Source organism: Bos indicus x Bos taurus, chromosome 10, assembly GCF_003369695.1.
Source record: "Bos indicus x Bos taurus breed Angus x Brahman F1 hybrid chromosome 10, Bos_hybrid_MaternalHap_v2.0, whole genome shotgun sequence".
NCBI classification, from domain to species: domain Eukaryota; kingdom Metazoa; phylum Chordata; class Mammalia; order Artiodactyla; family Bovidae; genus Bos; species Bos indicus x Bos taurus.
In genome coordinates, this window is record NC_040085.1 from 82143749 (window position 1) to 82264047 (window position 120299).

Here is a 120299-nt window from a genome sequence, read left to right on the forward strand (position 1 = left end):
CAAGAAGGGAGGGAATGAAGCAGAAGGTTGACATCTCAATTAGAGGAGGAGGGCAGACCTGGAGGCTGAGGTCACTGCTGTGCCCTTGGCTGTTTGTAGGACTCTCGGACATGTGGTTACAGGTGCAGAGCAGCAAGCAGCCCAGACCTCACACCCTGAACTCCCACCTGCATCTGTTTCTCCTCTGCTCTAGCAGCGATGGCCCAGGGCCCAGTGTGATATGATGGAAAAAACCACGTGTTTGGGTGTGAGATTTTGGTGTCTGTTGACTTGGACTTGAAGCCCTGTTTTCCCATTCACTTTGCTGTGTGACCTCGAGGAGGTTCCAGTCACACAGAACTTAGCCACTTTGAGCCTCAGATACCCTGCCCATTAAATGGGGATTTTTAACTAACCTGAGGCGTTTCTTGTGAATTTTAAATGACAAAGATGGCATCTGCCCTTTCAATTGAAATAGTCCCCCTGGCTACTAACTAACAAAAAATTCTGCTTGTTGCAGAGCACTCATTGCTTCGATGAGGATCCTATTTGTGTGTCTGTTTATTTGCTTGTTTATTGTCTCCTTCCTTCTGATAAACTATAAGCTTCCAAGGGCAGGGACTTACCTGTCAGTTTTGTTTCTGTAGCTCAGACCTAGCATGGAGCCTGCCACACAGTGGGTACTCGGTAAATACTAGAATGAATAAGAAACAGTCTTGGGGGAAAAGGTGTCTGAGGGAACAATTCAGGTGTGAAAATCTATACCTCGATTGTGGTGGTAGTTACGTAACTGTATGTTTGTCAAAACTGTAGAACTGTACACTTCAAGAGGGTAGACATTACTGTATGTAAATTATATCTCAAAATCTGACCTTTAAAAATAGGCTAGAGGGAACAACAGATAAATGGAATTCCACTAAGTAAAGACTGATACCTACTGACACTTATTGTGTACCCAGCTGATAAGGGGCCAGAGCTTTCACACTGGTTATTTCATTTAATCCTTACAGCACCCATGCCCAGTGAAAGCCTGATTCTATTTAATTTTGTAGCGAGGAAAGTGGAGGCTCAGAGTAGTTATGAGATTTGCCAGGATTGCAAAGCTTGCTGGCTGCAGAGATAACATTCAAGCTACTTGATTCCAGTGGCTAGGACTCACCCAGTGTGGTTCCTTCTGTTTTTCTTACACCTAAACCCTCACACTGACATAAGATTAAAGAGCCAGCTTTTCTTATGGAAAGGGAACTTATCATGCTGATGTCGATCTCTTACATCATAGCGTGAATTAGCCAGCCAGAATCTTTTCTCAGTGAAACAGGATGTAGAGAGAATGAGCTTTTTGCTGGAGACAGGGAATGGGGTAGGGTGGGGATTAGAATTAACACAAGGAGACTTGGGCTTCCTGGTGCCAGTCAGGAGATGCAAGAGACACGGGTTCGGTCCCTGGGTCAGGAAGATTCCCTGGAGAAGGAAATGGCAACAAGGAGCCCAACGGGCTACAGTCCATAGGGTCAAAAAGAGTCAGACGTGACTGAAGCGACTGAACTTGCACACACGCACAGGACTGTTACATAGATTAAATCAGATAACATCTGTAAGCACTTAGAAAAGTGGCTGGCATAGAATTACTAAATAAGAGATAGAACCCCCATGGACAGAGGAGTCTGGCTGCCTACAGTTCATCGGGTCAAAGATTCAGACACAACTGAGGAACTAAGCACACACACTCACGCTATTGTAATTAATTAAGACTAGTTTCTGGACTTCCCTGATGGTCCAGTGGTTAAGAATCTGCCTGCCAATGCAGGGGACATGGGTTTGATTCCTGGTCCAGGAAGATCCCATATGTGGAAGGGCAACTTAACCTATGTACCGCAGATACTGGAGCCTGTGTGCCTAGAGCCTGTGCTCTGCAACAAGAGAGGCCACGACAATGAGAAGCCCAAGCATCGCAATGAAGAGTACCCCCCACTCCCTGAAACTAGAGAAAGCCTGGGCACAGCAACAAAGGCCCAGTGCAGCCAAAAATAAATAAAATTTTTAAAAATGTAACATCAAGTTATGTATGCATTAAATATCTTTTTTAAAAAAAGAGTAGGTTCTATGACATGTGATAGAAATCCCAAGAAAATACTGGTTTAAGCTAAGATGGAAATTTATTCTCACTTTAGCGAAGTTTAAAGGAGAAAATCCAGGGCTGCTGTGGAGGCTCTCTGATAGCTGCTCAGACTCTTTCTACCTTGTTGCTCCATCATCCCAAGTATGTTGCCTCATGGTCCAGAATGGTTGCTCCTGCCCCAGCCATCATAGTCATATTCCAACCAGCAAGAAAGAGAAAAGGAGAAAGGATATACACCTCTCTTTAAGGGTGTTTCCTGGAAGTTGCATGCAACACATCCATTTACTACCTCTTATCGCCCAGAACTTACTTAGAACTTATCACCAGAACGTGGCCACTTGCGTGTGTGCATGAGTACTTGCTAAGTCACTTCAGTCATGTCTGACTCTTTGTGACCCTATGGACTGTTGCCTGCCAAGCTCATCTGTCCATGTGATTCTCCAGGAAAGAATATTGGAGTGGGTTGCCATGCCCTCCTTCAGGGGATCTTCCTGACCCAGGGATCAAACCTGCATCTCTTACGTGCCCTACATAGGCAGGCATGTTCTTTACCACTAGCACCGCTCGGGCAGCCTCACATGGCCACACATAGCTGCAAGTAACTAGGTAATGAGCTAAAATTTGTGAATTATATTGATGCGCCTGGGCCACCAGGGAAGCCCCATAAAAAAGAAAAGGAAAATTAATTTGGGGGACAACTTTGGAGTTTTTTCTTCTACTAGAAAGGTTTAGACATATTCAAGCTATTTATCCCCCAGGTCTCGGGACAGATGCAAGATTTTCCTGGCACTTCTAGCCTCTCTGAGATTCCAGCTCCTCATTGGGCAGATAGAGCTACTACCCACTGCCCTTCCCTATTCCCTCACTGACCCTTGACTTCCTCTTGGCATTTCTCCTCCCAGAAACAGGCCCAGGAAAGGCAGCTCCAGCCTGCCAAAGCCTTGACCTCAAATGATCATGGACAGTGAGCAATACAGGCAGCTGTGGTCAGTATCCTGGACCATCTGGCCAGCTCAGCAAGCTTGAAATCTGGCCCTGGGTGAAACAGAAAGGGGAGACAGAAGAGATACATTTTAAATATTTTTAATTTTTAAAAATCATACGAGTGACATGTTTTACAAGAAAATACAAATAGTGTATTAAAAATAAAGCAGAAATCCTCTCATCCTAAACCCAGAAATAATCATCATTAATGTTTTGTATGTGTCTTTCAATCTTTTATTTATTCGGACTTTGCCCCCTTAATTACAAATGTGGGCTAATAACTTCATCCTCTTTTATAACCAGTATTTAAAATTCAGCAATAATAAAACAGTTCTTCCATGCTGATACATACGTTTTCCACATCATTTTCAATGGACAGCTTACAGAAGAGACATGGTTTTGTAGGGATGCCCCACAATTTGGCTTTGACCTTGATATCTCAACAAAATACACTCTTCAGCTTCATCTTCAGCCATGGTCATTGAAAGGCTGAAAAGCTTGATTCAGACATTAGCATCATTTCTGGGTTCCCTGGACTTGCACATGACCCATGAGTGTGACCATGTTATGTAACCTTCACATCCACGAAGCAAAATAATCTCCATTATACACACATGGCATGGCATTTGGCTTTACTGCTAATAATCACCTTCAAGTGTGGATAACCTTCTAGATGTAACTTGTAATGAGTTCTTCTCTTATGCTCTGTTTGTTGAAATTTTATCAACAGAGAATAGATATATATATTTATTATTGCAAAGGTAAAATGCATATCATGCATGATTATCATGAGCGAGTTCTGGGAGGAGAGGGAAGCCTGGCTTGCTGCAATCCATGGGGTTTCAAAGAGTCGGACATGACTGAGCAACTGAACAGCAACATGATAATTATAAACACTGTCTCTTTTTTGTACAGAGTTCATTATTAAGCATTTCGAGTATTTAAATATAGAAGGAAACATTGATAGCTCATAAAAATATTGTCAGCCAAATTCCTTTAGAAGATAGTTTTTGAGGCAACAATAATAAAATATTAAAATAATAGTATGAAGCAGAATAATAGAGATTAGATTATATTTAATTTTAACTTTTGTAGAATTGAGATACTAACATTTGTAACACTAAACAAAATAATCTTTTAAAATGTAGTCAACTTTTAGTAACTTTATTCTGTGTAGGGCATGAAACTTTAATCAAAAGGCTTATTTGTAATTATTTACACCTTGTAAAGACAAACTAAAAGCAGAATGTCTACCAGCTTCCCGAGGAGGCAAACCTCTAAAGTGATGTGGAACACTATCCATGGCAAATCATATTTGACCCTATGTGGGAAGAAATATAAAGAATATGAAGAAAAGAATAAATTACTAGAACAAGTGAGGGTCCCACTCCTCCACCACCCTCAGTTGAAAGAAGCATCGATTTATTAACTCAAATGTGCGTAATATATAATATAGGAGCAAGCTCGTTAACTCCCAGCACTGGAGAAGAATTGTTCTTGTGTTAAAATGTTAAACAGTTAAGCGTTGACATTCATTAATGAAATTATCATCACAAATAATCTCTGATAACATTTTAGATGTACTCCTTTAACAATGAAGTACACCTCCTTTTGTGAAGGTCATATTAGACGTTGGCCTGGACTTCAGCTGAATGAACAGGATTGATCTTGGCCACTTGGCATTTAGCCGAAGGGTGTGTTGAGTGCATCTCTAACTTTATATTACTTCCAATTTCTCACTATTGTTAGTAACATTGCGATGAACGTCCTAGCACAAACAACTCTATGATTATTTCCTTGGCTGAATTCCAAGAAGTGGAGTGGCTGGGTCTAAACGACTCCTATTGCCAAACTACCCCCGCAGAAAGTTTGTACCCATTTCCCTCCCATCACAGGAGTGGAGCAAGGAGAGATTGGCTCCTGGCTCCAAAACAGCTATGGCATTTGCCTCCTCAACCTCCTACAGTAGTTGGCAGTTGGATGGCTGAGAGTAGACTCCTTCCGATACCTCCAAACCCTCCTGGGTTCCACCGTAGGATCATAGCTAGACCTTCTTCTGGGTTTACCTCGTTTCTGGTATTACGTTAGACCTTCTAGGTACTCCTTGCACGGTAATCCTCACGATGATCGTCTTGGTAAATGTTACTAGCCTCATTTTATATATGAGGAAACTGAACCTCAAGGGTTGGGTGGCCCTGCTCCCAGCTGTAATGGAAGCTTCCAGAAGCTGGCCAAGTAGCAGACTGAAAGCCTTTTCCTGCAAGTAAATGAAACTGTAAACTTCAAACCCCATTATGCCAACTGTTCAGCCCCTGGAGGCTAACGGGCGCCCTGAGCCCTCCTACCTGCATGCATCTCCAGCCAGGGCTTGAAGGTGGAGTAAAGGGTGAAAGACAGTGCCGACGGAACCCAGCTCTGCTCTGGGTTGGACTCTCTGCTGGGCATCTTGTGAGCTTGCGTGCCCATCGCTTCTCGGTTGCTTCTAAAGGAAACTGTGCCACAGCTTCTGTTATCCCTGAGCAAGTCACCCCTCTGGGTGTGTGTGTGTGTGTGTGTGCGTGTGGTAAATCACAGTGCCAGGAGAAGGTCAAGACTGTTGGCCACGGAATCCCCTACGTAGCAAGTTGACAGTTGACTACTTGGGGAGAAGGGTAAATGGTGACCACACGTCTGGGACTTATGCACCATCTCCTGCAGGTCTCAGACTGCCAGGTTTGAGAGCTATTATCCACATCTTACTGGAGAGGAGCCAGAGGCTTGGGAAAATGTTCAAGGACTCATAGCTAGTACGTGGTGAAGGACCAAATAGCCCAGGATAGAAGTTCACGCTTTCTCTGATCCAGATGGGAAAATACACCCTACTAAGTATTCTATTACTCTTGTAAGAGCCTGAAGCCTTGAGAGAGAAACAAAAAGCGTCTTCAGAAGCGCAGCAGAAGCAGGAAGGCTCTTGTTCTGAGGTCCTTGCAGAGGAAACACGCATTGTTCCTGAGAGAGCTGAGGGAAACCCATAAGGGTGGACCGCCTTGGGGGGTGCTGCTGAGCCCCGACCTTTCAGGCCCACTGAGCCTGGGCCGAGTGGGTGGGAGCCGTGGGGAGCTGTTTTCTCCTGTGAGGACCTGCCCCCTTCCTTTCCTTTTCTAAGTCTGGGCCTTGATAAGGATGGAAGCCAGTCTCCTCTCCTCCCTGGCATCCTTCAGCAGGCACACATACAAGACCCATGGGTGCCATGGCCAAAACTTGGAGTCACAGACCTGAGTCCCATCTGTCTCAGTCACGCTCCAGCTTTGTGCCGTTGAGCAAGTTACTTAACCTCTCCGAGTTACTTAGCTTAAGCCATAGAATGTGGGCGTGCTAGTGTTTCTTTACCAGTGGTTGTAAGGACTGAGTGAGCTGATGCCCCAGCCCCATTGTTGCCTCAGCCGGAAGCTGCCCCCTGACTCACTGTCTCCAGGGCCCACCTGTTCAGAGAGCCGCCTTGGGCATGGCCTGGGACCCCTGGAGCTCCAAAGACCCACCCGGGGCCCTCCCGGATCTCACTCCAAAGCCTTGTAGGCTGCAAACTTATTCTAGCCTTCAGGCCTTTGCCTGAAGGTGTGGCCCCTTCACTGGAACACTGCCTGGCCGGCTGCCTGTTTTATTAAATTAGTTCGGGCTTGACATAGCTGTCCCTCTAGCCAGAAAACCTCCCCTAGGCCTCCCAAGTCCAGCTGACACGTGTCTCTCTGCATTATATCATGTAAGGTTTTTCATGTCCTGTTCTCCACTGGATTGCGAGCTCATGAAAGGCAGGGACTAGGTTCTGCCCATGGTGTTCCCACAAAGCCTAGCATGGGACTTGGCCCAGAGCAGATGCTCAGGACATGTGCACAAAGTAGAAGGAAGGATGAAAAGAGTCTATATGAGCCTGAGCAGCAAAACTATGGGAGACCGACCACAACAGAACCTCTGTTTGGGCCAGGGACTAAAAGATGAGGGCAGGACTCTAGTTACCATGATTTCCAAGGCCCTGTGTTTTTCCATTCTGCCAGGCAAGAGAAGATGCATCTAACCCAGTACGGTTGTTCAGGTTCTGCACTTTACAATTCCAGGGGGCATCATTTTCACACTTGAGTCAGCATGGATTTACATGATCATTTTGACAATTTCCAGTAGATGGCAGTAAAACATTTGAGTTTGGGGCATTTTGCGTGTGTGTGTGTGTGTGTGTGTGTGTGTGTGTGTGTGTGTATGTTTGTGCAAATGCACTGTTTGGGTTCTCCACTGTTCGGTGCTCCTGTCTACCAGCCCTCCAATCTGCTGAGAGGTTGCCTGATATAACCTGCCTTGTCACACCTCCTCTTCACTTCAGGGCTCTATAAACCGCAGCCAGGGCCTTAGTGTTGGACTGGGGATTTCAGGGGAGATAGCAACTTAGAGCCAGAAATCCCCAGTTGCATCTTTTGTTCCAAAGAAGGGGGTGTTTGTGATCAGAAGCCCTGGGTTAAAGTTCCAGCTGCTGCATTTCCTAGTGAGTGGTCTTGGGCAAGTGACTCTGCAGTCTTGGGACCTACCTTTCTCTTCTGGAAAGAGTGCAGTCATCATCCGTGCTCTTGAGATTGTGAGGAACAGATGCTACCCTGAACATGACCGCTCCATTGGTAGCTGTAAAACACCCTTCCTAGGAATATCCTGTCTTAATAATACACAGGGTTTTCCCAGCTGACCCCAGGAGGATTACACTATTTGGGCAGGGGTGTGCCCCAGACCACACTGACTCCTATTTTATCATTGCCCCTCCCCCCAGAGTCATCTTCCCCCAACACATTTTTCTCCTGGTCTCCACCACTGTTCCATCCCCAGGGGTGCTTCAGTCTCTGCTCCAAACAGAAGTCAGTCTGCCAGTAAACACTCACTGAGGATCTTCTGTGTGTAGGGGCTACGGTGATCTCTACCTCTCAGTTTCTCACAGTCCCGAAGGGGCAATAAAGTTAGCAAAATCACCATCTTGTTTCTGAGTCTTGAGATCTCATCACATTTTTTAAAACACTTCTGTGTGTTGTTATATAAGGTGTTTTTTTTTTAAATTTCAGAACGTCACTGTTTTATTTTTCTGTGAATGCTGCACAAACCTGGTATCTTAAAACAACAGAAATTTGTGCTTTTACAGTTTTGGGTGCCAGAAGTTCAAAATCAAGGCATCTGCATGGCCATGCTCCCTCCAAATCTCTAAGGGAGAATCCTTCCTTGTTTCTTTTTTTAAAATTTTTGTTTGTTTGTTTGTTTTAATTGGAGGCTGATTACTTTACAGTATTGTGGTGGTTTTTGCCATACATTCACATGAATCAGCCATGGGTGTACATGTGTTCCCCATCCTGACCCTCCCTCCCAACTCCCTCCCCATCAAGGTGTTTGAAAGAGAAGGGATTATCTTTTTACAGGAAATAATTAAAGCCAGAATATTTTTCAATTATACTCTTTCTTCTAGGTTTACTATTGTTCCTCTATTGAAATTCATTAAATGAAGAACAGTCTTGTTTAAATGTGGCAGGGGCGAGTTCAACTCAAAAACTGTTAATATCGGGAATGGAAATTAATCTTTCTGGAAGCTGGGGCTCCATCTCTCTTCTGCTGGCTGTCAGGTGGATTTCAGATCTGTGTCTCTCCATGTTCTCTTCCTATGATAGCTGGGTGATTCCATGAAGGGATCATTTCCTGCTGTGATGTGTGTAAGTGTCCACTCACTGTCCAGTTCTGGAGGTCAGAAGTCTGTTTTGCATTTCCCTGGGCTAAAATCTAGGTGCCTGTCTGCTGGGACTCTGAGGAGAAAAAGGCCTTGCCCAGTCCCTTCCTTTGTGACTCCTAGGCCACTTCTTGATTGGACAGTATCTTAGGCCCACATCACTAAATATCCTCCAAGGTCTAGACCAAGAGAGGCTTAGCTGGCGTCTTCCCTGCCCATCTCATAGTAGCAAAAGACAGAGAACAAATTCACTGAATTTCCCTTAGAATTTGGCTGAGAAGGGACAAGAAACTCTAAGTAGAATTGGCTTAATTGAGATAGACGTGTATTGCCCGCTCGGGTATATTAAGCCTAGAGGCAGGCCTTCCACGGTTAATATAGGCACTCTGCAGTGTCAGGAAAGACCAAGCCCTTTCCAGTGCCCTGTTCCGTCGTCCCTCAGGTGTACTTGTCATCCTCACGGTAGAGGTGGAAGTTCAGGGCTGGGAAAGCCCTTCATGACATCAGGACCAGGCTCCTTGTATATCATTTCCTCACCATTCTCGGTATGCATCTCGTGGCCCAAAATGGTTGTTCAAGTGCCAGCCGTCAAGCCAACATTCCACCAGTAGGAAGTATGAAAGAAGGCTGAGCAAGGACCTACCCTCTCTACAGAAGGACATTCCTTGGAAGTTATCCATGATTATTCCATTTATCTCCTATTGGTTAGAACTTAGTCACATGACCATATGTAGGTGCAAAGAAATTAGTCTTTACTGTAGGGGCATCCAATTCCTGGGGAAGAAAAGGAAAACGTTTATTGAGGAGCCATGAGAATTCTCTACCATATTCTGCCTGTGAGGTACCATCCCCTGCCTACAGGGTGGGTATCTCTACCTAGAAAGCTCCTCAGTATAAATTAACCAGGGAAATTACCAATAACCATAAGACCACAGAACAAGAATTACTCAAAGACAGCACCTACATATGTCATGTGACTAAGTTCTAACCGATGGGAGATAAATGAAATAATCATGAAAATAACTTCCAAGGAGTGTCCTTCGGTAGAGAGGGTATGTCCTTGCTCAGCCTTCTTTCATACTTCCTACTGGTGGAATGTTGGCTTGATGGCTGGCACTTAAACAACCATTTTGGACCACGAGATACATACCGAGAATGGCGAGGAAATGATACACAAGGAACCTGGGTCCCGATGTCGTGAAGGGCTTTGCCTGCCCTGAACTTCCTGCTCTTTCCTCCCTGCCTGTAAATGACACTTGTGTTCTGTTGTAATGATCACCATTGGCAACAGTCAGTACTGTGCACCCACTACCCTCATGCTCTCAGCTGCCCATCGTCCTGTCCTGCTGGTCCAGCTACGGCATCTTCTTTCCCACCCACAATGTGCCCAACACTACTCTCCCCTCCCTTTCTAGAGTGGAGTCTGGCTGAAGTGACATGAGGGCAGCCATGAGTGGGGAGGCCCTGTGACATCAGCTGCCACACAGTAGAGGTGACGGTGGTTGCCCTGGGAAGTTGGGCAAAGAGGCTTGTAGGATTCTGCCAAGTGTTTCTTCCTGACCCCCACCGCCTTATCTTTCCTGCCTAGGAGACACCTCTTGAGGCCAAGACCACTCAGTCTCATCTTTTTCTCTCCTCTGCCTTTTTTTTTTTTTTTTTTTAATAATTTTAATTAATTTATTTTTATCTTGAGCTGTTCTGGGTCTTCGTTGCTGTGCGGGCTTTTCTGTAGCTGCAGTGCACTGGCTTCTCATTGCGGTGGCTTCTCTTGATGCAGAGCATGTGCTCTCAGGCAGGCCGGCTTCAGGAACTGCTGCGTGTGGACCCAGCAGTTGTGGTTTTAGGCTCGAGTGCACAGACTCAGTAGTTGTGGTGCACAGGCTTAGTTGCTCTGAGCCATGTGGGATCCTCCCTGACCAGGGATCGAACCTGTGTCTCGGGCACTGGCAGGCAGGTTCTTTACCACAGAGCCACCAGGGAAGCCCCTCTGCCTCCTTTTAAAACACCCCTTTGCCTGCTCATTCCCGGTTCTGCAGGAAGGGGCTTCAGGCACCCCAGGGTGTGAATGAGGGCTCGGATGTTAATATCGTCTTTCCTGCACCCTCATCCCAGCCCTGCCCCATAGGCTCCTCATTCCCACTTGCTAGATCAAGGCACAGAGCCCGAGGGCTGCCAGGGAGTTGGTCCCGACCACCCAGCTGGTAGGTGGCACCTGCAAGGGGAACCAGCTCTTTAAAGCCTGTGACACCTTCACAAACTACCCATGCTAGGTAGGAGTCTGATGGCGAAACTTTTAGCAGCTGCCTGATCGTGGAGGCGACTTTGGGGGGCAAGAGAATGTTCACAGCGCAGGCCGTCCTCACCAGCTTTCCAGGGACAAGAGTGGGGAGAGAAACCAGGACCTCGCTGATAATGTTGGCAGGAAGCCACATACCTGATCTGCGGTCTGGTGGTCACTTTGAGACAGAGAGCTGTGGGCGGTGCTGGCTGCTTCCACCCCCCACGGCCTCACCACCCCCTGGTCCCTGATCGCCAGGGACCCTGGCTCTGCCCTGTCTCCAGGTTCTCCGAGCCCAGGGAACATCATCCCTCCTCTCAGCAAGGGAGGCTGTGCCTTCAGTCCGCCCCGCTCCCTGCTCTGGGTTCTTGCCCCCTGTCTTTCTAATGGGGTCAGAGAGATCCTTGCCTCTGATCCTCCATGTGGGTGCCGAGGAAGGGAAGCCCGGCAGGGAGCTGGCGGTGTGTGTGTGGGGCGGGGGTGGTGATGGGGGCACTCAGCAGCTGCGCTGGAGCAGGTCTGGCTTTCCTGCTGAGTCATGGCCACTGGAGCTTCGAAGGAGGGGGCAGGCCTTCTGGAGGGAGAGAGAGAGAGAGGGGGAGAGAGAGGAAGCTCTCTCTCTCTCTCTCTCTCACACACACACACACACACACCCTCCCAGCAGAGAGAGGCTTTGTTCCCCCACAAGGTGGAGAAGCCACAGGAACACAGGAAAGGCAGCTCGTGTCAGCCCCGCCCTCCGCTGCCATTTCAGCCCCCGCTCTCTGTCCTCACTGCATTTCCACCAAGCCGCCCTCCCCGCTCCATCCAACCCCGATCCTGCCCTCGGGTGACCAGTCATCCTGAACGGCCCAGAGTGATGGACCGTTCCGCGGCCAAGTTGCTCATCCTGTGTGCCCATGTCCATCCTCCCGTCCCCTGGCCCAGCCCCCTGCGAATCGTGCCCGCCTGGCCCCTCCCTGGTGATGGGCGCTTTCCTGGCTCTGAGGTGGTGTTCCGATGTTTCAGACTTTCATGAGGCTTGTCCCCGTGCTGTGGGAGACAGAGATGAATGAGGCTGGGTCTCTGTGTCCTGAGGGGCTTATACAGCTGTGGGGTGGGGAGGCTGAGGATGGAGTTCATCCCCCCTCCCCCAGAGCTGGCTGAGGGCTGCCCCACAACATCCCACCTCCTCCCGCCGCCATGGGGCAAGGCTGCTTATAAATGGGGACTGGATGAGTGGACGGGCTGGAGACTCGGAAGGCAGCCTGGGTGGAGGACAGAATGCCTCCCTTGTTAAAGATCACTGCTTGTCTTTGTACAAAATCCCCAAGCCTGACTGTTACCTGATACCCAGCTGTACACCCTTCAGACCTATTCCTATTCATGTGGACCTGGTTTGTGGGGAAGTCTGAACGTGACAGGATCAAACGCGACATGTTGTTGCTTTGTTTCTTATCACCGCCTTCACCCATGCTTTGTCAAAGGTCTTCTTCTTCTCTCGAAAAATATTCCTGGCAGACTTCAAGTTTTCTGATCAAATTCCCTAGTGTTTTTAAATGATTAAAAATCCAGTTTAGTTTAATCCAATTTAAAAGCTAAACATCAAATGCAAATATAGGGTGATCCTCCCCTAGTGCCAAGCAATGCTAGGAGTGGAGAGGGGGCTTCTCCTCCTTCCCTCCCCCATCAGAAAGCCTTGACCTCCCTTGAGTTTGAGGTTGGGGTATAAATGGAGGGTGGAAGAGCTGGAAGGGGGTTCAGTTCGGTTCAGTTCAGTCGCTCAGTCATGGCCTACTCTTTGCCACCCCATGGACTGCAGCATGCCAGGCCTCCCTGTCTATCACCAACTCCCAGAGTTCACCTAAACTCATGTCCATTGAGTCGGTGATGCCATCCAACCATCTCATCCTCTGTCGTCCCCTTCTCCTGCCTTCAATCTTTCGCAGCATCAGGGTCTTTTCCAATGAGTCAGCTCTTCGCACCACAGGTTTTGTTCTCTGGGCCAACACTTCCTGATGACAAGTGTCTCCCCGGGGGTGAAGTCTTTCAAGTGGGGTGAGCAATTGGGTTCTCTGGGGAGAAGCATCATCTGGCTAGGCTGTTTTGAACATATCCTGTCCGTTCTTGCCCCTGGATGCCCTCCACTGGAATTCTTCCTCCTTAGGAGGGACTGACCCACAGGAAATCCCTGCGTCCTTGACTGGCCAAATGGGCGTGTGCAGGCCACCTTCACTGCCTGGCTCTGTCTCTGTTCATTCTCTTTTCCACCCCCACCTCACCCCAAGGTGGGATAGGTTGACCAGTCGGCAGGCACTCAACTAAGGAATGGGGTATCCACCTCTCTCCCACAGGCACCGCCTCTCTGGGGATAAGCTCTAGCAACCCTCCTTCCACATCCAGAAAGTGGAGGGAAAACCAAGCATTCCTGCTCTTACCCTGGGGACATTTGCTGTGCCCAGGAGGGCCCCACACTTGGTCAAATGCCGGGTTGTCTTGAAATTCTTTATGATGTTTGAACAAGGAGCTACTCGTTACATATCCTGGAAAATTATGTAGCTGGTCTCCCCTGGGACTGACTGCTCTCTGATCATCTTTATCTGCTTGTTGAAAGGAGGGGATGGGTGGTTGTGCTGGTTAGAGTACCACGGCTGGTTCTGGTCTCTTCGTGTTGTGAAGAGTCGGACACGACTGAGCGACTTCACTTTCACTTTTCACTTTCATGCATTGGAGAAGGAAATGGCAACCCACTCCAGTGTTCTTGCCTGGAGAATCCCAGGGACGGGGGAGCCTATTGGACTGCCATCTATGGGGTCTCACAGAGTTGGACATGACTGAAGCAACTTAGCAGCAGCAGCAGAAGGACTTTTAGGTTCTCCATTAGGATCTGGATGACTTCTAAAGGGGCTACAGGAGAACCAGAGAGGAAAAAAGACCATAAAGAGGAATAGAGTCTCAGTAGCCTGTGACAATATCAATGGGAATAATATATAAAATTATTCCATATCATTGAGGGGGTGCATATTTGAAAAATAAAGGCTGAAAGTTTTTCAAATTTTTTGAATAATATAAATGCACACATCCAAGAACCTGAACCATTGCCAAGCACAAGAGCATGACACCAAGGTACATCATATTTAAACTGCTGAAAATCGATGATATGATAATGATATGTCATTATCAGTGATGATCATTATCAATGAGATCGATGATAAAAAAATTTCTTTTCCTGGAGCCAAGGTAAAAAGAAATATTTATGCAGGAAGGAAAATATGTCAATAATCTCTGATTACTTAGTAGAAATAATACAAGTCAGGAGACTATGGAACTAAATTTTTAACATCTTACCAGAAAAAAGAAAGAATTGTCAACCTAGATTTGTTTCCAGGGATACAGCTAAGGGAACTCATCATCTGCAGACCTATTGAAGGCTTGAGGGAAATGATATCAGGTAGAAACTCAAATCTCTCCAAAGAAATAAATAAATAAATATGAAAAACGGTAAAAGTAGAAACTCAAATCTCTACAAATAAATAAATATGGAAAATGGTGAAAGTAAAATGTTTTCTCCTCATTCAAAAATTTATGTTAAAGATTAAAATCTTAAGCAAAAATAATAACAATGTACTGTGGAGCTTATAATAAGGACAGAAGTAGAATGCATGACCAAAAAAGCACTAAGGACAGGAGAGGAAGAAAAGGAACACAATGTTGTAAGTTTCTTGTGTAACATGTGATGTAGGGTAACATTATTTAAAGGTAGAAATTAAAGATGCACATTGTAAACTTTAGAACAAACTCTAGAAAAGAGAAAGGAATAACTAATAAGCCAACAGATGAACTCCTAAAAAATACTCAGGCAAGAAAAAAGGCAAAAAACAGAACAAAGAACATATGGGACAAATGGGGAAAAAAATAGCAAGATGGTAGATTTAAACCCAACCATAGAAATAATTACATTAAAAGGAAATGGACTACATGGATGAACCATGAAAATATCACATCAAGTGAAAAAAGCCAGTCTTAAGAGACCACATATTGGACGATTCCATTTTTATGAAATGTCCAGAATAGGCACATCTGTGAAAACAGAAAGTGGATGAGTGTTTTCCTAGGGCTGGGGGAGGAAGGTGGAGGGAAACAGAAGTGACAGTTAATTGGTATGAAGTATCTTTTGGAGGTGACAAAGCGTTCTAAATTTAGACTTGGTGATGACTGCACAAATCTGTGAATATACTGAAAACCATTGAATTGTACATTTAAATGAGTGATTTATATGGCATATGAATTATGTCTCAATAAAAGGGTTTCCTTAAAAGTATATGAATTACATATTCTAAATTAAAGACATTGAACAGCTGATAAGAAGGTGAGGAAGGTGCTTTAGCTCTATAGACACTGAAAACTAGAAGAGAAAGATGCAAACTTGGGCTGTGGCTTTGGCTGCTAGGCCACCCAAAATGGTGAGTTGAAACTCCCATACTTGAAGCAAAGTATGTTCAAACTACCTTACAATTGCATTCATTTCATATGCTAGCAAGGTTATGCTCAAAACCCTTCAGGAGTACATGAACCGAGAACTTCCAGATGTAGAAGCTGGGTTTCAAAGAGGCACAGGAACCAGAGATCAAATCGTCAACATTCATTGGATCATGGAGAAAGCAAGGGAGTTCCAGAAAAACATCTACTCTGGTTCCAAATTGGGAAAGGAGTACATCAAGGCTGTATATTGTCACCCTGCCTATTTAACTTATATGCAGAGTACATCATGCAAAATGCTGGGCTGGATGAAGCACAAGATGGAATCAAGATTGCTGGGAGAAATATCAATAACCTCCGATATGCAGATGACACCACCCTAATGGCAGAAAGCGAAGAGGAACTAAAGAGCCTCTTGATGAAAGTGAAAGAGGAGAGTGAAAAAGCTGGCTTAAAACTCAACATTCTAAAAACTAAGATCATGACATCCAGTCCCATCACTTCATGACAAATAGATGGGGATAAAATGGAAACAGTGATCGACTTTATTTTCTTGGGCTCCAAAATCACTGCAGATGGTGACTCTAGCCATGAAATTAAAAAATGCTCCTTGGAAGAAAAGCTATGATAAACCTAGATAGCATAATAAAAAGCAGAGATACTATTTTGCCAACAAAGGTCCATCTAGTCAAAGCTACAGTTTTTCCAGTAGTCATATATGGATATGAGAGCTGGACCATAAAAAAGGCTGAGCACCAAAGAATTGATGCTTTCAAACTGTGATCCTGGAGGAGACTCTTGAGAGTCCCTTGGACAGCAAGATCAAACAAGTCCGTCCTAAAGGAAATCAATACTGAATATTCATTGGAAAGGCTAAAGCTGAAGCTCCAATACTTTGGCCATCTAACTCATTAGAAAAGACCCTGATGCTGGGAAAGATTGAAGGCAAAAGGAGGAGCTGGCAGAGGATGAGATGGTTAGATAGCATCACCAACTCAATGAACATGAATTTGAGCAAACTCTGGGTGAAAGTGAAGGTCAAGGAAGCCTGGAATGCTGCAGTCCATGGGGTCGAAAAGAGCTGGATATGACTGAGCGAATGAACAAAAACTTTAAGCTAGCACCCAAAAGGACAAGTCCTCAGTGTAACAATGAATTAGAAATAAAGTTTTGTGTAATCTTTTAGCCAGGTTCTTGTCACACGTTTGATCAAGAAAACCTCCATACTTTAACAAGACTTAAGGTATTTCCAGTATGGCAGCCCTCAGTATTAAAAAGCAAAAGCAAATAAATATCCTCTCTGGGGAAAGCACTATGACCTTAGGCCTCAAAGTATTTCAGCAAATACTTTTAAAATGCAACGTCCATCTGTATAGCAGACAATTAAGTAAAACATAGCCAAGCACACAAGGAAATGAGACAGTATGAGTAAGAACCAGCAGAAAGAACAGCCGACAGAAACAAACGACTTGAAGCAGTGGAATCCTTGATCACAGGATGTGAACTATATGCTTACTATTTTAAAAGAAATAAATGCTTACAATACCTGCATGGGAAAAAAGAATTAAAATAAAATCTATAAGAAGTCACAGCAATCAATGTAAGTTGCCACGCTAACATGTCAAAGAGAAAAAAAGTTACTGTGAAGCGACTGATAATAACATTTAACATCTATTCATGATATAAACTAGGAAGAGAGGGATACTTCTTGAATCTGATAAAGGTATCTATTAAAATTAGAGTAAACATCATGCTTAGTGGTGAAGCAATAAAAGTTTTCCCTTATGGTTGGAAACAGACAAATATACTATTACATTTTATATTTACATCTTAGCTCAGAAAGGAGAGAGAGAGAGGAGGAGGAGGGAGGGAGGAAGGAAGAAAAAAGAAGAAAGAAAGAAAGAAAAAGTGTAAGAGTGTTATATTAGTCTGCTGGGACTGCCATAACAGAATACCACAGCCTGGGTGGCTTAAACAACAGAAATTTGTTTTTTGCAGTTTTGGGGGCTAGACGGTCAAGATCAAGGGGCCAGCAGAGTTGCTTTCTGGTGAAGAGTGTCTCCTTCCTGGCAGATGGTCACCTTCTTGCTGTGTCCTCATCTGGGCTCTCCTCTGGGCATAGAGAGAAGGAGCTCCTGTTCTCTTCTTCTTTCTTTACAAGAAATATTTATTTAATTATTTGGCTGCACCGGGATCTTTAGTTGCAGCACACAAACTCCAGCTTCAGCATGAGGGATCTAGTTGCCTGACCAGGGACCGAACCTGGGCCCCCTGCAGTGGGAACCCAGAGTCTTAGCCACTGGACCACAAGGGAAGTCCCTCTTCCTCTTCTTGCAAGAACATCAATCCTAGTGGATTAAGGTTCCTCATGACATTAAGGTCATCCTCATGACATCAGTTACCTTGATCTCCTCCTTAAAGGCACTTTCTTCAAATTTAATCACACTGAGGGTTGGGGCTTCAACAGATGAATTGGGAGGGGGGCACAATTCAGTTCATTACAGATAGGAAAGGAAGAAACAAATTGTACAGGTGATAAACTTATGTAATCTAAAATAATCTAGGAATTATTAAAATAAATAGAGTTTAACAAAGGTGATGAATACAAAAGTCAGTATATAAAAATCAATTATATTCCTATATAGCAAAACAAGTATTTTGAAAATGAGAACATTTTAATGTATTATTTAAATACAAAAATGCCAGAATTTGGAAATAAATTTTTAAAAAGATGTACAAGACCTCTATAGGAAAAATGGTAAAACCTTATCATACTCTTGGTATGATACACCATATTCTTGGATTGGGAGTTTCAATAATTTAAAAATGTCAAATCACCCAACTTATCTACAGGTTTGATCCAACCTGAGTCAAGTTATCACCAGGTTTGTTCTGGAACTTGAGAAACTGAACCTAAACACAGAGAACCAAATATTTTTTAAGTTTATTTAAACATGTGCTAATTTTTACATATTTTTGTGAGTTTCCTAGATTTCTTTCTATTATTGGTTTCTAATTTTATTCCACTGTGGTCAGAGAAGAATATTTTGTATATTATGATCAGAGACCATAATACAAGATATTTGTGGTCAGAGAAGATATTTTATATACTTAAACGCCCTGCAATTTCTTTCATAGCTTAACTTGTATTCTGTCCTGGAGAATGTTCAACACACACTGGGTTCTCAGTACGCACTGAGAAGAATGTGTATGCAGCTGTTGTTGAGTGGAGTGTTCTACAGATGTCTGCTAGGACTAGTTGTTTTATAATGTTATGCAAGTATTTTTTTTATCTTTGCTGATTTCTGTAGAGTTGTTCTACTATTAAAAACAGTGCTGAAGTATCCAACTTTTATTGTCAAATTGTCTATTTACCGCTTTAATCTTGTCAGTTTTTTCTTCATATGTTTCGATGCCTCTGTCGCTACCATTATGTTTATAATTGTTATGTTATTGTTGCTTAGTCCCTAAGTCATGTCTGACCCTCTTATAACCCCATGGACTGTAGCCCGCCAGGCTCCTCTGTCCATGGGATTTCCCAGGAAAGAATACTGGCGTGGGTTGCCATTTCCTTCTCCAGGGGATTTTCCTGACCTAGAGATCAAACCCACATCTCCTGCATTGGCAGGCAGATTCTTTACCACTGAGCCACCAGGGGAGCTCTTATAATTGTTATATCTGTTTGATGAAATGACCCTTTTATCATTATATGATGCCATTTTTTGTCTCTTGTAACAATTTGGTCTTCGAGTTTATTTTTTCTGACAATTTATTTTTCTGACATAATACAGCCACTCTAGCTCCCTTTGATTATTGTTTGCATGGACAGTTTATTTCCATCTTTCACTTTGAACCTATTTGTGTCTTTGGATCTAAAGTGAGTCTCTTGCAGACAGTTTATACTTGCATCATGTCTTTTTAAAATTTATTCTGCTGGTTTCTGCCTCTTAATAGGAGAGTTGAATCCATTTATATTTAAAGTAATTACTGAAAAGGAAGGACTTCTGCTATTTTGCTATTTTCTTAAGTCTTATATTATTTTTGTTCTTTATTTTATCCAGCACTGTTCTTTTCTGTTAAATATATATTTATTTTGTTTATTTGCTAATATACTTGGGCTTCCCTGGTGGTTCAGACAGTAAAGAATCCTCCTGTAATGTGGGAGACCTGGGTTCTATCCCTGAGTTGGGAAGGTCCCCTGGAGAAGGGAACAGCTACCCAAGTCTAGTATTCTGGCCTGGAGAATTTCATGGACTGTATAGTCCAGGGGGTCGCAAAGAGTCAGACACAACTGAGCAACGTTCACACTTTCACTTTTTTACTTTCCTTGTTATTTCTTTTTGTTGTCTATTTTTGAGTTATTTTCTTAATGATTGCCCTGAGGATTACAGCTAACATCTTAATTTGAAGCATCTTAATTTACAATAATCTAGTGCAGACTAAGGGCTTCCCAGGTGGCACTAGAGGTAAAGAACCCCTCTGCCAATTCAGGAAACTTAAGAGACTTCGGTTGGATCCCTGGGTCGGGAAGATTCCCTGGAAGAGGGCATGGCAGCCTGTTGTCTTAAAGGTCCGGGATCGAGCTACGAGAATTAAAACAGAACAGGAAAACTGGTGCAATGGGTCAGGGGACCTACAGCCTCTACTGGACTGAGGTGTGAGTCCACTCTGAGGCCAGTTTTTATTCCTAATTGCAGACTACAAAACTTTCTTTGATCTGTCTTTCCTAAGACACTACATTGACATAGTCCCGATCTCCCTGTTTTCACCCCAGACCATTCCCTTCTGGGATAGTCTCGGGAACAATCAGCAAGTGTGTAGGCAGTGTTCACACCTAACGCCGACCCGGTGTTCCAAGGTCCATGCTTTCATGATTCCAGTCATACTCTCTTCTGGGTCTGGCCTTGGGGTCTGTAACAAGGCTATTATTCTAAGAAAAACATGAAAAATAATCATCAACACAGTTTCTTGATATATGTATGCTGTTTTTCCAGGTGCTATTTCTAAGAAATTTCTCAAGGCTGTGAAAGTACATTATTAGAAATTCCCACTACAGCAACCCACACCAGTATTCTTGCCTGGAGAACCCCATGGATAGAGGAGCATGGCAGGCTACCATCCACAGGGTCACAAAGAGTTGGACAGGACTGAAGGGACTTAGCAGACCACACACAGTGCAGATTAATATCAACTTAGCTTCAATAGTATGCAAAAACTTTGTTCCTGTATAGCTCTACACCCACCTTTATGCTGTACTGTCACAAATTACATCTTCATATATTGTGTGCCTAGATTTATAATTTTGGCTTTATGTGGTTATCTTTTAAATCATACAGGAAAGAGAGGAACTACAAACCCAGAATACATTAATACTAGCTTTTATATTGATCTGTGCAGCTACCTCCTGTGTTCTTTATTTCTTCATACAGAACCGTATTACCGTCTATTATCTTTTCATGGCAGCCTTAAGGACTCCCTTTAGCATTTGTCATGGGAAAGATCTACCAGTGGCAAACTCTGTCAGAATTTGTTTATACCCTTTGCAAAAAAATTAACTCGAAAAGCATCATAGAGCTAAATGTAAAATTCAAAACTATAAAACTCCTAGAAGACAGCACAGGAGAAAAGCTAGATGACCTTTGACATGATGACTTTTTGGATACAATAGACACGCAACAAAAGGGTGTGATTCACAGAAGAGAGAATTGTTAAACCAGACTTAATTAAATTAAAAACATTTGCTCTGTGAAAGACACAGATGAGCCACAGATGGAGAAAAATATTTGCAAAAGGCATATCTGATACAGGATTGTTATCCAAAATATGTAAAGATTTTTTTCAAAACTCAGAAGAAAATTAGTAACCTGATTTAAAAACGGGCAAAAAGCCTGAACAGACAGCTCCCTAGCAAAGATATACAGGGTGTAACAAGCACGTGAAAAGATGTTCGATGGTGTATGTCACCAGAGAACTGCAAATTATGACAGCAACGAGGTAGCAGAAAACACCTACTGGAATGACTGAAAGCCAGAACACGGACAAAATCAAATGCTGGCAAGGACGTGGAGCCCCAGGAACCCTTACTGATTGAGGTGGAAATGAAAAATGGTATAGCCTTTTTAGATGTTAATTTGGCAGTTTCTTACCAAACTAAACATACCATTACCAAATGACCCAGCAGTTAGACCACTTAATGTTTACCCAAATGAACTGAAAACCTATGTCCACACAAAAACTTGCACATGGATGGTCATATTTGCCAGGTATTGATAATTGCCAAGATGTCCTTCAGAAATAGCCAAGATGTCCTTCAGTAGCTGAGTGAATAAATAAGCTAAGGCACATTCAAACAATGGAATAGAATTCAGCACTAAAAAGAAATGAGCTCTCAAGCCACGAAGAGACATGTGGGAAACTTAAATGCATATTTCTAACTGAAAGAAGGGTGTGGATGGCATCACCAACTCAATCGGCGAGTCTGAGCAAATCCTGGGAGACAGTGAAGGACAGGGAAGCCTGGTGTACTGCAGTCCATGGGTTGCAGAGAAGCGGACATGACGTAGCAACTGAACAATAAGAAAATGAAAGAAGCATCTGAAAAGGCTACATGACATTCTGGAAGAGGCAAAATTATGGACACAGTAAAAGAACCAGTAGTGAAAGAGAGAGAGAGATGAATAGGCAGAGCAGAGAGGATTTCTAGGGCAATAGAACTGCTCTGAGGCTATTATAATGGGGCTAAGTGTCAGCATGCATTTGTTAAAACCCTTGGGTTGTACAACACCAAGAGTGAACCCTAAAATAAATTATGGATTTTGTGTGACTATGATGTGTCAATGGGAGTTCATTTTGATGATAAAGAGGCTGAGCATATGTGGAACCATGGGCAAATAAAATCTCTGCCCAATTTTGCTGTGAACCTAAAATTACTCTAAAAAATGGTGTATTTTTAAAATACCATAAAGCTTTCTTACTGAGATTCAGCTGTTTTTTGCTCGATGAAGCATTTCCTGGGTGCTGCAAGCCTTCAGGTAGTTTCCAGAGTTCCAAAAAAGTTGACTCTGATAGTTTTTTGCAAGTTTGTTCACTGCCTTTGGGGAGGGACAGACTTCTGGAGTTACCTCCTCAGCCATTGTCACTGATGAGTGTTGGCATAGACTTAACTGCAAGATGCAAAAGAACTCTCAAGTTTTTAGAAGATAGTACAGAAAAATGTCTTTATGTCCTAAGAATCAGGAAACATTTCTTAAATATGATACAAAGAGATAGATAAATTTTGCTAAACTAACATTTAAAACTCTGGATAACTTGAGATGAACATAGATGCAAAAATCCTTAACAAAATTCTAGCAATCAGAATCCAACAACACATTAAAAAGATCATACACCATGACCAAGTGGGCTTTATCCCAGGGATGCAAGGATTCTTCAATATCCGCAAATCAATCAATGTAATACACCACATTAACAAACTGAAAAATAAAAACCATATGGTTATCTCAATAGATGCAGAGAAAGCCTTTGACAAAATTCAACATCCATTTATGACAAGAACTCTCCAGAAAGCAGGAATAGAAGGAACATACCTCAACATAATAAAAGCTATATATGACAAACCCACAGCAAACATTATCCTCAATGGTGAAAAATTGAAAGCATTTCCTCTAAAGTCAGGAACAAGACAAGGGTGCCCACTGTCACCATTACTATTCAACATAGTTTTGGAAGTTTTGGCCACAGCAATCAGAGCAGAAAAAGAAATAAAAGGAATCCAAATTGGAAAAGAAGAAGTAAAACTCTCACTGTTTGCAGATGACATGATCCTCTACATAGAAAACCCTAAAGACTCCACCAGAAAATTACTAGAACTAATCAATGATTATAGTAAAGTTGCAGGATATAAAATCAACACACAGAAATCCCTTGCATTCCTATACACTAATAATGAGAAAACAGAAAGAGAAATTAAGGAAACAATTCCATTCACCATCGCAATGGAAAGAATAAAATAGGAATATATCTACCTAAAGAAACTAAAGACCTATATATAGAAAACTATAAAACACTGGTGAAAGAAATCAAAGAGGACACTAATAGATGGAGAAATATACCATGTTCATGGATTGGAAGAATCAATATACTGAAAATGAGTATACTACCCAAAGCAATTTATAGATTCAATGCAATCCCTATCAAGCTACCAACAGTATTCTTCACAGAGCTAGAACAAATAATTTCACAGTTTGTATGGAAATACAAAAAACCTCGAATAGCCAAAGCTATCTTGAGAAAGAAGAATGGAACTAGAGGAATCAACCTACCTGACTTCAGGCTCTATTACAAAGCCATAGTTATCAAGACAGTATGGTACTGGCACAAAGACAGAAATATTGATCAATGGAACAAAATAGAAAGCCCAGAGATAAATCCACGCACATATGGACACCTTATCTTTGACAAAGGAGGCAAGAATATACAATAGATTAAAGACAATCTTTTAAACAAGTGGTGCTGGGAAAACTGGTCAACCACTTGTAAAAGAATGAAACTAGAACACTTTCTAACACCATACACAAAAATAAACTCAAAATGGATTAAAGATCTAAACGTAAGACCAGAAACTATAAAACTCCTAGAGGAGAACATAGGCAAAACACTCTCCGACATACATCACAGCAGGATCCTCTATGACCCACCTCCCAGAATATTGGAAATAAAAGCAAAAATAAACAAATGGGACCTAATTAAACTTAAAAGCTTCTGCACAACAAAGGAAACTATTAGCAAGGTGAAAAGGCAGCCTTCAGAATGGGAGAAAATAATAGCAAATGAAGCAACTGACAAACAACTAATCTCAAAAATATACAAGCAACTTCTACAGCTCAACTCCAGAAAAAATGACCCAATCGAAAAATGGGCCAAAAAACTAAATAGACATTTCTCCAAAGAAGACATACAAATGGCTAACAAACACATGAAAAGATGCTCAACATCACTCATTATCAGAGAAATGCAAATCAAAACCACTATGAGGTACCATTTCATGCCAGTCAGAATGGCTGCGATCCATAAGTCTACAAGCAATAAATGCTGGAGAGGGTGTGGAGAAAAGGGAACTCTCTTACACTGTTGGTGGGAATGTAAACTAGTACAGCCACTATGGAGAACAATGTGGAGATTCCTTAAAAAACTGGAAATAGAACTGCCTTATGATCCAGCAATCCCACTGCTGGGCATACACACTGAGGAAACCAGAAGGGAAAGAGACACTTGTACCCCAATGTTCATTGCAGCACTGTTTATAATAGCCAGCACATGGAAGCAACCTAGATGCCCATCAGCAGATGAATGGATAAGAAAGCTGTGGTACATATACACAATGGAGTATTACTCAGCCATTAAAAAGAATACATTTGAATCAGTTCTAATGAGATGGATGAAACTGGAACCTATTATACAGAGTGAAGTAAGCCAGAAAGAAAAACACCAATACAGTATACTAACACATATATATGGAATTTAGAAAGATGGTAACAATAACCCTGTGTACGAGACAGCAAAAGAGACACTGATGTATAGATCAGTCTTATGGACTCTGTGGGAGAGGGAGAGGGTGGGGAGATTTGGAAGAATGGCATTGAAACATGTATAATATCATGTATGAAACAAGTCGCCAGTCCAGGTTCGATGCACGATACTGGATGCTTGGGGCTGGTGCACTGGGACGACCCAGGGGGAGGGTAGGGGAGGGAGGAGGGAGGAGGGTTCAGGATGGGGAACACAGGTATACCTGTGGCGGATTCATTTCGATGTTTGGCAAAACTAATACAATATTGTAAAGTTTTAAAATAAAATTAAATTAAAAAAAAAAACACCTCTGGTTAACTTGAGAACACCATAGACCAAAAAGGCAAGACCCAAAACAGGAGCAGATAATTGCAAGGCTATTTATAATACCTTTCAAATCAATTAGAAAGGCAGCTCAATTTAAAATAAAAATGGCTGAAAGACTTGAACAAACATCTCCAGAAAAGGAACTCCAAATGGTCAACACATTTGTGATCATATACCTCATCTCAATAATTCATGAAATGTGTATTGAAACCACATGAGACACTACTAAAACTCCTACCAGGATAGTCACAAAGACCATCAGTGCCAAATATCAGGAAGGATGGAGACTGTCAAAGACCATCAGTGTCAAATATATCAGGAAGGATGGAGACCATCAAAGACCATCAGTGTCAAATATATCAGGAAGGATGAAGACCATCAGAAACTTCGCCCCCTGCTGGTAGATGTACACACTGATACAACCCTACTTTGGAAACAGCATTAATTAGTACAGCTGAAGACATGCACCCCCAAAGTGGACAATCATTCCCTCAACTTTACTTTTGGTCTACAGAAACTCCAGCACATGTGTACCAGGCACAGGGGAATGGTTTTGGAAAACAAGCTGACAAACAGAAATTTCCACCAAACGGGATAAATTAATTTCGGCAGAGTCAAGCTAAGGAGTACCATGAAGCAATAACAATGAATAAGCAGCTGCACACCACAACTTGAATGAACATTTAAAATACAATGTTAGACTTCCCTGGAGGTCCAGTGGCTAAGAATATGCCTGCCAAGGCAGAGGACACAGTTTTGATCCCTGAACTGGGACGATGCCACAGGACAACTAAGCCAGTGAGCCCCAACTACTGAGCCCTCACTGTACAGCCTGTGCTCTGCAATGAGAGAAGCTGCTGCAAAGAGAAACCCACACACCGCAACTAGAGAGTAGCCCTTGCCCTCTGCTCCAAGGAAAGCCTGTGCACAGCAATGAAGATCCAGAGCAGCCAAAAATAAAATAAATACATAAATAAAAATTTTTTAAAATGTCTTTACATGGCAACATTTCTGAGGGAGGCTTTGAATAAATTTTTTAAAATACAATGTTGCATAAAAGCCCAACAAGAAGTATAAGTATATAAGTGTATATATAATAGATTCTAAGTATATATAGAATAAATTCCATTAATATCCACTTTAAAAAGAAACACAACCAAACTCTATTGATTAGGGATTAATAATCAGGTGGTAAAAGTATAAAGAAAAGGAAGTGAAGGTTACCATTAAAGTTAAGAGGAGCCTATCTCTGGGTGGATGGAGAAAGAAATGGCAACCCACTATGGGGTCGCATAGAGTCGGACACGACTGAAGTGACTTAGCAGCAGCATCTCTGGGTGGAGGGCAGTTGGAGGAGAAAGGGGTGTGATTGGACAGCAATACAGAGAAATGCCTCTTGAGAAATCTGTATGCAGGTCAGGAAGCAACAGTTAGAACTGGACATGGAACAACAGACTGGTTCCAAATAGGAAAAGGAGTACATCAAGGCTGTATATTGTCACCCTACTTATATGCAGAGTACATCACGAGAAACGCTGGGCTGGAAGAAGCACAGGCTGGAATCCAGATTGCCGGGAGAAACATCAATAACCTCAGATATGCAGATGACACCACCCTTATGGCAGAAAGTGAAGAGGAACTAAAAAGCCTCTTGATGAAAGTGAAAGAGGAGAGTGAAAAAGTTGGCTTAAAGCTCAATATTCAGAAAACTAAGATCATGGCATCCGGTCCCATCACTTCATGGCAGATAGATGGGGAAACAGTGGAAACAGTGGCTGACTTTATTTTTCTGGGCTCCAAAGTCACTGCAGATGGTGATTGCAGCCATGAAATTAAAAGACGCTTACTCCTTGGAAGGAAAGTTATGACCAACCTAGACAGTATATTCAAAAGCAGAGACATTACTTTGCCAACAAAGGTCCATCTAGTCAAGACTATGGTTTTTCCTGTGGTCATGTATGGATGTGAGTCAGACTATAAAAATAGCTGAGCACCGAAGAATTGATGCTTTTGAACTGTGGTGTTGGAGAAGACTCTTGAGAGTCCCTTGAACTGCAAGGAGATCCAACCAGTCCATTCTAAGGGAGATCAGCCCTGGGTGTTGGTTGGAAGGACTGATGCTGAAGCTGAAACTCCAATACTTTGGCCATCTGACTCATTGGAAAAGACCCTGATGCTGGGAAAGATTGAGGGCAGGAGGAGAAGGGGATGACAGAGGATGAGATGGTTGGATGGCATCACCGACTCAATGGACATGGGTTTGGGTGGACTCCGGAATTGGTGATGGACAGGGAGGCCTGAAGTGCTGGGGTTCGTGGGGTCACAAAGAGTTGGACACGACTGAGTGACTGAACTGAACTGAACTGAACTGAACAGAGAAATGTCTGGTATAATGTTCTATTTCTTGACTTGGGTAATGGTTACATAAGTGTTTGCTTTATGATTATTCATTACAGTGCTCATTTCTATTTTATATATACTTCTCTAATTGTATACTGTATTTCAGAAAGTTAATGCAGGTTATAAAACAAAGAACGTGTTCATTACCAGAAACTGATGCCAACTCCCAGAGGACAACAGAGCTGCTTTCAAGAGCCTGGCCATGGAGACAGGACCCTCACTTCGCAGCCTAGAAGAAATCCTATAAGAAACCCATATTTCTGCCCCTTGAGGATCCGCTTCGGATGGGAGTCAGGGATGGTCTCTAGCCTCAATAAATATCAAATGAGTACCCAAGTATTTAATTAATTTTTTATTGAGGTAACATTAGTTTATAATATTGTATGTTTCAAGTACACATTATATTTCTACTTCAGCATATATTATATCATGCTCACCACTGATAATATAGTTTCCAAGTAGTCTTTCATGACGTGATCCTACAGGGCATCAGCTAGGCTTAAGATAGGATGGAGGTGAGGTTGTGCAGGCTTGAGACCTCCAGATCTGCTCTGGAAATGTTCAGCTTAGCTCATTTCTGGTTAGGGAAGTGCTCCCTCTCCGACACGTGCCCAGAGTTCCATCAGGACAGTGGTGCTTCCTTTGTGATGTCACCAGCATCCGCCTCTGACCTCGCCCACCGGCAGTTTCCAATATTGATCATTGGTAGTGGCTGTGCGTGCTGAATGACAGAGACCACACCCACCCCCCAACTAGTCCTGACTTTCACCTCTTCCAGGACAGAAGTACTAGTCAAAGAGGCTGCTGCAAGCTAAGAGCATCTACCTGGTGGGGCCTTGGTGAGTGGGGACCCAGCCTGAGGCCAGGGGTAAGGGAGGGCAGGGAGGCCAGGGCTGTCCCAGCAGAGGGGAGGCCTGGATTCTCTGCCTTGAGGACCACATGGTTAGAGGGCTCTGTCTTCTCCACTCTGGCCCCACCATCCTTGGAAGTCCTGCTTCCAGTGAGGGATCTGTGCTGTGTGTCTCTTGAAATCCACAGCCCCATGTCTGACTAGACAGAGGACATGAAAATCCCAATATGCTGCTCCCCTACCTTCTGAACAGGAAATCAAATTCCTATTGTCGTTGCTGTTGTTCAGTCACTCAGTCATATCCAGCTCTTTGCAACCCCATGGACTGCAGCACGCCAGGCTTCCTCGTTCTTCTCTGTCTCCCAGAGTTTGCCCAAACTCATGTCCATTGAGTTGGTGATGCCATCCAACCATCTCATTCTCTGTCTCCCTCTTCTGCTGCCCTCAATCTTCCCCAGCATCAGGGTCTTTTCCAACGAGTTGGCGGGAAAGACAGATAAGAGGGTGTTGTGATAGAAGTCCAAGCTCCCAAAATTGACCCACTTTCTTGCAGAGTCTTGACTGGGCTCTTGGGGGCAGGGGATACCCTACAGTATCTGCATTATCACTCAAAGTGTTAATAGTGATGTAGTTCTGCCTTGGAAACACTGTCCCTATCAGTGGCTACGTTTACTTCTGGATCCTATAGCAAAATCTGCGGACTTTCAAGATCGTTACTTCCAGGCCCATCCCCCACCTTCTTACAGGCTGCTTAGCAATCTGACCCAGCACCAGCCTTGGGGTGATGGGGACAACAGTGTAGCTCTGCTGCCTTGAAACCTAAAATCCTAGGAGTCGAAGTGATGTGAAACCAACAGTGAGCACGCCGAGCTAACTTTCCCGGGCCTCCCGCTTTTTCCCTCCCATTTTGAGTTTTCCTGAACATCTCATCTGGACAGTGCAGAAAGGCCACGCCCTGTTGTGTAGGCTGTGTTCAGTTGTATTTGGTTTTGGAATTACAACCAGTTCTGCAATGAAAATCCTGAGCATGTTGGCCTTCTGAGTTCAAGAGAGTGTTTCTGATGAAATGATTTCTAGACAACAGGAGTAGGGTCAACCTGGGCTCTTAACACTCTTGGCTAAGAGGGCTATGCTCCTGAAGCTCTCCATCAGGGTATTTTGGGACCTCAGGCAACTTCACTGCTCAATCGTCCACATCAGCTCGTGAAACCACTAAGCTCTGGAATCTAAGGTAACACGGATTTCACCCCCTTAGCAATTAAGGAATATTTATTTGAGTCATCATTGTGCCAGATACTAGGAATAGAAAGAAAAAGGAGATACAATCTGATTTAAAAAAAATATTTATTTATTTGGCTGCACTGGATCTTACTTGCAGCACACAGGGTCTTTATTGGCGGGATGCAAACTCCTAGTTGTGGCATGTGGGATCGAGTTCCCTGACCAGGGATGGAACCCTGGCCCCCTGCCTTGGGAGTCTTAGCCACTGGACCACCAGGCAAGTCCCTACAAGCTGATCTTAAAAGGATTTATAATCTAGTGGGGGAGAAGGTACATATCAGTGAATCAAACCTCTACTTTCTGGCCCATCAGGAAAGGTATTATTTTGAATAGATGCTGAAGGTGTCTACCCTTAAGCATGCAAGTTTTATGTCAACTATTTTCTATCATATTTACTTTCTAAATATATCACATAGTTGCTTTTCTTTCAATATAAAATATTCTGTCACAATTAACTTTCTTTTAATGATTCAAGCGGAGAAGGCAACGGCACCCCACTCTAGTACTCTTGCCTGGAAAATCCCATGAATGGAGGAGCCTGGTGGGCTACAGTCCATGGGGTTGTTAAGAGTCAGACACGACTGAGCGACTTCACTTTCACTTTTCACTTTCATGCATTGGAGAAGGAAATGGCAATCCACTCCAGTGTTCTTGCCTTGAGAATCCCAGGGACAGGGGAGCCTGGTGGGCTGCCGTCTATGGGGTCGCACAGAGTCGGACACGACTGAAGTGACTTAGCAATGATTCAAGATTGTTGTGACCATTTCCAACATTATCCTGTAATATAACAGTGCCACCAAGGCTTCTTGGCATGATCCTGAACTGAATGATCCCAAACTCTGAGTTTGTTTTACAGGTGTTTCCTCTCCTCTCACTCTAGGCTTTTGCTAATTTCACTGTGCTTTCAGTTTAATGAAAACTTTCTCCTTCCAATATGCTGCTCCCCATCTACTGTGGGCTTGAACAATCAGGTTTATCAGTAAGGCTCTTGGTCCAGCTATTGTCACAGAGACCAAGGTGTCAATGGTCCAGGGCTCTTCTCCTCTAGGTCATCATGAAACAGGTTCTTAAGGTCTTGTTGATCGGCCAACCTTAGGATGCTGTCCTTGGCAGCAGCATCAAAGATGCCCCCATTTCCATTCCCATGTCCATGGTCCAGTCTGCACAAAGGGAAAGAGCAGTGGAGAGCAGGCAACTTCCTTTTAAGAATGTGGCCCAGAGATGAAACAGATCACTTCCACTCACATTCCATTGGCTATAAGTTAGTCCCATTGCTGCACCAGCCTGCAAGGGAGGCTGGGATATGTAGTCTCTAACAGGGTAGCTGTGTATCCAGGTTTTAACCTTGGAAGCTCTACTGCTAAAAGAAAGAGCAAAAGAAAGGACATAAGTGGACACTCAGTAGTCTCTGCCACCATGGAGCTGTTGAAACTGTGTAGAATAAACGTAGGTGGGCTGTCACTGAAGACACAAGCCGCTGTCCTGCAGATAAAACGTCTGATTTGGACAGTTGACAGTACTATCTGTTTGGGTTGCTCAGATGCCTTTTGGGTCTTCGTTGTTATTCTGGATTATGTTCCCAGACAAGACACTAGAGGTTAAGAAAGCAGTCACAAAGACAACTCTCATCATCTTTCAGAGATCTTCCACCTCAATCCACATGAGTGAGAACATGAAAATGTTTTCAGCACCCACAGACCAGAAGCAACTTTCTCTAGAAGATTCTCAAGGCCACAGCTATTCATAAAAGCCTCAGCTATTCATACCCACACACCTTCACACCTTTACAAAGCACCTTCTACCAGCCTGACACTCATCTAGGTTGCTGGTGTTCAGCTGTTTGGGACGTGGGGTCGTCTCTTTGGGGGCCACCATATAATCCACCTGGTACTCCCATGGATTCTCCCTCCTCTTCTGTACCTCCCTGTATTGTACATACTTGACGCCTCCAGGAACTGGAGAGGGTTGGTACTGGCTCAGCAATTTTATCCTGTAGCTGCTGTTCAAAAACTTTCCATGGCTCCCTTTGCCTACTAAGTAAAGCCTAAACTCCTAAGCCCCATGTTCAAGAACATTCTGGCCTTGGTTCCCAGTAGAGGGTATGTTAAGGGATATGGCTCATCCAGGGAGGCTGGTTCCTAGGTTCTGTGTGGATGGCATCTTGGCATAGGGGGTTGGAAAGCTGCTGCTGCTGCTGCTCTGGGTCTGGACTAGAACACCCACTACTCAGTCTCTTCACAGGACACTCAGTCAAGGACACCTGGAAATTTCAGTACTAGGGCCTCCCCTCCATTCTATCTAGGTCCTTCCTGGGAGAGATTAACACTGACTGGGAATCTTCCGTTTGTGGAAAACTAAGTTAAATACTTGACATGCTTTTTATATTCACAGTGACTCTATGCTGTTATTCAGCTGCTCAGTTGAGTCCAACTCTTTGTGACCCCATGGGCTGCAGCACATCAGGCTTCCCTGTCCTTCACCACCGCCTGGAGCTTGCTCAAACTCATGTCCATTCAGCCAGTGATGCCATCCAACCATCTCATCCTGCCCTCAGTCTTTCCCAGCATCAGGGTCTCTTCCAAAAAGTCAGCTCTTCAGAGCAGGCGGCCAAAGTATTTGGGCTTCAGTGTCAGCATCAATCCTTCTAATGAATATTCAGGATTGATTTCTTTTAGGATTGACTGGTTTGATCTCCTTGCAGTCCAAGGGACTCTCAAGAGTTCTGCAGCACCACAGTTTAAAAGCATCAATTCTTCTGCACTCAGCTTTCCTCATAGTCCGACTCTCACATTCATACATGACTACTGGAAAAACCATAGCCTTGACTAAACAGACCTTTGTTGGCAAAGTAATTTCTCTGCTTTTTAATACGCTGTCTAGGTTCATCATAGATTTTCTTTTTAGGAGCAAGCATCTTTTAATTTCACCATCTGCAGTCATTTTGGAGCCAATAAAATAAAGCCCGTCACTGTTTCCATTGTTTTCCCATCTATTTGCCATGAAGGGATGGGACCAGATGCCATGATCTTAGTTTTTTGAAGGTTGAGTTTTAAGCCAGCTTTTTCACTCTCCTCTTTCACCTTCATCAAGAGGCTCTTTAGTTCCTCTTCGCTTTCTGATATAAGGGTGGTGTCATCTGCATATCTGAAGTTATTGATATTTCTCCTGGCAGTCTTGATTCTAGCTTTTCACATGATGTACTTTGCATATAAGTTAAATAAACAGAGTGACAATATACAGCCTTGACGTACTCCTCTCCCAATTTGGAACCAGTCCGTTGTTCCATGTCTGGTTCTAACTGTTGCTTCTTGATCTGCATACAGGTTTTGCAGGAGGCAAGTAAGGTGGTCTGGTATTCCCATTTCTTTAAGAATTTTCCACAGCTTATTATGATCCACATGGCCAAAGTCTTTAGCGTCGTCAATGAAGCAGCAATAGATGTTAATCTGGAATTCTCTTTCTTTTTCTATGATTCAATGGATGTTGGCAATCTGATCTCTGGTTCCTTTGCCTTTTCTAAATCCAGCTTGAGCATCTGGAAGTTCTCAGTTCACGCACTGTAGAAGCCTGGCTTGGAGAATTTTGAGCATTATTTGCTAGCGTGTGAAATGAATGCAGTTGTGCAGTAGTTTGAACATTCTTTGGCATTGCCTTTCTTTGGGATTGGAATGTGAAAACTGATCTTTTCCAGTCCTGTGGCCACTGCTGAGTTTTCCAAATTTGCTGGCATATCGAGTGCAGCACTTTCACAATATCATCTTTTAGGATTTGAAATAGCTCAGCTGGAATTCCATGTGGATCCATGTGGTAGATACTATTATTGGACTCCTTTTATTTGCATTATGATACTCATCTTACAGATGTGAAAATTAACCTTGGAGCAGTTAAGTAACTAGTACAAAGTCACACAGCTAGTAAGAAGCAGAGCCCTGGTTTTTTTTATTTTATTTTATTTTTGGCTGTGCTGGGTCTTGGTTGCCGTGTGGGTTTTTCTCTAGTTGTAGCAAGCGGAGGCTACTTTCTAGTTGCGGTACGTGGGCTTCTCATTGTGGTGGCTTCTCTTGTTGCCGAGCACAGGCTCTAGGGCGTGCAGTCTTCAGGAGGTGTGGCACGTGGAGGCGGTAGTCGCAGCTCCCGGGCTCTAGAGCCACAGGCTCAATAGTTGCGGTGCACGGGCTTAGTTGCTCTGAGGCACGTGGGATCATCCTGGACCAGGGATGGAACCCGAGACTCAAGCATTGGCGGATGAATTCTTTATCATTGAGCCACCAGGGAAGCCCAGAGACCAGTTTTTTTTTTTAATATTTATTTTTATTTACTTGTTTGGCTGCACAGGGTCTTAGTTGTGACATGTGGGATCTAGTTCCCCAACCAGGGATCAAACCCAGGGCCCCAGCATTGAGAGCTCACAGTCTTAGCCACTGCACCACCAGGGGAGACCACAGAGCCCAGTTTTGAACCAAGGTTCAACTAGATCCAAAGACCATGTTCTTTCCCCTTAACATGGGATCCTTCTAAAAGAACAGCTATCACCCGCATACTTAAGAGGCTTACTCCTTTCACTCTGGGGTCAGACACTAGTTCTGAAATGAGGAAGCACAGACAGAGGACATGCTGCTTGTGTCCAGGTTTTACTCTCTTCCACCTGTATCGGAACAACAGCAGCAAAAGCAACAACTAATATTCACTAAACATTTACTCTGTGTACAATAGCTCATTTAATCTTCACAACTGCCTCTTAAGGTTGTTATTATTATTCCCCCCATTTTTCATATGCAAAGAAAGAAGTTCAGAGAGTTTAAGTCCCATATTTAGATGGCCCAACTGGGATGTGAATCCAGGCAGCTAGCGGTCTTAAACATTACTTTTGTGTTTACCTTGTTTATCTTTGTTCCCACCAGCCTTTATCCTAAAGAGAGGAATAGAAATGTTAGGGTCCAAGGGGCCTTACACCCCAACTAGCCCTCCCCTCTCAGGATTACAGATGAGAAAGAAAAATAAAGACAGAGACATCAAGCAAGTTACCCAAGATTGCACAGCACACTAATAGCTGAGCCAGGACTAGAACCGGCCCTTGATACACTGTTGCTATTACATGATAGATAATCCAAAAGCCTTCCTGTCCCAGGAATGAATAAATAAATGAATGGGTGGTGAGTGAAGACATGGACGGATTTCAGCAGAATGTGTAGTGGCTCATTTGGAGTTTTGATGGCACTTTGCTGTTTCTCAGTTGCTCAGTTGTGTCCAACTCTTTGCGACCCCATGGACTGCAGCACACCAGGCTTCCCTGTCCTTCACTATCTCCTGGAGTTTGCTCAAACCCATGTCCATTCAGTCAGTGATGCCATCCAACTATCTTGTCCTCTGTCACTACTGGTTCAAAAGAACCCTGGGGGTGGTGGAGGGGATGGGGGCAGGTGCAGGGCAGGGAGAGACATGACCAGGGTGTGCCAGCCTCGGGGGAGCACTGCTGCCTATGGGGAGTCAACGCATGAAAGCCTAGCTACCCTCGGACCCGCAGTGTCTCATGACTCGATGTTCACACATTTCCACTATGGCCTTCTTAGTGGACTGCGAACAACTCTGTCAATATCTTAGCATTATATGACTGTTAAAAGAGTCACTTTCGAAGATTGGTCAGCAGCCCGCCTCTCCCATTAGCCCTTGTACTGCAATTACTGGATAAGGTCTATTAAATAAACTTGCTGAGGCCCCTTCCTGGGAGAAAGGAGAGTGGCTTGACTTCCCTGGTGGCTCAGATGGTAAAGCGTCTGCCTACAATGCGAGAGACCTGGGTTTCATCCCTGGGTTTGGAAGATCCTCTGGAGAAGGAAACGGCACCCCACTCCAGTACTCCTGCCTGGAAAATCCCATGGAAGGAGGAGCACGGTAGGCTACAGTCCATGGGGTCGCAGAGTCGGACACGACCGAGCGACTCCACTTTCACTTAGTTCGTTACACTGACTTTTGGGGGTTCAAACACTGGCACCTGCCTCCTGGATCAAAACGAGTGTCTCTAGCAGAGTAGCCAGGACTTTGAAAAAAACTGGAGACCTACAGGAACTGTGGTCCCTGGCAAACTAGAAGAGACAAAACCCACTCTCTTGGGCCTCCCGGGCAGGGCTGTGGCCAATCTGTAGATCTTCCCTTTGCTGGGGAAGAAGAAAGAACTGGGTACTGGCCCCTGGGCGGGGCTGAGCACAGCTACCTTTGTGCGGGGCTGGACGTCTCTCCTGGCTTTGACTTTTTTTCTGGCGGGGTTGGGTGGGTTGCAAGGCGGACGTGCCTGGGAGGAGACCTTGAAGTAGGGGACAGCCGGAGAGCAGCAAGACCAGAGCTTCTGGTGTTGGGGACCCAGAGCTTCCGAGTGTCTCCCACAAGGGAGCAGCAGCCTTGTAGATTTGCTGTGGTAATTTGCAGACGGTTCCTGGTAGCTACAAGGTCTCTGAGGCGGAGCCTGGGCCTTCGCATAGGAAAAAAATCCAGCCTGGGTTCCCCGGCGGTCCAGCAGCACTGGGGCGGGGCCGAGGTTGGCGGCGGCCGGGGAGGAGCCGCGATGCCGCTCCCATGGTGATGCTGCGGGGAATTTGCTGACCGTCCCTTGCCAGGTGGGGCTGGCTTCGAGCAGGCCAGCGCGGAGGAGGACCGGCGGGCAGTCTCCTCCCAGGTAGGGAGCGTGTCGCCTGGCCTCACATTCCGGCCGCCTGCCTACCTTGCCTGGCGCTGGGGCCGTGGCGCCGAAGGCGCAGACGTGGTGAGCACGCGGGTGGGATGCTCCAGAAGCGATCCGGCTGGAAGAAGGGGCGCGGAATCCCGGTCCTGGACAGGGGTAGGGGTGGTGATGGGTGGGGGCAGTACTGCTGGCTCTACGCTTTCCGGGACCTCGGACCCTGAGGGATGGGGGCGGGGGAGACTGCGCCATACTCCCCGGTGGCTCGGGCTCTCCCCCAGCCTGGACCCGGGGGAAGGGTGGAAGGAGCCGCCCACCAGGAGGGGGCCGTGGCTCGGTCGACCGTCTTCAGTGGGTCGGTAGAGGGTGGACAGGAGGCGGTCCTCCGCCGCCTGCCTTGTTGGTTGCCTCTCCGGACCACCTCCACGCCGGGATTCCCGGGGGCTGTGCCTCCGGCTCGCGGGGCTGGCCTGGGAGGGTGCGCTCTCCCCCGCAGTCTCCCCGCGGCTCTGAGTGATAGCAGCGTCAGCGCTGCGCTGCAGCGGGTGCGGGGCGGGGTGGGGGTGGGGGGTAGGGGTGGGGGTGGTCATCATTCCGTGCCGAGTGGGCTGGACTTCTGGGCCCTCAGGGGCACAATACCGCCACCTTTTCTCCTGTGCTTTCAAAGAAAGGCTCTTGCCTCCATCCTCACCTTGGCCTTGAGAGAAAAACTTTGGATTTGGATGATGGACCTGGGGACACCGTGGCCCGGGGCGGGGCGGGGGGTGGGGTGGGGTGGTGGTGCCGGTGGCTTCCCCCCAGAGTCGCTTAGCACGGTCCTACGGAGCTGACCTAGGTACTGCCTTGACCTGATGCTCTCTGGAGGGGCAGGGGTCAAACTTGCTCTCTAGACCTCTGGTCCAAGCTGGGGTGGACTCCCACCCGCCCCCTCCCCCAGGGCCCCCCTTTCCCCATTCCTGAGAATGCAGGGGCATAAGACTTCTGTGAGAGGCTCCGGAGTATCATGGTGTGAACATCTCAGGGGCGGAATTGTCTGAGGACAGGAAATAAAATGTTCATCTGAGCAGAGGAGCTACGGGGCCCCTGCTCTCCTTGAGGGCTCAGGGCGGAGAGTGAGCATTGTCTTCCGGGAGAAGAAGGCCCTTCCGGGCCTCAGTCTCGTGTACCAGCCCTGATGAAAGTCAAGTGGAACTTCCCAGGCAGCAGTGGGAAGAGCGGGGAATAGGGAGGTGGACTTTCTCCTCTCACAGCCTCGTCTCCCGGGAGAAGAGGTGGGAGAACGGAGAGCCGAGTCCGCCTTCTCTGAGCATCACACGCTGTGGTCCAGCCTTTCTCTCTCCCCAGCTCCTGTTCCCGGGAAGAATAGACTCTTGCCCTTGGAGGTGAACTTTTCCTGAATTTACCTTGCCTTCCTTCTCCCTGGCTCGGCTGGCTTTCTCTGGAGGGACACTGAGGCAGGCGGAGAGCCGTCTTTTATTTTAGAGCTGGAACCGGGCAGCATCACTGGGCAGGCCAGGGAGCTGAGTCGCAGAGGGTGTTCTGGGGCTCTCACCTGCACCCAGGTCTCCTGACTGCCTGGCCTACCTCCAGGCCGGCAGGATGAGGCCCCTTCCTCTCTGATCCTCCCCGACTTCACCCCCAGCACCCTAGTGAGGCCAGGCTGTGAGGACCTCCTGATGGGAGGGGACAGCTCCAGCATCTTCTCCTCCATTAAGATGTGTTTTCAAGTTTCTTAGGAAAGAAGCAACCTGAAGAGGGGAGCTAAAGGCACCTGGCTACCTTCCTGCCATGCACCCACAGTGGATACACAATTTCTGTGGGCCTCTCTGAGCCCTGGAGAAGGCAATGGCAACCCACTCCAGTATTCTTGCCTGGAAAATCCCATGGACAGAGGAGCCTGGCAGGCTACAGTCCACGGGTTCACAAGAGTTGGACACGACTTAGTAACTAAACCTCTGAGCCAGATGGCCTTGGGGCTAGCTGCTGTGGTCACAGCCATGGAGGGGGCCCAGGGGCATGGGGGACTTCAGCTATCTCTCTGCCAGCATCTCAGGATGGGAGGTCCTGCCCAGCCCATGAGCAGAGCAGTTACCTTGTGCCTGGTGCTTGAGTTGATGCTTTTCAGACACACCTTCTGAGCACAGAGCCCCTGAAAGCTGGCCCCTGGTGATTGCACAGCATGCCTTGCACTCCGTCATGACCACAGTAATCCTGGGGTGACCCTGTGGGACGGGGTGGGGTTCCCAGTAAACCATATGACAGCTAGCTGCCCATGGAGTGACAGTACAATGCCAGAGAGAGGAGTACTCACGGTGGGTCTGGTTCCTCTGCACCCCCCTCTCAGGCTTCCTTCTAACCCTTCTCCAGGAGAAAGGCCCCAGCCCCATGATCCAGGGATGCTGGTGGTGCCCCCTCCGGGCTGGCGGGGCAGAGGTAGGCTCTGAGACTGCTCGAGAAGAACCACTTACAGGGCACAGTACCTGGTTCTGGACCGAGCCCCGTTAGCTGGCGCTCTGCCCTCCAGGTTTCCCTGCCTGACAGCTGGGCATGAAAACACCTTCCTCAGATGGGTGGGGGGCTTGGGAAATATGTCAAGTGCTTATTGCAGGTGGGGAATTATTCCTGGAGACTCTGGAATTGAAGCCATCTACTTCCTGCCTCAATGGGGGAAAGGTGGCCATTCCCTCTATGAAGGATGCCTGACCCCCCATCCCGTGGCCAGTCTAGGGCACACTTCTGGGTTTGGAAGGCAGACCATCTCTCCCCAGCCCAGTTCAGGTTGTGCTTTGGGGCCCTGAGGACTTCCTCTCCCCCTTCTCCACCGTTGTGACATTTCACAGAATTTCCACACCATAAAATGCAGGTGACTGGTGGCACAGCGGACCTGCTCACACACCCGATCTTCCCCCCTGATTCTTGAATCCCTTGGACTCTCTAGTCTGGCTTCTTCCTCAGAAGCAGCTTGTGGAAGAGCCACAGAGATCATGGGTATCAAGTGCTGGGAGCTCTTTGCACAGAGTGTTGAGGGTGTGGGAAGGCTGCGGGGTATTCGGGGCCATGGGCAGGCTCACTCTGGGAGGCTGGACTGTAAGTGCTTAGGTGGAGCGCTCAGCTACGAGTAAGACTGGCAGCTCTTGGTGCACTGTTTCGCCTGAGCTGGGGCACAGCGTTCGCTCCTCTTCCCTCTCTGGGAGAGCAGTGGTTTTTGCAGGCCACTCCCACGTCAGCAGGGGTGGTGTACCCTGGGCCCCTTGTTCTTGCCCAGGAGGTGGCTGGTGCAACTCATGCAAAACAGGGTGACGGGGAAGCTGAGATGAGAATGTGGGCAGCTCATGAGGCATGCTGTGTCCTCGTTACAGTGTGTCTGGATTGCTTGGGGCCAACCGAGGGGGCGCTTTAGAAGAACATCAGTGACCAGTGTGTGCTGTGCTCTAGGGCAGCATTGCACCCACACTGCCATGGTCCTTCCCAGCACGCCTGGGGTTGGTCCTGGAACCTGCAGAAGCGGGGGTGGGGGGAAGGGTGCCCCACTGTCGCCTCCCGCTTCCTGGTGATCAGTAGTGTTCCCAAAGGGAACTGAAGCCTGGACCCCCACTTAGAAAACCAGGATCTAAGTGTCCTGGGCTCCCGCCTTCTGCTTTTTTCACCTTCCGTTCTGCTGTTTCACGCAAGCACCCTGAAGGCAGGCTCTGAAGAGCTGGGCTAGGGTAACTGAGGTCCGGCCCTGCCCTGTGCCTGCAGACCCTTGTTCAGGCTGAGTTGCGGCTTCTGGCAGCCTCAGAGCATCGGAGATAGAGAGGTCAGGCGAGCTTTTGGCCAGAAGCCTAGCCTGCCACACTCATGACTGAGTGGCCTCGCCAAAGAAGATGGCCCCAGAGATAGGAGCCTTCTCCTCCCCCTGACTGGATCTTCTCATAATCGAGTCCAGCCAGAGGGACACTGGCCTCAGGCCACGGGGTCCTGGCAAAAGAGCAACGCATCCTGAGGTCTGTGGAGATACCAATGAGCAAGACGCACCTCTGGCCAATTGGCCAGGGAGACAGATGGCTGTTTGCTGAGCTGTTCATGTGGTTGTCAGCTGTGCTTGATGGAGGGCTTGGGAACGTGGAGGCTGGCACACACATTACCTGAGGGCACTTGGGAGCTGGGCTTCCATCTGCTTCACTGCTTGCTCACTTCACCTCTGTGAGTCTTCCCTTCACAACGTGGTAGAATAACCCCTGGGGCTTCCCTGGTAGCTCAGCTGGGTAAAGAATCTGCCTGCAATGCGGGAGACCTGGGTTCAATCCCTGAGTTGGAAGATTCCCTGGAGAAGGGAACTCTAGCCACTCCAGTATTCTGGCCTGGAGAATTCCATGGACTGTGTAGTCCGTGGGGTTGGAAAGACCTGGACACGACTGAGCTACTTTCACTTTCAGAATAACCCCCAGTGCATTGGACCATTCAGCGGAGGGAAGCAGAAAAGTGTCTGGTATGAGACTGGTGATGGGGAGCCCCCCTCTTTCCCTTTGCTTACCCTTTTACCTGCTGAGTGGCCAGTGGTCCTGGGGTCTCTGGGCCAGCTGGTCAGGCTTCGGTGGCAGCGGCTGACCAACAGTGTTGGTGGCTCTGGGCACTGTTGGAGCTGAGCTGTTCCCTTAAAAAGAGCTTCAGATCCCTGTAGACCTTGTAGAGGGGAACATCTCAGAGCCAGCGTGTGTGTGTGTGTTGGGGGGGTAGAGGTGTCCTTCAGTACCACAAATAGGCTGGTACTGGGTCAGGGACCCTTCCTGGGCAGGGACCTAGTATGCCCTGGCCTGCGAAGTAGGCCAGGCTTTGGGGAGGCCTCCTCAGGCCCTGAACAGTGTCCCTGGCCTGAGATCCTGGTGCCATTCAGTGACCTCATGTTCCTTGTCATTCTTTTTTTTTTTTTTTTACTAGAGGGGCTGCCCTTTGTCGCAGAGGGCAGCAGAGGGTGAGATGGTTGGATGGCATCACTGACTCAATGGACATGAGCTTGAGCAATGTGAAGGGCAGGGAAGCCTGGCGTGCTGCAGTCCATGGGGTCACAAAGAGTCAGACACGACTGAGCAACTGAACAGCCACCACTGCACTCAGCCTTCGTTGCGGCGAGCAGGGGTTACTTTCTAGTTGTGGTGCACAGGCTTCTCACTTCAGTGGCTTCTCTTGTTGCAGAGCATGGGCTCTAGGTGCTCGGGCTTCAGTACTTGCGGTACATGGGCTCAGGAGTTGCAGCTCGCAGGCCCCAGAGCATAGGTTCAGTCACTGTGACACACTGGTTTCGTTACTCCACAGCATGTGGAATCTTCCTGGACCAGAGATTGAACCTATGTCTCCTGCATTGGCAGGTGGATTCTTAACCACTGGACCATGAAGGAGGTCCCCTTGTCATTATCTTTTAATCCTCTGTGAGCCGGCGTGAGTAGCCCAGGTGATAGATGAGAACGCTGAGGCTCAGAGAGGTGGTGATAGCCACAGCCACACCCATGCACAGACATGGCGGAGCCCACACCGGCCCAAGGTTGGTCTGTCTGCAGCAGAGGGCTCTTCCTCCCTGAGCATGGCTGACACCCTCAGGTCACCTGCTGCTGTCACTGCTGGTGGTTTTGCTGAAGTTGCTGAAGACAGGACTTGGGAGTGAAGGTCGTGCATTTTCCCCTTCCCCTCCACTCTGGGCAGGGTGCCCAGAGCTGGGTTCTGCTGAAGGACAGCAGAAAAAATGGAAGGATAAGATTCCCACACAACCCCTGCCCCACTGGGACACACCAAAGGTGTATTCAGGATGCCAGGTCCTGGCTCCATACTTCATGGAGTGGCTCCCTGGAGCCCTGGTCCTGTCATCTGTCCAGAGCAGCGGGGTTGGAGGGGCCGGGTGATGGGGTGGTGGGAGTGGGTAAGTGATGTGCAAGCCCCTGACCTGGGCCCCCAAGCTGCAAAGTGAAGGAGCACATGGCCTGGGGCCTGCTGCCTGCTGCCCTGATCTTTCCCCAGAGACAGAGGAGGGAAAGAGGTTGGGAGGAGCAGTCTCTCTCTGACCGAGGCCTTATTCCAGAGGCTGAGCAGCTACCTGCCTGTTCATCGAATGAATCATCTTTGAGCTAGGCTCTGACCTGGTTCCTTCTCACAGGCTCCCCAGAGCCTGCCACTGAAGACTCACCCTGGAGTAAGCCCCAGATACCTCTTTCAGTTTGCCCGCCTGCTTCCTTCATCCTGTTCCAGCTCAGAGGCTCTTCTTGTGTGGGGAGTGGGGGGAAATCCAATGAAGTTTTTACAAAATGCACACACCCTTACCTGCAGCTCGGCCAGGAACCATTACTCCAGCGAATCGAACGTGCCCTGGATTGTCTGACCCACTTCCTTCTCCCAGCCCAGTCCTTGTCCTCATCCCCATCCTCACTTGTTCAGAGTCTCTGTGTTCTTCAAACCCCGACTTGAACGCCACCTCCTCCATGAAGCCTTCCCTGGACCCCGGGCCAGAGGAGGTCTCACAGCCCTTAATGCACTTGTCTTATTTTGAGTCTGTCTCTTCTGCTAGACGGTGAGCTCATCCTTTCATTTATCAAGTGTTCATTGAGTGCCAGTCACAGACATGCCCTCCAGTAATTCACGGGGAAGGGGCGGGTAGGCGAGTCACCAGATGGTGACAACCGCTTCAGAAATGCTCTAATAATGGCAGTGCAAACACCAGGGGATGCTGGAGCAATGGCGGTTAAAGGTGACAGTGTACATCCTTTATGACCAGCAGTTTCACATCTGGCTGACTAATTACCCAGAGAAATTCACGCATGTGCATAAGGAGACGGTTCCAAGGATATCTAGGGCAGCAGTGTTCGAAACACAGAAAAAGAGGTCTCAACTCACAATGATGGAGTAGACAAAGATGTGATGTTGCGCAGCAGTTACAATATAAATAACTGGGGAATTTTATGTTTTGTAAGTTATGCCTCAAAAAAGCTGATGTATATACACACGTGTATTCATAGTATTATCATGAATCAGTCTCAAAAACATTATTGTGAAAAAAAGGAAATTGCAGAATAGTGCCGTTAGTGAAAATTTAATTTTAATAAAAATCACAAAACAATATCTATGTTTTATGGGCACAAGCACGTTGCAACGCTGTAATACCTACCAGGTTCGCGCTTGTGCTGGTCTTTGGAGGGGTGGAGGGAAGTCGCTGAGACTGACGGGAAAATAAACGAGTTCTAATTTGTCCGTAACACTTCTTTTAAGAAAGATTGGAAGCAAAAATAACAGAATGTTAGCGTTTGTATTTTTAAAACTTCCTTTTATTGAAGTGTCGTTGATTTACCATGTTGTACCAATATCTGCTGTACAGCAAAATGACTCAGTTATACACACATAGACATTATACTTTTATGTTCTTTTCCACTATGGTTTATCACAGGGTATTGCATATAGCTCCCTGTGCTTTACAGCAGGGCCTTGTTGTTTATCCATTCTATATATGAGAGTTTATATCTGCTCACCCCACACTCGCAGGCCTCCTCTCCCCCCACCCCGCCCCCCGGCAACCACTAGCCTGTTCTCTATGTCTGTGAGTCTGTTTCTGTTGTCGATTGCTTCATTTGTGCCACATGTGAGATTTCACGGGCTTCTCTGATAGTTCAGTTGGTCAAGAATCCGCCTGCAACATGGGAGACTGGGGTTCAATCCCTGGGTTGGGAAGATCCCCTGGAGAAGGGAAAGGCTCCCCACTCCAGTATTCTGGACCGGAGATTCCATGGACTGTACAGTCCGTGGGGTCACAAAGACTCGGACACGACTGCGCGACTTTCACTTAGATCCCACATATAGGTGATATCGTATGGTACAGTATTTGTTGTCTTTCTCCCTTTCCCAAGACCAGCACAAATGGCATTATTTCATTCTTTCTTATGGCCGAGTAATATTCCCTTGTGTGTATGTAGTGCCTCTTCTTTATCCATTCATCTGTCAGCGGACATTTTGGTTGCTTCCATGTCTTGGCTATTGTGAATAGTGCTCTTATGAACATAAGGGTGCGTGTATCTTTTTGAATTATGGTTTTATCTGGGTATATGCCCAAGTGCAATTGTTGGCTCGTATGGTAATTCCATTTTTAGTTTTCCATAGTGGCTGCACCGTTTCCATTCGCACTAGCAGTGTGCGCCCTCTCTAGCGTTAGGTCTTCGTAGACTTTGTCATGATGGCTATTCTGACCAGTGTGAAGTGGTGCCTTGTTGTAGTTTTGATTTGCATTTCTCTAATAGTGGTGTTGAGCATCTTTTCCTATGTCTACTGGCCATCTGTATGTCTTCTTTGGAGAAATGTGTATTAAGGTCTTCTGCCCATTTTTTTGATTGAGTTGTTTTTTGTTGTCGCTGTTGTTGAGTTGTAAGAGCTGTTCGTATATTTTGGAGATTAAGCCCTTGTCTGTCATATCATTTGCAAAGATTTTTCTCCCATTCTGTAGGTTGTCTTTTCATTTTTTGATGGTTTCCCTTGCTGTGCGAAAGCTTTTAAGTTGATTTGGGCCCACAGAATATGAACATTTGTTAATTCCGTTGATTTTATACTTTTAACCTTTTGGGACCTGAAATTTTTCAAAATTAAAATAAATTAGTAATCCAAGACATCAGAGGAAAGGCACTGGCTTTTCGCAGGGAAATTAGGAAAGGTTGCAAGAGGAGGTGGCAGCTGGGTATTGAAGACTGGAAGTTGGTGGGTTTAACTGGGTGGGGGAGTTGGGGAAAGGAGATCTAGGGTGTTCAAGGCCAGGGAGTATGTGGGCAGGCTCTTTGTACTTTTAAAAAATATTTAAACATTTATTTATTTGGCTTTGCCAGGTCTTCACTGCGGTACGTGGGATCTGTATTGCAGCATGTCAACTCTTGCTTGTGGCTTGTGGGATTCAGTTCTCTGACCAGGGATCAAACCCGGGCTCCTTGCATTGACAACATAGAGTCTTAGCCGCTGGACCACCAGGGAAGTTCCTCTTTGTACTCTTAAAATGTTTGCCAAGCTGCCCGTCCCCTGCCACCTTCCTCATTCTCATCCTGAGCTCGTTCTAGCTCCTCCGCTTCTGGGATGTGCACACAGTAAATAGGGTCTTGAAAAAAAAAACAGTCATGTGTCCTTTTATGATTTTTTAAAGTGTAGATAATCTAACGTGAGCAGGGGGAAGAATGAGCCAAATATGTAAAACTGAACATTAAAATGGAGACGTAGCCAGTGATACAGACAAAATAGAATTCTATAAGGATACTGTGCTCAACCACACGCACATTTAGCTGAAAATCAGCTAAAATTGATAGTTTTCTGTGTGCTGTGCTTAGTCGTGTCTGACTCTTTGCGACCATCCCATGGACTGTAGCCCACCAGGCTCCTCTGTCCATGGGGATTCTCCAGGCAAGAATACTGGAGTGGGTTGCCATGCCCTCTTCCAGGGGATCTTCCCAACCCAGGGATCGAACCCAGGTTACTGTCATTACAGGTGGATTCTTTACCTTCTGACCACCAGATAAGCCCAAGAATGCTAGAGTGGGTAGCCTATCCTTTCTCCAAGGGATCTTCCCAACCCAGGGATTGAACCCAGGTCTCCCTCACTACAAGTGGATTCTATACCATCTAAGCCACCAGAGAAGCTCAGATAGTTTTCTGAGAAAATGCAAATCATCAGCTTGACCCCAGAAGAACTAGAAAAACCTCAACAATAATCATGAAAGAAACTGAATTTTCATAAACTCCACTCCCAAACACCCAGGTTTAAACAGCTCTTAATTTCTATCAAACCTTCAGGGAAGAGAGAATTCCAATGTTCTTTAAACTGCATCAACTGTGCGAGATCATAGAGAAGGAAACACTCCATAATAGTCTATGAAGCCTGCACAACACAGACAGAAACAGCCCACACAGGAAAAGAGAAAAAATACTAGAAAAAATCTCATCTATGAATATTGGTGCAAAATTCATATATTAACAGAAACAAATAGAATCACACAACATTATGCTTAGAAAATGAATACACCATGAGCAAGTGGGGCTATCTTCCAGAGATATAGATTCAATGTTAGGAAAACTATTAACATAATTGAACAAAACAATAGTTCAAAAGAGATGAGAAAATGACATAAACAGCTCCATAAATGCTAAAATGCCTAAAAGGCATTTGATAAAATTCAACGTATGTCCCTGATTTTAACTCGTATTTAATAGGAATAGATGGATATTGCTTAAAATTTTACGTGTGTGTGTGTGTGTGTGTATGTGTGTACAGAGACATACACACAAGGAAAAAGTGACCACCGTTACCTTCATCCTTTAACACTTCTCTAGAAGTGCTAGCCGATACAAAATTTGAAAATATGGGTTATGAAAGGAGACCAGTTTACCAGTTTAAATTGTAGATGATAAGATTGGCCATCTGGAGAAAAAAAGAACAAGACAGTCCACTGAAAAACTATTAGCAATAATAAAGGAATATACTAAGATGGGACTTCCAGGTGGCACAGTGGTAAAGAATCCGACTGACAATGCAGGAGATGCGAGAGATGAGGGTTCAATCCCTGGGCCAGGACGGTCCCCTATAGGAGGAAAGGGCAACCTGCTCTAGTATTCCTGCCTGGAAAATTCCATGGACAGAGAAGCCTGGAAGGCTACAGTCCATGGGGAGTTGGACATGACTGAGCAACTGAGTGCACACACTCACACGCACATACTAACATGACTGCTAATCACTATTCAGAACAAAAACGTATAGCTTTCCTGTGTATAACTTTAGCCTGTTTTGCAATATAGAGAAAGAAAATATAATGTCAGTAAAGGTGCTAAAAATCATTAAAAGTGAGCCTAACTGGAGGGGAGAAGAACAGCTCTTATTACTGCTGCTCACTCTTGGTTCTCAACACTTAGAACAGGGCCTCACACACAATTACAGATACTTGTTGAGTGATGGAACTGGCTCATAGATAGAGGAAACAGAAAATACCTGTTAAGACCCAGACACAGTTACTAGGTGGTGATGGTAATAGCAGTCACCAATGAACAGTAGTTCCCCTGTGCCAGGCACTGTGCCATGGCCCTCGCTGCAGCCTAAAACACAGTCTTTCGTGGAGAATATTCTGTGTGCACTTGCGAAGAACATGTATTCTGCTTCTCTTAGGAGGAGTGTTCTGTATATGTCCACTGGGTTTAGTTGGTCGATCAGATCAGATCAGTCTCTCAGTCGTGTCCGACTCTTTTCGACCCCATGAATCGCAGCACGCCAGGCCTCCCTGTCCATCACCAACTCCCAGAGTTCACTGGGACTCACGTCCATCGAGTCAGTGATGCTATCCAGCCATCTCATCCTCTGTCGTCCTCTTCTACTCTTGCCCCCAATCCCTCCCAGCATCAGAGTCTTTTCCAATGAGTCAACTCTTCGCATTAGGTGGCCAAAGTACTGGAATTTCAACTTTAGCATCATTCCTTCTAAAGAAATCCCAGGGCTGATCTCCTTCAGGATGGATTGGTTGGATCTTCTTGCAGTCCAAGGGACTCTCAAGAGTCTTCTCTAACACCACAGTTCAAAAGCATCAATTCTTCGGTGCTCAGCCTTCTTCACAGTCCAACTCTCACCTCCATACATGACCACAGGAAAAACCATAACCTTGACTAGACGAACCTTTGTTGGCAAGCTAATGTCTCTGCTTTTGAATATGCTATCAAGGTTGGTCATAACTTTCCTTCCAAGGAGTAAGCGTCTTTTAATTTCATGGCTGCAGTCACCATCTGCAGTGATTTTGGAGCCCAGAAAAATAGTCTGACCCTGTTTCCACTGTTTCCCCATCTATTTCCCATGAAGTGATGGGACCGGATGCCATGATCTTCGTTTTCTGAATGTTGAGCTTTAAGCAAACTTTTTCACTCTCCTCTTTCACTTTCATCAAGAGGCTTTTTACTTCCTCTTCACTTTCTGCCATAAGGGTGGTGTCATCTGCATATCTGAGGTTATTGATATTTCTCCCGGCAATCTTGATTCCAGCTTGTGTTTCTTCCAGTCCAGCGTTTCTCATGATGTACTCTGCATATAAGTTAAATAAGCAGGGTGACAATATACAGCCTTGACGTACTCCTTTTCCTATTTGGAACCAGTCTGTTGTTCCCTGTCCAGTTCTAACTGTAACTTCCTGACCTGCATACAAATTTCTCAAGAGGCGGATCAGGTGGTCTGGTATTCCCATCTCGTGAAGAATTTTCCACGGTTTATTGTGATCCACACAGTCAAAGGCTTTGGCATAGTCAATAAAGCAGAAATAGATGTTTTTCTGGAACTCTCTCGCTTTTTCCATGATCCAGCAGATGTTGGCAATTTGATCTCTGGTTCTTCTGTTTTTCTAAAACCAGCTTAAACATCAGGAAGTTCACGGTTCACATATTGCTGAAGCCTGGCTTGGAGAATTTTGAGCATTACTGTACTAGCGTGTGAGATGAGTGCAATTGTGTGGTAGTTTGAGCATTCTTTGGCATTGCCTTTCATTGGGATTGGAATGAAAACTGACCTTTTCCAGTCCTTTGGCCACTGCTGAGTTTTCCAAATTTGCTGGCATATTGAGCGCAGCACTTTCACAGCATCATCTTTCAGGATTTGGAATACTCCACTGGAATTCCATCACCTCCACTAGCTTTGTTCATAGTGATGCTTTCTAAGGCCCACTTGACTTCACATTCCAGGATGTCTGGCTCTAGGTCAGTGATCACACCATGGTGATTATCTGGGTCGTGAAGATCTTTTTTGTACAGTTCTTCTGTGTATTCTTGCCACCTCTTCTTAATATCTTCTGCTTCTGTTAGGTCCATACCATTTCTGTCCTTTATCGAGCCCATCTTTGCATGAAATGTTCCTTTGGTATCTCTGATTTTCTTGAAGAGATCTCTAGTCTTTCCCATTCTGTTGTTTTCCTCTATTTCTTTGCATTGATCGCTGAAGAAGGCTTTCTTATCTCTTCTTGCTATTCTTTGGAACTCTGCATTCAGATGTTTATATCTTTCCTTTGCTCCTTTGCTTTTCGCTTCTCTTCTTTTCACAGCTATTTGTAAGGCCTCCCCAGACAGCCATTTTGTTTTTTTGCATTTCTTTTCCATGGGGATGGTCTTGATCCCTGTCTCCTGTACAATGTCATGAACCTCATTCCATAGTTCATCAGGCACTCTATCTATCAGATCTAGGCCCTTAAATCTATTTCTCACTTCCACTGTATAATCATAAGGGATTTGATTTAGGTCATACCTGAATGGTCCAGTGGTTTTCTCTACTTTCTTCAATTTAAGTCTGAATTTGGCAATAAGGAGTTCATGATCTGAGCCACAGTCAGCTCCTGGTCTTGTTTTTGCTGACTGTATAGAGCTTCTCCATCTTTGGCTGCAAAGAATATAATCAATCTGATTTTGGTGTTGACCATCTGGTGATGTCCCTGTATAGAGTCTTCTCTTGTGTTGTTGGAAGAGGGTGTTTGTTATGACCAGTGCATTTTCTTGGCAAAACTCTATTAGTCTTTGCCCTGCTTCATTCCGTATTCCAAGGCCAAATTTGCCTGTTACTCCAGGGGTTTCTTGACTTCCTACTTTTGCATTCCAGTCCCCTATATTGAAAAGGACATATTTTTGGGGTGTTAGTTCTAAAAGGTCTTCATAGAACTGTTCAACTTCAGCTTCTTCAGCGTTACTGGTTGGGGCATAGACTTGAATTACTGTGATAATGAATAGTGTTGAATATTTCCAAGTCCTCTGTTTCCTTATTGATCTTCTGTCTGATTGTTCTACTCACTAGCGGAAGAGGTTCATTGAAATCTCCTCCTCCTATTGCGTTACTGTTTCTTTTTTCCATTCTGTTCATGTTTGCTTCCCATATATTTGGGTGCTGTGCTGTTAAGTGCATATATATTTATAATTGTTATTTCTTCCTGGGGAATTGACTTTTATCATTGTGTAATATCCTTCTTTGTCTCTTGTGACAGATTTTTACCTAAAGTCTATTTTATCCGATGTAAATGTGGCCACCCCGGTCTCTTTTGTTTACCATTTGCGTGGAGTATCTTTTCTATCTTCTCACTTGCAAGCCGTGTATGTCTTTACAGCAAAGGTTAGTTTCCTGTAGAGAGCATATAGTTTCATCTTTCTACATCCTTTTGCTCAAATGGTTCGTTGAACTCTCACAGTAACCCTATGCAGATGTTGCTACTGTTGTCCTTAATGTTTCCGAAAGTTAGAAACATTTATTTACTTAGAATTACAATGAAGTCATATCAAATAATGTGTCAGAAAGCTGACAAGTATCACACATATCCAAAAATCCATAGAAATAATATAGCATTTTTCTTAGTGAACTGCCTGAAAAATTCCACATTTCCCTATATTTTCCCCTACGTAATTCAGTTAACGTCACTTGTAGATGAGGAAACTGAGGCTCATGAAGCTTTAGGTAACTTCTCCTAGATCCAGTGAAGGTGGAATTTGAATCAATATTTGATTCTTTGTTATCCATCCTGCTGCTGCTGCTGCTAAGTCGCTTCAGTCGTGTCCGACTCTGTGCGACCCTATAGACGGCAGCCCACCAGGTTCCCCCGTCCCTGGGATTCTCCAGGCAAGAACACTGGAGTGGGTTGCCATTTCCTTCTCCAATGCATGAAAGTGGTGAAAGTGAAGTCACTCAGTCGTATCCAACTCTTAGCGACCCCATGGACTGCAGCCTACCAGGCTCCTCCGCCCATGGGATTTTCCAAGCAAGAGTACTGGAGTGGGGTGCCATTGCCTTCTCCGGTTATCCATCCTAATATAGTTAAATTGATATTTTGAATCTGGAAGAGGGAGGGTGGGTGGGGGGAGAAAATGAATTATTCAAACATGACTTTGAGATAACCAGCCCCTTGGGGAAAGAAATAAAGCTGGGCCCACCACACTCCTAACACCAAAATAAAATGTAGAAAGAAAATTTTAAAGAAGGAAAGAGTAAAAGAATGATTAAAAAGAAAAAGAACCCTAACAATACCAGTGGCAAACATGAGCATATATTTTTAGGATCCTCTAGTAGAAAATATTTTGGGCTATAGAAATACCTGAAATTTCTGTAAGCAGTGATGCCATAAATAGAGTAAAAAAAAAAGACAAATGACAATTTGTAATGCACATAACAAAAAGTTAATTGTCTTAATTTAGAAAAAATCTTTTAAAAATCAGTGAGTTAATTTAGAAAGAACATAGTTCACAGAAAAATAAATGCAAAGGCCACCAATCAACGTGAAAGCAATGCCTGCCTTTTCTGAGATTAAAAGAATTACACACTGAAACAAGATGTCATTTTCAACTCACGTTTTGGCAAAGCTTAAAAATTTGATGGCTGGGCAGTGCAGACTGGTTCATCTTCTTTGAAGGACAATCTGGCAAGACCTGAATTTTAAATCCACCTAACCTTCAACTCAACATTCAGAAAACGAAGATCATGGCATCCAGTCCCATCACTTCATGGGAAATAGATGGGGAAACAGTGGAAACAGTGTCAGACTTTATTTTTTTGGGCTCCAAAATCACTGCAGATGGTGACTGCACCCATGAAATTAAAAGACACTTACTCTTTGGAAGAAAAGTTATGACCAACCTAGATAGCATATTGAAAAGCAGAGACATTACTTTGCCAACAAAGGTCCGTCTAGTCAAGGCTATGGTTTTTCCAGTGGTCACATATGGATGCGAGAGTTGGACTGTGAAGAAAGCTGAGTGCTGGAGAATTGATGCTTTTGAACTGTGGTGTTGGAGAAGACTCTTGAGAGTCCCTTGGACTGCAAGGAGATCCAACCAGTCCATTCTAAAGGAGATCAGCCCTGGGATTTCTTTGGAAGAAAAGATGCTAAAGCTGAAACTCCAATACTTTGGCCACCTCATGCGAAGAACTGACCCATTGGAAAAGACTCTGATGCTGGGAGGGATTGGGGGCAAGAGTAGAAGGGGACGTCAGAGGATGAGATGGCTGGATGGCATCACTGACTTGATGGATGTGAGTCTGAGTGAACTCCGGGAGTTGGTGATGGACAGGGAGGCCTGGTGTGCTGCGATTCATGGGGTCGCAAAGAGCTGGACACGACTGAGCGACTGAACTGAACTGAACCTTCAACTCCTTACAGCCCACTGCAGTATTCTTGCCTGGAGAATCCCATGGATGGAGAAGCCTGGTAGGCTACAGTCCTCGGGGTCACAAAGAGTCGGACACGATGGAGTGACTTAACTTTGACTTTCACCCTTCAACTCCTTGCCCCTGGGGATTTATCCTACAGCTAACCTCACATGTACGCACAAACATATATCATCAAAGATGTTCGCTACAGCTGTGTCTGTGCAGCAAAAACACTGAAGCAAACTAAACCTCTGCCAACAGGGATAGATACGTGTAAATCGTGGTGTGTCCTTCAGTGGGAGGTTACGACAGCTACAGGAGTGAAAGATCTGTCTCCTGGTATGCAGAGATGTGTGATGTGTAATAACTAAGAAACAAAGATAGAGTACTGGGAATATGGTCCCAGTTGGGTTTAAAATAAAGATGTAGGCATATATATATATATATATATATATATATATATTTGTCAGTATTAATGGGAAAATTCTTGAAGAAAGTGTTTATTTGGGGGAATGGAACAGAGGTCTGGGATAGCAGGGAGACTTTTCATTCTGTATTACTTTGAATGGTTTGATTTCTTTCCCCTTACATAAGTATGTTATTTTCAGAATTCAAAAAGTGAATTTAAAGAAAAAAACCAATGATACAAGGAGAATACTATTTAAAATGCTTCCATGAACTTCCTTTTAAAATTCATTTCTCAGTGGGTTCACCTTTTTTTTTTAAAACTGATAATTTTACAACTGGAAGGGCCCAAGAGATCATCTCTAACCTGCGTTTTTGTCCACAAGGAAAAGAGACCCAGAGAGGGTTTCAGCGAGTTGCCCAGGGCCCCTGGCTGGTTGGCTGCAGAGACTGGGCTCCTATGATGCTGCTTTTAGGAAAGGGACCAACGACCCCCTCACGCATATGATCAAAGCTTCATCCTTGGACTTGTCAACACTTTCCCAGCACACATAGTCCAGTGAGTCCTATTTCTTTGGCATCCATGTGGGGAACCTGCTAAAATGCACGTTTCCAGGCACCTTCCTGGAGAGTCTGATTCAACAGGCTAGGATAGGGCCCTTAAACCTGCAGTTTAGCAGGACCCCACCCCAGGCGATTCTGATTGTACTCAGAGTCACCTGGTGGTTACGGGCCTCTGGTCTCCCCAGCTCAGCCCTGCAGGCAGTGTGTCCACACTGAAGCTCACACCCCACTGAGGGAAAGTGGGGTGCTCTACCTCACCAGGGGCAAGTAGCAGCCACAGATGCCAGGACTCCCGGTACAGTGTTGTTCACGGTCCTCTGGCTTCCTCCTGGCTTCTGTTGATCTTGGATGAAGGATGGCTCCCTGGCTTACCTACCCCAGGGCTGGGCATCTGGATGTGGAGTAGAGGGGCAGACCGGGGCTTATGGCTGCATATATGGGGTGCCCCTCACCCCATCAGAGTTCCCATGAGGCAGACCTGGCAGGGCGGTGCTGACAAGCTTGGTGGTCCTGGGAGGGCCTGCCCTGCTTGGGCTGGGGGAGGAGCCTCAGGGAGGACGGGGATCCATGCCCACCTGCACTGAGAGCACTTATTTGTCCCGATGCCACAGAGCCTTGGAGGAGCCTGCTTTGTGGTCTGGAATTAAGCGGAGACGCAGCCGGGACACTTGGAAGCACCTGGGGATTGATTAAGAGGAGGGTGAGCCGGTGACAGCTCATCTCGGGAGCCCCCTGACCTCACCTGCTGCTGCAGGTAAGCGCTTTTGCTCTCATCCCACCCAGCAGGGCTCAGTCCCTACTGCCAGCTCCTTCCTCAAGCTCTCTGCTCATCGCTTGAACAAAGGCCCTTTCCAGCCCTCCCACACCCACAACCTAACAGGAGAGGCCAGGAGGACAGTCCCCAGGTGACCCCGGCTCCCGAGACCCGGGAAGGGGGCCAGAGGCTGTGTGGCTCTGGCTAGGATGCCCCCAGGCTGAACTGCCAGCAGGGTCCCAAGCGGCTCTTGCCCAGCTGACCCCAGTGTGGGGACAGGCTAGACCCAGTCAGACACAGCTCTTTTGAGTGCTCACTGCCTCTTGATAATTTTTCCTTGGGAGAAGATTAAGACAGATGGTATCTTCACAGACTGTTGAAGCTGTAAGGACTCTTGATATACTCCAACCTCAATTTCTTTTAACTTCTCAAGCCTTGCTTATATCAATAGTGTCATTTAAAATGTAGCCGATCATCTCAGAGGCATCAAGTGTAAATCACGTCAAAACAGCACAGGAAGCCCTGGGTCTCAGGCAGCCCTTCCTGTGTGCAGCTGCCTCCCCCCTGCCTGGCCGGAGCCACCCCATGCCCTACATCCTTCCCTCTCCTTCCATCTACCTGGTGACTCCCAGAAATTCATCCTCTTCTGTGAAAGGAGCACTGGTGATGATCACACATCCAAAACTAGAAGGCATTAAAACCAGGTCAGCGCCAAAGCGAGGCTTTCTCCTCCATTTAAGTAAATAAAAGTGTTAGTCCCTGAGTCATGTCCAACTCTTTGCAACCCCACGAGGCTCTTCTGTCCATGGAATGCTCCAGGCAAGAATCTGGAAACAGGTTGCCATTTCCTTCCCCAGAGGATCTTCCTGACCCAGAGATCAAATTCAGTTTGCCTACATGGCAGGCAGATTCTTTACTGTCTGTGCCACCATTTAAGTAAATAAGGTAATAAATAAAATCAGGAAAGGACTGGATAGACAAGGGAGGTTATAACTGTGATATTGTTTCTCTGTGGGAGAGTCTCTAAAATCTCTTTTCCGTGAAAGAAGTTATCCTGTCTGGGCTGTTGTCCAAGAACATTGTGATTGTCGCTGTTATCAATAACAGTGATCTTCGCTACAGTTCTTTTCCATGCAGATCAAAGTGCCTGATGTTCACATCTCCCTTATGATTTCCTGGTCTGGTCACGTGAGAGCTCTCCGAGGCAGGGAGTCTTAACCATAGGCAGTGTTTCACTTCCCTCCCTCCGGCCCTGCCCACTGCCCAGCCCAGACCACTGCAAGAGGCAGCAACGAATACTAGTAAGGAAGGCAGGCTTGGGAGGTAGGTGGGTTCAGTGCCCAACGCCACCACCTACAAGGCTGATAAGATCACTGTACATCAGTCTTCCCATCTTTAAAATGGGAATAACAATGTACCCTAGGGTTACTAAGAAGATTAAAGTTAGTATTTGTAAAGCTTGAAACAATCTCAAGTTCTCAGTAAGTGCTCAACACATTAGCTGGAGTCATTACAGAGGCCGGTTCTCCCCCAGCCACACTGCTGCTGCCTGATTCACCTCCTAATCCACTTACCTGCTCTAGAATCATCCATGGTTCCCCATGGTCTATTTAGTGACTATGCTCTACTCTGTCCTTTAGAGCCTCAAAGGCAGAAAGCCTCTCTTTTCCTTGCACATAAGGAATCAGTGATGTTTACTGAGAGGGAGGGTTTCTCCCCTCAAGGTGGGTTAACTGTGTTCCTAGGCTGGGAATGTGCAGCTTGGGGGTTGAGCCAAGCTCTTCCACCTCCCCAGTGATGGCCCAGCTGTGAGCAGCCCTGGATGTTGGGCATTGGATCTGCACACAGGGGTAGGTTTGGTGTCCCTGGTGTCTGCTGGGCCGCCAAGGCAGGGAGCCCTGTCCTCGACTCCAGCTCTTTTGGTGCACACAGAAGTGAGGATCGGACACCTGGCCACAGGCCACAGCAAGCAGTGCCCGCAGTTGTAACTCACTCTCTGATGAGCTCAGGTCGGGTGGCAGATGTGACATCATTGTCCTCCTTCATCATTGGGAAGTGGCCAAAACCTCAGCTCCTGATAGCTCAGGTGGGAAGCCCGAGGCCAGCAGAGACCTCCGTGATCTGACGATGCCTTGGACAGAGAACTCAGCAAGCCCCTCTCGCTGCATCTCAGCTGCTTCTCTTGCAGAAGAGAGCCTGTGTGCCATAGAGGAGCAAGCACTGGCTTGGAGGAGGACAGACCTGTGTTCAAACTGGGGCTCCCTCAGTTGGTGGGAAGAACTCGGCCTTATCAGTTAGCTCTCTGAGCCTCTATTTTCCCATCTGTAGAATGGGAAGATAATACCCATTCCATAGGGTTAATGGGAGGCCCAAATGGAACAAAATGCATAGAGCTCCTCTACAGTGCTTGCTGGGGTGGGCGCTTGTTAGTAACTGCAAAATAATTTGCAGTTATTCCAATGAGCCCATCAGAGTTCTTCCAGGCTGTTGGGTGGGGCTGCCTCAGGCCTGCGAGCCTCTTGCTTCCCTTGACTGAAATTTTCCTTGCCTGGCCTCTACTCCAAGATGAAGGGAAGTGTTTTTGGCAGAGGAAGGGAGAAGAACGGTCCAAATCTTCCCAGATTTCTGGCAAGGGTGAGAGGCACAGCAGGGAAGAAGCAGAATTCTGTCTGATTTTCTCAGATTTTTCCGCTTGAGTGCTGCCAAGCTCAGGAAGCCAGGAGCAAAGTGACAGGGAGGAGACAAAGCAGACGCTGGTTCACGCAGGGTGGAATTTTTCTCTTGATTCATTCCACACATGGATGGATTTGTTGGGATTCCAGGCACTATGCTAGGCACTGGAATATTGAGCAGCAAGTAAAACAGACATTGGCCTTTTCCTCATGGGGCCTTCATTCCCATGAGGGTGGAGCAGATGATAAACAGCATAAACCACAGATGAAGGATGTTAGAAGGCAGTGAATGTGACGGAAACACAGAGAAGGAAAAGGGGGAGTGCCAGAATTGGTAAATAAGATCATCAGGATGGTTGAGTTCAGTTCAGTTGCTCAGTCATGTCCGACTCTTTGCGACTCCATGGACTGCAGCACGCCAGGCCTCCCTGTCCATCACCAACTCCCAGAGTTTACTCAAACTCATGTCCATCAAGTCACTGATGCCATCCAACCATCTCATGCTCTGTTGCCCCCTTCTCCTCTCTCCTTCAATCTTTCCCAGCATCAGGGTCTTTTCAAAGAACTTGGTTCTTTGCATCAGGTGGCCAAAGTATTGGAGTTTCAGCTTCAGCATCAGTCCTTCCAGTGAATATTCAGGACTGATTTCCTTTAGGATGGACTGGTTGGATCATCAGGACAGGTCTCACCAAAACAGTGACATTTGAGACAGCAGTTGTCTGCTCCCCTTGGGAACCCTCTGAGAAGTCAGTGGCCTCAGAATCAGGGCCAGGTGCCTTTCAGGAGCTACTAGCGTAGGAGCACAATCTGGACTCCCTTCCAGTCTCAGCCCAGATAATGCCATGCTCTTCCTCTGGCACCTTCAACACCTCCCTGCTGGCTACAGTATTACATGCAAATCATTCAGCCTGAAATTCAGGACCTCATGGTCCCCCACCTGCCTGTTATCATACCAGATTCTTCTCACCCAGCCTCTGCAGTCAAGTCAATCTAACGTGCCGTTTCTGGAATATTCCCCTCTATGCTTCCTTTCTCTACTCATTTGCCCCCTTTGCCCAGACAGAAGACTGCCCCCACTGTCTTCTGCCAGCCGCGAGATCCCACCTGTCCCTGTCTGAAGCCTTCCCTGACCCCCTGAGGCCCTGGTCTCTCAGCCCTATCACCTTGGCTTGTATCTTTCTCATTGCATGGCCCTTACTCTGCCTTGAATGTGGGCCTTGGTTGAACTATCTGATCTCTCCCCTGCCAGGCAGAGTCTGTGGTTCTTTCACCTCCAGCAGGTGGAGGGCTCAGTGAACAACTGGCTGGGTGGAGGGTGCCCAAACTCAAAGGCCCCCAGCAACACTGAGACAAGCCCAGGGGAGCCTTTGCCTGCTCAGAGAAAGAAGGCAGAAATGGGAAGCCAGCAGGAAAGGAGAAAAGGAACTAACAGCATGGGTGAGATTTGCTGGAGAAGTCATGAAAGAGGAGAGAGAGAAATCTCCACCGTGTGTCTTCCAGACAGACAGACTGTCACAAAGACACAAGGTTAGGTGTCTTCCCCAGAAGAAAATCTCTCTTCTCCCTTGAGTGTCCCAGGCCAGTGCTCTTCTTGCGTCTGATTAGAACACCTCTTGCTGCAGCTGAACCTCATACCCTCTGGTTCCATCCTCTGCATTCAGGTCCCTATTTGAGTACTCATTCAGCCTGGCTCAGAGTGGCCTTCCTTACCCTCCCTGCCAAGAGGTGAGAGCAAGGTTGTAACAAGGCTGGCCAGAGACCCCTATAACCACCCACAGGCTGCCTGGGGGCCAGGGACTGAGGGGCCACCCTAAGTCATGGAGGTTGTGCCGGCCAGTCACCCCTTAGCCTCTCTTCGGGGCTAAGCTTCATCACAAGCAGATCTGTAAATAGAGTGCCCCAGCCCTGTAGCCCTGTGGTTCTTGGGCCCCTGTGTCCCCGCTCTGGCCCCAGGCCACGGGAAACCATGTGAGCCAGACCCACAGCCTCTGCCATCTGGCTCCCAGCTTCGCTGGAGCAGCTGTGCTCACAGAGCACCTTCCTTCTGCCTCTCTGCAGATCCCCGCTGTCCCTCCCCGATGCTGCCCAAGGGAGTGGTTTCCAGCTGGGGGGAAACCTCTGCTCCCACCTCCCTCTCCGCATGGGTGCACATGCAGTCCCCTCCTGGAATGCCCCGCCCTGGCCTCCACACCACAACTCGTCTTCAGGTCAGGATCCATCCCCACATAGGCTCAAGGTTGGGAACGTGGCTACCGGAAGCAGGCTGGGCTCAAATCTCCCTTCAGCAACAATCAGTTCAGTTCAGTTCAGTCACTCAGTCGTGTCCGACTCTTTGCAACCCCATGAATAGCAGCACGCCAGGCCTCCCTGTCCATCACCAACTCCCACAGTTCACTCAGACTCACGTCCATCGAGTCAGTAATGCCATCCAGCCATCTCATTCTCTGTCTTCCCCTTCTCCTCCTGCACCCAATCCCTCCCAGCATCAGAGTCTTTTGCAATGAGTCAACTCTTCGCATGAGGTGGCCAAAGTATTGGAGTTTCAGCTTTAGCATCAGTCCTTCCAAAGAAATCCCAGCAACAATAGTTCCCTCTTATTGTGAGTCTTGAAAGAGTGCATGTTTGCAAAGTCTCAGCACAGTGCCTGGCAGTGAGCCTTCAATTAATGTGACTACGGTCGGTAGTTCCTCTCTTAAGAGCTAACTTTGGCTGACACCTCCCCCAGGCAGCCTTCCCGGGTTGCTCCAGGCTCAGCCAAAGGCTCCTCCTCAGTGCTCCCAGAATCCCTTCAGCGGGCCTCTGGAGTTCATTTAGGCAGAGCCATCCTGGTTTCCTGGTGGATCTGTGTACCCACTGGAATCTTGTGCCTAGACTGTTAGTGTCTTGAGTGCAGGGAACAGGGCCCATTATTTTACTGAATAAATTATTTCACGAGTGGGTGGGTGACTGTGAGAGGCAGACCATGGAATAGAATTGAGCCCACCAGCCCTGACTTTTCCGGGGGCCTGTCCTAAAAGATGTGGATGCCCGCTGCAAGGCCTGGGGGAGATGGAGGAGGAACCCCGTCCCATATTGTACGCGCTAACGTGGTGATTCTCAAAGCAAGATCCCAGTCCAGCAGTGTCGGCATCACCCGAGATCTTATTCGAGATGCAGACCCTCAGGCCCCACCCCACACCTGCTGCATCAGACCCTCTGCCGTGGGGCCCAGCCATCTGCTGTGTAACAGCCCTCCGGGTGACACTGGTTTACCGAAGTTTGAGAACCACTGCTCTCATGTTTTAGAGTAACTCGGATTCATGGGAGGGGGTCTCTCTCTCTCAGGGGTCTCTGCTCTTTTGAAGGACTCCAAGAAGGCTGTCAGACTGGCAAGATATGGCTCCTGTAAGACCCACACTCCTAACCTTGAGACCCTTTTACCAACAGAACAGGTGCAATGGAGGGCACCCTCCCCGCAGACCACCCCCTTTCCCAGGCAGCCCTAGACCAGAGGAGGGGCTGTGCCAACCCAGCCTTGCTGTTGGTCCCTCTCCTCTACCCCTGGCCCGCATTTCCCTCAAGGCCAACCTCTGCTGCCGCAGCAGCCCCAGGGCAGGCTTCTGGAAAGTTAGAGCCAAGAGAGACTTTAGAGATCGTTGACTGTATACACATCAGCTCTCAAACACACCAAAGCACATGCACACACACACACACATACATGTACACAAAAAACTGCACATAAATGAACACGCAAACATGCATGTACCCCAAAATACACACAACACCTAAAATTCAAATTGCAGCCATAAATACTTTCCCAAGCACACACAGACACACACAGACTCCAAACCCACTGATACACACACCTCAGGATACACAGACACAAATGCACGGGCCCGTTGTCTTCGTCTTCTGGGGCAGCTGTAACGCATGAACCGGGTGACTGACGTTTGCTCTCCTCCTCTCCCTGGAGGCTGTAAGTCCAAAATCAAGCTGCTGGCAGGGCCGTGCTCCCTCTGCAGGCTCGCGGGAAGCGCCTTCTTTGCTTCTTCCAGTTTCTGGTGGGTGGATGACCCTGGGTGTTCCTTTGCTGATCTCTGCTCTGTCTGTGCGTGGCTTTCTTCTCTGCGTGTCTCTCCATGTGGCCTTATTGGAAGAACGCAGCCACTGAATTCCGGGCCCACTCTAATGCAGTATAGCTTCGTTTTAACTAACATCTCTGCTTGGTGATAAGTCGCTTCAGTCGTGTCTGACTCTTTGCAACGCTGTGGACTGTAGCCCACTAGGCTCCTCTGTCCTTGGGATTCTCCAGGCAAGAATACTGGAGTGGGTTGCCATGCCCTCCTCCAGGGGATCTTCCCAACTCAGGGATGGAACCCACACCTCTCAGGTCTCCTGCATTGGCAGGCGGGTTATCATTAGCGCCACCCGGAAAGCCCCAGTATGTCTGCAGATTACCTATTTTTAAATAAGGTTGTAATTTTTTTAGGTTGTCTTGTTTTACTTGAAGAATAATTGATAATGTTATATTAGTTTCAGTTATACAACATGATCTGGTATTTGCATATATTGCAAAATGACCACCACAATAAGTTCAGTTACCTGCCATCACCATACATATTATCCAAATAAAGGCTATATGCTGTGGGAGGTAGAGAAGCACTTTCAGCCCAGTAGGTCCACACATCCCAAGGTACAGAGACTGACCCTCCGCCCCCCACCACACACACACCCTTGCAGATGGGAACTCTGAGTGCCTTGATGTCAGGGCTGCCCATTCCCCTTCTCCGGGCCCAGCATGGAGTTGCTGCCCCTATGGTAGTAACTGTCATGTGGTGCTTGTCATCTTTGTTTGGCCTTTTTTTTTTTTTTTGGTTTGGTTAGTTATCATCTTAGTACAAAATCCAAAGAGTAGAAAGGAGGATATCATGGAAAGTCATCCTTCCTTTCCCTGCCTCAACCTCCATCTCATTCCCTTCCCAGGAGGCAGCCCCATCAAGAGTTTCTTGAGTTTCCTTCCTGAGAAAAGTCCAGGCCCGGGCAGGGCACCGGTTCCTCTTTGCTCTGATTGCTCTCGCCTGACCGGGTGCCCACCGAGGGCAGAGCCCCCTGCCGTCCTCCCCACATCCTAGTCCAGTGCGGGACGCAGAGCAAGGCGTTCAGTGAAGGCTGGCTCTGTCTGCACAGCAGCAAATCATCAACAGCTGGTTGGCCTGCGTGGGCCAGGGCTCAGCCTCCTGGCTGCAAGATTCTTGGGTCTCTCCGCCTCCCGCCAGCCTGCGACACAGTCCACTACGAGAGCCCCTCTGACAGCAGGGGGAGCTGGGCTGGAACGGCGCCCCGTAGCATCCCCCCTGCTCGCTCCTGCTGTCGGGCACCTTCCTCCCCTGGCGGATGCAGACGGACTGGGGCCTTCCTCCGCCGTGGCTCCATCCCAGCTGCCCCCCTCTCTCAGTCCGCTGCAGAGGAGCCCATCAGACAAGAGGCTGAGGAGGGAGCCGTACTGCAGGCAGCTTAGCTTGGGGGACGGGGGTCCAGCCGCTGCTGAGCTCAGTGCGGACTTGTTACCACGGAGACGGAAACTGCAGCAATAACTCAGGTTGAATCGGCAATAACTCAGGTTGAATCGAAGGCTGCAGCTTCACCAGGTTGCGGAGGGCGTGGATGTTTCCCCCAACACTCAGATACCAGATGACTTGTCACCATTTTTTCCCCCACTAAATCCTGGTGGCTCAGACAGTAAAGCGTCTGCTTACAATGTGGGAGACCCGGGTTCAATCCCTGGGTTGGGAAGATCCCCTGGAGAAGGAAATGGCAACCCACTCCAGTACTCTTGCCTGGAAAATCTCATAAACGGAGGAACCTTGCAGGCTACAGTCCACGGGGTCGCAAAGAGTCGGGCACGACTGGGTGACTTCACTTTCTTTTTCTGACATAAATGGATACCTCGGTCCAAGATTTCATCATTCCCCGGATCCTCTGAATGAGGAGAGCCTGGTGGGGGGCCGGGGCGGGGGGCGGGGGTGGACCGAGTGGAGCCGTAGCGCTTCCCGTGAGACTGCAAGCTGCGGAAATGCGAGCCAGCAGCAGCCTTCGCTCATCTGAGGAAGGAGGGGCTTGGGGTAGAGGGTCTGTAAGAGCCCTTCCAGCCAAGATGCTGAGTCTGAGATCACGGGGCCAGATGAGACCCGCCCTAGTTCCGCTGCTGATCATCCCTTTCTTCAACAAATATTTGTAAAGCGCTGTGCTCTACCCAGCACAGCAGAGAAAATAATGAGCAAATACAGCCCCTGGGCTCTGTCATCAAGGAGCTTTCCATTCACCAAGGGAGGCAGCCATTTGCTGTGTCATTCCATGAATAAACATTAGAGGGACTAGGTACCCGGGGGCTTCCCAGGTGGCACAGTGGTAAAGAATCTGCCCGCAATGCAGGAGACACAGGAGATGTGGGTTCGATCCCAGGGTCGGGAAGATCCCCTGGAGGAGTAAATGGCAACCCACTCCAGTATTCTTGCCTGGAGAATTCCATGAACAGAGGAGCCTGGTGGGTTGTAGTCCATGGAGTCCCAAAGAGTCAGACCTGACTGAGCAACTGAGCAGGCATGCATGCACCAGTTACTCACAAGGAAATAATACTTCACTGTACTGAGCCATGGGCGTGTGCTAGGCACTGTTCTGAGTGTTTCATGTGAATTGGTTCATGTAATCCTCACATTCACCCGGCCAGGTAGAGGCTATTAACATCCTCACTTTACAGATAAGGAAACTGAGGCCCGGGGAGGTTAAGACATTTGCCTAAAGACATGGAGCTAGTAAGTAGCAGAGGTAGGGTTTGGATCCCAGGAGTCCAGTCTCACTAGGGGCCCACACCTAAGCACCAAGCTCTGTCTGTCTCCCAGGATGCCGTGAAGCATGAGATGTGGGGGCTTGACCTGGACTGGAGCTGTTTGCTAAGGAGGCAGAAATAGAATGAGATTAACTAGTGGGAAAATGAGTTAACTCAGGGGCGGGAGGGGGAACACTCCAGGTAGGAGGGCTAGCATATGCAAAGGCAGGAGGGAAGGTGGCATGCTTCAGGCACTGAGGGACAGACAGAGGGGCCAGGGGGTGGAAATGAGGGGAGAGGTGGGTGAGATGGATCTGGAGCCATGGGCAGGCCTTGTTGGCTATGTCAAGAAGAGCTACAGAGAGCCCTTTCAGACGATTCCATCATGACCTGCAGGACCACTAAGGCTCACCTGGTCCTAGAAGGGTCCCTGGACACCATCAATTGGGCTCCGCAGCCCTCCCAGTGAGTTCTGTCCCTTCTTACAGACTGTATGTTATAATTGCCTCTTAGCCAAGGCCTTTGACACACCCCTTCTAGAGCGTGGCTGGTGGAAGGAGAGGTACATCTCATCCTTCTTAGTGCCGCCAGCCTTAGAGAACGCAGGAGAGGGTACATGAAGGGAGAATGAGCTTGCTGAGACCCAGGGAGCCTGGAGGAAGCGAAGCTGAGCTGGCCTGACGGTGGAGCATCCTTCTGTGGGGAGGTTCACGAGGCCTTTCCACAAAGGAGAGGGCAGAGAAACCCAGAGCCTTTGAGGGACCGGGGCTGCCCATCCACTGGAGCTGAGGCTCCTTCTCGGGAGATGGGGCAGACGAGACTGGAGGAGTCCTAGGGCCAAGGGGGCCTCTGCCTGGAGCAGGCCAGGAGCCAAGAGCTCAGATGTCAGAAGGAGCTATGGAAAGTCTCAGGCCTTGGCTTCAGACCCCTGCCTCCATCTGCCTTACCACTGTGGGCTGTGTGACCCTGGGTAGGCTCCTCACCCTCTCTGGGCCTCAGCATCCTCTTGGGCCAGATGGGGACAGTCATTACCCCTGCTGCCACCAGGCTGTTGGGGGTCAGGAGGGATGATGACTGTGAACACACTTCGCCACCTGGAAGAATGCATGCCCCTGTCAGGCACCGCGGAGACAGTCCAGAGGCCAGGCCAGCCCAGGAGGCTCCTGTCTCTCCTTTATTCCCTTCCCCACGGGGATCTAGGTTTAGACTGCCCCAGTTACGCTGCTGGGGCCTTAGTGGTCCTGATCTTCCACTGATTGATCGATGTGGGGTCTTTGGGAAGGGAGGCTGGCCCCCACTTGCTCAGGTGAGAGCTGCCCTGGGCACCACGGAGCCCCCTCCCCGGTTACTGCACCTGGGTCCTCACCATGCGGCCAGCGCCGCAGCTGCTGGGGGAGCTCCTGACCTGGGGAGGGAGGGGCGGCTAATGGCCACCTTGGCCCACATGGTGCCCCTGGCCCAGCCAGGCCCTGTGGATGGAGCAGGGAAGGAGTGGCCTCAGATTCACCTTCACTCTTCCTTCTGAGCACGCAGCTGGCACAGGAACCCCTGGGCCACCCCAAGGGCCTGGCCCCTGCACCCTCTCCACCCTCTCTGCCCCATTGACAAGCTTGAGTGGGAGCTGGTCACGATGTGGCCCCTCAAAGCGGTGAAGGAAAAGGATTTGATGCCAAAGGATGAGGAGAAGCTGATTGTATGTTCAGTTCAGTTCAGTTCAGTTGCTCAATCGTGTCTGACTCTTTGCAGCCCCATGGACCGCAGCACACCAGGCCTCCCTGTCCATCACCAACTCCTGGAGTCCACCCAAACCCATGTCCATCGAGTCGGTGATGCCATCCAACCATCTCATCCTCTGTCATCCCCTTCTCCTCCCTCCTTCAATCTTTCCCAGCATCAGGGTCTTTTCAAAAGAGTCAACTCTTTGCATCAGGTGGCCAAAGTATTGGAGTTTCAGCTTCAACATCAGTCCTTCCAATGAATATTCAGGACTGATTTCCTTAAGGATGGACTGGTTGGATCTCCTTGCAGTCCAAGGGACTCTCAAGAGTCTTCTCCAACACCACAGTTCAAAAGCATCAATTCTTTGGCTCTCAGCTTTCTTTATAGTCCAACTCTCACATCCTAGAAATACCAAGGCTGCCTTTTTGAATAGGATTTTTTTCTAATTATAAATAATAATATATGCTTATGTTTAATGGTTTTTCAAATTTAGGAAATACTTTTCAAATGCTAGTAAAATAGTCCCACCACCCAGAGATAGCTGGTCTTTTTTCTACAGGTATAATTTTGGTTTTTTATATCCTGCCCCTGCCTTTCTTTTTGAACTGAAATCATCTAGTTCGCCATCTTTATAGCCTGCTGTCTTCACTCCTTACTTTGTGTTTTCAGCACAAGTAGGTCATTGTCCCTCCTTCTCCCGGTGTGTGCCTGTCACCGCCCAGCTCCCAGGGGCGGGGTCTTGATGTCATTCCCACTGCTGCCTCTCCCCTGCCTCCAGCCCTGTTTGGACACAGTTATGGTGGCTCACTGGCTTCCGGGCCATAGGAAAAGCATGGGCTCTGGGTGTGGGTGCAGAGTCTGGGGGGCAAGGGAAGGAATCTTCCCAGCAAGCATAGGGACTCATGCAGGGTGGGGGAGCACCCAGAGGGAAGGCGGTGAAGGGGGAGCCGGCACACTCAGCTTGTGCCCTGGGTCCAAGAGGCTACGGTCTCCCCTGGCTGCACTCCAGCCCCCTCTACCCCGGCAGCCTTTCCTCCTGGTTAGAGGAGAGCCCCTGGGATGTAGTAGAGATCCTGGGTTGGGGAGTGGGGTGCTGTCTTCCTGAAGCCCAGAAATACAGCCTTCCCCAAATGGGCCAGGCAGCTCTCTGCTCACATGGTGCCTTCAGAGGTCATGTGATGTGGTGGAACCAGACCTTTTAGATGTCAATTCTGCCTCTGTCTCTCCTCAGCTGTGTAGCTTTAGGCCCATTGCTTGACCTCTGTGAGCCTCAGTTTCTCTACCTGGAGAATGGGGCTACTGATATCCACCTTTTAGGCTGCCACCTCTGACCTGGCTTGTGAGGCATGCGTGGTGGCCCCGTCTGGCCCTCCACAAACATCTGTGTCCTCTCCTCCCCCTCCTTCTGAGGATTTGTCCCGGGCTGTGTCCACTTGGGCCTGGAGTTCATCCCTGGGATTCTCTGTCAGCTTTTTCTCTTCTCCACTTAGCTTCTGTCTTTAGCCTCCTAGAAGCTTTGTTCCTATTTCCTGGGATGTTTGCTGGAGTTTGCTGCCTTGGGGGTGGCACATGGAAAAATGGTTGGTAAGGGGGCTGGGGAATCAGCTGCCCCGGGCTCAGGTCCCACTCCTCTCCTGAACTCGGCCATCACTTAACTTCTGTATGCCCAAGATGGGTAATAATAGTACCTCCCCATCGTTAGCACAGAAAGCAAAAACCACTCTAAGAACCTTAAGTAAACCTTAAGCAAACAGAATTTAAACCAGAGAATTACATACTCTAATTCTAACGCTAGAACCTGGGTCTTCAAAACAGAGCAGAGCTGATTTAACTGCTTCTGAGCCACAGCCAAGATGGGACTACCGGAGCCATGAATTCTGTGTTCTCTTTCTTGCAAGCCAGGACCTAGGAGCCTCTGCAACCTACCCCAGGGTGTCTTCTCGCCCCTCCTCCCTGGGAGCATTGATCTGGGCATTGATCTGCTGCAGATAACTCCTTCCCCTCCTCAACGTTGTTTGTCAGCAGAACGCAGCGAGGGCAGCAGGCCTTATAAATCTATCTCCAGTGCATATAAATCGATGGAACTCGATGTCTATTTAAAACCCCAGCTGCAAGGGAGTGTTGTAAATGTAGTTTTCAGCTTTCTAGCTTCTGCAATATAGGAAGGTATACTGGGAAGAGGAGGGAATGGGTGCCGAAGGCCATTGACCATAGCCAACAGGCAATCTGATACGTTTGTTGTTAACCCGGTTGATGCATTAAGAGAATTGGCACAGTGCCTGGCACACAGAACTCATTCAGTAGCTGTTTTCTGGCATTATTATCGGGCCAGGAGCATCGTCGAGCACTGCTCACAGGACCCTGGCAGAGAGAAGCAGCCCCAGAAAAGAGCGGCCTGGTGTGGTGCTGTCCGTGGTGCTGAGTGCGCTTCTGATCTTAGCGGGAGAGACCCCAACCCACTCACCCCACACTGGGGCTGCTGGCTACAGGGGTGATGGAGGGGACCATTCAGGAGCTTCTGAATGGAGGCTGACCTTAATCCTAGAAAGAGGATAGCAAAGGCAGCAACCCCATTTGGGGTACTTATAGTTTATAAAAATGTCTCCATGTACTGTCTCCTTTAAGCAATCTTCATAACGACTCTGATATAGGCAGGATAGATGTAATTATGTTCGTTGGTGGTTCAGACAGTAAAGAGTCTGCCTGCAGTGTGGGAGACCTGGGTTCAATCCCTGGTCAGGAAGATCCCCTGGAGAAGGAAATGGCAACCCACACCAGTATTCTTGCCCAGGAAGAAGTGGCCAGGCCACTAACCTCTGACCCAGGGAGAAATGCAAGAGTTTGGGGATTCAAAGGAAAAGGTGGTGTGGGTCTCTTTAGATTTCTGGTGAATGTTCCACTGACTCAGAACAAGCTGGGAGGGGGGAAGGGAGATCTCCTGAGAGATGAATATAAGGACCAGTCTCATGAGCTGCCCCACAGCGACACGACTTTAGGGACACTAGCTGCAGTCCTTTATCCCCAAACCTCTTCATCCTCATTGCCTATTTAGAGGGAGTCAGAAAACCTTTTAGATCTTCAAGAACCCCTTATCTAGATCAAATAACCCTAGAAATCTTAAGCTGCTGTTTCTCTTTCTTGGCTGCACATAAAAATTGACTGGAGATTCTCATATCTGAAGTCTGGAGTGCAGCGTGAGTCTTCTGGATCTACTTAACACCTACCGGGTAATTCCAGTGTCCACCACCCCAGGCTGAGCATCACTGGTCCATGCCCAAGAGTGCTGAATGGGGAGCCAGAAAATTCAAGTTCTGATCCCAAATCTACCAACTTCCCTGTGTGTGCATGCTAAGTGGCTTCAGTCGTGTCTGACTCTTTGTGGCCCATCGCCCACCAGGCTTCTCTGTCCGTGGGATTCTCTAGGCAAGAATACTAGAGTGTGTTGCTAGTCCCTTCCCCAGGGGATCTTCCCAACCCAGGGATCGAACCTGCATCTCTTCCTGCATTGGCAGGCGGGTTCTATACCACTAGCACCATCTGGGAAGCCCAACTTCCCCACCCTTAGGCAAATCTCTTAGCTTGCTGCTGACCCATTTTCTTTATGTGTAATGTTGGGCAAACCATCCTTAGTGAAATCACTCAGTCGTGTCTGACTCTTTGCAACCCCAGGGACTGCAGCCCACCAGGCTCCTCCATTAATGGAATTTTCCAGGCAAAAGTAGTAGAGTGGGTCACCATTTCCTTCTCCAGGGGAATCTTCCTGACCGAGGGATCAAACCTGGGTCTCCCACATTGCAGGCAGATGCTTTTACCATCTGAGCCACCAGGGAAGTCCAACCTTAGCTGTGAAAATATGAGGAGACTCAAGGGCAGTTCAGAACAAGGAAGGACTTACTGACATTTAGGGGAAGAGTCATAGCCAGCTGGCATGGCGGGGAGGGAGAGACGTGAATCGGAACCTTCACTGTAACAGCCACCTCCCCTCCTCCCTGTCCCCCAGAGGAACCCCCCAGTGGTGAGAGTGAACCTGAGCTTTTGTCCTGGAAGGGTGGGGGTGGGGACAGAATCTGAGGGTGGAGGGCAGGGATGGGATATAAGGAAAGACACAGAGAGGAGGGGAAATGGGACCCATGCCCAAGGCCAGGAATGCTGTGTTTTTTTGTTTTGTTTTTTTTTTTTTTTAAGTCCAGAATCATGGAAAATAATCTTTCTTGTTATGAACAAAAGGTGTTGAATTATTGAAGAGGCTGAGAAGGCCAGATGGCAGGAGAGTGCAGGGCATGCTCTGTGGCTTCATGTGCTCTGGTGGGGAAAGGCCTCGGGGACAGGATTGGGCAGCTCCCTATCCACAGCTCCTTCCCCTCGGACACTGCGAGTGGCTGCAGTGATTCTCATCTACAAATCAATGGCCAAGCCCTGTGGACCAGTTCCTGAGAATTCATGGGGATAGCGGAGCAGAGTCAGCTCAGGCTGCCGGCTGTGTGGGTGTTGGCTGCGCCTCTGGGACACCTGGGATCCTGGCTCCAGCCTGGTCCTCAGAGACCTCCCAACCAAACCCCTTATCCTACAGACAGGAGGCCAGAACAGAGAAGACACATGCCCACAGGTGGCCTGGAGCCCAGCTCTCCTGGGATCCCTCAGTCCACAGTACCTTCCTCTGCCCCACCCTGAGGGACTGGGAAAGGCTCCATCTCTAGATGAGGGCTTAAGAAAAGTCATTCCCTCCTCTTGAATCCTGCCCAGCTCTGCAGCCCAGCAGAGGCCCAGAGGGCCTGGGGGTATCAGAGCAGAGGGTTATGAACTGCCTGGGTTCAAGGGCCAGGTCTGCCACTTACCAGCATCATGACCTTGGGCGAGTTATTCAACCTCTCTGAGCCTTAACTTTCTGTTTCATCTAGGGGTGATTCTAGTACCCTTGGGTACTTCTGAAGATTACATGAGCTGGTATTATTTTCCTATAATAAGTGCTCAATAAATGTTAGCCGTTAATAAGACTGGCCCCTTCTAAGCCTTCCTGAATCAGTTAAACTCTGGGATCTGAGCTCAACCACAGAGGACTTGGGGCTTCCCAGGGAGCACTAATGGTAAAGAACCCGTCTGCCAATGCAGGAGATGTAAGAGACATGACTTTGGTCCCTGGGTCAGGAAGATCCTCTGGAGAAGGGAATGGCAATCCACTCCAGTTTTCTCACCTGGGAAATCCCATGGGTAGAGGAGCCTGGCGGGCTACAGTCCACAGGGTCACAAAGAGCTGGACACAAATGAGCGACTGAGCACACACAGAAGACTTGGCCTTGAGATGGCCAGCTCTCCTGGAAGAAACCATGGCGGGAGGTGCTGGCCTGGCTAGTTGGGACAGCAGGAGCTGAAAGCAGGCCAGGTCTGGAAGCCTAGAATGGGCAAGAGGAGTTATAAAGACAAAACCAGTTCAACTCTGCTGAGGCCTGGGACTGCTGAGCCTCCAGCTGGTGCCACTGGAGACTCAACTCAGTTCAGTTGCTCAGTCGTGTCCGACACTTTGTGACCCCATGGACCTCAGCACACCAGGCTTTCCTGTCCATCACCAACTCCCAGAGTTTACTCAAACTCATGTCCTTCGCATCACTCTTGCCATCCAACCATCTCATCCTCTGTTGTCTCCTTCTCCTCCTGCCTTCAATCTTTCCCAGCATTTCAAATGAGTCAGCTCTTCGCCATCAGGTGGCCAGAATATTGGAGTTTCAGCTTCAGCATCAGTCCTTCCAATGACTATTCAGGACTGATTTCCTTCAGGATGGACTGGTTGGATCTCTTTGCAATCCAAGGGACTCTCAAGAGTCTTCTCCAACACCACAGTTCAAAAGCATCACTTCTTTAGCGCTCAGCTTTCTTTATAGTCCAACTCTCACATCCATACATGACTATGGAAAAACCAAAGCTTTGACTAGATGGGCCTTTGTAGGCAAAGTAATGTCTCTGATTTTTAATATGCTGTCTAGGTTGATCATAGCTTTTCTTCCAAGGAGCAAGCATCTTGTAATTTCATGGCTGCAGTCATGAAATTTGGAGCCCCCCCAAAATAAAGTCTCTCACTGTTTCCACTGTTTCCCCATCTATTTGCCATGAAGTGATGGGACTGGATGCCATGATCTTAGTTTTCTGAATGTTGAATTTTAAAAGCCAACTTTTTCACTCTCCTCTTTCACCTTCATCAAGAGGCTCTTTAGTTCCTCTTTGCTTTCTGCCATAAAGGTGGTGTCATCTGCATATCTGAGGTTATTGATATTTCTCCCGGCAATCTGATCCCAGCTTGTGCTTCATCCAGCTTGGCATTTCGCATGATGTACTCTGCATATAAGTTAAATAAGCAGGGTCACAACATACAGCCTTGACGTACTCCTTTCCCAATTTGGAACCAGTCCATTGTTCCACGTCTGGTTCTAACTGTTGCTTCTTGACTTGCATACAGATTTCTCAGGAGGCAGGTAAGGTGGTCTCGTGTTTCCATCTCTTGAAGAGTTTTCCACAGTTTGTTGTGATCTACACAATCAAAGGCTTTGGCGTAATCAATAAAGCTAGAAGTAGCTATTTTAGGGTGGGGCAGAAATGGGAGGTGAGGAAGGCCTCACACTTCCCTATCAGATAAGATGTGCAACTGAAGAGACCTGAGACTCCCAACTCACCAGCCAACCTTAACATCCTCTCTCGCTGCCCCTCCTGGGTCCAAAAAGCAAGGCTGACATTTACTTTTCATGTCCAGGAAGAGCAGAAGCAGCACCACCCACAGGCTGCAGTTTGAGGGTCCAGTAAAGTCCTTCCCTCACTCTCCATCTCTCCTTTTGCCTGTTGCAGAGCAGAGTAGGGGGAAGGAGACTGGGAATGGTCCGGTCTGGGCCGCTCATCTCACAAATAAGCTAACGACAGTGATCTTGGTGCTGGCTCATGTTGAGCGCATAGATTCCCAAGCACCATGTGAAGGGCATTGTGCAAATTATCTTATTTCATCTTCACAGTAACCCTGAGAGGCAGTTCTCTTATTATCCCCACTTTCCAGATTTGGAAACTGAGGCTCAGAGTGATGAAGTCACTGTCCAGGGTCACACAGCTAGCAAGCGTGGTTCTGGGACTTAAGCCGAGGCAATCTGGCTCCAGAGAGATGCCCTGAATAGCCAGCATCCCTGTGCTCTGCTGTGAAATTCATGCTCAAAGAGAAGAGTTCCTTGATGCCTGCTGCACCAGGCAAATTGGTGCCCTGCTCTGTGCTCCTTTAACACCCTCGGATTTCAAGTTTTATTATTTTGGGGGCTGATGCTCTGATTGCCAGAAAACGTTCTGTCCTCTTTTTCACACACAAGAGCTAGCTGTACCTCCAGAATGCTCACCTTCTGGAAAGAAGGGAGGACGAAGGTCCAGGCATGGTGTAGGGGTGAGGAGAAAAGGTTGGGTGCTACTCTGCGTTTCCACGGCAACGCAACAACCTCCCTCATTACTGTGTCTGCTTGCTGCTGAGAGAGCTGAGGACGGTAGTGAGGTGGGGGTGAGGCTGTCTTCTCTCATTTCCTTCCTCACCTCCCCTTAAGGCTGGGCTGCAGATAAGCTGAAAGCCCGCACCTGACCCAACCTTGCTGGCTAGATTCCACCCCACTCTACATTTAGAAGCTGGAACCTTGTAGCTGGGTCCTCCCAGGCAGAATAGCAGTCTGGGCCAGGCCTCTCCCCGGATCCCAAAAGGCTGTGAACTCCCTAAAGAGGAGGAACACATGTTTGTACTTCCAGAGTCTGCACAGGGCCTGGCAAGAGTAGATGCTCAATGAATTCGTGTTGAATGAATGAATGAACAAATGAAAGAACAGACCGGCGACTGACACTGGAGCCGCGAGTGTTCATTTTCACTTTCCCAAACCTCCGTGCTCTGTCTCTGCTCCGCGTCTTTGCCAATTCGGTTTCTTCTGCCCACGCTTCCCCACCGCACTGTGCTTCCAGGCACAGAGGTTACTTTCCCACAGAGGGTTGTGTAGACTCCTTGGTGAGTCCTCCCCACGGCCCCGGGCTAGGAGAGTGCTGGAGTTCAGAAGCATATGCCTTGGGTGCTTGTGTCTCCCCAGGGAGTCTGGGAGCCTCATGCAGGTGGGAGCCATGTCTGCCAGGCTCCTAGAGCCTGGCATGATGCCTGGCTTATAGTAAGTATGCAGTCCTTCTTTCTGGAAGGTTGAAACGGAGGGAGAAAGGGGGCGGTTCTTTCAGAGTAAGAGAGACTAACGTAGTGGGAGTTGATGAGTAAAAAGAAAGCATCCAGAACTCAAAACCTTCTTAGATCCAGATGGGAACCAGAGCTCTTCACAGCCCAGGGATCCCTTCCTGGGCTCATCACACACAGTATCAACCAAATAATAACAGTCTTGAGTCCTTGTGGTTGGACAGCAGCTCACCAAGCTCTTTCACATCCTTGGCCTGGTTCCAGTCCCCAGACAGCCCAGAGAAGGGCTTATAAACTATTCCCCTCCTTTTAAAGGTGCTGGGCAACTGGACAGCCACATACTCCCCCGAATGAGCTTAGACCCTTACTTCACACCATATGCAAAAATTAACTCAAAATGGATCACAGATTTTTACGTAAGAGCAGAAACTCTAAGACAGAGAAACATCAAGGAAAATCTTTAAGATTTTGGGTTAGGCAGAGATTTCTTAGACACAGTACCAAAAGCATGACCCATAAAAGAAAATTTGATACATTGGACTGTCAAAATTTGTGACTTTGGTGCTTCAAAAGATACAGTGACAAAAATGAAAAAAGCAAGCAAGATGGTGAAAAATTACTTGCGAAACACATATGTGATAAAGAGAGAGCATCTGGAGCTTAAAGGGGAGGAGAAGGGGTCTGGGGGAGGGTGCCACCAGCAAAGACAGCCTGGGTTCCTAAGTCTGGGGGACTCACCACTGCGTCTGTTCTTTGCAGCACACCCGTGGCTGAGTTGGGCCGCCAGGCCTGATTGAGAGGCTCCCTGGAGAACCGATTGAAGTAGGCAAAATCTCTCCCCTAGGCCTTCAAACTTAATGGACGTGCCTGCCTCCTTTTTCCACCTGCTTCCTCAACAAGGGCTCCCCCTAGTGGCCACCGGCAGAACTGTCATTTCATGCCGCAGCTGACCCAGAGCCCGCGAAGGCTGAGATGCCGGCCCCATCCGCCAAGAGACCGCAGGAATGCCATAGCTTCTACTCTGACTCTCCAGCAGATGGCTTACTGTTTAAAATATATTGTGCTCAATATAAACTATTAATAATTGTACATTTGGCTAAACACGTTAGTGTGAATGTGTTAACCAGTGACCTGGGGTAATAAAATGGTGGGCAAATTAGGCAGACAGGTGAGCAGTAAGTAGGAAAACCCAAGATCTGTCTCCATACCGGCCACTCCCATGTCGTGTTTCCAATCGCTGCTCTGCATGGCAGACACACAGCCCACCGCCTGCCCAGCGTGTCCACGACCCAGCTCCCAGCCCCCCCGCCCTGCACCTCCCACCCAGCACGTCCTGTCTTTCCCATCCAATAACAGCACCTCCAGTTTTCCAGTTGCTTAGTCCACAAGCCTTAGTCATCCTGGACTCCTCTGTTTCATGCTCCTTATGCAGTCTATCAGCAAATCTGGTTGGCTCCACCTTCAAAATATTTCCAAAGTCTGACCCTCTTCTCACTGATTCACGGCTCCCATCCCAGTCCAGGCTTCCACTATCTCTTGCCTCGATTCAGTTCAGTTCAGTTCAGTCGGGTCCAACTCTTTGCGACCCCATGGACTGCAGCATGCCAGGCCTCCCTGTCCATCACCAACTCCTGGAGTTTACTCAAACTCATGTTCATTGTGTCAGTGATGCCATCCAACCATCTAGTCCTCTGTTGTCCCCTTCTCCTCTCGCCTTCCATCTTTCCCAGAAAGGTCTCTTGCCTGGCTTGCCACAAATTCCTCCCAACTGACCCTCTCTACTTGCCCATTTAGTCTTAGTACAAGTGACCCCTTTAAACTATGAGTCACTTCATGTCCCTCTTTTGCTCAGGCACCCCCATGCCCTTCACTCTCCCCTGTCCAGCCACACTGGCCCCTTAACTCTTCCTCGCTCCAGGCAAGCTTCCACCACCACACGACACCCCCCACCCCACCCCTGCCACTCCATCCACCAACCCCGGGCTTTTGCTCTGCCTGTAGCACCCTTCCCACACAGCTGGATGGTCTGCTCCCTCTTCACGTCTTTATTCAGACGGCATCCTCTTTGTGAGGCCTTCCCTAATCACCCTCTTTATAATCCTAACCTCACTCCCACCCCTGAACTCTCACTCCCCACAAGAATTCCATAAGGGAGGTTTTTTTTTTTTTGGTCTTACTATTAGTCTAGCACAAAGCAGTTGTTCACCAAATATTTGTTGGATGAACCAGCCTGCTTTTCTTGAATGGGAGTGAAGAATCTCTAGGGTGTGATGTAGTAGTTTGGAGCCAAAACAAGTGATATGTCCAAGCAGCTGCCGGTTCCCTCCAGTTTTCACTCACACGTTCCCCTCTTACCTAGGCCTGAAGAATGCGGATGACCCTGACCGTGAACCCTGCATCTGAGTCTCAGGCTTACTGCATTGGCTCACGACCCTGAAGGGGTGTTGATCTCTCTGGTCAAGTTCAAGGTGAAATAGCGAGTCCCTGTGGTGTGCCAGGCACTCCACATTCTTACATTACTTAGTCTTAGAAGTGATTTGCCTTCCCTGGAAACTGGACCAGAGAGTCGTAAGATGATAAAGACGATCGTTAATGGCCCTGTCTGCACGGGTGTCCCGTGATGTGGTGGTTCCATCCTCCAAACTGAATATTTTCTCCCTGAGACCTTTGTGAGGTTTGTTCAAGAAAATCATCACAGAGGTGGAAGTAGGAAGGCCCACCGGATGTGCGTTTACTAATGTATCTGGGCTATTCTGCCATCTCGGCCCTGGGTTTGAGGAAGTTGGTCTCTTACGGGACAGGCCTGCGTGCCGTCTGAGGGCTGAGCTTGCCTTGACCAGTTATAAGCTCAGCGTACCCCTCCCAGCTCCCCGACAGGCTTCTGTATCCTGCACAGTTTGGGGGAGGGGGGCCTCGAGTCTGACCTGGGGACCCCTCTCCAGCAGGGAGCCTCCCAGGATGACTGTCTTGCCGAGCAGCCTGAACATGGTGGGAAAGTCCCGGAACTTCACGGTGGACGACTGCTTCAGCTCTCGGAACACCGTCCTAAAGGGGCAGCCCTTTGGGGGCATCCCTACTGTTTTGTTCCTCAACATCATCTTGTGGGTGGTGAGTGCTGGGCACTGCGGAGGGCAAACCAGAGGGGTCTCACCGGGGCACATGGTCCAGCTTTCCCAAGGGATACAAGGGCCCCAGCTGTCTGTAGTTGTGTCGCACCAGCCACAGCGGCGGGAACCATCTGAAGGTCAGCCTGCCCAGGGCGGCCCGGGGCGGGTGCACCTTGGAGAAGAGGGGTCTTCGGGTACAGACAAATCCCTGATTCTCTTTCTTGCACCCTTGTCCGAAGGTCCCCCTTGGCCAGTGCCCTTGAGCCTCCCATCTGGCCCCTTGATGGTTTCTTCAAGGAGACCTCTCGTTCATTGTTCTAAACGTGCCACCTTCATTCAACCAACTCTGAGCAACCCCTCTGTGCCAGGATGCTGCTGGGCACTGGGCCTTGAAAAAGGCATGACCCCTACCCTGACAGAGCTGGCCACCCAGAGGGGAGCCCTTGGGGCCCTCACCCTTGGGAATGCAGGGGTGAGTCGAGGGGAAGGCGTCTGTGAACACTCTTGCCCCTTTCCTGGCCCGCAGGTCATCGTCTTGGTTTATTCCTTCCTCCGGAAAGCCGCGTGGGACTACGGGCGCCTGGCTCTGCTGATACACAATGACAGGTGAGGAGGGGCCGGGGTGGGGATCCAGCTTCCTCGGGGCACGTGCTGCCGCGACCAGGACACGGCTCTGACCCGTGCCCAAGCCGCACAGGTGTCAGCAGGTGGCATCTCATTACCACCCCCACCTCGCTCGTCCCTCCCAGCACAGAGGTGACTTCCGGAGGGCAGCCCTCTCTGGACCCAAGGCCACTCTTCTCAGGTCTCAGACAGTCTGGATCATGATTCCCCAAAATGCCCAGAGCTGGTGTGTCTGCTCCTGGGCGGGAGGGGCCCCGGGAGTGGGCAAGACGCCTAAGAGCCTCCTCTCCTTGTCCATCTCCCCTTTCCTGGCCGGCAGCCTGACCTCACTGGTCTATGGGGAGCAGAGCGAGAAGACGTCCCCCTCGGACATCTCCCTGGAGATGGAGCACAGGGACAAGGTGGGTCCTGGGGGGCCGGCGCGGGGAGGGCGGGGGCGGGCGCGCTGGCGTGGGGAGCGCGGGAGCGGGCGCACTGGTCCTGGACAGGCGGCCCGGGCACGCGCAGGACGCACCGGCTCGTGGGCAGGGGCCACAGCACACGCTCCGGCAGCCTGACCTCGGACAAACGCCTCAACCTTGCCAAGCCTGTTTCCCCAGCGGAAACACAGAGACTTGACCCCAGCTGCCTCCTAGGGCGCAAGAGAATGGTGGTGGTTAGGGCACATAGGATAAAGGCAGCAACGGGTCCCGCCACGCGACGGGGCGGAGCTGACGTGCTCTGCGTGGCGCTCAGGGCTGGGTGGTCTTGAGCGGAACTCAGAAGAGAGGTCTGGCTTGCCACCTCCACTCCTCACCCCCTCTCACCCGTGGCTCCCACCCAGACAGCCCCGGGGTCACACACAGCCCCCCGTCACGAAACCCAAAGGCCGCTCCTCGGCTCGCTTCTCATCTCATCTCTCAGAGCCGCCTTCCCTTCTTGAACAGAGGAAAGCACTTCCGGCTGCTTCCGTGGCATCCTGCTCTCCGGGATTTCCCTCTGTCGGTGCCGCCTCCAAGCCAGGAGACTCCCCAGCCCCAAGCCGTGTCATCCATACTCACTCACGACTTCAGTTGTACACGAAAGTGAAAGTCGCTCAATCAGGTCCCCCTTTTTGCGACCCCATGGACTATATAGTCCATGGAATTCTCCAGGCCAGAATACTGGAGTGGGTAGCCTTTCCCTTCCTCAGGGGATCCAACCCAGGGATCAAATCCAGGTCTCCCACATTCTTCACCAGCTGCGCTAGCAGGGAACCCCAAGAATACTGGAGAGGGTAGCCTATCCCTTCTCCAGCAGATCTTCCCGACCCAGGAATCAAACTGGGGTCTCCTGCATTGTAGGCGGATTCTTTACCAACTGGGCTATTAGGGAAGTCCCCAGTTCTACATGGATCCCTCCTAAATTCCTATCTCCAGCTAAACCTTCCTCTGAGCTCTGGCCCCATTTATCCAGTGGCCTTCAAAATATTGTAAGGGCATTTCGGATTCAATATGCTGTGATTTTCACCCCCACAACCACCTGTCCCTGGACCCCTGGTCTCAGACTCTTCCCATCACCCACTCAGGTACGTGTTGCTGCTCTCATCCAGGCCCCTGGGCATGGCTGGCTTGTTACCTAATTGTGTCGCTTGTGCCTTCCCAGTTTTGTTTCTCTCCACCTCTCCCACCATCCCTCAGTCCAGCTTCCATCAGTCTTTGGTTTGGGTGAGCATGGTGGCCTCTAACCAATCTCTTTTGGTCCACGCGTGCCCCCTACTCCATCCAGAGTGAACTCCATGAACAGGGACACAGGGTCCCCTGTGTAAGCTTTCAATGGCTTCCTAATGCTCTTGGAATCAACTGCCATGGGCTTGTGGTTGGGCCTCTTGCCCACCTGTCCCATCTCTCTTTTTCCTCCCGACTGCCCCACCCTCCACCACACTGGCCCTCTTTCTGACCCTCCTTCTCGCCTCACACCCATCACCTGCTCTCCCCCTCCCCACTGGCCCCTCTCTGGCTAACACACCCACGCTCTGTTCAGATTTCAGCTCAAACACTACTTTCCCGGGATCCTTGTCCGCTTCTCTGGATCCCCATCTCTTGTTTTAGCCTCATGGAAAACGCACTCCTTCTCTTCAGTGCTCTTCGCCCAAACTGTGACCATTCCCTGTTCTGCAATCAGTCGAGTGTTCCCACTTCCCCCCTCGAGACCAGTGTCGTCTGGTCTCACTTACCATTGTCCCAGCACCTGGTCCACCCTGCCATGTCATTAGTATCTGATACATATTTGCTGGAGGCAGGGAGTAGGTAGAGCCCTATTCCTTCCATTTTCATCCCTCCAAGAGACCCAGTCCCTTTCCTTGCCAAGACCTGCCCCAGGCCAGGCCGGGAGCCTCAGACAGTTCGTGTCTTGGAGGTTTCCTCTGTCGAATGAGGTCACACCTACCTTGCAAGGTGATTCTCAGATTTACCTTTGGAAACATCGCTTTACCTTTGTAGTGGTTTTTTCCTGCACAGTGACATTTTATTTTAAAAATATCTAGAAGATAAATCATTATGGCAGCAGTGGAGCAGTCAAACAGATGAGGGTATAAATTACACACAGAGGGAGAGTGTGGTGAGGGGTCCCAGGCAGGCAGCGAGCCCCTAGCCTGGCTGAGCGGCATGAGTGAAGCCAACCGGTCTTCCCATAGTGCCGTGAGCAAGTCGGGACAGGCGTGGCAGGATCGGGGAGGATGGGGCCACCGAGGTGGGTGGACTGACCACTGTCACTCAGTCTTTCCAGCTGAGCAGGCTCCTGGGAGCCTGTGACCATTTCCTCAGGGCGGGGAGAAGAGAGAAGATACGTCTGCTTCTTAGGCCCGCTGTTTAGCTGCAAAGGTTTCAGAATGGTTTATGCCTTTCAGAGCTGTGGTGTGTATGCAGGGAAGTGTGTGTGTGAGAGAGAGAGAGAGAAAGAGAAAACGGATCCATACATGGTCACTCACACAGCTGTGTCCGTGCACTCTGCACGAGTGTATAGACCACACTTCCACTCTCGACCTCTGCCCTTTCACTCATGGTCCTCCGCTCCACACAACCACGAGGGTCTGTCAGCAAGCCTGCCTGCTGTCTTAATGAACTGAGAGCTGGCCCAACGGTGGGTGGTGGGGAAAGGCTCTCCATGTGGGGAGGGGTGGCCAGCCTTGAGAGTCAAGCCCAGTTTGGTCTAGCAGTTAACCCCCTGCCTTAGACTTGCCCAGTCTCCACTGCCACCGTTGTACCCTGTCCCTTCATTGCTCTGCCTCATACCCAGGCCTTTATCCCTGTTTTAGTTCCCTAGGTCATAGCTAGGGGAATGATTCCCCCAACATGCATTCCCACTGTCAACCCACCCAACACAGCGAGGAGGCCTGGAAGGTGGGCCTTACACCGAAGGTAGCAAGGAACTTCCTTTTGTTTCGTGTTTACCAGCCTCTCCTTGCTTCCTTTTGGGAAATGTGTTGTTCTTCAGTCGCTCAGTCATGTCCAACTCTTTGTGACCCCATGGACTGCAGCACACCAGGTTTCCCTGTCCATCACCAACTCCTGGAGCTTGCTCAAACTCATGTCCATCAAGTCGGTGATGCCATCCAGCCATCTCATCCTCTGTTACCCCTTCTCCTCCTGCCTTCAATCTTTCCCAGCATCAGGGACCTTTCCAAAGAGTCGGCTCTTCACATCAGGTGGCCAAAGTATTGGCGCTTCAGCTTCAGCAACAGTCCTTGCAATGAATATTCAGGGTTGATTTCCTTTCAGATTGACTGGTTTGATCTCCTTGCAGTCCAAGGGACTCTCAAGAGTCTTCTTCAGCACCACATTTTGAATACCTATTCTGTAATGCACGTGGTTCAACTGAGAGGGGGGCTGCCCAGTTCACTGATGTGCTCATGACCCAAATGGGGTCAATCAGGAACTGCAACCTCCTCTAAGGTTTTGCCAAACCCTCCGGAATCTCAGAAGCAAGCATGCATCAGAGCAACTTAACTAGTTGCCACATCTGGTGGCTTTTACAGCCATGGCCCTCTACCCATCTTAGCACACAGTTCCTAAGCTGACCCCTCTCCAGGCTTCCCCCCGCCCCGAGTCTCTGGCCAAGGCCACCTTTTCCCGTCACCCGGGAACTCCAGACAGCAAGACCCTGAGAGAAAGGCATAATCGACAGGACTCTCAGGTGCAGAAGAAGAAACCAGCTCCCGCTCACAGTTATAACAAAAGGGTGATGTGTGGCCTGAGTGTGGAGAAATTAGAGGTGTCTGTTTCAGGTCCAGCTGGATCCAGGAAATCCAGCATTGCCACCAGGATCCCTCTCTGATCCTTCTTCGTCTGGCTGGGCTTTTGTCGCAGGCAGACTACTGCGTGTGGCATCAGAGACTCACCAAGCCCCTCCAGGCGGCCTGGTGTTGACCGAGAGGCAAGAACCCAGAAGAAGCCATGCCATGTCAGTTCCCTTAAGAGCACTCTGTTTGGCCCCACTTGGGTCATGCTCCTGTTGGTCAACTGGCAGGAGCCTTCCTGAGGGACAGCCCACTGGGCCACATGCCGGGGGAGGGGCATTTCCCAGAGGGAAGCAATGAGAGACAAACAGAAAGCAACTGATGTCCACCCCAGAGTGCCTTCTCTCCCTCCAGTCCAAGGCCCCCCCCAGGCCCCCACTTCCTGTCACAGGATGCCCGACTTCCGGAAAGACATCCCCCTCAGCACCGATTCCCGTCCGGGCCTTGCCTGGGGAGGAAGCCCCGGACACTGCCTGGCTGCCTTGGACGTCCCAGCGCTGGGTTTCTCACACTTTCTCTCCTTTCCCCCCCAGGGCTTCTATTCCTGGTTTTTCAACACCATCACCATGAAGTAAGTGCCTGAATTTTCTGAGCCGCGGGGCCTCATCTGCTGGAGGGTGGGGGGCGGGTCTCCTTCCCCACAGGACCGGACCTGGGGCCCGAACTCTGTGCGCCAGCCTCCACTCTCCACTCCCGGCCGCCCCCCGCAGCCCAGCCCGGGGGAAAAAGGATGCTTTCCAGTTGGTGAAATGGAAACTGGGGGGTGCCCGCAGCCCGTTTTCCCTCTGCCACAGTTCCCAGGAAAGGACCCCTTTCACAGGCTTGTAAAAATGCTTTTATGAGGGCCACACGAGGAAAAAGAAGTCCTTCCCATGTGTTGTTTGCTTTTCTCCTGTGAACGTCATTCCTCGTATTTGCCAAGGTGGAAAAAACCAAAACCACTGGAGAGAAGGGCAGGCCTTGTCTCCCAGCCTCTGTGCCCACTCTGGAGGCATAACCCCTGGCCCACGGCATCTTCTGGATCTCTTTAGTGTCAGACGCCCTTGGCAAGAAGAGAGACCCCCCCGCCAGGCCTGTCATCTCCTGATTGCCTCATCCCAACCAGTCTCTGACTCTTGTCAGAGCTCTCTCTCTCTACTGCATGAACACGTATGTGCGTACACACTTACTTGTGTGCACACAGCTCTGTCTCCATCTCAGAGCCCTGTATGTTCCTGGGTGCTCCCTAAATAGCTCCCATCCAGCCTGCTCTTCTCGTCCTTTGACCCCCTCCTCCAGGGTCCAGCCTTGCCTGGGATGCCTGCCTTAGGGGGCTGCCTAACTGCTCCTCAGAGGCCACTGCACAGGGGTCCGCCTGGACCTGCTCATTTGGTTCTTTGCCAAGGCTCTTAGAGTGTCTTCCATCGTGTGTCTCCACGTCCACCATTCAAGAGCCTTGCTGGGAGCATTCAGATATTGCCCCCAGACCCCATCCCAACCCACATGAGCCACACCAGAGCAGCTCTCTTTCCCCAGACCTGGGACCCCCACAGGGGTGCAGGGCATCCTGACTGGCCCTTGGGAATCCAGAGCTGGCCTTGGGACTGGCAGTCTCTGGTGTTTGAGCCCCAGCCCTGATGGAGGACTCCCCATGGTCTTGGCCTTTCTTCTTCCTTTATCTTTCACTGGAGTCCCCAGGAAGTGATACAACTAGTTTGTGTGGGGGTTAGGACCTTTAGCCCCATGTTGGGGAGTGGAGGGAAGACTTTTATTTCCTGGCACTTTCTCAAGTTTTGCTTTATTTTGAAAAGCATGTGCAAGCTTGCATAAATGCAGTTTCATTAAGAGAAACATAAAAGTTCACCTGCAGTCTCTCATCCATTTCATGACCCTCCCTTCCTGCAGAAGCCAAAGACCCAGGGCACAAAGCCCACTCAGTCTAATCAAAAACACAAAGGTTAACCAGACCCACAACACAGAAGTTCTCACAGGAAGCACATAACTGCTGTGCAAAAGGCATTTTGGAGAATGAGAACTTAATTCCAATGTCGGGGTTTGGAAGAAGCATGGTTTTGAGCGAGGCCCTGAAGAATGGGAAGAATTTTGGTCATTGTGATATGGAGGGCCCAATCAGAAATTAAGGACTCTTGGGGCAAAGATTGGAGGTGGAGATGGCAGAGAGTGTCCAGAGATGGTAAATCTTGTGGTGTGCTAGAAGCAGGAGTACATAGAAAGAGACGAGATAAAAGATTGGGCTGGAAGGATCAGTGGGGATCTTGACTGCCATCCCGAGAATCTTGGCTTTTGACTTACAGGCAGCAGAAAGACAGTGCCTGTTTTTGAGCAGGAAACTCAGGATGATGTCTGTTTGTAGGCAGAAGTTTGAGGGGTGAATGGCAGTTGGAAGAGGCCAAAGGCAATGCAAGCAGCTAAGAAGGCTTTCCCAGTGTCCAGGTGAGAGGTGGTGATGACCAGGGAATTGATGTGGAGGAGACATGGGAAGGGAGGCTCTGGGCGACTGTCAACGGGTCGTGGTTTCCACCTGGCTTCCACCTGGTTAGGAAAGAGGGAGAAGTCGAGGTCTTGTTTCTGGGAAGGGCGGTGATACCATTAGGTGGAAGGTGAGGAGATAGAATGAGTTGGGAAATTGATAACACAGAACCAGGGCAAGTATGGGAATTGATGGTCAAGCTATTGAAAAACAGAAATAAAGCTTAGGAGAAAGGTTGGAGCTGGAAATTTAGACTTGGGATATGGGAGCAAAGAGGTTGTGGTTGAAGTCGTGGGAGCAGATGGTTCACCCAAGGGATCAAGATAAGAAAGGATGTGAGGGAGAGAATAGCTGGGGCAGGAGGAAAAGGCAGCATTCTTTAGGGCAGCAACTCGCTGTAACCAGGCAGGCACGAGGCTCCAGACATGGTGTGCTCTGCAGCCTCCAACCCCACGAGCCGGACTAGAACGAGTGCTCAGGAAAGGAAGTCGACTTTGAAGACTTGGGTCTCCCCTGGGAGGGCAGGTCCAGCATGAGGAGACGTCCAAGGAGTAGAGGCTGAGAAAGGAAGTCACCTTTTTTCAAGAAGTGGGTGGGACCGGGACGTAAGGATATTGGATGGAACTCGAAGGGAAGCTGGTGAAGGAGCTTCCCAGATGCTTGAGGAGCTTCTCAGGTTTTTCTAAGACTGAAACATGGACACTTGAACCTGGCTTCGTTGAAAGGGAAGAAGTTGGGGTGGCTGTAGAGAGAGGAGGCCTTAAAGGTGAAAGAGAAGGATGCCAGGTACAGCGAGTCTCCAGTAAGAGGTAGAGGACAGGAAGCGATTCGAGCAGAGACAAGAATTCATCATGAGTAGGAGAGAGGGTGGTGCCTGGAACGTCATGGGGGCTGCACTTTAAAGAACGGTGGGAAGAGGACAGAGTTGAATAGAGGAATATAGATAGGCTCAAAAATTCAGGCTTCCCTTAGAACTGTAACATAGGCTGCTGAGTATAGCCTGGGTTTTCCGGTGCAGATGGAGCAATGAGCCCAGTAGGGGCAGAGGGAATTGCTAGTCCAGAAACGATATTCTTGTGTTCTCGGTCCCATCTGCTCTCGCTATCTGATTGGAGGCTCTCACCCTGCCTCAGGCACACTATTTATATCATGTGAGCAGATCTGGGCACCCCAAGCCTGCAGGGGGATATTCCCCTCATTCTCCCTTCTCACCACTCCTCATCCACCCCATTCTTGGGATTTAATTCTCAAATGCAGGGCAGGAAGTGTTTTAACAGCTTGAAGTTTAAAAAAAAGGTTGAGAGCTCTAAATTACTGAAATGGTGATATTGAAAGCCTTGAAGACATGCTGTACATTGTAGTATTGTTGAAAAATAAACCTGAATATTGGACTGGATGCTATAAGTTGCATACCACCTTCAAGTCTGATCAGAGGGCAAGGGTGAGTAAACTATGGTACGTGCACCAATGGCGGGGCAGGTGTGCACCTTGGGGCTAAGTGTGAACTAAGAATCCACAAACAGGCCATTGTCACCATTATTACTGTGCAGTTATAAAAATATTTAGACAAAATGTTAAACTGTTAGAAAACACTTAAGATTAAATATGGAGAAGGCAATGGCACCCCACTGCAGTACTTTGCACTCCATGGACAGAGGAGCCTGGTGGGCTGCAGTCCATGGGGTCGCTGGGAGTCGGACACGACTGAGCGACTTCACTTTCACTTTTCACTTTCATGCATCGGAGAAGGAAATGGCAACCCACTCCAGTGTTCTTGCCTGGAGAATCCCAGGGACGGGGGAGCCTGGTGGGCTGCTGTCTATGGGGTCGCACAGAGTCAGACACGACTGAAGTGACTTAGCAGCAGCAGCAGCAGCCAGATTAAATGTGAAATGAAGGAAAGTGGGAAAAAAGTGAAAGTGTTAGTCACTCAGTTGTGTCTGATTCTTTGTGACCCCATGGACCGTAGCCCACCAGGCTCCTCTGTCCTTGAAATTCTCCATGCAAGAATACTGGAGTGGGCAGCCATTCCCTTCTCCAGAGTATCTTCCTGACCCAGGGATCGAACCCAGGTCTCCCACATTGCAGGCAAATTCTTTATCATCTGAGCCACTAAATGCTGTTTATCCTACAGTCACTAAGGTAAACCAGTAATATAATAAGAAACTAAAGGAAATTGACCAAAATGATTAATACCCATTGTCTTAGGTTTGATGAGATTGTAGGCGAATGATTTTCTTCTTTCGTATTTTCCGAAGTTTCTATTATAAGCATGTGTTGTTTTTAAAATTTTTAACTGGAGTTAACAAACATGCAGAGATGTGCCCAAAAAATAGATGTCCAGCTCAGTTATCACAGCCTCCCTCCTGATAAAGATTAGAGCATTGCCAAGACCCCAGAAGCTCTCCTCCTGCACCCTCCCAATCTCCTAGCACCTCCCTGCTCTGCAGAGGGAACCAGCATCCTGACTTCTAACTCTTCAGTTCAGTATCGCCTGTTTTTGAACTTTGTATGTAATGATAAGGCATGTATTGTTTGTGTGTGTCCTCTTTCACTCCACATTACGTGTGTGGGGTTCAGCTGTGCTCATCCATTTTTATCTGTGTATAGTGTTACATTGCGTTCATGCATAATGTGATGTATGCAGCTCACTGCGTGTGTATTTCATTCTTGTGTCCATCCCACCTTTGATAGACATTTAGGTTCTTTCCAGTTCGGGGCCATTACAAATAATGCATCTCTGAGATTCTCATCCTTGTCTCTTAATGCCCATGTGCATGTATTTCTGTTGGTTTTAAACCTAGGAGTAGAATTGTTAGGCCATAGGGTGTACATATAGTCAATTTCTATGGATAATGTCAACTGTTATCCAAAGTGGCCTTGCCAGAGTCAGTACCCATGAGTATGAGAGAGCTCCCAGCACCCCACACCCTCACCAGCACCTCCTCTCAGAACCTGCCTCACCAAGTTTCCAATGCTGACCAGTCTGGCAGTATGGAGTGATAGCTCATTGTCGTTTGAAGTTTTTAGCTCATTGTGGTTTTTAAGGAGCAGCTTTTTGAAAAATAGGATGAATCTTGTTATCACTAACGGTTTGTTCAGTACCTGTACCATGGCAGGCACGAGGAATGTTTGAAGAAGCAATAAAAGAGGAAATCAATGCCTGATTTAAGAGTGCTTCTGGATTCCCAAGTGCGTTATCTGCAGCCTCTTTCTTTGATACACCTATGAAATTCAGTGAAACCCATTTCAGGCCTAACAAGTTTTGAGAAGAGGGATGTTTCTGAAGATGAAGACACGGGCATGGGGCGGTCATTTCCTCGCCCTTTGCTCCCTCCGCCCCTGACTTGAGTTGTGGCCACACTGGCCCCTGAGCAGTGTCCCCATCTCTGTGTCTCCTCCAGGAATGAAGATCTGATTAGCAGGTGTGGAGACGATGCCCGGATCTACATCATGTTCCAGTACCACCTCATCATCTTTATCCTCATCCTCTGCATCCCCTCCTTGGGCATCATCTTGCCTATCAACTACACTGGAGATGTTCTGGGTATGTGGAGCTCTGTGGACCCTGAGCCCAGCCTGCTAGACCTAAGAGGCAACCCAGCTGGTGGGACAGAGCTTGGGGCTTGGGCATCTCAAACTCTAACTTCTAGTTGCACTTCTCAGGATTAGTTATAGGACCTTAGGCAACCTGTGCTTCTGGTTCCCTCACGTGGAAACCACAGGTGATACCTCTCTGGGTACCAATTTGGCCCAGGGTCTGGCGCAGAGAAGGCAGATAGTGTAATTCAGTCTAAGACCGAATGTTTATCCATGATCCATGACCCACACTGTACCTGGCCAGGTGTTCGTGGAGGCCTTGTTATGGCGTGTGACCCACTGCCAAGATCCCTGGACCGGATCTCTGGCTGTACCCACTCCGGTGGACGCAGCGTCGTAGGGGCAGAATTTCTCATCTGGAGTCCATCAACATTTCTCCTAATAGGGTAGATTTTGACACAGTAGTGTGGTGGGTGAGGAGAGTTGGCCTTCAGAGACTGAAAACTTATGGCTCCCCACCGTTTACCCACATCTGCTTCCCAGAAGATTATTTCATCTTATACAATGTCCCCAGGCCGCGGTTTCCTCAATGGTCATAGGGATAAAGACGATGCATGTCACGTGCTTCGCACGCTGCCTGTAGTGGGTGCTCAGTGAATAGCAGCCAAAATTTCACTAGTGAGCGCAGACACAGAGCTGAACGAGGGCCGTACAACTGGGTGGTGTGTAAATGTCCAGACGGCGCCAGGCGTGCGCTGATCGCTCAGGTTTCCACCTGTTTCTCCTCGGCCACTGGTGCTCGAGCTTAGTCGCTCAGTCGTGTCTGACTCTTTGCAACCCCGTGGACTGCAGCCCGCCAGGTTCCTCTGTCCATGGGGACTCTCCAGGCAAGAATACTGGAATGGGTTGCCATTTCTTACTCCAGGGGATCTTCCCGACCCAGGGATGGAACTCATGTCTCTTGCGTCTCCTGCAACAAGCTCTGGGGAACTAAAAGGAAGCGCAGGAAGTAGGCAAGCGTTTCTAGGCCCCAGGCATTCACTCGGGAACTCTAGGGTCTGGTGCCCAACCAGTTGAGGAGCCAGGCTTGAGGTTGGCAACCTTCTTCTCTTTCAGACCGGGATAGTCACTTTGGCCGGACCACAATTGTCAATGTCTCCACAGAGTAGGTACCTGATCCTCTTACCTCCCATTCTACTGGCCGGGGCAGGGGAGGGGGTGGATGTTGGTGGGGAGAGGTGGTCTGATGGTGAGTCTAAAACATGGGCTCCTCTTTGCTGACGAGAAAGGCCTGGTTTCTTTGGGAACCCAGGTCCCAAGTGGGATGCCAGACACTGCCTTCTCTTCGTGAGAAGTGTTCTTGGTGCCTCCGTGTCCCCATCTCTGTAATGGATGGAACTAGCTAAACCAGTCACTCCTGAAGTCCCAGCAAGGTGGTCCTCTTTGCTTGGTTATGTCTAGCTCCCGATAGGCAGAAGCACTGTAGTAAGTGGAGGTTTAAGGTACTGCTTCCTCTGCCCACAAAAGAGTTCAGCTCAGGCCTCAAGGAACTGAGTGAAGCACAGACCTGATGCCTACAGCCACGAGACTAAGGACCCAGAGGAGCTGGGTTCCTGCCCCGGCTCTGCTGTTAGCCGGCCCTGGGTCTGGGGCAGAGCACCCTGCTGTGAGCTTCATCCCTCGTCCGTGGTGGCGGAAAGGCTGTTGGACATGAGCTCTAAGGCCCCTCCAGCCCTCATGGTTCAGGAGCCTGTGGACGTTAACATCAGCCAACCCCTCGGGTGGCCAGAGCAATCTGTAGGACCCAGACGCGGCCCTGCTGGTCTCGGCTGAGACAACAGGCCCCCCAGGGCTCATGGCCGGCTTCCTGACAGAGCCAAAGCAGCCTTTCCAGCAGGTGTGAGTGGGCTTGCGCGCTCCTAACCCCACCTCCCTTTACCCCACCCCATCTTCTGACCCTGCACCCCTGCGAACCCCACCAAACTCCAAAAGCACCAGAAAGGCTGGGCCCCCTTTCGCCAGCTCCGCCCCGGGTGCTGGCGGCGCCAGAGCAGAGCTTAAGCAGCTTCTCCCCGCCCAGTCGCTGGTATAAGTGCGGTGCCCACAACTTCCAACAAGAAGTGAAGTCTAATAGGGCGGCCAAGAGCCCTTTCAACTTTCCTAAATCCAGAGAGCCGGAGCGTCCCTCAGGGACCATGTCACCTTGCCCTCTCTGAGAAAACTGAGGAGAGAGGCATTTAGCCAGATGGGAAAAGTGAAGTGAAAGGCCAGGCGGAGGAGGTGGGGCGGGGGAACAGTGATGAGATATTTTGAAGCCAGGCAGCCTCTCTGTCCTCAAACTGCACCAAATAAGGCGGGCCCTGTTTCTGAGCAGCCTTCCTGGCCTGGTGCCTTGGGACAGCCTCACGTGAGTGCAGAGCCCCGGGACCCAAACACTTCCTGCCCCAGGGAGGTGAGCCGAATCTGCAGGCCCTCCTTTCTACAGGCCTGCTCTGCTTGGCCTCACGGTCAGCTGTGCAGTGGCAGGGGGTGTGGGGGGTGGGCAGGGGGCAACGTGACACGGTATGAAGAGTGTAAGTGCTTCTGCAGTTCTGGGCTCCCCTCCTGGGACCGCCACGGCCAAGAGTAGCCTTGGGCAGGCACTCTGGCCCTTGTTTCCCTACGAGTAAAACAAAGACATTCACAGCACCGCACTCACACGGTCCAAGAGTCTAGTGAGAAAATGTACACAGAGCATCTGCTCCCACCCTGCGTCTGGCATATAGTGAACAGTCGAGCAACGCTAGCCTTCATTCGTTGGAGTGGACAGCCCCTTCTCCATCCCCTTCCAAGGTGCCTGAGTGTCTGGAGGCACTGGAGGGTGGCCCTTGGGAGGTGGGAGGAGGTGGGGGGGGGGGGTCTCACGCCTTCCGTGTCTCATTCTTGGCAGGAGTAAGTTCCTGTGGCTACATAGCATCTTTGCTTTCTTATACTTCATCACCAACCTCCTCTTCATGACTCATCACTGCTTAGGATTTGTGCCCAGGAAAAGCTATGCGGTGAGTAAGTGAAAAGAACTACCAGGACCACGCCCTCTCACCTAGAGCCCCTCCCCCTGCTACCCCCCCTAAGCTGGACCATCCCACTCCCAGCCTTCAGAAGCATCCTAGCTTGTCGTGGTCTGCACACCAGGCAGTCTTGCCCGATCAGGGAGGCCTCCTCTGCTTATCCCTGGGAATTGTCACCTGGCACATTTGTCTGGGCTGTGAAACCACTGAGACCCTTCCAAACCAGCTGGTGAATAGCTGCCCCCAAGTACATCCTCCTGCTACACCCCTGCTGCCCTGGACCCTCTCCAAGGACCCCTGGACCTCCCCACCACTGGAAAACTGAAGCCTTGACTGTGGCGGGGGTGATCTCCATCTTCAGTGGCCAGTGCTCCCAGTGGGTAGATACTTTGACTACTTTGCCCACTCTTGCGTCCAACTCCTGGCCCTTCTACCATCTCCCTGAGGTCAGAAACGCATGGGCTGCCTCTTTGTGTTCTCACTGTCTTGGTTTGTATTTCTCCCATCCCACCTCCCAAGCAGAACCTGGGACAAGGGTTTGAGTAGTATTCACTTATTTGGGAGGTGATCCCAGGAAGGACCACTAGGCAGGTAGAGTCTCCTAGCGGGAGGGAAGATGGCAGATAAAAGAGAGATGGGCTTCTTCAAGCCTTTCATCCTAAAGGACAGATTCCCTTTACCCCACCCCAGAACACAATTGCACACACCCCAGAATGCAATTGCACACACCCCTGAAAGGTAACCCTGAATGTCTCAGCCTGCCAGGAGGCTTAGACACTCCTGGCCCATCTGGATTCGGCCACATCAGCTTTCTGTCTTGTCACCAGAAGCTTCCGCCCAGACTCCCCTCTCTAGCAGCACAGTTTACAGATGCTGGCCACAAGGCGATGGCTCAGGAAGACATGTCCCACTCACAGAGTAACATGTGAACTTTGAGGGACTTCCCCATTCCCTCCCCACAGTCCAGCTGACCTTCCAACTCCCCATCCCTGGTCTGATGATAGGGATGTCCCCTCGAGATGGGCATCACGTGGAACAGTGGAGCCCGGAGGTCAGCAAGACAGCATGAGCTGCCCTTGCAGGTCATGGAGCTCTGGTCGTCCCTGAGCCCTCCACCTCTCCCTGCAGCCTCTGACTCTTCATCCCCCGACTACAGCCATCCATGGCAAGGGGTCTCCCGGTGTGGGGGGCGGGCGGAGCACGGGACACAGGATGCACAGAGGTGTAGCTTGCCTGCCTGCTGACCTCAGGGACGTGGGCTGGGTGGGGAAGCTGGCACCTGGCTTACCCAGCAAGGAGGCAGCCTGATGTGAGTAGACGACCTGCTCCAGGTGGTTGAGGGCCACCGGAAGACCCAGGATTCCTGTGTGAGCAATCTTCTTTCTCCACTGACCTTCCCCACCTAGGTCACCAGGACACTAATGATCACCTATGTCCCCACGGACATCCAAGACCCAGAGATCATCATTAAGCATTTTCAGTAAGTGGGGCGGGGTGGGCTGAGGCGTGGATGGCCCCCTCCCGGTCACCCTCCAGCCGCGGTGCCCAGTCTAGAACAGGTTGTCTTATCTTGTGGCCCCTTCTGTGACCTGAGTTCCAAACCCTAGAAGCTAATTATCTGTCCGTGAGCAGCAATGTCCAGCTCTGCTCCCTGGCCCTGTTCTGTGTCATCTGGGAAGGATGTGGCAAATCTCTCATTAACAGGGATCAACCCTGATGTCCAGGCTTAGGAGCCAGGGGGTGGATTCTACCATCCAAGCACCGGGAACCCCTGGGAGCTGTGCCCCTCAGCCCTGTGGGCTGTAGCGCTAGGGAAAGGGGAAGTCCCCAGCCCCGCAGGCTGCCTCATCATCTTTGTTCCTGGCTTCAGCGAGGCCTACCCAGGGTGCGTAGTGACCAGAGTCCACTTCTGCTATGACGTCAGGACCCTGATTGACTTGGACGATCAGAGGTGAGGCTGCGGTGAGACCTGTCTGGATCTGGGGCGGGGAGGGAAGGGGAGGCTGTTGCTCGGCCTCTGACCTCGAGACCCTTCACCGTGTCACCTGTTGGCTGGCAGGCGCCACGCGATGCGGGGCCGGCTCTACTACACCGCCAAGGCCAAGAAGAAGGGGAAGGTGATGATCAAGGTCCATCCCTGCTCCCGGCTGTGCTTCTGCAGGTGCTGGGCTTGCTTCAAAGAGGTAATTGGCGCGGACATTGGGGGCGCGTCACAGGGGCTGGGGCACCGGGGCTCCAGGCTCCGTCCACGGCCCCGGGCGGTATCCCAGGCCTGCATCCTTGGGCCGCAGACTCCGTTCAGAGCAGCCCCTGGCTCACGTTCTCCTTTCCAGCATGTTCTGTCTCCCTGTTGAGAAGGCAGAGGAGCCTTTCTCGGGGCCTCCCCCTCCCAGAGTGATCCAGGACGGGGCTGGTTCTTGCTCCATTCGGGGCTTGGTGGGGAGGACCAGCAAGGACTCAGCAGGCTGCCCGGCCTTGGGGGAAGGAGCTGGGACGGGGACATTGGAAAGCTGTGGGCTCCATCTTATCGCCCCGCCCATGTGGCTAGAAGGAGGCCTTGGCGGGACTGAACTCATCTAGCCAGTTCAGAAAAAAAGCATGATTCCCTCACTTGAAAAGGCTGCAGGCACTTGAAAAGGCTGTCGCTTCTCCGGAGTCCACCCCGAGGCCAAAGGCACCCCTTCACCCCTGGGGAAGCCTCCCTTTCCCCAGATCTAAGAGCAGGGAACTTGTTTCAAAGTGACAGCCTCTTCCTTCTGGAGAGCTGGGACCTGGGAGCCCACCTGGGGTCCTGAGCTTTTTTGCCAGGCTTCCTAGGGAGCTGGGGATGGAACCAAGACACACCCCCATCCCCGCCCCTCACCGGCCTGTGCCCCCGGGGGGAGAGAGGCAGCCTTCCTGGAGCCCTGGCCGCTCCAGCTCTGAGGCCCACGTCTGGCCCACTAGGTGGACGCAGAACAGTACTACAGCGAGCTGGAGGAGCAGCTGACTGATGAGTTCAATGCTGAGCTCAACCGCGCGCGGCTGAAGCGTCTGGACCTGATCTTCGTCACCTTCCAGGACTCCAGGATGACGAAGCAGTGAGTGCCGGGTTGGGGGGCGGGGGGGCGGGCAGCTGCTTGCTGCGCCCATCCCGGCCCCAAGAGCGGGCCTTTGCTTCTCTGAAACCATCCTTTCCCACCCCCATTCCAGCCGAGGGGAGGAGTGGAGGAGGGGAGAGTGCCTGCCTCCGTCATGCCGTGCTCTGCCCTCCTCCCCTCGGCCCCGCCCTGTTCCTCACGGGCATCACAGATGCCATCTTGCTTTCCGGAGCACGGCCATGTGCGTCTTCCTCCAGCTGCTGGGCTCAGCTTGTCTCCAGAGACACCCAGGTCCTGGGCTCCCCACCCCCATACATCCTTGTTTCAGCCCAGAAGTGGTCAGCGTAGCCCTTGACCTCTTGGTTCCTCTTCCAGGCCTTGACAAGAATGATACCCATTTTCCGCCCCTCATTACCCATCACCCCTACGTCACCCTTCCCCTCCCCGCGAGTGACAGAGTCAGCATAGAGAAGACCCAACTGCCATTCCTGCTCCTCTCCTCTCCTCTGCAAGCCTTCTCTGTTTCATAGCTTTGCAGGCTCCTCCCTCTTCTGCCCCAGCCACTGGCAGCCCCATCTTGATAAGGAATGGATGAGGTCTGCTCTGGAGTGTTCTGGAAGGAATCTTAGGCCTGGGTCAAATACATAGGAGCCTCAGAATCAGTCTTTTGAGGACGATGGAGCCATCCTCTCCCCGAGGGAGCCTGATCGTTCACAAGGCTTTGTTTTCACCCGCCCTGACACTGCAAAGGAACAGTGGCACAGGCTAGAATTCAGGGCAACAGATCACGTGCAATTTTGCAAGTTAGTTACACCCTCAAGTTTCTTATTCATCAAATTTGGTTACTTATATCTTCCTTGTCCACCTCCTGGAAGGGTAAGAAGGAATATGTGTCCTATTTAGTGTGTGTGAGACATCTACATATCTTTCTGAGAACCATCGCTCAGTAGAGAGGGATCTCAGGTTTAATTACAGCAGATGTGAGTTAGGAAACCCAAGGTGGGGCCCCAGTGCCAGCACCCGCCCCTCTTTGGTTGTGTCTTCAGTAATCTATGCAGCTAAGATGATGTGACTCACCAGTTAGCACAGTGTCAGGCACTGGCTGGAGCAGTCGGTAGCTATTGATATTAAGAGGAGGCTAAATGAGTACCTCCCCTGTCAACCTCACAGAAAGAGCATGTCTTTGTGCCGTCACTACCAATAGGGGGACAAGACATGAACTGAGAACTGCGTGGTCCCCTCTTTTCCTGGGCAGTCCATCCCTCTATCACCCTTTCCTCCAGTGACCAGGCCTGAGGAATTGCCCACCTATAAGGTCAGGAGAGACATATCCAAGTCTCCAAGAATTCCTCACCCCCAGACCTCTGTCTCTTCCTCGTCTCCGCAGCATTCTGCAGGACTACAAGTTCATCCACTGTGGGATGTCCCCAAAGAGTCCTCAGTGACCACCATCGTCAAGTCCTACCGCTGGAGGGTAGTCCGTGCCCCGCACCCCAAGGACATTATTTGGTAAGCCCCCTCTGCCTGTCTCCTCTCCCTTGAGCTCCTTTGGGATGGAAGACGCCTGTAGGATGGGGAAAAGAATCAGGGCCTGTCCTCCTCCTCCACATACGGCCCCTGCTGGGCTGTGTCTCTCCTGGGCATCGCAGCCTCTGCCTGCCCCCAAGTCCACCCCCTTTTGGGGAAAAGGTTTTTCCTGTGGAAAGAATTCAGATCATTCTTCTGGCTCACCTGTGGGATGTATTCAGAGCCTGACAAGTGGCGTGATAGGAGAAGGCCTAGGGCTGTCGCATGCAGGCGTGGGCCCACAGCGTTGAACTAGACCAGGGCAGCCTGGTCCACAGCTGGCATGCAGAAAGCAGCGTGGCTGGGTCTGAGGGCCGAGACCCACGGCCCTAAGCACGCCTCCCTCCTCCATCCCGCCCAGGAAACACCTGTCCGTCCGCCGCTTCCATTGGTGGGCCCGCTTTATCGCAATCAACACTTTCCTCTTCTTCCTCTTCTTCTTCCTCACCACGCCTGCCATCATCATCAACACCATCGACTTGTACAACGTCACCCGCCCCATCGAGAATTTGCAGGTGCCTCCTCCACTCAGACCAGGCATGGGGGCCCCTCAGGAGACAAAGGAAGAGCTCCGGCGAGGATGGGATGGGGGGCCCACTGAGACGTGACTCCAGAGCACACGCAGTTGTGGCCCTGGCAGTGGGTGTACGTGGTGGCCCAGGGTCTGCTTTGCTCTAAAGAGGATGCATGTGGGCCACTGCCCGACTTAGGGACTAGGGCTAAAGGGTGGGGGAGCCTTAGGCAAGTTCTGGGCTGAATTTGGGGGGATGGGCTTGGAGGACTTCTTTAGATTGGGTCAAGCTAGAGGTACGAAAGAGCAGCAGAGGGTGGGGCGAGCGTGACAGCTCCATTTACCCCACGTTCTCTAGAGCCGAGATCCTTGGTGTGAAGATAAGGCGACGGTGGGGAAGACAGAGTTTAGTTCTAGGGCAGCCCTCCAAGAGGAGTAGGCTCTCTGGCTCTGGTTCCACTTGCCTCACTTCTGGACACACAGGCCCTGGGTATGTCCACAAGAGCCGTCCCTGCCATATGCATAGAGGAGTTCCGAGGAGCTGGACGGGCCCATATCCAAGTTCTGTAGCCTCAAGGCTCTTGCAGTGATCCTAGAAGGCCCCTTCTTTCATGTTATCCCCATGCCTGTTCCAGCAAAACACACACAGGCACACACACACACATGCACACACACACATGCACACACATGTGTGCATACACACGTGCACACTTGCAGTGATCCTAGAAGGCCCCTTCTTTCATGTTATCCCCGTGCCTGTTCCAGCAAAACACATGCAGGCGCACACATGGAAGTGCACACGCAACACACACATGCACACACACACATGCACACACATGTGTGCATACACACATGCACACTTGCAGTGATCCTAGAAGGCCCCTTCTTTCATGTTATCCCCGTGCCTGTTCCAGCAAAACACACACAGGCACACACACACACATGCACACACGTGCACACAGTCAAGCCAAGTCCTTGTGCTGCCGCTTCCCATTGCCCCCCTCCTCTGTCAGCTTCACAACAGGCCCCAGGCCGGGGCACCACAGCTCTGCCCGGGAATTCTCACACCACACCCTCCCCTTCTCCACCATGTCTCACACAACATCGCGGTAAAAGCAGTGTCTCCTCCCTAAAGTCTGAGCGTCTCCTCCCTGAGTGACAGCAGGTGGCTGTGGCCTTGGGGCCAAGTCGCTGGGGTCAGACTAGGCCGTCCCTCCAGTGATCTCGGCATAGGAGGCCTGCACCCCTTGGGGATGCCCCTTGACCTGGAGGTGTCAGCCTCTGGCTGCCCCAGCCAGGCAGATTCTGAGTGAGAAAGGCCCCAGCCCACTGTGCAGCCTCAGGGACACGAGGCCCGCTCTGGGACTGAGCTGGAGAAGTGGCCAGAGGTGTGGGAGAAGGCAGGGGAGGCCTGTGAGGGGGAGCGGGCTTCTCGCATTGACCTCTCTCTGCCCCACCTCCACCCGCCCACACAGAGCCCCATCGTGACCCAGTTCTTCCCGTCTGTGTTGCTCTGGGCCTTTACCGTGACATTGCCTCTGATCGTCTACCTCTCTGCCTTCCTTGAAGCCCACTGGACCAGGTGAGCTGGGGGCCTCCCCTCTTATCCTTCCCTTGGCACCAGCTTCTTTCCCCACTCCCTCGTCCCCACCAGCCCTGTGCTGCAGCTTCCTGTCTCACCTGGGGAATGGAATTGATGCAGGATGGCTTTGATGCCCAAAACCATCCCCAAAAAGTAACAATACTTTTGTCTTTGGAAAGAAGGGACTGGTTTGTCTCAGGGATGCTGAGATACCCGAAACCAAGCCCTCCTCAGGCTGCTCCCTCGTCTTCCAGCCACGCACTGAGGGCCTGGAGCCGTGGGCAGAAATGGCAGGAATGCCAGGGAGAGGGCAGAGGATGGGAGCGAGAAAACAGGACTTGTCTGAAAAATGTCAGAAGGGCTGCTACGGTCATCGCAGAGGAGCCCATGCCCTCAATCTGACTGAAGACCCGTGTAGCCCATACGGTGCCATATTTTAAACAAAGAGCCCCTCCCTGTTTATTAGCCCTAATAGTTCTGTGGTAGGAGCTAATTACTTAGGAAGTATTTACTATATCTTGGGGCAAAATGGACCTGCTCTGGACTGAAGGCTGCATGGGTCTCAAAAGTTATTTATTGCTCCCAAAGTTTCTATCATCCTATCAGGCAGTAAGCCAAGAGGTTTCTCTTAACAGAAATCCTTCCTGGGCTTTCCTACGGCCAAGGCTCATGTTGCTTATTGAAATGCTGCAAGGATTCTGAGTATTGTTAGTGATGTCCCTGCAACAGGGGCGTCAAGTGTATGGTATGTGTGAGCCTTCCCTTCCCTTTCCTCTGCCCACGGCAGACATCACTAGTTGATCATGCCGTTCTTTCCTGCTGCTCCCAGACACAGCACGGCTCTCAGTGCACTGTGGAGATGGCACTGGCACATGCTGTGAAACTGCTTTCTAGCCCAGGTGGCCATCTCTCTCTCTTCATTCTGTAGTCAGTCGTTTGGTTCTTATCATGTGTCTCTTTGTTTCCTTCCAGAACAAGTCAGAATCTGATCATAGCGCACAAGTGCTATGTCTTTCTGGTGTTCATGGTGGTCATTCTGCCCTCTATGGGACTGACCAGGTACCTCACCTCCAGTTATCTCTCCTCTCTCAGCCAGGCTCACCCTAGAGTCGGAACCTCCTCCTTCAGATACTGTAGGCCCACCTGTGACTGCTGCAAATCCATTCCTCAAATGACAGTCCAGTGCCTGTCATGAGCCTAGCATGAGCCAGGTATCATGTGAACTCTAAGCGGTCAGCCATGAACTCTGCCCTCAAAGTGCTTATCATCCAGCTGCGGAGACAAGCCATCCCTCCCAGCTGCCTGGCAGCCCAAGGTGGGGGAAATGTGCAGTAGAAATTCAGAAGAGGGAGAGAGCGCTGTGGGAGAAAAGGCTGGTGAAGGTTTGCTGGAGGGGAGGCCTTGAGTGGAAAGGTCAAAGAGTCAGGAACAGGGTGGGCAGCATTAAGAAGAGAGGCAGTGTGGATTGGCCAGCTGGAATATTAAGGTGCGAGAGTCTTCGGGGAGTAGGCAAGGGAGGTTGGAAGGAGGGAAGCCAGCCCAAGAGAAATGGAACCCCAGGCTTTAGTTCATAGATTCACTAATGGCAGGTCTGCTCTATTCTTGCTTCTAGTTTGGACGTCTTTCTGCACTGGCTCTTTGACATCTACTATCTGGAGCAGGCATCCGTCAGGTTCCAGTGAGTACCAGAGTGCATGTTTCAGGCGTACTCCCAGTGTTCACTGGGGCTTTTGTGGGTTCACACCAGCTGGATATGCCTATCCTTTATCTGCTCATATAGGTAGAGATGAATGAATGCCAACATTCTCATTAGGCAGCCTCAACGTTTCCTGTGCCATGAACCCCTTTGGGGGTAAAGCCCAGGGACTCCTCCTCTGAATGAACTTTTTCAAATAATTGTAGATTCAAAGGAAATTGCCAAAAAAAAAAAATTCCTATATATCCTTATGATTATACAGTGGAAGTGAGAAATAGATTTAAGGGACTAGATCTGATAGATAGAGTGCCTGATGAACTATGGACAGAGGTTCATGACATTGTACAGGAGACAGGGATCAAGACCATCCCCATGGAAAAGAAATGCAAAAAAAGCAAAATGGCTGTCTGGGGAGGCCTTACAAATAGCTGTGAAAAGAAGAGAAGCGAAAAGCAAAGGAGCAAAGGAAAGATATAAACATCTGAATGCAGAGTTCCAAAGAATAGCAAGAAGAGATAAGAAAGCCTTCTTCAGCGATCAATGCAAAGAAATAGAGGAAAACAACAGAATGGGAAAGACTAGAGATCTCTTCAAGAAAATCAGAGATACCAAAGGAACATTTCATGCAAAGATGGGCTCGATAAAGGACAGAAATGGTATGGACCTAACAGAAGCAGAAGATATTAAGAAGAGGTGGCAAGAATACACAGAAGAACTGTACAAAAAAGATCTTCACAACCAAGATAATCACGATGGTGTGATCACTGACCTAGAGCCAGACATCCTGGAATGTGAAGTCAAGTGGGCCTTAGAAAGCATCACTATGAACAAAGCTAGTGGAGGTGATGGAATTCCAGTTGAGCTGTTTCAAATCCTGAAAGATGATGCTGTGAAAGTGCTGCACTCAATATGTCAGCAAATTTGGAAAACTCAGCAGTGGCCACAGGACTGGAAAAGGTCAGTTTTCATTCCAATCCCAGAGAAAGGCAATGCCAAAGAATGCTCAAACTACCACACAATTGCACTCATCTCACACGCTAGTAAAGTAATGCTCAAAATTTTCCAAGCCAGGCTTCAGTAGTATGTGAACCGTGAACTTCCAGATGTTCAAACTGGTTTTAGAAAAGACAGAGGAACCAGAGATCAAATTGCCAACATCTGCTGGATTATCGAAAAAGCAAGAGAGTTCCAGAAAAACATCTATTTCTGCTTTATTGACTATGCCAAAGCCTTTGACTGTGTGGATCACAATAAACTGTGGAAAATTCTGAAAGAGATGGGAATACCAGACCACCTGACCTGCCTCTTGAGAAACCTATATGCAGGTCAGGAAGCAACAGTTAGAACTGGACATGGAACAACAGACTGGTTCCAAATAGGAAAAGGAGTACGTCAAGGCTGTATGTTGTCACCCTGCTTATTTAACTTATATGCAGAGTACATCATGAGAAACGCTGGGCTGGAAGAAGCACAGGCTGAAATCAAGATTGCCGGGAGAAATATCAATAACCTCAGATATGCAGATGACATCACCCTTGTGGCAGAAAGTGAAGAGGAACTAAAAAGCCTCTTGATGAAAGTGAAAGAGGAGAGTGAAGAAGTTGGCTTAAAGCTCAAAATTCAGAAAACGAAGATCATGGCATCCGGTCCCATCACTTCATGGGAAATAGATGGGGAAACAGTGAAAACAGTGTCAGACTTTATTTTTCTGGGTTCCAAAATCACTGCAGATGGTGACTGCAGCCATGAAATTAAAAGACACTTGCTCCTTGGAAGGAAAGTTATGACCAACCTAGATAGCATATTGAAAAGCAGAGACATTACTTTGCCAACAAAGGTCCGTCTAGTCAAGGCTATGGTTTTTCCAGTGGTCATGTATGGATGTGAGAGTTGGACTGTGAAGAAAGCTGAGTGCTGAAGAATTGATGCTTTTGAACTGTGGTCCTGGAGAAGACTCTTGAGAGTCCCTTGGACTGCAAGGAGATACAACCAGTCCATTCTAAAGGAGATTAGCCCTGGGATTTCTTTGGAAAGAATGATGCTAAAGATGAAACTCCAGTACTTTGGCCACCTCATGCGAAGAGTTGACTCATTGGAAAAGACCCTGATGCTGGGAGGGACTGGGGGCAGGAGGAAAAGGGGATGACAGAGGATGAGATGGCTGGATGGCGTCACTGACTCGATGGATGTGAATTTGAGTGGACTCCGGGAGTTGGTGATGGACAGGGAGGCCTGGTGTGCTGCTGCTATTCATGGGGTTACAAAGAGTCAGACACGACTGAGTGACTGAACTGAACTGAACTGATACACCCTTCATCCAGTTTCCCCCAATGGTCACATCTTGCATAACTAAGATACAGTATCAAAACCAGGAAAGTGACATTGATACAATCCACAGAGCGTGTTCAGATTTTGCCAGTTTTATATATACTCTGAGTAGATTTCTTATATATATATATTTTAATTGGAAGATAATTGCTGTACAATGTTGAGTTGATTCTGATTAGATTTCTTTTTAAAAAATTATTAATTTTTGGCTGTGTGGGTCCTCACTGCTGCACGGGCTCTTCTCTAGTCTGAGAGCGGGGGCTGCTCTTTGTTGCAGCGTGGGCTTCTCATTGCGTTGGTTCCTCTTGTTGAGCACAGGCTCTAGGATTCGGGTGTCAGTAGTCATGCAAGTGGGCTCAGAAGTTGCAGTTCCCCGGCTCTAGAGTACGGCTCTAGAGTACGGCTCAGTAGTTAAGATGCACGGCTTGGTCGCTCCGGGCCATGTGGGATCTTCCCAGACCAGGGACTGAACCCATGTCTCTTGAATTGGCAGGCAGATTCTTTACCACTGAGCCACCCAGGAAGCCCAGTTCTTTAAATGTACAAAATACCTGGGCTATAACGAAAACTGGTTATGTCAAAATACAGTTATTGAAAATATTTTAGAATTCAAATGTATGATACAATCTCTGTTAATACCTTTAATAATAGGTCAATGCATTCTAAATGGAAGCAAGCAAAAGTTACATTTTATTGTTTTAAAGCCATCCATGTGAAAATTGATGTTACTTAGCTAAAAGAAGAACATTCAACTGGAACAGAGGAGTGGATTTTTGACAAGGCAACATGCAGGTCTTGTTGGAGGTCCAGCCAGTTTCTCTTTTTGTTTGGCTTTGTTTTGTTTTTAGGGTTACAAATGTTGAAAGTCCCAATTTTTCAAAGATGTGCTGTTGCCAATGCCATGCAACCTTTCATAGCTTGCTTTACAGGGCAAGAGCCAGAATTCTCCAAGCTTTCTACAGTTAAACTGTAATTGTAATAAGCTTAGTTTTTCCCAAGATGAGTGAGTTCATCTTTGGCTAGGTCGTTATTTTTAATACAGTTTGTAAATATACGAGAAGGAGAAGAATTGTGAGTTCATGACTCACCTTTGATGCCCTCAAGAAAGAATAGCTTTTGAAGGAGTTCTGAAATATGTGCAGGGACTCACAGATTTTTTCTTCTTGAGGGAGTTATCAGAACTGTATAGATGACAGAGATGCATGGGTCACCAATGTGAGAACAGGCAGTGTGACAATCCATTCAGGTGGCTGAATGGCTGTTAGCCGAAGTTGGCCAGCTAGCAACACGTGTGCAGACAGGAAAGTCTCAATCATGTGAATTTAACATGTCTAATGTAGTGGCCTAATAACTAGCATCATTTTGAAGAGATGATGAACGCAAATGGTGTTGTGAATGCTCAGCAATAGATACAACATGATATGAAAATACCTCACTTCAACTGGAGACAGACTCACAGCCATGGCTGGCATGCCTGTGATTTGCTGCCCACACTCTTCATGGGAGGAAGTGCTAAACTGCAGAAAGTGAAGATGCAATCTTTTCCCTATTCAAGGTCACAGACCCCCAAAAGTCTACCTGTGAGCTCTCCAGGGTCTGTGGATCCAGTCAAACAGCCCTTCTTTATTTTTGTTTTCTTTCACAGCCCTTCTGTAGATCAAGCCAGTGCATGTGTCTCCTAACCCATCCACCCCTATCCTTGTTCAAAAGGGCCCTTGTTTAAATTACACTGGGCTGGAAACGCATGTATACAGTGGGCCTTCTGTGTCCACGGATTCCACATCTTCAGATTTGACCTACTGCAGATCAAAATATTCAGGGAAAAAAATTCAAGGAAGTTTCCAAAAGCGAAACTCGAATGTGCCGTGTGCAGGCAACCACTTGCATAGCGTTTAGTTGTATTTACAGCTGATTACATTGTGTTAGTATTACAGATAATCTAGAGACAAGAGTACACAGGAGGATGGGCATAGGTTATCTGCAAATATTATTGACATTTTCATATAAGGGACTTGAGCATCCCTGGATTTTGATATCCGCAGGGGCTCCTGGAACCAACCACCTGCGGATACCAAGGGATGACTGTATTTGAAAGCTCTTCTCCCCATCTCTATCTCCACCCCCTGCCCATCCCTTCAATTCTCTTCCTCTCTCTCCTCTTTGCTCCCAACATCTCTGCCCTCTCCCTCTTCTCCGGCTTCTGTGGCCATCTCCCGCCCTCCTCCACACCCAGGTGTGTGTTCCTGCCAGACAATGGCGCCTTCTTTGTCAACTACGTCATCACGGCAGCCTTTATTGGCACAGGCATGGAGCTGATGCGCCTGGGGTCGCTCTTCTTGTACACCATCCGCCTCGTCTTCTCCAGGTCGGAGCCAGAGAGAGTGAACATCCGAATGGTGAGGGCCAGGCCCTTCCCTGACACAGCCCTTGGAGCTTCCCTTGGGCGGGTGTTGGAGTGGGGGGTGCCTGTTAGAAGTGCAGAGTGACCTGGGAGCCCTGGTGGGCGGAAGGGGCCAGGTGCTCCTCCGACACCATTCTCGGAGGGGAGGCTGCCTTGCCGGATGAGGAGCTGCAGAAGCAGCCATGCCAAGCGGACCCTGCTTTCTGCCCCAGAACCAGGCCATGGACTTCCAGTACGGGCGCGAGTATGCGTGGATGATGAATGTCTTCAGCGTGGTGATGGCGTACAGCATCACCTGCCCCATCATTGCTCCTTTCGGTGAGTTGTCCCTGAGGCCCCCACCCAGGGGGAGCCCCAGAGCATCCGGCTCCCTCCTGGCTCAGGAGGAGACCCGGGGCCAGCCGATCAGAAGGGCAGGGGAGGGGGCCAAGTTGGTCAGGGGGGCTGGGGTTGGATGGCTATTTACAGAGGATGCTTGTTAGGGAATGACTACTTAACCAAAATGACAGAATAGGTTCTAAGATTCAAGGGAAGCAGCCGGGCACGCAAGATCGGCCCCACGGGGCTCCCACAGCCTGTCCTTGGCCCCCTTGCCACTCTGGCTGACCTGTGTCTGGCATCTCGGGCCCAGGGGAGGGGAGGGTCTTGGGATGGCTTCTGAGCCTGCCTCCGTCTGCCGGCCCCCAGGGCTGCTCTACCTGTGCATGAAGCACGTCACGGACCGCTATAACATGTACTACTCGTACGCGCCCACCAAACTCAACGAGCAGATCCACATGGCGGCCATCCACCAAGCCATCTTCGCGCCGCTCCTGGGGCTGGTTTGGATGCTCTTCTTCTCCATCCTACGCTTAGGTACGTGCCGAGCCCCCCCGGCCACCCCGCCTCTGTTCCCCCACCGCTCAGTCGCCCCTCACCGACGACTCTTGTTGAAGCAGACCAAGCCCTGGGAGGAGCGAGGTGTTCCTTGTGGAGCACGGCCACGCTCAGCGCCTCTGTACGCCAGCGGGCTCGTGTTAGAGTCCCGGCTGACCTTGGAAGTTAAGGGTGGCACCGGTGTGGTCCAGACCGTATACATTTCGCTTTACAATTTTCAGGGAAATCACCTCCACAACAAAAACATCCTACTCCTTCATTCTAACTCAAGGCTGGCAGGAAATAAAATTTTACAGTATCTATCATCAGTCAGTTCAGTTCAGTCGCTCAGTCGTGTCTGACTCTGCGACCCCATGGACTGCAGCACGCCAGGCCTCCCTGTGCATCACCAACTCCCTGGAGTTTACTCAGACTTATGTCCATTGAGTCTGTGATGCCATCCAACCACCTCATCCTGTCATCTCCTTCTCCTCCCGCCTTTAATCTTTCCCAGCATCAGGGTCTTTTCCAAGGAGTCGCTTCTTCTTATCAGGTGGCCACAGTATTGGAGTTTCAGCTTCAGCATCAGTCCTTCCAATGAATATTCAGGGTGGATTTCCTTTAGTATTGACAGTGGGTTGCTGTTTTTAACTCCAGGGTGTCTTCTCAGGGATCAAACCCTCGTCTCCTGTATCTCCTGCATTGGCAGGCAGAGTCTTTACCCCGAGCCATCTGGGAAACCCCTGGCAGACTTCATTTTTTAATAAGACTTTTCTGCTAGGTATAAAAGACTACAGATTTATTATCAAAAATAGAAAAAAAATGGAAAAATTAGAGTTTGAATGCCTGGTATCTCACCTACAGCCTCCCGTCTGCTGCTCCCAGACCTCACTCTTTGCATGTGTTTTAGAGGACAGGGCAGAGTAAGAGGGGGTTTACGGATTGACTTTACAAAACTGTGGATCCGTTTTATTCTAGTCAGACTTACAGCCCGAGTTTTTTCACTGAACATTATGCTCTGAGCAGTTTCTTGCATTATTAAAATACTGTTAGAGCACGTGTCTTTTAATGGCTGCATTAATTTCTGCCAATTTTAGTTCAACGTTGTTGGGATATTGAAGTTGTTTACCATCTTTTGCTTTTATAATAACACAACGATAAACGTCATTTTGCAATAGCTTCCGACTGTAAAGACTGATTTTTAATATTCATGTACTTAGAAAACTGCCGTCATGAAAAGGTTACCAAACATCCCCAAACGAAACATAAGTGACTTTTAAATTCTGAATTGCTTTTACGTGCTATTAGCACATGTAATAGAGTATGCTTACTTCAAAAGGGCTTATGAGAGTTAGACAAAGACAAATTTCATATGATATTGCTTCTATGCAGAAAATTATACAAAGGAACTTATCTACAAAACAGAATCAGATTCACAGATTTAGGGAATGAATTTATGTTTACCAGCAGGTAGAGCAGGGAGGGACATAGTAGGAGTTTGGAATGGAGATGTTCACACTGCTATTTTTTAAAACAGATAACCAACCTCGACCTACTGTATAGCACAGGGAACTCTGCTCAATATTCTATAATAACTTGTATGGGGAAAAGTATTTGAAAAAGAATAGATACCTGTATATGAATAACTGAATCCCTTTGCTGTACACCTGAAACTAACTCCACACAGTTAATCAACCGTAGTAGTCGTCATGTCAGTCACTCAGTCGACTGATTGTGACCCCGCACACTAGCCCGCCAGGCTCCTCTGTCCATGGGATTCTCCAGGCAAGAATACTGGAGTGGGTTGTCATTTCCTTCTCCAGAGGATCTTCCTCACCCAGGGATCGAACCTGGGTCTCCTGCATTGCAGGAATCTACTCCAATATAAAATTTAAAAGAATTAAAAAAAAAAGGGGGGGGAGGGCTTACAAGGGAAGGTGTGGGTCAGTCACTGCATTTGGGGACAGGGACATAAATGAGTGACCTGAGGGAGTGACATAAATGACTCAGATACTTCCCAGGGACCGTGATATGGAAGGTGGCTGACATCTAGGGGGACATTTAATGGACACCTAAGTGGCTGTTTGAGTAAATGAATTTTTTTCGTGGAATCCACCAGATGCCGAATTCTAAACTGGTCAGGTAGCACAGAGAGATGATGTTCCTGGGTGGGGCTCATTGATTATGTGGTTAAGGGGAGAGCTGGGCAGAGACATCTCTGCCCTGGGCTCCAAACTCCTGCACAGGTGCCGGGCCAGGGCCCCAGGCATATGTCAGCCGGGCCAGCATCTCTGCCAGCGCCCCGCACACAGCTCTGGTCCTCAGGCACCAAGCCCACGCCTCTCCTCCTCCTTGCAGGGTCCCAGCATGCCATCACCATCTTCTCCCTCACCACCCTTATTGTTTCCATAATAATGGCCTGTGTTGCCACATTCCTGGGGAAGATGTCGAAAAGGACTAACTATGAGGTGAGTTGCCAGCCTGCCTTTCCTCCCTCAAGTTCTCCCCGGGGCGCACACAGCTAGAGGACCCGCCCCCTGCCTGGGGCGCCCACAGCGTCAGAGCGACGAGAGGCTCTTGCCTTTCTCTCTGGTGGTGGGATGGGCAGAAGGTGCTCGGTGTGCATTCTGTGTGTATGCTTGCACTGGCCCCAGAACCAGGCCTCCCAGGGCAGAAGACATCGTCCTCTCCTCTTCCCGCCTCTAACGTCTCCTCTGAACCACAGGCTGGCCCATCCCTCCTACGATGTGAGCCTGTCCAGCCACAGAGCTGCTGGGGCCATTCCAAGGGATGGAGGGTTGAGAGAAAGGATGGAGTGAAGGAGTAAAAGAGGGGGTGGTAAGAATGAGATCCTGGGGAAGGGGAACAGTCATCTCACTTTGAAGAATCTCAGGATACTCTGGTCTTGTCTGGAAGGGAGGCCTGGTCCTCTGGGCCCCATGACTCCTTTGACTCTTTGCCACATTGTTGGTTGGTCACTAAGTCGTGTCCGACTCTTTGCAACCCCGTGGACTGCAGTACACCAGGCCTTCTGTCCTTCCTATTTCCCGGAGTTTGCTCCTGTTCATTGACTCAGTGATGCCATCCAACCATCTCACCCTCTGATGCCCCCTTCTCCCCCTGCCCTCAATCTTTCCCAGCATTAGGGTCTCGGGGCCCAGCCAGTTATTAGAGAAGGGAGCCCATCCATGCCAACAGAACTATGTGCTCTAGATCAGCACTTCCTAAAGTGGGGTGACTTTAGAAGCGTACTGGAATGATTTCCAGTGGACCGAAACATTTTCTGTTTTTCATGGTTATACCTTTATTTTTGTAGTTGACCATGTTTATGGCAGCTGACACAGGATTTTTGTTTATAATAGTGAATTATTTCCTTTTCAAATGAATTTAAATAAGAAAGAAAGTTGATTTCAAGTACTAGCATGCTACTGAGCCGGAGAAGGGAGCCTCTGAGAAGAGGATCTTCTTGCTTCCGGTGGTCCCATCTCTGGGGTCCTGGCATAGGCGCTCACTCCCTTTCTCCCCAGACCCTCCTCCATCCCCTGGCCTGAGTCCGTGCTAGTGAAGCACCTGGGCAGACAACATCCGTGGCTCTTCCCAATGCAACAGTGTCGTGGGATCTGGTTGCTCAAGTGTCCACTCTAGAGACAGAAGGTGACAAGGGACTCAGACCTTCATCTCAGATAAAAGGGAAAACCTGGCAGGGAAGAGGGTATTGTTGAAGTCAGGGCTTCTCCTGGAGTCAAAGCAGCAGGCTCACCTTTGCACCACAGCTTCCCACAGCTCTCATTGTGGACCTTGGGGATGGAACCTTCCAGAAGGGTCTCCCCAGCATCCCAGTCTTCACTCTGTCCCCCGAGGGTTCAGCCCGGCCAGCTGGGCTGCAGGTCTGGAAAAACAGAAGATGAGTTGAAGGGGAGCGGGGGGCCCCTTAAGCCTGAGGTTAGGGTCCGGGTTTCTCTGGATATGGGGAGGGCGGGGGTGGGGCGCATTCACTGACCCTCCCTGTCTCTCCCACCGCCGCAGCCCGAGGAGATGGAGACCGTGTTTGACCTGGAGCCTAGCAGCACCTCCTCCACGCCAACCTCCCTTGTGAGTTAGTGCCTTTGCCCTGGGACAGGTCGGGGTGGGGAGGTGGGGTGCTTACAGGGATGGGCTTCTCCAGCAGCCTTGTGGGGGCACCAGTGGTTAGAGTCCACCCTGGGTATCGGGGAGGAGACGGGGTGCCCGGGACTCCCCCCTCTGACGCAGCAGGACTTGGCCCAGGTCAGATTGCTGCCGTGGCCCTGGCTGAAGAGCCTTCAGAATGATAGAAGATCCGGGAATTTCTACAGGACACACTATAGAAGGAGCTCAGAGAGGAAGAGAAAGGGCAGGGCGGACTCAGCCTCAGCGAGCTCAGTCGTGTAGACGCAGGGGTCTGCTGGCGTCCTTCGGCCTCAGGACCGAAGGCTGCCGCCAAGGGCACGGGTGCCAGGCAGCATGGCGCGGACAGAGCTGCCGCGAGCTATTGGAGGTCTGCATGGAATGGTAAGACGAGTGAGCCCATCAGCTTGAGAGGAGACGAGGCTGGACTCCGCGTGCAGGGGTCCAGCAGGCTGGGCGCTGGCTCCCACCCTCGTGGCTCAGCCTGGAGATGGGCATGAGCGCACGCCAAAACCTGGCCACACGGATGGATGCTGGGCTGCCGAGGCATGCACTGAGCTGGGTACTGGGTCGGCCCATGCCCCGATGCCAGGGTGCCTTGGAGGAGCACTGAAGAAGGGCACCAGCCAGCCCTGGCACTCAGGGAAGGCTTCTTGGAAAAGGGGAGGTCTAACCAGACCCCCGGCATGGGAGAGTTAGGGGTTGCCGGATGGAAGAGGGTGTCGGGGAGAGCACTCTAGGAACAGGGCCAGCCTGTGCAAAGGCCCAGAAGAGAGAATCCAGGGCATCAGGGAACCAAAGACAGTTTTGGGCCGGGTACAACTTCAGAGCAGGCAGCACTCGCAGAGTGGGTAGGAGAGGGGACCCCTTAGACAGCAGTGGGAGGACGTGCCCATGCCAGGCGCACAGAACTACAGGCCTTGCTCTGATGCGAGCCCCACAGAGAGGGCCCAGTGAACTCTGGGGGGTGGCAGGGGAGACGGAGCTTCAGTACCAGGAGAGACAAAAGTTTCGAGCAGGAGTCTCTCTCCACGTAGCCTTTCTCCTAGGGCCCTTCTAAGATGACCCTTCCAGAATATTGTCAGCAGTTGGTTATTGAAACCTTGCAAACTAGACACTTCACCATTCTTGCTCTTGATCTTTGCACTTAACCCACACGGCGGGGGGTTTTATCCTCATTTTACAGATGAGGAAACTGAGGCTCAAAGACCTGACTTAATTTAGACCCTAGGGTACTACTGTGCAAGAAAATGGCAGAACAAAGTTTGAAGCCAGGTCTGCTAGACTCCAGAGTGTGAGCTTTTTTTTTTTTTAAAGAAATTACTGGAATTGATTTTTTAAATCTTTCATTATTATAACAGAGGTTTCTGAGCGTTGTAGCTAACTATGGGGAAAAAACAAGCCAAAATAAGAAAATAAAAGTCCATATTTCTACCACCTACAATAACCACTGACACCTCAATGTATATTCTTGCAGATATATATTTCTTCTAAAATGTCGTAACACTGCACACTGTTTCATAACCTGTGTTTTTAGTTAACAATCTCCGTCTTCCTGCATATATACGTTTTTACCTCTTCAAATACCTAGTCCATATTCAACTTGCCCTACGGTTCCAGAAATATATTTTGCAGCTCATCCAAACCAGGATCCAACCCGGGGTCTGTGCTGGATTAATCTGGCCCCTGCCCATGTCCCTTTTATTTCAGCACCATCTCTATTTCATGACTTGTTGGAAAGACCAAGCCTGTAGTCCTGCAGAAGGCCCCATCTTCTGGCTTTTTCTGGCTGTTTCTTCATGATATCTTACAGGAGGTTACAGTATCTCCTGTATTTCCTGAAAACTAGAAGTTAGATTCAAAGGCTGGAATTGAAGATTCAAGTTCAACACTAGGGCCTAGAATATCACCGGCAGTGCTCTGTGTCACACCAGGAGATATATAATATCCCATTTATTGCCATTTATGATGCTAAAGTGACTCCCGGGTTCAGGGATGACTGCTGGCTTTTTCCATTTTTCAGTTACCATTTTTCCTGGAGGACCCAAAAGTCATCTGTGGGGTTGACTTTGGCCCTATGAAAATATCTAAATTCTATTGCAGAAAAAAATGTTCCTTCATCATCTAGGGCTGTTTAGTCTCACTCTAATAAACTCCTACAGAAAAGGTTTCATTGTATCCAATAATTACCTGTTTTCAAAATAAGGAGTTGGTTTCAAAGTCCCTTCAAAGGACGACAGACAGCCCATCCCTGTTACTTCTTGTGTTTTTCTATTCGGCTGTTGTCCCAGGCATTCCTGAGCCCGGGCCTGGACTTCAGAGGTCTCATGACCAAGACCTCAGACGGCAGCCTCAGTTTCAAGTCCTCATTCACGGGCCGGCCAATGACGCAGCCCAGGGTGTTGGATGCATCTCTGAAGCTGCAGTAGAAAGTGCACTAGCTCAGGAATGGGGGCTCCCCCCAGACCCCAGTGTCAGGGAGCCTGTCATCTCCCCTGGGTTCAGCCGGACCTGGAACCAAGACTGAACGGCACGTGTGCTGAAGGAGCACTGGACTGGGAGTTAGGAGACCGCTGACTAGCCCAGGGAACATATAGGTGCCCGCGGCGTGCTCGAGAGCAACCGGGAAGGCAGACTGGGCCGGCTGGCCAGGACGCGGGCTGCCGGGGGAGGAAGGAGCCACGGCTTAGAGGGTGGGGGCCCCGAGAAAGGTCAAGCGTCAGGGCGGGGTGGGCAGGGTTGGGGGGAGGGTGTGCCCAGACGGACGTGACCTCGCTTCGCCCCGGGTGTGACCTCGTCCCATCTCCCTTCTTTGTCCTGAGCAGCTGTATGTGGCCACCGTGCTGCAAGAGCCGGAGATGAACCTGACCCCTGCCTCCTCCCCAGCCCAGCCCACCTACGGCACCATGAGCAGACAGCCGGAAGAGGGAGAAGAGGAGAGCAGTGTGAGGGCCTTTTCGAGGGAGCTGGACTCGGCCCGGTTCCAGGAAGGGCTGGAACTGGGGGACCAGAGCCAGTATCACTGACCAGGACCCAGGCCTCCACCTGGCAACTCCAGCCGGGAGTAGCTGCCAGGGGAAGGGCCTGGCAGAGAGAGGCAGCAGGGCACCCTGGCCCGACCCCCCAACACATCCTGCAGACTTTGGGAAGGCTCCAGCAGAGCCCTGGCTGTATCTCTCGGCCACGTGGAGACCCCGGCCTGCTGACCAGCTCGAACAGGAGACGCTGGGCAGTCTAGAAGGGCCCCCCCAGGATGGGACGGAGGATACAGGCAAGCCCTGCCTCTTGGCAACAACGGCTGGAGCCCAGAGCACAGAGACTGAAGGCTTGGAGGGCTTTCCTGGGGTCACGAGGGAGAAGGTGTGCCTAAGGAGGAGGCAGGAAGAAGACTCTCTGGGATCTTCCCCACCCTTCCACCAGCTACCCTGCCCGAGGAGCTTCTGCGACTGCCCCGCCCCACCCCTCCTCCCAGCCCCATCCCTCCTGCAGTCTGCGGAGGACCCAAGACACAGAGGACCACCTCCTCCCAGCTTCCCCACATGGAGAGCCGCAAGGAAAAATCCTGCACCCCACCGGCAGGAAGGGATGGCTGAGACCCTAGACGGGAAGGAGGCGACTGAGCCCCTTTCTGTCCCCTGCTCCTCATCAGGGGTCCCAGGAGCCGCAGGGTAGAGACTTGTTCTCTTGTCTGTCCCTGCAAAGGTAGCGGGGCTCATTAAATGGGACCTGTGTGCATTCTGATGAAGCAACCTGGGCTGGCTACTGTCAGGCGGGAGGGGCAGAGGCAGAATTCATGGAGTTGGCGGGGCGGCGGGGAGGAGGGGGTGTCTTCTCCCAAAATGCCAAATGATGAGAAACCAGATATGCCTCCCCCAAGCCCCAGGGCCTAATGAGAGGACCCCCAAGGTCAAGGATGTGGCTGCTGAGAGCTGCCCCTGCCTCATACCCATCTGAGCGCCTGAGCCCCCAGCCAAGGTGGGGGGCATAGATTAGGGTGAGAAGCCCATGCTGCAGACCAGGCACTGACTGGCCTTTCCCTGGGCTCCAAGCAGGACCCATGTCTCCTTTCCGGGCTGCCCTGCACTCTGGGCTGAAGAGTGCCTCCGGCGTGGTCCTGGCTCAGACACTGCGGATTCCCTGTGGGTGGTGGAGTCGGGGGCACCATGTCCCCCATGGACAGGCAGACTCAGGCTTCCCTCCCAGGGCGGCCACCAGCCGGGGCCCAGAGGAGCCGAATCCTGAGTAGGAAGGACTCTGGTGGCACCCTTGCCCCAGGCAGGGAGTTGCAGGCCTTGGCCTCCGGGGACAGGTGGCCCACCAGGACCACCAGGCGGTCAGGCCGAGGGAGACACAGAGAAGGGCTGCAGGGGCCACGGTGGGCCGGGACGAGCCGCGCCAGGCGGGGTCTGTGTGACCTAGGGCTCTCCTGAGCTCCGTCCTCCAAAGGCCTGGATCCCTGCAGCCAACCTCCTGAAGGTGGCACTCGGGTCCGCCTCGCATGGGTGTTGGCCACCAGCTCCTGGGCACATGGGTGCTCCTGAGCTCAGATCACTTGAGCCTCACTTCTGCTCCCCTTGCTGCCCACATCCTGGCTCCAGAAGCTCCAAGCTTAACCCCAGAGGAGAAATAGCACTTGAGGGGCAAGAAGCCCTGCTCTGCCCCCACCCCACCACCCCACCACCAAGACCTCGGGCCCGACTTCGGCACGAAGGCTAATTTCCAGAGAGAGCCTGAGTCAGCTGGGGGGAGGAGGGGGTCTTACCCTATCCAGGTCTGAATAAGGAGGAAATTATCCCAGCCCCCACAGGCCTGCTCCCTAAACATTGCACCAGCCGTCAAGGGGAAGGGTCCCCTCCAGAGCAGAGTGGTCAGGACCCCCAGCCTGGAGCCTTGTTCGCCACAGGGAGATGGCGACTCTGGCACCCCTACCCACCGCCAGCCCCCAGGTGTCCGGCAGGCATGTCCTGCCGGAAGTTGGCCTGAGGGCTCCTTTTCTCTTGGCACCTCTTGCTGGCATCCAGCCCCCGTCTCGTGGTCCCCACTGGACCAGTCCTGCGGTGGCTGCTCTTGCCTCGTCCCCCTAAGTCTGCGGAAGCTGCGTACGGGAAGGGTCCCAGCAGATAACACGGCGGCAGGGCTGGAGCTGCCGGCTCTGAACCTGGGTCAAAGGTTGCCTGGTTCTGAAAGAAGATGGGGAGGGTATTGGGAGTGTTGGAGTCCCCTGGCGTCTCTGTTCTTCCTGGAGACCCAGGGCAATCAAGCGGGGCCCCGGCCACAGCCGCTCCACCTCGCGCGGCCACTGCTGGCTGCGTGGGTGAGCCTGGGGCCTGCCACGGCACAGCCAGGCCCTCCTCGGGCATTTCCCTTCCAACCTGCACCCTCGGCCCACGCGGGTCTCACCCACTGGCCTCCGCCTACCACCATCCACCCCATCCACGGCCCCCTTCCCCATCCGCCCCCTGCCCCATCTGTCTCCCATGGCCTCCCCCAACCCCCAGAGCCTCAGACCTGCTCCTCTCTGGAGGGAGCTGCCTCCCAAACCGGGGATTGCCTAGAGTCTTCGAGAAGCGCCCCTCCCTGGGCCTAGGGCAGCTCCACACCTGCCTGCCTCTTCTTCAGATGCTTCTGGAAGCGAAGTGCCTATTAGCAGCATTGCATCCTCTGGGGACCCCAGTGGGGCGTGTGGACTTCCCTCGGCCACCACCACTTAAGGAATGTGCCAGAACGCCGAACCTTCTTGTTATTAATGCTATGACTGTGCCTTGAATAAACAAGTCCTCCCAACCTCAGCTGGCCTGTGCCTCTGCGTCTGAACCCACCCAGCAGGGCCTCCCATCCATCTGGAAGGAGCCGGAGCTCCCGGAGGTGGCCAGGCTGGAGCACACGTCTTGCGCTGTGGCTTTGGCGCCTGAGACCAAAAGCTGTCTCCCTGGGAATCCCTTGAGCCCTGAGGCCTTCCCTGGCCCCTGGCCTCAAAGGGGAAGGAGGCCTGGCAAGCGCTGCCTGGTCTCCTGGGGAGACCAGAAGTCCACTGCGGGTGCTCTGAAAGTCCCCTGACCCGTCTGCTAAAGGTGTGTGCTCAGTTGTATCTGACTCTCTGCGACCCCACGACGGTAACCTGCCAGGCTCCTCTGTCCGTGGAATTTTTCAGGCAAGAACACTGGAGTGGGTTGTCATTTCCTACTCCTGACCCAGGGGTCGAACCCATGTCTCTTGTGTTTCCTGCATTGGTAGGTGGATTCTTCGCCACTGTACCACCTGGGAAGTAGATGAGAACTTTCTGGTCCCTGAGCTACCTAAGAAGCCATCAGGCAGCCTCCCCTGGGCAGCACAAGCTCCAGGCTGAGTGCTGCTCCCTGAGAGCTGGCTCTTGGCCCGATGAGCAGCTGGACTTGACCCATGGAGGCCCCCGGCAGAGGCAGCAGGCGAGGCTCAGGTCTGTACCAGCCTCGGCCAGCGACACAGGGGCAGGGAGAGGTTAGGGAGAGGTTGGGCACTTGGGCTGCCGTGTCAGGCCTGAACGGAACAAGAAAACCCTCTAGCAAAGGGTAGTTATGTCAGCTGTCGTGCCCATGACAAGGAGGAAAACTTCCCTACCCTGGGGGACAATGACATGTCCTCGCCTAGGAGACCAGGATTCTGGGCCTTTCTCTAGGCAGCGCGATGTCCCTGCACTGGTCACCTCACCCTGAAAGCAGGAGGATGGGAAGTCAATCGCTCAGTCCATTATTGAATGGAGCAGATTCAGCTGCAGGGATAGAGGGAATGGGATGTGGAGGGGGGCTTCCTCCGTCACTGCCCCCTGTGAGGGCAGAGGGCACTCTCAGGGCTCGATTTCCAAGGGGTGCTCGGGAGCACCCTTGCCGGACCTTCTCCCCAAGCTTTCATGGTCCACTCATGGGCGTGGGCTCAAAGCTGCCCGTGGTGTGAGCCTGGCCAGGGGTCCAGGCCCCACGCCCCGGACCCCTGTCCCCTCAACACTATTAGTTTCCGAGTGGAGTCAGATGAAATCCACAGAGACACTTCAGTGGAGAGGAGAGCAGGAAGACCACCCTGGCCGGACAAGAGGGGCTGGGTTCCACAGCCTGGAAACAGGGGTGGGGGCTGTTGGGGAGGGGAACTGGGCAGATGGCCAGGAGGGAGGCCTGGTGCCAGGGCAGTCCAGGATGCCAGCACCCTCTTGTTGGAGGGTGTTGGAGCACCACCCTGAGTGCTGGGCTGGGGTCTGCAGGGCTTGGGAGGAAGCAGAAGGGCCCTGGGCTCCCAGAGGCTCTGCCTGTGGAGGCCAAGCTTCTGGCGGCTCCCGGCCACCTTCCCAAAGCCGTCAGGGAACTCTGTGCTGGCCGACTCTGCCAGCAAAGCTCGCTCAGTAAAGGCCCTGGGGAAGCGTGGTGGAGTCCGGCTTCTGGGAAGACAGCACGCAGGTTTTTTTTTCAACAGAGGCTGTTTTCTGAACATCTGAGATACCGTGGCCTTGACAACCAGCAGCCCAGCCTCTCTCAAGCCTCAAGTACTGGGTCTCTATTCCAGCTGCCGGTGGAAGTCTCCTTGGAGATTGTAAACAATCCCAACGTCCAGGCCGCCTCACTGAACAAGCCAGAATTTATGAGGTGGGGCCCGATCACCTCTGTTTCACACAATCCCCCCAGTGACTCTGGGGTGCAGGAGGGTTGAGTGGGCGAGGCTCTCCTGAAGCCATCAGGAAACCATCCCAGCCTCCCGGAACCAGGGCAGCTGGTCCCAGCACCTCACACTGCCTTCCCCTCCGGGAAGGGGTTGTCATTTAGTTGCTCAGTCATGTCCGACTTCTTTTGCGACCCCATGGACTGTAGGCTCCCCTGTCCAGGGGATTCTCCAGGCAAGAATACTGGAGCAGGTTGCCATTTCCTTCTCCAGGGGATCTTCCCGACCCAGGGATGGAACCCACGTCTCCTGCATTGACAGGAGGATTCTTGATGCTGAGCCACCGGCAAAGCCCCCTGTAGCCCGTGAGTGAGTGAAGTCGCTCAGTCGTGTCCAAATCTTTGGGACCCCATGGACTGTAGCCTACCAGGCTCCTCTGTCCATGGGATTTTCCAGGCAATAGTACTGGAGTGGATTACCATTTCCTTCTCCAGGGGATCTTCCCGACCCAGGGATTGAACCCGGGTCTCCCGCATTGTAGACAGATGCTTTACCGTCTGAGCCACCAGGGAAGCCACCGGCAAAGCCCCCGGTAGCCTGTACCTAGTTACAAATGCACAGGCTGGATAACCTCTCATCCCTTCACTCTGCCTTCAAAGAGCTGAAATAGCAGGTGCCTGGCAGATAACCAAAGGTTAGGCCCAAGGAAGCATTTGCCGTTGGGCTTACAGTGATTAACGCCTAGCGCGGGTACAACTTCTGTTGTAATCACCTTCCTTGGCAATAAGTACTACTGTTGGGTCAGAGAGAGACACAGACCAGCCTCGGGGGTCACTTCCGCCTAGCTCAGCACCTTCAGCCATGATTTGAAGCGCCCCTCCCCTCCCCTCCAAACACAGAGCCCAAAATGCCTTTCCTGACAGCCTTCCCATGTCGATTGCAATGGAATGTAAGTGCAATTAACACATTTACGTAGTGGGATGTTGGGACAGGCACTATGAAGAAAAAAACAAAGCAGGATGGGAGAGTGTCTGGAGATGGGGAGGACTTGGGGCAAGCTCCGGGGGAACCAGACATGTGAGCCAGTGGAGGTGGCGTGAAGGGGGCGGGAAAACAAGTGCATGAAGGGGCCAAGGATCAGAGAGGAGGCCGCAGTGGCCGGAGCAGAGTGAGCGAGGGGCAGAGGGGTGGGATGGGGTCTGAGGGGGCAACGGGGCTCCATGGGCCAGGCCACTGGAGGATTCATAGCAGGGAAGAGACACCCCCTTACAAGCCGCAGGGAGGGGACAAGACGGAAGCAGAAAGCCCCCTTGGGGGCTGTGATGAGGGCAGCCTGGAGCAACCACACGGTAGCTCAGACAAAGAGAGGGTAAGCAAAAGAGGAGAGAGGGAGTGAGATTTGGTACAGGGATTCCGGATTCCTGGATAGATTCAGCGTGAGGTTTGAGCAAGGAGGTAGAATGACTCCCAGTTCCTCAGCCCAAATAACCAAGTAAACTGGTTCACCACGGTGGAGAAAGCTGGAAAGGAGCATGTCTGGGAAGAAGACCCAGAGCTCCACCTGGGTTGGGTTACCTTTGAGATGGTGCCCGATGCGAATGTTGGGCGGGTGGCTGGAGACAGAGTCTGGAGTAGAGGCGAATTAGGCTGGAGGGGTGAACTCTGGTGCCTCAGCATCTGGATGGTGTGGAAAGCGTGGGACTGGCTGCGACCTCCAGGGGTGCAGGCAGAGGTGCGGAGGCGGTCGGAGGGAGATGGGGAGGAGAGTCTGCAAGGGAGACTGAGAAGGAGCTGCAGAGAGGAAGGGGGGAAACCAGGAGAGCCTGGCGTCCTGGAAGTCAGGGAAGAAAGGGACTCAGAGGGGAGGGCGTGGGGTCACCTGAAACCACACTTGACAGTAAATACGGGCAGAGACCGGCGAGCTCAGAGATGCCACCAAGAGGCACCAGCCAGGTCAAATGCTGGACAAGCCATGGAACAAATGACCAGGTTTCACCCACAAATCAATGGCACAGGGCTGAGAGCAAGAGGCTGGAAGAAAACGAGACGTTTAAGAGGCACAACCAGTGTGTGACCCTTGATTACATCTTGAATTGAATGAACCAGCTGCAGAAAGACATCTCTGAGATACCAGGGAAATTCAAATATGGACTGTGCATTTGGCGATGTTGAGATAACTGTTTATCCTGGTGGGTACATTGATGGCATGGGTTAAGAGGTTTTAAAAAAAATTGGCTAGAAAAGCATATGGAAGACCTTATGGGTGGAAGAACACGAAATCTGGGATTAGCTTTGAAACTGTCCAGCAAAATTAGAAGTCAGGAAGAGGTCTTGAGTTGCTCAGTGTGGATGCAGGGGTGAAGGGTGCCTGGAGATCCATCAGGCTCTGATTTCTGTGTATGTTAACACGTCTCCACTATAAAAAGTTTAAAAATAAAGAAAAAAGTGCTCACCAAAGTGCTCAACTCGTCCAAGCGCTGCTGAGCAGAAGAGCAAAATGAAGCCTGGGACGCAACCCCTGAGTTGGGCAGGATGGAGGCTACTGGTAACCTTGATGGTGAGCTGGGGGCGGGGGAGAGAAAGCCTGGCAGAAATGGGTTCCCATCCTCTCACGGGAATGAGGACATGAGAAAGACAAGGAAGGACAACTCTTTTGGAGACACGCACAAGTGCAAGAAAGACCTTCAAGAAAGGCAAAAGCACCCATGCTTAGGATGGCTCCAGACACATTGGAGGAGGGGGTGCGGCCCATCCGGAGCCAGGTCACCCCGTCTCCGGTGTGGGTGTCAAGGCTTCAGGAGCCTGAGGCTAGGCGTGGCCACCTGAGTCTGAGCCACTCTTTGGTCATACAGCAGAGTGGGCCCCCCCCGCATGGGAGCCTATGGGGATCAAGAGAAAAATCCCTTTGATGCTCCAGTGGGGAAAAGCATTCCTAACATGCTCCAGACCCAAGGTCTGCAGTCACAGAGCCGGGCAGGCCTGGCCTCCAGAGCTTAACAAAAGTGAGGCCTTGGCTGCAGCTAGGGAGGCTCTGCTAACACTGGTGGCATTGGTCTTGGGCTGAGAAAATCAGACCTCAGGGTGAGGACAGCTGGCCCGGGTGCAGCCCCTCCAGCTACTCACAGCCCAGCTCCAGGGCCCCACACATAGGAGGCCAGGAGTAAGTGAGGAGCAGGCAGGGGGTAACCCCAAGCCTGCTTGGATGAAGGCCACTCTTAAAGTCACTCACTCCCCATTTACCTGGCTGTCTCTCTACGGTTGCCTGCCTGTTCCTCCTGACACACACACACACACTTACTTACACTCACAGCTGGTCTTCAACTCCAATATGTATACCCCAGCTTAACACATTTAGTCTCCCTAAAAAGTCCACTCTGGGATTGGCACCTACCTCTCCAAAGAGGTTCTAGAAGCTTTCTTCTGAAACCCTGCAAGATTTGTTGCTGTGCGCTGCTGTCCTGACACCTAGCCCATTCAATTCGTGGCCTCACCCTGTCCACCAGCACGTGGCCTCCCAGACCCCCGGCCAGTGAACTGCTTCAGACTCCAGACGTAGGGGTATGTGTTGAAATAAACCAACCCCCAAATGTGTAATGGCACAAACACAAG

General features: G+C 49.7%; 1 protein-coding gene across 1 annotated transcript; it reads left to right on the forward strand.

Moving 5' to 3' along the window:
* Positions 1-36427: 36427 nt before the first annotated feature.
* On the forward strand, positions 36428-114856 carry TMEM63C (transmembrane protein 63C). The gene is given in 25 exon segments (XM_027552516.1): positions 36428-36722; positions 54345-54487; positions 76802-76967; positions 77493-77572; positions 77910-77991; positions 82379-82416; positions 87720-87862; positions 88972-89020; positions 90785-90893; positions 92309-92382; positions 92773-92853; positions 92962-93085; positions 93849-93982; positions 95370-95404; positions 95407-95491; positions 95910-96063; positions 97535-97641; positions 98614-98700; positions 99254-99319; positions 103899-104061; positions 104279-104384; positions 104754-104921; positions 107280-107389; positions 108948-109013; positions 111893-114856. Coding segments are annotated over 23 exon segments (2412 nt in total). The 5' UTR covers positions 36428-36722; positions 54345-54487; positions 76802-76817; the 3' UTR covers positions 112094-114856.
* Positions 114857-120299: the final 5443 nt, after the last annotated feature.